This window comes from Mesoplodon mirus (assembly GCF_964341445.2).
Source record: "Mesoplodon mirus genome assembly, chromosome: 11".
Taxonomy (NCBI): domain Eukaryota; kingdom Metazoa; phylum Chordata; class Mammalia; order Artiodactyla; family Ziphiidae; genus Mesoplodon; species Mesoplodon mirus.
In genome coordinates, this window is record NC_138987.1 from 59,648,438 (window position 1) to 59,765,828 (window position 117,391).

The 117,391-nt window shown below is 51.3% G+C and overlaps 4 protein-coding genes across 4 annotated transcripts; 1 reads left to right on the plus strand and 3 right to left on the minus strand.

The window, feature by feature from the left end:
- The first annotated feature begins 6,970 nt into the window (after positions 1-6,970).
- Positions 6,971-26,943, plus strand: COPZ1 (COPI coat complex subunit zeta 1). The gene is made up of 9 exons (XM_082634734.1): positions 6,971-7,036; positions 18,457-18,525; positions 19,811-19,892; positions 20,522-20,613; positions 21,814-21,869; positions 23,175-23,252; positions 23,409-23,460; positions 24,681-24,719; positions 25,535-26,943. Exons 1-9 carry the CDS (start codon positions 7,019-7,021, stop codon positions 25,580-25,582), a joined length of 534 nt encoding a protein of 177 aa, XP_082490860.1. The 5' UTR covers positions 6,971-7,018; the 3' UTR covers positions 25,583-26,943.
- Positions 26,944-37,355: 10,412 nt separating this feature from the next.
- Positions 37,356-39,275, minus strand: GPR84 (G protein-coupled receptor 84; the record flags this gene model as incomplete). Its single annotated transcript, XM_082635629.1, has 2 exons — positions 39,203-39,275; positions 37,356-38,533 (listed from the first exon to the last, which is right to left on the minus strand). The coding sequence occupies exon 2, from the start codon at positions 38,523-38,525 to the stop codon at positions 37,356-37,358; it is 1,170 nt and encodes a 389-aa protein (XP_082491755.1). The 5' UTR covers positions 38,526-38,533; positions 39,203-39,275.
- Positions 39,276-42,755: 3,480 nt separating this feature from the next.
- On the minus strand, positions 42,756-63,290 carry ZNF385A (zinc finger protein 385A; the record flags this gene model as incomplete). The annotated part of the gene is given in 9 exon segments (XM_082636326.1): positions 42,756-44,095; positions 44,242-44,337; positions 44,546-44,715; positions 45,079-45,327; positions 47,233-47,395; positions 49,034-49,144; positions 56,539-56,675; positions 63,232-63,256; positions 63,258-63,290. Coding segments are annotated over 9 exon segments (1,215 nt in total). The 3' UTR covers positions 42,756-43,864.
- A 3,703-nt stretch (positions 63,291-66,993) lies between these two features.
- ITGA5 (integrin subunit alpha 5) lies at positions 66,994-88,567 on the minus strand. The gene is made up of 30 exons (XM_082636437.1): positions 88,056-88,567; positions 81,212-81,342; positions 79,553-79,668; positions 79,301-79,421; positions 79,032-79,093; positions 78,897-78,942; positions 78,506-78,631; positions 78,219-78,263; positions 78,033-78,076; positions 76,219-76,275; positions 75,980-76,032; positions 75,494-75,702; positions 75,021-75,212; positions 74,754-74,799; positions 74,480-74,581; positions 74,228-74,283; positions 73,938-74,092; positions 73,489-73,626; positions 73,290-73,357; positions 72,795-72,945; positions 72,620-72,712; positions 72,423-72,502; positions 72,208-72,288; positions 71,991-72,096; positions 71,304-71,456; positions 70,314-70,400; positions 70,094-70,207; positions 69,395-69,496; positions 68,719-68,841; positions 66,994-68,082 (listed from the first exon to the last, which is right to left on the minus strand). Exons 1-30 carry the CDS (start codon positions 88,427-88,429, stop codon positions 67,999-68,001), a joined length of 3,315 nt encoding a protein of 1,104 aa, XP_082492563.1. The 5' UTR covers positions 88,430-88,567; the 3' UTR covers positions 66,994-67,998.
- Between the last annotated feature and the right edge of the window lie 28,824 nt (positions 88,568-117,391).

The window sequence follows — 117,391 nt, forward strand, 5'->3', positions numbered from 1 at the left end:
TTATTTATTTATTTATTGATTTATTGCGGTACTCAGGCCTTTCACTGTTGTGGCCTCTCCCGTTGCGGAGCACAGGCTCTGGATTCGCAGGCTCAGCAGCCATGGCTCTCGGGCCCAGCAGCTCCATGGCATGTGGGATCTTCCCAGACCAGGGATCGAACCCATGTCCCCTGCACTGGCAGGCAGATTCTTAACCACTGCGCCACCAGGGAAGCCGAGGAGGGGGATTCTATGCAGATTATCTCCTTCTATGAAGACAAAGTACAATTCAAACGATTAGGTTTCAGCTTCAGTCAATCTTGTGAACTGTGTATGGCCCTAGGCAATTTGAGTCACTTTTCTGAGTCTCTGGTTCCGTTCTAGAATGGAAAAACAGAATAACAGAAACTCCTCTCACTATCTCTCTCTGAGGACATGAAATATGGTTCCTTCCACACTTAGGTTTATGTTAGAGTGACAAGAGATAGAAACATTGTTTTTTTTTTTTCTTTAAGAGGATCCGAACCTCAGCGTGAATTCCCAGAAACTGATTTTGGTCAATTAATTCATCTTGGGAGAGCCCACTTATGATGACTAAACTTAAAAGAGCATGATACATTAGCCATACAGTTCATTTACATAGTTCGACATAAAACTTAAACAGTAGCCTAGGCAATTCTATTGACTGATCGAAATAGTTGACAATTTTGGAAGTCAAATATTATAATTAGAAGGCTGTTTAGTGAACAAGTGATTCAAATTAGCTGGATAATTTTAATGGCTAATAGAACTGCATCCCTCACCTTTGTAAATATATAAGATATTCACTTGGCCAAACGGAATGCTCTTCCCTAAACATCGCAGGAGACATAGTGACAAAAAAAAACTTTGTTTTTTTGGTTGGAGAGGGAGAATTCTATGCAGATTATCTCTCCCTTCTATGAAGACAAGGTACAATTCAATTGATTGTGTTTCAGCTCCAGCCAAGTTAATATATCTGATTCTGTTTATGTCCACTTCAGCCATTTTATTATAATTGATCGGGTTAGAGTCTGATTGTGTTAGGGCTTCAGCCATTTTACTTTAAGTGATTAGGCTGCTAGAGCTTTAGATATGTTGATAGAATTATGCTTTCATGGGCTTCCCTGGTGGTGCAGTGGTTAAGAATCTGCCTGCCAATGCAGGGGACATGGGTTCGAGCCCTGGTCCAGGAAGATCCCACATGCCGCAGAGCAGCTGGGCCCATGTGCCACAATTACTGAGGCCCAGGCACCTAGAGCCCATGCTCCACAACAAGAGAAGCCACCACAATGAGAAGCTCGCGCACTGCAACGAGCCCCTACTCGCTGCAGCTAGAGAAAGCCCGATGCAGCAACAAAGACCCAAAGCAGCCAAAAATAAATTAATTAATTAAATTTTTTTAAAAAAGGGATTCCCTGGTGGCGCAGTGGTTGAGAGTGCGCCTGCCGATGCAGGGGACACAGGTTCATGCCCCGGTCCGGGAGGATCCCACGTGCCTTGGAGCTGCTGGGCCCGTGAGCCATGGCCACTGGGCCTGCACGTCCGGAGCCTGTGCTCTCAACAGGAGAGGCCACAACAGTGAGAGGCCCGCGTACCGAAAAAAAAAAAAAAAATTATGCTTTCCTGAAACTACACCAGGTTATTTGCTCCTTCTAAGTATGGCTCTCATCCACTACACTTTGAGTTTTCCTAATTTCACTTGTGGTACACAATCTTTTGGGGGCATTTTCCTACTGTTACTATTTTGCTTTCACTGCAAACTGAAGACGTGCAATGGCTTCCTAGTCGGTCTTACTGCCTTTCATTTCTCCTCCAATCTTTCCTGCACACAGAGTTATCAAATTAATCATCTTGAAATCTGTTCCATACAACCTACAAAATAGGAGAAAATATTTGCAACTCATATATCTGATAAGGGTCTAGTATCCAGAATATATAAAGAACTCTTAGAGCTCACCAACAAAAAGGCAAACAATCCAATTAAAAAATGGGTAAATGTCTTGAATAGATATTTCTCTAAAGGTTATCCAAATGGCCAACAGGCACATGAACATATGCTCAAATCATTAGTCATTAGGAAAATGCAAATCAAAACCACAATGAAACACCACTTCATGGACTTCCCTGGCAGTCCAGAGGTTAAGATTTCCAGCTTTCATTTCAGGGAAAGTGGGTTAGATCCCTGGTGGGGGGAACTAAGAACCTTCAAGCCTCACAGTGCTGGCTCCCCCCACCCCCCAAAAAATGGCCATAAAAAAAAGTGAGAGCATTTCTCTACAATGTGAGTTGTAGCACTCCAAATTGTGCAACATAGTGGAATTGCCCCCAGCCTCCTTTTCAGTTTTCATTTTCTCCATGACACTTATCACTACCTAACCTCCTATAGAGTTTACTTATTTCTTTGGTTATTGTCTGCTTCTGCTTCCCAACTAGAATGCAAGTTTCACGATACTTGTTTGTTTTGTATCCCAGAATGAAAGGCTGGCCCACTGATGGCATTCAATAAATATTTGTTGAATGAGTGAATGAATAGAAAGAAACATTTACTCATGATTAGAGTCTTAAGTTTTTAATGAATAAAATGGAATCATACCACATAAATTCCTCTGCAACTTTTTTTTTCTTTTTTCTTTTTGGACTCACTGCTAGGCATGTGGGATCCCCCAACAAGGGATCAAATCTGTGCCCCCTGTAGTGCAAGGGCAGGGTCTTAACCACTGGACCACCAGGGAAGTTCCCCTCTACAACTTATTTTTGTCATTTAACATGCTGTTGCCATTTCTCCAGGTAAATGCAACAGCTCTAACATACTTTTTTATAAACTGCATATTATTCTACAGTCCGAGTGTACAATAATTTATTCAGCTATTCTCCTATTGATAGACAATAATTTTTTTACCATTATAAACAATGTTGCAATAAGTGTTCTTATGTATGTATCATTATGTGCTGGCTGTGTTTTTAATTCTCTAGGAGAGGAGGTGTCCACGTTTAATTTTACAGTATATTGCCATAATACTTCCCAAGAGAGCGTAACAGTTCCAACTCCCACAATCATCTGGTCCCACTACAGCAGCTACCTAAGTTTGCATTCAAGGTGTTTCACAGTCTGGCTACCTTTCCAGTTTCCTCTCCAGCCTCTTTCCTATTTCTTTATTTGAATCCTCTGTCCCATGAAATCAATCCCTCAAAGATTTACACAACCGTGAAGACATTATATTAGGTGAAATAAGCTGGACACACAAGGACAAATATTATATGATTTCACTTATGTAAGGTACTAGAATAGTCAAATTCATAGAGACAGAAAGTAGAATAGTGGTTACCAAAGGCTGGGGAGGAGGAGGGAGAATGAAGAGTCATTGCTTATGGGTTCAGAGCTTCAGTTTGTGATAATAAAAAGTTCTGGAGATGGAGAGTGGTGATGGTTGTGTAACAATATGAATATACTTAATGCCACTGAACTTTACACTCAGAAATGGTTAAAATGGCAAATTTTATGTTATTAATAAAAATAAATGAAAATATTTTAATTTATTTTACAATTTAAAAAATGAAAAATAATTTCTTACACATCCCAGCCTCTATCCCTTTGTTCATACCAAACCCTACCTATCATTCCATCAATGCATGAATGAATCAAGTCCTAACTCAACACCTCCTTTTCTCCTGAACTTTGACATCTCCACCCCCAAATCCCCAGGGACTACTTCCTTCTCAATATCTGTGCCCCCTTTTTGGCATTTAATCCTAAACTCCCCTTTGATATTGCTCATTCTTCTTTATATTTTGCATTTTCACAAATATTCATTCCATTCAGTAAACACTGAGTATTTACGATTTGAGGGCTAGGTGCTAAGGAAATAAAATGAATGGGACAAAGCACTGCCCCAGATGGCAAGTCTGATGACTTAGATTGATGTATTACAACATGACTATGACCAGAGCCATGGATGGCAGCAAGGAGGAAGTGTCCAACTCCACCTGGGGATATCATGCAAGGCTTCATGGGAGAGGATATTGATTGATTTTATCCTTTAAAAAAATAGCTTATTTTTCTCCTTTTGAAATAGCACCCACACATTTTTAAAAATTTATTTATTTATGTATTTATTTTTGGCTGCATTGGATCTTCATTGTTGAGCGCGGGCTTTCTCTAGTTGCGCCGAGCGGGGGCTGCTCTTCATTGTGGTGCGAGGGCTTCCAGGGAATTCCTCAGCACCCACACATTTTAGGACACCTGGAAAACATGGAAACATTAGGCTTTCCTGGTGGCGCAGTGGTTAAGAATCTGCCTGCCAATGCAAGGGACATGGGTTCGAGCCCTGGTCTGGGAAGATCCTACATGCCATGGAGCAGCTAAGCCCGTGCACAACTACTGAGGCCGCGCTCTAGAGCCTGTGAGCCACAACTACTGAGCCCACGCGCCACAACTACTGAAGCCCGTGAGCCTAGACCCAGCGCTCCGCAATAAGAAAAGCCACCGCAATGAGAAGCCCTCGCACCGCAACGAACAGTAGACCCCGCTTGCCGCAATTAGAGAAAGCCGCGCGTGGCAATGAATAAATAAATAAATAAAATGTAAAAAAAGAAAATATGGAAACTGAAAAAAGTCTTAGCACTTCAAAACAGCCATTGGTTACATTTTGGTGTATTTACTTACAGTCTTCTCCTCCACATATTTTTAATAAACTGTTTGTAACCATATATACATGATTTTATACTGTGTGGGTATATAGAGAGAGTAGGAGGAGGGCAACATGCATTTTCCATTTGATTGGTTCTTAAAGGTTTTCCAGGTGAAGAGGAGAGGGAAGCAGGAACAGCAATGACCATAGAGCTTTAACGCTAGGCAGGACCCGAAAAAACCCTGGTCTGGGGCTTCCCTGGTGGCGCAGTGGTTGAGAGTCCACCTGCCGATGCAGGGCACACGGGTTCGTGCCCCGGTCCGAGAAAATCCCACATGCTGCGGAGCAGCTGGGCCCGTGAGCCATGGCCGCTGAGCCTGCGCGTCCAGAGCCTGTGCCCCGCAATGGGAGAGGCCACAGCAGTGAGAGGCCCGCGTACCGCAAAAAAAACCACAAAAAAACAAAAAACAACTCTGGTCTGAGCCTCCCCATTTTCCAAAGTGGCAGCTGTAGTCCAGAGAGGGTACAAGGACTTTATTAAGGCAAAGTCACGACAAGAACTAATGCCTCCTATCCAGCCAGTTGTCTTCCCTCCACAGCGCATTTACTCAAGAGGCTGGAGAGCTAAGAATCAGCCATCTTCTGGAACAATGTCTGACTGTTAAAATTTGTCAGTTACTCCACAAAGAAAGAGGAGCCAACCCCCTCCCTGAAACCAACCACATCACATATTTTTCCTCCTCGTGGTCCTTATAGAACATCTGGCACTGGTATAGGGTACTTCAGGTAGGACTGGGATACAGGGAGGCTGTATCACAGGTCAGAGGAGTGGATTGTGGGTAAGAGCATGGTTTTAGAACCAGACCTCCCACGCCCAAATGTATAGCTGTCAATTAATACTTGTATGGCCTAAGTAAATTATTTAACTGCTCTGAGCTCCACTTTTCTCATCTGTAAAATGGGAGTAATAACCATCTACTTCATAAGTTTAAAAAAAAATATTAAATTATGTATTCAAAGATTTAGCATGTGCCTGGTACATAGTAAGTGGTCAATAAATGTTAGTATTATCATTAAACTGCCAAGCCAAGGACTATCTTGTGATTCCAGGCACAATGCTAAATGTTTGAATGACTCCTCATGGGAATAGATAAAGGATATACCCTTGCTTCTTCCAGATTTGGGGCTTGTCACCTAGGACTTTACCAGAAAATCATATATCTTCCTTCATAGCATACGTTAGCTCTGTAGTTTGTTTTGTATTGTTCTATACTTTTCTCTTAGGCACTCTGACTCTGCTCTGAAATTATTAGAAAAACTCCTGGGTTTGGATGCTCTTCTTGGAGAGTTCCTAAAGACATAATTTTTAGAGATGGAAGAAAAAAAACCCCACAGAAACCTTTGGGGGACAATACAACGCAATAGAAGGTGTCGCTGACCTAAGGGGGTGTCAGGGACCAAGGAACTGAGGGGTGGGGAAAAGCTAAACTTCATCAAAATTCTCCCCTATTGTGAAATCTCTGCATTCAGTAAACTTCTCTTTTCTCATTTTGCAACGGTTTGTCCCTACTGGAAAACCGCAGGCCTTGTTCCCTATACCCTTCCTTATCCTGGACTCTTTATCCCTTTGTCCTTCCTACTCTCCCCTCTCTAGTCTCCAAAGCTCTAACATCCCGTTTCACGTCCGGCCAAAGAAAATCTGCTTTTAGAAACTCCCTGGGTCAAGCAAAGTGTAGGACTCCACCTCAGGAAGATTGTTACTGTTAGCAATCAACCTCTAGAGGCCTTGGTTTATCTAAATAACACGCTGGGCATCTTGTGCCTTTACTCTATGGCTGTGCAGACTTTCTGCGAGTATGCTGAAGGGATCTGAGCGAGTCTGAAGGAAGAGCTAGCAGTGTTTCCCAAAGCAACCGTGGACATCAGGGACCTAATGGAGGCTCTGGAATGGGGATTAGGGTAGGATTCCGTCGAGAGCTGCCTGTGTTAAGGGCTAAAGAGACACAGCGCTCCCTAAAGGGAGTGCGAATTAAAGTTGCTAAATCCGGCCGACGATATCATGTGCCCTCAGTCCGGCCAATTGAAAATTAATAATCGCTTCCTCTGTTCCCCATGGAAACAACCCCCGCCCCACTGACCCTCCCGCCCCATTCATTAGTGAGGTTTTGTTGTTTTATTGAGTGTTTAAACTGACAATCAAATATCTGCGCCTTCTGGCTGGACACCTTGCTTCCGCTAAGTAAGCTAGTATACTGATTGGTCAATACAGTAATAGCTGACACCTGGGAGTCCAATAACCCTCATCCTGGGCGGGATCTAATGAGGATTTAGGGCCAATCAGCGGCGGCGTTGTCTCTGCGGCTCCACGTCGGCACCAGCTGCGGGGCAAGATGGAGGCGCTGATTTTGGTAGGAGCTGGAGGGGTGGCCGAGATGCTGCGATGTCCAGAGGGGCCGGGAGTCGGGGTTCAGCCTGAGTGGGAGGGGGTAGAAAGGGGAGTTCCGGGTAATTTTCGGGGTCCGAATGTTCTGCCGGTCCCTGGAATAAGCGTGTGGCCTAGTGCAGGAGCTTAAAGCCTCGGTTTAGAGTAGGAAGCTCTGCCGGGGAGAGGGCAGTCAGTGGAAAGTTGAAGGGAGCACATGGAGTTCTTAGGACACATAGGGTCATGAGCGTACTGGATTGGGTCCTTCAGATTCCCTCTGATTATGATCATTGTGGATGATATCCTGATTTGAGTTTCCCCAAAACTCCAAATTCGCCTCAAATTGTCAGAATAGAATGCAGGTGTTTGTCATCACAGGCTTCTCCTGAAAGTTGTCACAGTGTGACTCTCCGTTGATAATTCCCTGTCATATTCCTTCAAAAAAAACGATTTTCTTCTTCGGCTTCCTTCTATGTAGATTTGTCCTCATGAGGAATCAGTATTCCATCAGAGTTCTGGAATACCTGATAGAGTCAGCATGGATTGTGGAATATTTTTCCTTATTCTCAACTCCTTATTCTGTTCTCCTTTCTCTCTTCATTTAAACTTTGGGAATTCTTACTGTAGGATCTGGGATGCCAACTATTCCTCTGGTTATATAAGAATTTTGGTGGCTAAAGGGCGCCTTTTCGCTCCCCTGTCCATATGATCCTTTTCTCTTGTTCAAAAAAATAAAATACTATTACCCCTTCTTTAGAACTGAACCAGAGCGTGTCTCTCAAAAAAGCGCCCCCCCCTTTCAATTTGGGGATTTTAACATATATATATGTGGGTGTAGGAGTTTAGCTCCCAGCTCCTTCCTTAATTGAGTTGAACTCTAGGCCTTTTTTTTTCCCTTCAGCTCTTCACATGTACACATCCAGATCCTCATCAGGTAAAAGAGAATAACAGGTTTCAATTCCCCTCTTTCAAAATGGCAAAGATAGGGATAATTCCTTCCCATGATATGGGTTGGTTAAGTCTAGGTAGAAAGCTTTAAAATCTTATTAAAGACATTTTCTGTACCAAGCAGTTAACCAGTATTTTTTCTTTTGCACATGAATATTTATAGCAGCTTTATCACAATAGCTAAACAGTGGAAACAACTCAAATGTCCATCTCCTTCTGAATGGATAAACAAAATGTGGCATATCCATACAATGGAATACAATTTGGCAGTAAAAAGAAATAAAGCACTGATACACGCTACAACATGGATAACCTTGAAAACATATGCTAAGTGAAAGAAGCCAGTTGCAAAAGACCAGATAGTAATATGATTTCATTTATATCAAATGTCTAGAATAGGCAAATGTGTAGAGACAGAAAATAGATTAGTAATTGCCTAGTGCTAGTGGGAGGAGAAGAGTGATGGGGAGTGATTGCTAGTGGGTATGGGGTTTCCTTGGGGTGATAAAAATGTTCTAAACTTAGATTATGGTGAGAGTTGCATAACTTTATGAATATACTAAATGCAGTTGAATTGTACACTTTAAATGAGTAAATGGTATGTGAGTTATATTTTTTTAATTTTTGAATTTTATTTGATTTATTTTTTATACAACAGGTGCTTATTAGTTATCTATTTCATACATATTAGTGTATATATGTCAATCCCAATCTCCCAATTCATCCCACCCCCCCACCCCCCCCTCCCCTGCCATTAACCAGTATTCTTAACCAGTTAACAGACTGGGATAAATTCTAGGGAATTAGTTTCTTTGGAAGTTTAAGAAATTTTTAGACTGCCCCCTAGATCTGTTTAGAAGGGAGCCTGCCTAGAGGTAAAGGAGTGAGGGCGATATTCCTTGAGGAGCCCTTTTAACAAGGGATTTGTGTGTAGTGCTGAACTGAGGGAGTTACACGTGAAAGTCTCTCTTACCTCAATTCTCGTCTCTGCTTCCTCAGCGAAGTCTGTTTCAACCTGCTTCTTCCTTATATCCATTTTATTCTATACCTAAGATGCTGCATTTACAGATCCTTGCTGACCTGGTCAGGTACCTCTGAAGTTTGCTCTAAAAGCCTTGCTGATTCTTTGTCATGAGGAACCTGTTCGATGGGGTAAGGGGAAACGAAGGTTTAGGGCAAAGGGCTTCCTCAAGGAAGCCCAATCAAGACTAGGATTAGTTTTCGACTCCTAATCCTCCCAGACCATGTGTCGCTCTGATGTTATCTCATCATGGGCTTTCCACATCTTCAATATGCCAAATTGTACTTTCAACTATCAGTTATATAAAGCTTTTGTTGGGGACAAAGTACCAATAGGTATCAGTTCTTGTGCTGGTCACCAGAGTTCTTAGGATATTAAATTAGTATTTTCCTTCCTCTGTGTCAGCCCTTCCCAACGTGTGTGTGTGTGTGTGTGTGTGTGTGTGCTGTTTACTATTTTCAATATATTTTGGGCCCCCAATTAAGAATTTATGTACCTTTCTCATCATTCCAGCCCTTCTCAACTGGAGTTCCAGGGGAGAATTAAGCCCTAATGCCCTAAGGCATCATTGTATGTAATGGATCAGCTTCTCTGTCTACACAGTGACACTAGTTTTGTACTATCCTTGGGAGAAGTGACAAAATAGTATTTAAATAATTTTCAGTATTCAGTGGTTCAGATGAGGAACTATGGTTGAGAATCAGATGGTATTTCCTAAATTTTTATTTCTCTTCTCACTACCCTCACATACTGGCCCACGAAATTTAGCTCCATCTGGTTCAGAATCACCCTTCCTTACTGTTCCTTTTTATCTCATCTGCTCTGTGTACTCAGCGGCAACCCCTAATTCTTAGGTCACATCTTTGTTACGAAAAGTATAACGAATTCCCTGGATTTCACCTTAGCTCTCTGCTGAGCTAAAGAGTTTACTGTGCCTGGATAGTATTTAACAAACCACTCCTTAGGGCACATACCTTCTAAAATTCCTTTAGGCTTCCTCCTCTCACATTTCTGTTTCCTGGTTTGCCTGGCCCTCTGGGGAAACCTGATCAAAGCATATTCTTGTCTCCTCACCTCTACGAGACACATAGCCACAGGATGTTTAGAAGAAGGGAAAAGTAAGCTAGAGGGGGGCAAGAAGAACCATCATTTGAAATTTGATCTGATTATGGGAATTTCTAAATACCAATAGGTTCCCTTCATTTAGGTACTTTACAATGGGTGACGTTTATTTCTTGAATTAAGTAATCCAGCCCTACCTTTCAAGCAGATTTGTCTGATCTTTCTCGGGTCTCTTTTCATCTCCTTCCATTCCCAGTGCTTGATAATAATGCCCCCAGCCCGCATCTTTGGACTCAGCTTCCTCTTTCCTGCTGTCTTCTGCTGGTTCTCTCTTAGTTGTGAATAGAGAGGGATCTCTGCAGGTCACCATTCTCCATTAATAACCTATGGAATCTTAAAGATAATGACTTATCCCCTTCCTCCTTCCCCTCTTTACCCTTTTTTCCTCAAAACTGAATTACTCTAGCAGTCTAGATCCTTACATCTTTCCTCATAGGTTTCATTTTTCCTAATCCTCTCTGGATTCACTTTCTGAGTGCTTTTCCAGTGCTTTTGGGACTAAACTTCTTAATTTTATTCTTACTCTCCCCTTAATAAATTTCTGTCCTAAAACAATGACCAGATCCTGAATTCTAAGCCTCATTCAAAAATCAGGGCATCCAGAGTGCACAGGAGTATGTGTATATATGGAGGAAGAAACTGAAGAATACATCAGTGACTCTTAAAGGTTGATATTGCTCTGTGGCCTTTGCTTCCTGAATCATCTTAATGGGGCTTTTGTTAAATTCTTTTGGCACTAACGGTAGAGGTACTTGGCCTAAATGCCCCCTCCCCCTGCTCTGGGCAAAGGTATCAATTACATTAAGCCCCCAAAGCACTCCCATCTAGTTCCTGGCAGTCCCCTGTGGCCCTCTCCCAGCTGCGTCCTTGCCGGTGCCTGGCCCGTCCATTTCGTTAGGAGAAGCAATCTCCTCGTTCCTGCGCTGTGGAGATATATTTCTCAGCTAGGGCGCGAGCAGTGCCAGCACTGCCCCCGGTGAGGTCCCTGGCAACCATAAAAATTTTTATTGTGATTATGTTGGTGTCGGGGTGTCCATCTGGGTTATTGCACACCTAGTTTAATTGATTGAAGTTTAATTTATTGACACTTCAAATTAAATGATCAGAATAAACTGTGCTGTTACTCTGGCCGGCTTGTTTTAATGGTTGATTGCTGGAAGCAGACCTCGGCTTGAACTAAAACCCCTAAAGAGCAATTGACGCTGCTTCTAACTCTCCCCATGTCCTGCCCTCCAAGAAGACCTCGTTATAGATTTCCGACGTATTTATATATATTTTTTCCCTCTCCTTCACAGTGGTGGGAAAGAGTTGGTCCCCGGCAAGGTATAAATTATATCAGAGGTCTGGGGGAGCTGTCACACGGTCGAAAGAGGAGGAGGGGGCCTCCATGTGAAGAAAGCCAGACCCTTGAGAAGCCAGGTATTCCCTGGGAGGCAGAGGATGAATGCAATTATCCAGATATTTGAGGGAGCCTAGTGGCAGATTTAGGGTCTTTTTCAGCTAGATACTTGCTACTGTTTTTTACTTTACTCCATCAACGTGACTTGGTTAGAGTCAGGATACTGACAAGAAAACTAGTTATGGAAAGGGGAGCTAGAGAAGCAAATAAAGGATGGAACAGGGGTAAAGAATTAGTGCCTACCTACCCACTTCTGCTAGAGTAATTAGGAAGATGGAAGGCACAGTGCCCATGGGCAGCTGATGAAGCTGGATTAGGAGGTTGGGTCCATGCACATTATAAGAGATCCGTACTGGCAAGGGCCCTTTCACATTCTGCCTCTGCTGATTCTGCACAGAATAAGCTTTTCCTCAGGTCAGATTATTAGAGGAGTTCTGTCCTTAGATTCCCTAGCCTGTGTCACCTCTTCTGGTGTTTGACTACCCTCACCTCTTCAGGAAGTCTTTCCTGTTGTGTAACCTAAGTCTTACATGCTGCAGATGAAGCCTACATCTCCTTTTTTGGCTTTTTTTTTTTATACATTTGTTTATTTTTGGCTGTGTTGGGTCTTTGTTGCTGCTTGTGGGCTTTCTCTAGTTGCGGTGAGCAGGGGCTACTCTTTGTTGTGGTGTGCGGGCTTCTCATTGCAGTGGCTTCTCTTGTTGCAGAGCACAGGCTCTAGGCGTGCGGGCTTCAGTAGTTGTGGCACATGGGCTCAGTAGTTGTGGCTCACGAGCTCTAGAGTGCAGGCTCAGTAATTGTGGCGCACAGGCTTAGTTGCTCTGCGGCGTGTGGGATCTTCACGGACCAGGGCTCGAACCCGTGTCCTCTGCATTGGTAGGCGGATTCTTAACCACTGCACCACCAGGGAAGCCCCTTTTTTGGCTTTGTTTTGTTTGTTTGTTTTGTTTTTTTGCGATACGCGGGCCTCTCGCCCCTGTGGCCTCTCCCGTTGCGGAGCACAGGCTCCGGACGCGCAGGCTCAGCGGCCATGGCTCACGGGCCCAGCCGCTCCGCGGCATGTGGGGTCCTCCCGGACCGGGGCACGAACCTGTGTCCCCTGCATCAGCAGGCGGACTCTCAACCACTGCGCCACCAGGGAAGCCCTGGCTTTTTAATATTCCCACTATTAAGGCAGATATCCCCATCCACAGCCAGTTGACCTGGACAGCTCTGTCTACCAGTTTTCTCCAACTCCTTCTCTACTATTTGTGTAGTTTTAGAGGGAGGCTGAAACTAGGGGAGAGGATAGCAGTTCTGTCTTGGGGGTTGATTTGGGGGAGCAAGTAGACTGAAAGATGAACACAGAGGCTGTCAATTCAGTCTTTCAGAGACTACCTTTTTGTTTTCAGAAGCAGATGGAGGGTGGGGTGGGGAGTAAATTATGATACAAATCATGAGCAAGGACTCATCAGAAATAGATCTAGCCCCATTTGATTTTTCCCTTTGCTGCATGATATTTAAATGAGAGCTCTTGGATTATCAAACTGGTCAGGCAGGAAGTTCTGATGTTGCTCTCAGGCCTCAGGTGTGGAGTACTGTGATTTCTGCTTGTTCACTTCATCTCTTCCCAGCGGTGCTCCTCGCTTTGTCCCTCATTTCTGTAATTCTTTCGTTTCCAGAATAGTTGAAGAGTTAGGGACTGTGTGACCCCCTGGGCAAAAAGTTCTCTAGCAGACAAGCTTTTGGAATTTTAAGAAAGGACCTGAGACTTTGCATTCCTGAAGAGCTTGGGGCCTTTGGTTATCTTTGTCCTGCCTGTCCCACAGCAGCGAAATTTAATACTGAAAGCTGGAGGGGTGTGGTGCTGACCTTAGCTCCCCCTGCTGGCTGTGCTAGTTTTCTCAATCATTTATTAATTTATGGAGGCCACACACATACTTATTGAAGTCATTATTCGGTGCCTGGCAGAGGAGAGGGGGTGATTTACAAAAGTATCACTCATTTCCCCCTTTTTTCCTCCCCTCCCTGCACCGTCTTCTTGTCTTCAGAGAGAATCTCATTTAATTCTAAACCTAGGTCTATGAAATCCTTGAAATCATAAAAATTTGTGAATGTGTATTTTTTCTGGTAACAAGGTCCATAGATTTCGTCAGCTTATCAAAGGGGGTCTTCTGTAACTCAGAAAAGTTATTAACCTTAACTGATCTAGCTCAGGCCTCTCATTTCACTGATGAGAAAGCTGAGTCCCAGAGAAAGGTAGAACTTGAGTTAATGGCTGGTGCAGACTATAATAAAGGATTTTAGGAGTTTAGAGACATTTTTTCCTGTAGTGGCAGACTTCTGGTGACCGTGCTTTCATGGTTTGTATCTGTGTCAGATAGGAAGACTCTTTCTAGGTGGCTCTTCCTGCCAGCAGTTCTTCTTTCTTAAGACCTGTGTTCAGTTTCCTCTTAATAACTAATATTTGGTCTCAGGTCAGGTGGGTAATGTTCTGTGGTACCTGTGGCTCTTATTCTTTCCTGAGCTGTGCTGCCTAAATCTAAGCAAACCCCTGGGTAGTATGTGAAAACTGCCCTTCTTTGGCAAAACCTTTGCCTAATTCTTCTTTTCTTTTCATCTGAAGTCCCCAGGCTTGTGGCTGGCAAATTGGAGCCCTCAATCCCAGAGGAGCTTTTCATTTTAAAGAAATTGGCACAGAATCAGGGAGCAAAATACCTGCTTAGCCATGTGGAGCTGGGAGTGGTATCTAGAAATTTCTCCTAGTTTTTACTGTCTTGGTTTTACTTTATAATTCGGGTTGAGGGAAGAGCATCTTGTTTCTAGTTGATGGAGACCCATTGCCAAGCCAGGGTACTACTTTTTGGCATGGCCATAAAGATTTCTTTACAAGTGGGGAATGAAGAACTTTCTAGGAATCTCAACCAGATTCTTACTTGTGTCCTTTCAGCTTTGTGGATAGCATCCTCTAACTCCACAAAGACCTCTTGGCTCCCTCCTTCCTCCTTCTCCATCCCCCACAAAGGGTCAAATAAAATAATTAGTCATAGGCCTCAAATATTCTGTCTACCTGCTCCAAACACTACCCTAGTCCTCTTCTGGTGGCGTATCATGATCTTACTATATACATTGTGGATAGACTTAATTCAGTGCTTTTTCAGGGCCCATCTCTCCTAGTTTGACCTACAAGACACACAAATAGAGAGCTTTTCTCCAAAGCTGCCTCTTTAATATTTTTGCTAATGACTATAATCCTGAGGAAGCTGCAGGTCATCTGAAAGCCCACAGGGGGCAGCACGAGGAATGACTCTTCCCTTCTAGTCCTCTGTGTGCTGGGGTAGGGGATGCTGGGAGATGTTGATGTTTTTCACCAGGCTTCAGAAGCCCCTGATTGAGATAAAAGACGTGTTTGCAGCAGGCTCATTGCTCGTTCGGTGTTCAGTGTTGTTTCAGCTCTCCTGAGGAGTCCAGTCTAGTTTTCTTGATAATAAAAATGGACATGATAATCTATCTGAGCCACCCACCATCCCAAAAACCAATCTGCCTGCACATCATTTCCAGGCACCATTAGCATTTGAGGTGAAGTTCTGTTATACACTCAGGCTGTGGCTCTCTGAAAGTCAGTGCATCACAGAACTTTGTCTCGAAAGCTTTCTAGCAGCTACCCATTTGGGAATGGGAGGGAAGAATAGACTTTTTAAATCCTTTGAACATGGCCCTAAGCTTGTAGTGTCTTTCTCAATAATCAGCATTTAATGTGTTACAAGGTCAAGCCTAGTCCATTGTCCAGGAAGCCCATTTCTCAAGAGCTGGGAGTTATTTATAAACTTGCCCTTTGCGAAAAACTTAAAATGAAATTACATTATCAGTAATGGCTTCTGGGCCCTTTAAACTGGCTGGTTTTATGATATGAGAGGAACTCCAGGCCCTCCCCACTCCTGAGAGGTAAAGGCCCCAGGCTGAAGTGGAACCAGCTGCAGTCAGGAGGTGGCAGGAGAAGTAAAGGAGAAGCTGCCAGTTCTGGCTGTAGCAGAGTGGAGAATTAAAGCAGCATTTAAGCTCTTGTCTAAGTTCTCAGCTTTATTTAGTGTGGTCATTTCTTTGGAAGTTTGAAATGACCAGCCTTTTCTCTAGTGCCATCTTACCCTTTTCATTCTTACGGTCCCTTCTGGTCTTCTCCTTGCCTGCCTTTGTCTGTATTTTATCCTTCCCAGGAAGATCCACGTTTCTATTTTGGGGGTTTCCTTGATTGCGTCTTCTAGGAAGCCAGTGAAAAGAGCCAGGAGCAGGACCCAGGAATCTGTCTCTCTCTTTGCCGGCTGTTTTAGGCACTCTCTCACCCTTTTGGCCACAGAGGACTGTCTGACTGTCCTAGTTGGCTGGTGGCCATAAGGGCTTTTTTGTTTGTTTTTTAATTTTTTGGCTGCATTGAGTCTTCGTTGCTGCGCGCAGGCTTTCTCTAGTTGCGGTGAGCAGGGGCTGCTCCTCATTGCGCTGCGCAGGCTTCTCATTGCGGTGGCTTCTCTTGTGGAGCACGGGCTCTAGGTGCATGGGCTTCAGTAGTTGTGGCACACAGGCTCAGTAGTTGTGGCTCCTGGGCTCTGGAGCACAGGCTCAGTAGTTGTGGCGCACGGGCTTAGTTGCTCCGCGGCATGTGGGATCTTCCTGGACCAGGGCTTGAACCCATGTCCCCGGCATTGGCAGGCAGATTCTTAACCACTGCACCACCAGGGAAGTCCTGCCATAAGGGTTTTTCTTTGCTTTGGGATCCCATTCTTTCTAGAGATGCCAGACTTTGTGGCTGCAGGCACGAGTTACCTGCGCCAGATCAATGCCCGGCTTCAACCATTGGGAAGCTCTCTAAGGTTGCTGTGAATGCAGATAGTGAAACAGAGCCAAAGATTTCCAGGGAAAATGTTGTGGGAAAAATGATTTCTTCTAAATTTCCTTCCTTATGGACTTGTTTTCCTCTATTAAGAAAACTCATTCCCATGACTGTCTCCCTGTTGGTGAATCGAGGATCCAAGTTGCTATAGAACTGAGCCTGCTTTATGGGAAGATCTTTCTGTGGGGAATTAGGAGTTAGGAAAGCTGCTTTATTTGTGACTTTTTAGATGAGACTCTAGAGGACGTCCTTCTGCTTGACAGAGTCCCTTAGTTTGCGAGAGTGTTCCAGAGAGTAATGTGTGTAGCATGGGCATCTTTAAGGAATGTCTGTCAGAGGAGGATGACTTGGTAGTAATATCACTCAAAATGGCCACACCAAAAAATCTACCTGTACGTGGATGTCTAATTATAAGAGAATCCCCTAGATCCTTACTGCATCAATAAATTTCTACTTTACTTTCAAACTTCATTTATTCTCATAATCATTCAATAAATATTGAGAGCTTAGTATATGTCAGGCATTGTTCTGGACGCTTGTAATAAATCAGTGAAAGAAACAAAAATTTCTGTCCTCAAGAATCCAAGTGGGGAAAGCTTACATTCTTTATCACCCTGTTCTCAAAAGACTGGGTTGCCTTTACTCTCATTCTTAACTTCTTGAGCTAAGGTTGGCTCTTTGCATGGAACCATAAACCTCCTGGAGCCTTATGGGATAGTTTACTTTTGTAGAGGCTGCAGATCCTTGGCAGTGAATCTGTCCTCATCACCTTTGGGTCTTTGTTAAACATACGCTCAGAGAATATGTTTGGCCCTGTGAAGGCTGTGGGTTTCCTAAGTAGGGCCAGGAAACGGAGGTAGCAAAGCAACACTCTTGTCTCAAAGCACAGGAGAAGGATATCCACGGTAAGTAACGCTGATGAGAAAGTCAAGGAATGTGCGCCTGCAAACACCTTCCGTACACATCCCACGGCCTCCCTTCCCTTCCTCTTCTTCCTTTCCTGTTAGCTGGTTCCCTGGAAGTTGCAGGAGTGAATGAGCTTTTGCAAAGTGATATGCTTTGAGTTTTAGTGTAACTGTTAAGGCTGAGACTCTGATTTCTTTTTCTTTTCCTTTTCTTTTTCTTTTTTTTGTGGCTGTGCCATGCAGCATGCAGAGTCTTAGTTCCCCGACCAAGGATCAAACCCGTGCCCCCTGCAGTGGAGGCACGGAGTCTTAACCACTGGACTGCCAGGGAGGCCCCTGGTTTGTTTATGGAGCCAGTTTCCTCAAAGGTTGCTTTTTGGTTGTGAAAGAACACTCCACTCCTGCTCCTTGTCTCCAGGCTCCAGAGTGTTTCTTAGACGGAGCCTCTTCTTACTGCTTCTTAACTACTACAAATTCAGATTGCTTTTTGTCTTGGCAACTTAAGTGGTGGTCGTCAGGGTATAGTAGGGGAGTTGAGATCCTAGGGGAAGTCTTGGAAGATGGATGTCTCACTGGGCTGCATTCAGAACTGGTGTGTCTGTGTGTGAGTGTGTGCGTGCATGCGTGCTTGTTTCCATCTGCTCAGTGTGTGGGTGGTTTAGGGAAGGCTTTCTTTATACGTCTGCATTGCTACTGCATCGGGACTGCAGGAACTTCCAAGTACACTAGGGCAGTCAACGCTATTTTCAAATAGCCTCGTGCAGTGCCTATTAATTAATCTGGTTACATTCCACATTCCATACCCACCTGTGCATGGGAGACCAGGGAGGGAGAGTAATTTGGAAAATAACTGTAGCATAATATTTGGAAATAACAAATATTAAGGGCTCTGTGAGTCTGGCTCATAGAAATTGTTTCTCTGGTGCTGCTTTGGGTCCTTTGTTGAAATGTCCCCTCCCTCGATTCAGTTCATTTACCACTTGGTCATTCTCAGTGGGAAATGTCAAACTCTAACCAGGTTGGGATAGGGGGCCTACAGAGGCACCTCTGTATCCCCTTGCAGCCCCAGTGGGACCAGGGGAAGGAATCTGGTTTGCTAATGGTGGCAGGAGCCTTCAGGACTGAAGGTATGTTCATATCTCTTCAGGAACCCTCCCTGTATACTGTCAAAGCCATCCTGATTCTGGACAATGATGGAGATCGACTTTTTGCCAAGGTGAGATTCCCTTTCAGATTAGTTTAGGAGCAAAGACAGACTTTTTCTGAGCTTTGGATCTTGGGACTGGCCCTATTAACTCATATTCATCCACACATAATTTTGAGAATTCTTCCATCTACCTCTGACTACTCCAGATAAAACCTAAACTGCTCCTGTCTCTTAGTTGCCCTGCTTCCCTACTTGCCATCCTTAGACTTTGTCATCAACATCAGAACAGGAAAAAACTTTGGAACCTTGGTTTCTGAACAAAGCAGTGTCTAGATGTGAGAAGCAGCCTGCCTGTGCCCATCACTCCTGTCCCTTTCTCTTCTACCTCATCATCTGGGTTTTTCCAGGGAATTCTCTTGCAGCTCCAGGGTTTCAGTCCTAGGTCTCCAGTCACCACCAAGCTTGTTACCTCCTGAGTTCCCCAGTGGGATGTTTCTAACTTTGGATCTATTGAAAGAGAAGAGAAAGGACACCCCTCTCCTCTCCCTCCATATTCTCCCCCTCCTGGAGAAGTTTTTTCTGTCCCTGGTGGATTAACTCCGGGCAAGCATAGCATAAATCAATCAGCAGGTAGAGATTAGTTTAGAATTCACCAGCTGTTCCTCCCTGTAATTGGATGTAACTATGCAGGACACCTTTTGAAACAGTTATCCAGTTACTAAATGCCAGGCCTGTTTTAGGTTTTCAGCTGACTGCAACGGATTAGCCCCTAAAGAGCAGAGCGATTTAGCAGCCTGCATCTCCACCCCCTTGCCAGGGAGAGCTTGGGAGTGGGCTCCACGGTGTGTTAGCTTGCCTCCCACTTCTTTCAGTTTGCTGGAAAGGAAGCTAAGATACAGAAGATCAGAGAGCACAGGCAGGGCTTGCCCTTCTTTAGAGGAGGTTTTTGCAGCCCTTCCCCATTCCTCAGCTCCGCACAGTGAGGGCCTGGTGCCTTTTGTGTTCTCTAGCAGTGCTCCCTGACCTGGGGTGGCGCCTGGGAATGGCCTCAGGGTTGCTGCCCTAGAATGCAGATGGGGCAGAGCCTCATCACAGGGCTTCTAGGCCTCTTGCCCTTACAGTCTGAGAACGGTGAGGTGGGGTGGCTTGTAGCAGGGTCCTTAAAAACCCTGTTTTGTATCTGATTACTCACTGCCCATTCCCTGCCTCTGTAGTTCTCCCTTCTTCGTGTCAGTATTTCTCCCTCACCCCACGCCTTGAAGGAGAGAAATCCAAGATCCAGGGCAAAACAGTCACTGGTCATTCTGGGCTCCCAGCTCTAATGACCCAACCCATCTCCTTTCCCTCTGACCAGTACTATGACGACACCTACCCCAGTGTCAAGGAGCAAAAGGCCTTTGAGAAGAACATTTTCAACAAGACCCACCGGACTGACAGTAGGTCATCTTCCTTTCACTACTCCCTGCAGTGGGAGAGCCACAGCGGGAAGGGGGCGGCGGCGGGCGGCGGAGAAAGGGCAAAATGACTCTTCCTCTTTCTTCTCTTTCTTCCTCCTCCCCTCATATAATAAACTCTTCAGAAATGTAATGGGGAGGTGAGGGTACCTCACGCGGGAATACCGTGCTAGAAGGTTGGCTGTTAGCTACCTGTCTAGTCCCCGGATTTATGAGCCTCACTTGACAAATTTAACTGCAGCTCTGCTTATTGTACCGCATCCATTAGGGCAGGTAAATGGAAGTCTGTAAAGGTGACCGCTCTGCATTTTCACCTCCGAAGGATTGACTAGTATCCTGTCTCGAATACAAGGCGGGAAATAAGGCTACTGGTGGCTGGGGGGCAGGAGCAGTTAGAGGAGAAGATACTTAGACGCCCCCAAGTTCACACTTGCTGCCCTCTGCTACCACCCAAAAAGAAAAAGCAGGTCCACTTCAGTCTTTGGGGGTCATTAAGACCTGCCTCACCTCAGCCCCACGCAGCTGGATACCGGGAGTTCATGGTAACTCCCTCTTTCCTACTTCTTTGTCTCAGGCCACCCACTGTTTCCACCTTTGTTCCCCCCCCACAGGTGAAATTGCCCTCTTGGAAGGCCTGACAGTGGTATACAAAAGCAGCATCGATCTCTATTTCTATGTGATCGGTAGCTCCTATGAAAATGAGGTGAGAATCCCCACCCCTCTTTGCTGTCTCTGCTCTCCCTTCCTGAACCACTGGCAGGACCTTGTGACTGGTTCTGGGCCCTAGGACTACCACGTCCCTGTGTCCCTCTGGCATCTGACTGGCTAACGAAGTTGTCGGAGATCCCTGTCAGCCTCACAGACACGGCTGAGCAACTGAATCAACCTAGAATGGAAGCTTTCCCAGATTTCTGTGTCCGTGTAGGACACACCATCTGTGTTTTGATACATACTAACGTATAATATCAATGGCCTTCCCTGGATAGTGTTTTTAAGATAGATTTCTGAGGTGGGGTCACGGTTCAGGGGATGCTTGCTCCTGCTGTGAAGGGTCCACACCTGACTGAGTTTGGGTCAGTTAGGCAACATTGTGGGTCACGTCGAAGCCATACGTTCTGAGTGGCTCTCTGAAGACTGGGGGTGTAGTCCTAACCTGCTTCCTAAACTCAGGAAAAGCTATTTACCTCAGGTCACAACTTCTAGGAGAGTAGATAGGTAAAAATAAGGCCCTACATAATACTTTGAGGCAAAAGTCAAAGTTGGAGAGAACCAGCTCCTCCTGAGTTCTTCTTGCTGTAAGTGCTTTGTAGAATACATTTGTTATTTAAACCCTACAGCACTTCTGTGAGTTCTGGGCACTAGTGCCCTTGTTTTATAGGTGAGGAAACTAAACCTTGAGGAACCATATGAAGTTACTTACATTTGACCACTGTTGGACTACAAAAGTGGCAGTTTCATGTGGTTCAAACTGATAACTTGCCCAGGGTCACACATCTAGAAATGGCTCGGCTGGGATTTAAGCCCAGATCTGTCTGACTCCAAAGTCCATTCTCTTTTGACAACAGTCTGACCTCAGCTATTGCTTGGTTAATGATTTTTCTACTGAAGACATAGGGTAACACATATACAGTTGGTAAAGACATGAAGAAGACTGTGACAGGAAAGTTCTGTTTGAACAGTCTGGTCAAAGAGAGACCTAAAATGATGGGGTCATGAAGCAGAATTTATTTCTGTGGGAAGCCACAGGTCCTCTTCCTGTTTTACCCTCACTTCCACCTTATGCTGTTGGTCCTTTGTGAAAGCCTGTGTCTTTTGATGCTTAATGAGTTAGAGGGCTTTGTTTTCAGGTAGCAGCTTTCAGGGCCTTGAACCTTATCCTTCTGCTGCTTCTGTCTCCAAACAGCTGATGCTCATGGCTGTTCTGAATTGCCTCTTCGACTCATTGAGCCAGATGCTGAGGTGAGCAGGCCATTCTTCACATCTGTTTGCAAGAGACGGTCACTGTTCTTCAGGTCCAGGGATTTGTGGGGGATGAGCAGAGGCTCTGGGGAGTTGATTTACCTTGAGAAGTCGGGCTTATTATTTCAGAGTAATTTGCACTGATGGGGGGACTGGATGGGAGAGTGTGTTACTCCTGTGGAATAATTCTCCTGAGAAAAGGGACTGGGAGGGAGCAGAATCTTTGCCTCTGTGTCTACTCTTGCATCCCCCAGTGGCTCTGTCGGAGTTCCAAGCACCCTCAAGGTGCTTTCCCGGCCTTCATTCTTTACATTCAAGGTAGAGAAAGGGCGAGCATTGGGAAATGTCCCAGATGCAACATCAGCACCCTGGGAATGGAGGCGGCATTCACAATTTTTCACGTCCGGCCCTTAGTTTTTCCTTCTGGAGAGCAGGAAGAATGTGCATTTTACCCTCTCCTCCCCATCCACCTCCCCGCCAGCCTCTGTTCCCCGTGCAGGTGGGCAATAGAAGAGATCCAAGATCCTTTTCCTGAAAACATCCAGGGCTCCCAAGTGAACCCAGTACAGACAGCCATCCAGACAGAGCAGAACAGCAGGTGCTCTCAGCCCCACAGAATCAGCAGGGTGAATGGCTCAGATTTCCTCAGGAAGGGGATGATTTAGTTCTTAGCCAGGTGATGGAATAGACTTCATTTTGGTGATCTAGTGAAAGAGTCCAGCTGACGGATGTGACTGGCTCTATGCACCAACCACCAGATCTGAGGCTGGTGGATGCCGGGCCCTGGCAGTTCCCAGCCCCCTAGCTGGGCTTCTTTTCAAGGCCTGAGCAGAGCTGGGGGAGCTGGTGGTGGGAGCAGAGAGAAGCTTGGAAGGCTCATCAGAGCTTGAGTGCAAACAGAGTTTGCACTCAGCCCCTCCTCACGTCCCGCCACCTCCGGATGGAGTTTGAGCTCTGTGTGTTGTGTGTTCCCTCTTTTCCACCCACTGATGTCAGTGTTCATGAGCAGTGTTGTGAGCAGCACCATGGCAGGCAGGAAAGAAACAGTAGCTCTGGAAATCAGCCCTTGAATAGTCAGAAGTTGACTGTATGTATGTTTTGAATCTCTTTCCCGGCATCCCTGATTGTTACTCAGCAAATAAGAGTAGGAAGGGGGTTAGAATGGGTTAGCCAGAAAGTGCTTATTTACTTCTTTGTGTGGTTCGTGGAGACACAGATTGGTCTAGTTTAGGCCCCCCAGCTCAGACAATGTCCTGGGATCCGTTTCACACTCAGGCTGGGTTTTCTCTTCTCTCGGGGACTCAGGAAAAATGTAGAAAAGCGAGCTCTGCTGGAGAACATGGAGGGGCTCTTCTTGGCCGTGGATGAAATCGTAGACGGAGGGTGAGTGCTCTGACCTCCCTGGACCTCCCGGGATCTGGGATGAGGGGTGGGGCCACTGCGCCTGTCCGAAGGCAAGTGGGCCGAGTGACCAGTTTCCCCACAGTAAGTTGGTTCTTCAGGACAGAGTGAACAATGATCTCTTCTTTGTCTTTTCAGGGTGATCCTGGAGAGCGATCCCCAGCAAGTGGTACACCGGGTGGCGTTAAGGGTAAGCAGGACGATCTCCCCCCTACATCCCCCATCTACTCACCCTCCAGGGCCAGACCTGCCAAATGATCTAAGGGTTGGGCCTTGTAGAATACATACTTGTAGAATACTGTCTCCTTCCCTTTCAAATTCTCACTGTCTCAAAGAAGGGAAGCAGGAGGAATATATTTCTGCCCCTTACCTGGTACCTAGCATCTCATACAGTCTGCAGAGTGGACATTCAATACATACTTATTCAATCAAAGATGAAATAAAGGGAACTTTAATATTGATGCTTCTGAAACGATAAAGGAATTTGAGGTTGGCTGCTTCTTCCTGTGGGGATGAATCCCAGTTATCTGAGGCAGAGGAATGTCTTCCTTGTCTTTTAAAGTCTTTTAGGACTGAGAACAGCACCTCTCCATCAGGAAGTACTTATTTGCCAGAACCTCTGTCCTCTTTGGTGCTAGTGATAGCAGAAAGAGGCCTCTGAGTTAACCAGAGAAAGCTCCAAGTCTGCTGGGTGCAGAGAGAGCCTGCCAGCAAATCGTAGGGGTGCAGAGATGCCTGAGCAAAGCCAGTCTCTCCATTCACAGAATGTCTCGGCTCTGACCTCCACAGAGTGAAGGCTGACAGTGCCGGGTAATGGGAAATCTCCTCCCTTAACTGCCGTGGGCTCCATTTGCATAGTTTAATCTTCTCCTCTAACATATGTCTCTATGTGGCAAGAGAGAAGGTCCCCCCACCCCGGCCCCGCCTTCACCAACTCCCTCCTTCCCCTTCTCAGGCTGCTGTTGCAGCAGTTTATTTCTTCAAATTAACATGCTGTCGTTACCCATCAGGCCTTGCGGGATCCATTAAACGACCCTGGGCTCCCCCTTATCCTCTCCCTCGTGATATTTATATTCGGGGAAGGTCTTCTCTGACTAGGGAATCTGGTCTCCCATCCCCAGGTTGAGGGTCAGATAACCTGCCAATTACCTGGAATGGAATAAATCCTTTAAGAAGTCCTCCTGCCTTAAAACAGAAGATGGATGAAATGACCCTTTTTTGCTCAGCAGTCCCTCTGGCCACGTAAAACTGTGGCTGTACTAACTAGTCCCTAGGAGGGACTGAGAAGGTTAGGGCACGTGCCCTTTGCTTCAGTTTAAAGGACCGCCTCTTCCTTCTCCACTGTCCCACCTCAGTCAGGTCTTACTCCAGCTTTCTTCCACGCTGAATGCTTGTCTCTCTGTGCCGTAGGGAGAAGATGTCCCCCTTACGGAGCAGACCGTGTCTCAGGTATGACTTTCTTCCTTTGTCCTCTCCAGATGGACTGGGTCACTAAAGAGGCTAGCATAGTATTCCACCCCAACCCACCAAGCCTGAATTCAGGAGGCTGGAGACTGAAGACACAGCTTCTTGGGCTCCCTCCTAGTCCAGAAAACTGGGGCTCATATAGCCCGCCGCTCCCTACCCCACTCCAACTCCTATCCGTTTCCTATGAGTAGTAGGCTGTCAGCCTTGCTCTGTACCCTTCAAACTCTCCCTTCCTGATGCCTCATTCAGTGATTTATTCCCCAGCAGAGGCTTGCCTTAAGTAGATGATCTGTGTGCGTGCACACACACACACTCTCTGTCTGTCTTTTATTATTCAAATGAGGGCTAAGCTGGAAATGCACCTTCTAGAATATGCAGGTTTTGCAGATGGATCTTGCTACTTTGCAGAGATTGTCTACCTGATGCGGAGGGGGGGCCAGGGAGGGATTCTGTTTTCTACCCACTTGGAATTCTTACCAAGAAGTCCATCTGGATGTGGTAAAACTCTCCCCCCACCACCTCGCTTCAACATATGTCCGGTAACCCCCAGTTTTTTTTCTTTCCTCCCAGGTATACCTCTTCTCTCTTCATCCCCCCAGTGGACTTGAATTTTTTTGGAATTTCCCAAACTGATAGTCCTCTAGGGCCTTAGAGAGCTTCTTCCCATCCCTCTACCCTTGGGGATTTTCTATTTGCCAGTCTTCTAAGGACAGGGAAGGCAAGTGAGGGGAAGGAGAGCCCCGTCCCCCCACCCCCACCCCCCAGCAAGCCCCTCAATGCCACCCTTGTCCCTGCAGGTGCTGCAGTCAGCCAAAGAACAGATCAAGTGGTCACTCCTTCGGTGAAGACCCCACTGTTCCTGGCTCCTCACCCCCTCAAAAAATCCACATGTCTGCTGTGACTTCTCATCCAGCCCCCCAGCTGCTGCTCTCAGGGTCATCTCGGGGATAACAGGGATCCTTAAATCTCCATCCTGTCTGTGGTTGCCCCCTCGCAAACCCATATACGCTTCCCGTTCCTTCTCACTCTTTTTTGCAGTCCTGGGAGTAAAGCTCTCAGCAGATTTGGACACAGGGCAGGGGAAGCACCCTCTTCCTTGCTCGACTGGATTATGCTCCCATGCTCTCCTATCCCCCATATTTTCTCCTCCACTTCTGTGCCCTTTGCTGCAGCTACACTTCAGATCAAAGCAGGAGAAAGAATGTGCTGAGTGTTTTCCTCCCTTTGCCTTTACCCGGCCTTCATCCCAACAGTCCATATGTCCAGCAAGGGGAGAGAGAGAATTCTTTTCTATAGAAGGAGTGCGGGTGGGGAGAGGCATCATGAAGTCTCAGCCACAGCCCCACTTGCTGGACTCGGTATTTTCTCCCATTCCTTCTTACTGCCCAGGCCCCCAGCCTTGGAAAAAAGATTGGGAACAGCTCATAGTCAGGGGACAGAGTGGAAGGAGCAGTGATTTAAATTTTATTGGACAGGGCTTATAAAATTCTGTATTTCAGACACAGCTGCAATTTTTACCCTGATCCTGGCTTATAGCTTCAAAACTGCTGTGGTCTGTGAGTGTCCGGTGTGGGAGTGTCTTGTCTCTCGGTCTGATACCTTAACTTTCCACCTTCACTACCCGTGCGAGCTCTGCCTGGCTTGCCCTGTCTGTGCTCTGGAGCAAAGCCAGTCCCTGATCTAAAACTCCATTCCAGTCTTGGGAAGAAGAGTTTCTGCTCAGAACTGGGGACAGGGTGGAATTTATGGCTTGGGCCTCTGGGCTCTCTGAGTCCCCTTCTCTCTCCCACGTGCACCTCACTCCTCTGCCTTGGGTCTGCGATCTCTGCTAACCCTGGCCTCTCTCTGCCTCAGCCTTACATCCGGGCAGTAGGTCTGGGCGCCTCCCTTTCCTAGGTCGCTGAGAGAGGTGCCTTTCTTCAGAAGACCTTTGGGATTTGGCTTTCCCCAGGAAGACGGAGGATGGGACACCCACTGTTGGGTCATCTCTCCCCTTGACCCAAAACTTCCCACAAAAATGTCTCAAGAAACCTTCCTGAGACTTAGCGTCCTGCCCCCACCCACTGACTGCCAGTTCTTCAAGTGGGGCAGATAACTGGGCATCCTGGAGGGGGCATTTTTGTGTAAGAGATGTACGGAGTCAGGATGATGGCCACCTTCATATACTGCTCTGCGCAAAGAGGAATAAAACATTTCTTTTTCCAAACTGCCTTTGTGTGATGTTTCCATTCCTCTTCCTCTCTTCTTGGCAGCTGCTCCTATTCCTCTAAACACCGTCCCCCACGCCCGCTCCCCCTCTTATAATATTCCTTCCCTCCCACCTCAGAGAATCCCCAGCATTCTGCCCCCCACCCCCCATCCCTAATTTACGGGGCTCTTTGCCTCCTTGGCATCTCCCCGGCCACTCGCCTGGAAATTGGCGCCAGGGGTGGGGTAGGGATGGTATTTTCTCAGTGGGAGTCCCAGGGAACTGAGTGCTACCCCACCCCCCACCACCCCCGAAGCCAGCTGCCTGCTCCCGCCTCAGCCATTAGTAACCTGGAGACGCACACCTGCGTGGGGGCCGCCTGCAGCCCCGGCTCCCTCCCTGCACCTCCCTCTCCCGCTCCGAAATGGCGCTGAGCGGGTTATTTATCGGAGCCAGTGCTGCTCCAGAAGGTCAGGACAGTGGTGTAAATAACGTCTCCTCGCCATTTCCCCGTCCTTCCAGAGCCTGCGCCCCTCCCCCTCCTCCACCTTTCTTCGCACAAATGAATGTGGCTGGGCTGGCGCGGAGCCTGGCCCTGCATCTTAATGGGGCGGTGAGCTCACAAGATGGATTTAGCTGGGGGTTTTATGGTTGCCGCGGCGACAGGAGAATGCTTTGGTTTTCTTTACCCCTTCCTCTGCAGGATTTGAAGCAGAGGGGGAGCGTGGGGCGCCCTTCTCTGCACTGCAATCTGAAGGGTCTCTGTCACCTCTACTGCTCGTGAGGTAGGCCTGTAATTCTGAGGGTAGGCAAAGAGAGACTGCATTAGGACCTTAGATAGGAAAGGATGAGGGAAGAAGGGCAACCAGAGGGGGCAGCCTCTCCAGCATCAAGGCATGAAACCTACAGTTGTCCAGTCTTGCCTGCTGTTTGAGAACCTAGCAATTCAGTTCAGCAACTGTGGGGCAACTGGGCCCAGGGTCACCCTCAGCAGATAGAAAAAGAAAAATGCTTGGGTATAGCACCCTGCAGCCCTGCATTGAGAGTTAGGGTACAGGGGGTTGGATGAGGGCTAGGGATTTTTGTCTGCCCCCCTGAGGTGGGGGAAAAGCAGTGTTCAGTAATTAAGATCGCTGTCCTAATCTTCCTACTCATCACCCAGCATTGACCCTGCTGGGGGTGGGGGCGTGTCAGTTTGAGAGGTGAGGGCTGCTGAGCAGTGACGGGTGTGGAGAATGGTGTTCTATCCAGTTCTCAGACTTGGAATTCTCTGAGCTTGTTTCCCCAGCCTGGCCTGGTTTGAACTTTTCCTGCCTTCTCCGTTTCCCACTAGGAAAGGAACTCTAGTTCCCCGGCCTACCCGGTCCTCTGGCCAACAGTTTCTTTTCAGGACTATGAGCAAAGCCATTCCCAGCCCTGACTGAAGCAGAGACTGGGGAGTAGGGTCTGACTGTCTCCCTCCCTTGGTCTCTTTCTGTCTGATTCTGGGCCTCTGTCTCTGTTTGTGAGCCTTTCCCTCTTCCCCAGGGGATCCTGGGAACCCCTCCTCCCCCATCCCCCTCCCTCCCCTTTGGCTGGGAAAGTGACTACAGCCTGAATGGTGCCAGACACCTGCCTGCCAGATGTGGCCATTTCCCATTCTTCTCTCCCTCCTCCCCAAATGTCTATCCTCTCCCCACCCCACTGAGCAGAGGGAGCCCCGACAACAGAGTGATTTAGTGCTGCAGCCCCTCTTCCTCAGTACCCCTCTCCAGTTCCTCTCCCTCCCCCTGGTGCCCATGCCCCCCCCTTTTTCCTGGTACAGCCTCCTCCCACTCCACTACCCCCCCACCAGGGTGCTGGCTTGTGTAAGCCCCAGCTCCTGGACTGGAGAATGAATGGGTGGGGCAGAGGTGATTGGCCTCTGTTTCACCCATGGGAGAGTACATCAGCAGGGCTGAGGACAGTGGCAGCCAGAGCTGATGTCATTCTCACTGGTGGGGCAGGGAGGGGGGAGGGAGGAGGAGGTGAGTGGAGAGGGAACTGGCTCTCCAGGACTATCTACAGAGGAGAAAGAGGTCTGTGGGACCTTCCCAGGTAGGCGAGAGAGCTCGAATTGTTTGGCTGCCTGGTGGACATCGCATCTGTGTTCCTCTGGCTGGGTCTCCAGATCTTGTCTCTGGATCTGTGTCTCAGTATGACTCAGTAGATGCCCCTCAGCTCCTACCCTTCAGACTGACCCAAAACACACACTTAAAGGGAACCGTTAGTCCTTACCCGTCTCTCTTTAGTGTTTGCCCTTCTGTGTCTTCTATCAATCTCTCTTCCCTCCCATTTCACCCTCCTCAATTTGTCGAACTTGTCTTGCAGTCACCTGGCCTCCCCCACCTCCATCCATCCCATGTCATAACACAGTATGATCCCAGACCTCCCATCAAAGCAGAGACTCTGATTCAGAGTCACTCGTTTCTCCTTGCCATCCCTCTTTGCAATCTGACTGTACCCCCAGGCCAGACAGAGGGCTCTGGGGTGGCAGTGGGCTAGAGGATGGCTGGGCTGAAGAGCAGCAGAGGCCGGACAGGCCAATGGAGAGTCCAAGGAAGTAGGAGAGGTGGGAGGAGTGGGACAGGAAGATGGAAAGAGAAAAAGTGACTGAGACACAAGGAGGGCAGGGGCTGAGGGTTAGCAGAAAGCCAGCATAGCAAACTGGAAGAGTGAGAGCAAGGCTGGGAGCAGAGAGAAAGAATGGAGAGGTGGAGACCGGAAAGTCAAAGCAAGAGAAGGCAGTTGGAGAGGGGCCAGGCAAGGGGCAGGCTGGCCCTCCTGAGCCCCCTCACACTGCTGGGCCAGAAATCTTGCATGAACGCACATGTGTGTGTGTCAGTCTGTCCGTCTATGCACGTGCATGCAGGGCACAGGCGTGGAGGTGTGTCTGGTGGGGATAGAGATGGTCCCCACCATCTTCTCATTCTCCCATTTCTTTCAGCAGCCCCCTTCCTTGAGGCACTCCATGCCAACCCCCCCACCCCGGTAGTCCTGATGCTCCAGGGGCCACCCCCACGGTGTTTCCCGGATTCCACGGATCCCGGCTCCTTCACTTGGAATGCGGGCCTGCAGCCTCAAGAGGCCCCATCCCCCACTGCCCACCCCCATGCCTGCTCACCAGCTGCTCCTGTCCGTCTTCTCCTCCCACTCTCCTTGTATCTCCCCCTCCTCCACACTGACCCCTCCCCCAGCCTCTGACCCCCAGCCGCCTGGGGCCTGGGTTGGAGGGAAGACAAAGACAGGATTTATCACCAGGATTGAGAAGCATCCCGGAGACTAGGGCTGAGGGCAATGGCTGACCTCCCTGGATGGCAGGGAGTGCTTGGCCAGATGCTGGGAGGCAGGAAGCCTGGGTTCCAATGGCTCCTGCTCACAACCCTCACCCCCCGCCCCTTCCCACTATAACCTTGCTCTCTCCTTTGTCCCTGAAGACTGAGGAAACAGAGACGATGGCCTCGAGGTGGCTTTAGGCCTCTGAAGGAAAACCTGGGCGGAGGGAAGAGATGAGATTGGTGTCTTAGGGTTGTTCTCTTATGGATACTGGGGAGGATTTGGAAACCAGGTAGAATCAGGTGCCAGTTATTTCCAGGACTAGAAAGGAGTTCAGGTTTAGCCCTGCAACAGGTGAAACGAGATGAACTTCCCCTAATCTAGAAGGACTTCTCCAGAACAGCCCCTGATTGCCAATAAAGAGGGAGATAAAGGTGATTATGGGTCCTGAAAGATGGAAGATACCGTCTCACCTGGAAGCAGAGAAAGATGTGGAATTCCCCAAGGGTTACTAGCTCCAGCCCCTGTGAGAAGGCCTTCCTCGGGCTTCCCTGGTGGCGCAGTGGTTAAGAATCCGCCTGCCAACGCGGGAGACCCACATTCGAGCCCTGGTCCAGGAAGATCCCACATGCCGCGGAGCAACTAAGCCCGTGCGCCACAACTACTGAGCCCGCGCTCTAGAGCCCACGAGCCACAACTACAGAGCCCAAGTGCCACAAATACTGAAGCCTGCGCAGCTATAGCCCGTGCTCTGCAACAAGAGAAGCCACGACAATGAGAAGCCTGCGCACAGCGACGAAAAGTAGCCCCCGCTCATCACAACTAGAGGAAGCCTGCGCACAGCAACGAAGACCTAACAAAGACATAAATAAATAAATACATTTATTTATTATTATTATTTTTTTTAAAGGGCTTCCCTGGTGGCGCAGTGGTTGAGAGTCCGCCTGCCGATGCAGGGGACACGGGTTCGTGCCCCGGTCCGGGAAGATCCCACATGCCGCGGAGTGGCTGGGCCCGTGAGCCATGGCCGCTGAGCCTGTGTGTCCAGAGCCTGTGCTCCGCAACGGGAGAGGCCGCAACAGTGAGAGGCCCGCGTACCGCAAAAAAACCCCAAAAAACAAACAAAAAAAAACACTTCAGATTGTTTAAAAACAAATAAAGTAGGTCTTCCTCCCTGAGACCTCCAACTGCCTCCTGAGAAGATGAGGAGCAGCTGGACCCTGCCTTTACAGTAAATAGATTATTGGCCCGAAATTGTCTCTACTCAGCAGGCAGGGTGTGTGCTCAAGGAGAGGGAACGGTATGATCCAGGAGTTTCCGAGAAACCAGACCATATATCTTTCAGTGGACAGCTCCTGCAGCTTCCCGAGCCACCCCTGGAGGCCCACTAGCCCCTCCAGAATCTCAGCGTGTCAGGCGCTCCGCAAACCCAACTCTGAAGCTGCACCCCTTCCAGCTCCTGGCACCCAACACCCTGCTTGCCGCCTTCACCCTACTGTCCCAGGAGAAGGCTGCTCAAGTTATCTCCAAGTGAAAAGAGGATGGAGGGAAGAGAAACCGAGGCAACTGGGAGCTTCCCACCTATCAACCTCTCACCACAATCCCACCAACCCATTCCCACCCAGGGGCTGATGAGGGAGACCTTCTCGTGGTTTCTTTTTAAACTCTTCTGCAAGCTGAAACCATTCCCTCAATTCTTGACGGAAAGCCAAAAATTGGAAATTTCAGGGGGAAGCATTCATGGGTTGGGAGGAGAGACTGGGAGAGGACAAAAGAACTGGGGGTGGGGTGGGGATTTGCACAGGGTAAGGAAAAAAACAGGAAAAGGGAGAAGTGAGCATCTCGGTTTTCCTCACTCCCTCTTCCCCCAATTGAAAAGGCAGATTTACAGCACTAGTTTGGGGAGGGGGGTGAGCATGAGGAAGACAGATCTGCAGTTCTGCCCTCTGCGTGTCTGGGTACTTAGCTTTAACTCCCCCATTAGCATCAATCCCCATCTTGCTGCCCATCCGTCTTCTGACATCAGCTCCTTCCCCTCTCTGTAGCCCAGGCTCTCTGACCCTAAGTGGCTCTTAAAGGGCCAGTCTAGACCTTTCTCTACCTCCCTTCTCCCACTCCAGGCAGCACAGTCCGGGCGTGTGTGCTGTGGCCATCCTTGCTAAGGCCACAGTGGATGGGAGGCACAGTGTGCGTGTGGACGGAGGGGGCAGCTCTTCCCCACCTCTCTCTGTTCTCTTTAGGTCCCCCTATATCATGGACCCCCTCTTTGTTCACTACCTCCCCAAGCCAGAGCAAGCCCTCTGGTTGGGCTGGGAGTCACAGACACGGCTCCTGGAGCTGAGGGCTGGAGAAGTCATGTGGACCCACAGGACAGATCCTCTCTCTCTCCCTCGTTTCCTGGAGGCCCAGGGGTATCGTGAACTACTGGCTGTTTTTAATTCCCAGCCAGCAGTGGGGGTGGGGGCTTAGACTCCTAGGAGATGTCCTGAGCCCTGCATTCCCAGCCTCCTTTCCCAGGGACCCAGGCTGTGGTCTGTGGGGCGGTGGAGGATTTCAAATCTTCCTCTCCCAGTGAGCGAGGTGACAAGCCAGAGAAACCTGCCTCTGAATTTCCTGGCTCCTCTCCCTTATTCCTCAGCAACTGAGTTTAGGGGGGCAGAGGGGAAAATGGCTTCTCCCCATTTCTCTCTGTCTTCTGCAGAAATGCTGTAACTGCACTCGAGGAGGGGTGATAAGAATGCCAGGATAATTGGAAATTTCCTCCCCCATCTGCCTTCATTCAATCCTTTCTGCTGCAAAGCTCTGCAGTCCCCTGAGGGGCTCTCCAGGATAGTCAAAGGCCCTTTCTGATATCTGAAAGCCATTCCCCACCTCACTCAGTGCTCCTTTCTCTGGCTCAGAATGAGAGGGAACTGGTGGGTGGGGGCCTTGGGAAAGCGTCCGTGCTAAAAATAGGAGCCCAGCGCTGCAGCCCCTCCATGGCCCCTTATTTATATCACCTTCCAAGCCTCACTCTCAAAGAAGCATAAATATTCCTAATTCCTGAAGGCCAGCCCTGAACTCATAAATTTAACTAGGGAGGTGGGCAAGCGGGAGGAGTGAGGTGTAGGAAGGGGAGCCTACTGCAGCCTTGAGGAAGTAGAACATCTCCTGGGGGTGGTGTCTGACTTGTCCCCGGGCAGACGCCTATGGGTCTTCGCTGAGAGGAGGAGTTGTGGCTCTCAATCGCTCCTCCAGGGATTAGCCTTTTCTCACGCCCCCAAATAAAAACCAAACTTAGTTCTGTCTTCTCCATTAGTTTCCCATCCTTCTCCCTCTCTCTTTTCTTGCTATTACCTTCTAGCTCTTTCCTGCGCCCCTCTCGCCTCTCTGCTGCGCTTTTCTCTACGTGTTTGCTCCTCCAAGTCTCCCCCTTTTCAGAACCGTTGTCTGAAGAGGAAATTTCCGTCTCTTATTCGGTCTGGATAGTGAGGTTTGAAAAGAAAAGTCTCTCTCCGTGCCCGGAGCTCCCCGCTTCTGCCCATTTGCCCCCCTCATACACGCCCTTTCTTTTCAGTCTCTCCCATCTTCTCCTCAGAGCCCCCTCCCCCTTTCTCTCCCTCAGTCTTCCTTTTCTCCTCAGCCTTCCTTTTCTCCTCAGCCTTCCTATTCCTCAGTTTCCCCTTCGTTCTTCAGCTCAGGATTCTCTCTCCCTCTCCAATCTCCTCTTCTCTCCCTACTCTACCCCATCCTACCCCTCAGATTCCTCAGCTCCTGTTTACCCCTTCAGACCTCCTCTTCTGCTTCAGTTCCTACCACCACCACGCCCCATTTTCCCCTCCCAACGGATGAAAGAGGAGGAGAGGGCTTGAGGAACAGGTAGAGGGAGTGCGGTTCCTTGAGGGGAGGGAGAGCAAGGGGAGAAGAAGCAGGGGAGAGGAAGACGGAAGCGGTGCAGAGGGGAGGGGCAACCTCATTCCCCAGCGGCGGCCCCCTCTCTCCTCCGCCACCGAGCCATAAATCAGGGCCAAGGCATTTTGGCCAATGACAGAGTGACTCGTAAATCGGCCTGTCAAGCTCAGCCAATGAGAGGCGGCGTTAAATCAAGTCCTGTCAGCGCTTGGCCAATGAAAGGCCCTGGGCTGACCATAAATCTGCCTATAAGAGACAGCGAAAGAGAGAGAGTGTGCGGACGAGCGACAGCGGCCGGGGTGGGGGACTGGGGAGGGGCGCGGGGAGAGCGGGCGGGGGGCAGGCGGGAGAGAAGAAGCTCGGGAGAAAAAAGGCGATAACGGAGGTACAAACGATGAAGACAGCCTACAGGAGAGACGGACAGATGGAGAGAGACAAAGAGAAGCCTTGAGAGATAGCGTCAGAAAGTCCGCGATAGAGCCCGAGACTGACAGAGATAAAAAGAAAAGAGAGACAGACACTGACACCCTCAGGAGAGCCCCCGTGACCCACTTCCCCAAGACAAATGCATACACTTCCCCGAGACACGCGTGAGCTCCGCACCACGAGGGACACGCGCACCGTGCACACCCGCAAGAGAGAAAAAGCCTGAGAGATCATCTTCCTCTTCTTTTCCGTCACTCAACGCCTATCGAGATTAGGGGTGGGGTATGGGTGTGTGGGCTGTGGAGGGTGAGAGAGGAGGGCGTTTCTTTCTCGCTATGATCCGTCTTCTCTGGTCTCAGACTCCAGGGTTTCCTTCCGTGTTCCCTGAGTCATTTTTTCCCAGCGACTGATGATTGGGAAGTCCCTCCTGAGGTCTAACCTCAATCCCTATTGCTGCTCCTTTCTACTTGCCAAAGCTTTTGAATCGCCTTCAAGGAATATGGAAAGTGAAGCCTTTTACAACCCTTCAGAGAACTCTCAACTTTCAGAATCTTAGGTCTGAGCAGGAAGGATTTTTAGGGATCATCTGGTCACTTGATTCTAGTTATAAAAGGCTGCTGTCCTATAGTGGTTAGACATGTGGGCTGGTACTAAAGTCAGACTTTCGGCCCTCAAATCATGATCATATTACTTACTAGCCCTTGGACTTCAGACAAATTGCTTACCCTACTTGTGCTTCATTTTTTTCATTTGTAAGCAAGAGATGATAATAGATACCTTTTGGTAAATTTTGTAAGGATTACACAAAATAATATATTTACAGGATTTAGGACAGCACAAGGCACATGATAAGTGTGCACCCCACCCCCATCTTTGTACAGATGATAAAACCTGAGGTCCAGAATGATCCAGGGTCCTGCTCCAGTTCACAGAACTAATTATCAGAGGGCCTTGATTGGAGCCCTGGTCCCTACACTCCCAGGCTGATGTTCTTTATAGGTTCTGTTGTTCACCCCACCTATCTGGACCCCTGCCTTAGTCACCTGAATTTGACTCAGTATAGGCTGCTATGATTTTTGCGGGAGGAGGACACTCCGAAGCACATGTTCCTCATAAGGAGGCAGGATCCCTGGGCCCTGGAAGTGTGTTGAATGTGAGGGTATCAATCTGTCCACCCTGACTATGGTTCTTTCTGCCCTTGTCTTAATCTCTCTGGACTTTGTTCTCTCAAACCATGGACTTGGGGGCAGGGAAGGGACGGCACGCAGCCACGGCAGTGTCACCATCAACATGACTCTCACATTCTATCCCCAGTGCCCACCCTGCTCCCCGCAGCCCAACCAGGTAGACAATAAATATCTCATGAAAAATAAGTGTCTAATTCTTCACTTTTCTTCCTAAGCTTTGGGGAAAAGGGAGGGGTGCGGGTTCCTGGGTCTCCACCCCTGCTGGCCAGGAGGGTGGTGATACCTCTGGACTCCCAGTCTTGCTGACACCTTCTGTCCTCAACAGGGAAGCCAGAAAGGAAACACAGAGAACCAGCGTCACCTGGTGGCCACAGGTGCTTTAAATTCGTGCATGTGCATTCACGAGCACATGGGTGACAGGATGTCAGTTACACTGGAGGAAGGGAATGATGTGCTCTCCCCTCAGCTTGGCTCCTGAGCCTTCTTTTTTTTTAAATTTATTTATTTATTATTTATTTTTGGCTGCATTGGGTCTTTGTTGCTGCGCGCAGCTTTCTCTAGTTGCGGTGAGCGAGTGCTATTCCTTGTTGTGGAGTGCGGGCTTCTTATTGCGGTGGCTTCTCTTGTTGTGGAGCACGAGCTCTAGGCGTGCGAGCTTCAGTAGTTGTGGCACACGGGCTCAGTAGTTGTGGCTCGCGGGCTCTAGAGCACAGGCTCAGTAGTTGTGGCGCACGGGCTTAGTTGCTCTGCAGCATGTGGGATCTTCCCGGACCAGGGCTCGAACCCGTGTCCCCTGCACTGGAAGGCGGATTCTTAACCACTCCACCACCAGGGAAGCCCCCTGAGCCCTCTTAACTAGAGTCTCTGTTCGGCTTTCGTAATCCAGGATGACAAGAGCAAGTCTGGGGGAAGGGAGGGGCCAGGACCCAGGTGAATTAGCTCCAACAAGCGTGACCTTGCTAAGGCAGCTAGAACACCCTTCTGCCATTGCCTCAGCTAAGCTCAGCTCCATTTCCACAGAGTGAGGAGTTCTTCCCCGTGACCATTCTCTGGATAGGGCAAGGGCCAGGAGGCTGGACTCACTGGAGGGGCTATCAAAGCTGGATTTCAAAACATTTTTGAGCTGAAAAACCTGTTTGCAGTGATGGGGGATCCTGGCAGCAGTAGTTAGAGGTGGGGGCCATTTCTGGGAAGTTAAACAAAAGGCAGGCTAATCCTCTTAAACCAACTCACATGTTTTATACCTGGAAACCCCTCAGCTGAAGGCTGTGTCCCAGGCCTTCTGCTTCCTGCCCCTCCCTGCTCTGACCTAGGTCCCCCCAAACCCTCAACTATTAAGTTCCAGCTGCAAACCAACCCTGGCCTATTTCCTTCTTCCCCAAAGATCACACCTGAATGTGAAAAGGACGGATTTTGTTTATTAATAATTAATAATGCACCTTGAGCAGCCTAGGGCTGAAATGTTGAGTGAGGGATGGAGAGGCCTGGTTTGGGGCTTGGGGAGAGGTTGTCTGTGGAAATTCCCAAAGGTCTTTCATCTACTCTCATACCAGCTGGCCACCTTAGTTCTGGAGGAGACATTTCCAGATTCTGGTGACTGGGGACATAGTTCTAGTGGAACCTATGAAAACTCTAGGGCCCTCGTTTTAGGAGGGAGCCATAGGCTTGGCGGAATTGGCGCTTCATGGCTGCATAGAGCACAGGGTTGATACAAGCATTGAGCCAGGTGAGATTGGCAGCAAGCATGTGGACAACCCGGGGAGCCCGGACCTTGGCATCCAGGATGTTGAGCAGCAGGAAAGGGATGTAGCTCAGGGAGAAGCAGAGGAACACAGCAAAACACATCCGAGTCACTTTCCCAAACTCTGACGGAGAGTCCTGAGCTCTCTGGTCTCTTTTAGTTGTCCTGGCTTTGGCAGGCTCTCCTGGAGGGCTTTCCTCTGCCATTTGCTTAGCTGCCTTGCTGTTGCTCTGGTCCCCCACTGCTGATGAGTCCCCTGCCAGGGTCTGGGTGGTGGCAGCACTGACTGGCTCAGATGAAATCCCCTCGCTGTGCCCTCCTGATGCCAGCCCACTGTCCATCTCCTGGAAACGGCCAGGCATGGCCTCATCTGTCCCAGCCACGTGGTTGGAGTGGATGCTCGCCTGGCGCAGCTTGTACTGATCCAGCGCCTGTGCTGCTCGCTTCACCTGGCGGTGGATGAGGCAATAGAAGACGCCGACACTGCTGAGCCCAACCACAAAGTAGATGCCCATGAGGATGGTGGTATAGGGCCGGCCTCGAATGCGATCAAAGCTGCAGGTGCAGACTACGGGCACCAAGACATAGATTGGCCAGAGGGGAGCAAAGCTGGCCACACCCACTGCCCAGGTGCTCACCAGTGCTAGCACGATGCCCTTGGCACTGAAAATATGGGGAAAGAGCTTCGGGTGGGCAATGAGGAGGTAGCGTCCCAGGGCGATGAGGCAGAGGGTGAGGATGGAGACAGAGTTGGACGCAAAAAGGAGGAGCCCAAAGACCCTGCAGAAGGTGGCACCAGTGCGCCAGTGCAGGTGGAGGTAGGTGTCCACAGAGAAGGGCTGGAGAAGGGTGCAGTAGAGCAGATCGGCCACTGTGAGGTTGGCGATGAGCAGGTTGAAGCGGGTACGGAGCTTGGGCTGGATGGCCAAGGCCAGCAGGGTGAGCACGTTGCCCACAGTGCCTGTCACGGCCACCACCACGCCCCAGCTAACTGCCACATAACGATAGCCCAGCACCGACTCATGGTAGCAGGAGAAGTTGGCATCAGAGGTGTTCCACATGATGGAGGCTGAAAGGGGTGGGGTGGGGGGAAGAGGAAGAGGGAGTCAGAACCTGACCTTGAACTTAGATCTTTCTCTTTTTTTAAAGAAATTTTATTTATTTATTTATTTGGCTGCTCTGGGTCTTAGTTGCAGCACGCAGGAAATTTTGTTGTGGCGTGCGGGATCTTTAGTTGCGGCATGTGAAATCTTAGTCGCAGCATGTGGGATCTAGTTCCCTGACCAGGGATTGAACCCAGGCCCACTGCATTGGGAGCGTGGAGTCTTAGCCACTGGACCACCAGGGAAGTCCCTAGATCTCTTGAATAACTCTGGGCTCCTGAACACCTGAACCACTCCAGGATCTCACCAGCCTCCTGAGCCATTCCCACGCCTCTTCATCCCAAGATCCCCAACCCCTTCCTTTCCCATTTTCAAAGATTTTCCCAAAGTTTTACCTAACTTTAATTTCTGTCCACTCCAAACTCCCAGCCTTTTCAATATCCATCCAGATACTCCCCGTAACCCCAGCACCCTCCGACCTTTCTAACTCTTTCCCTGTCCCTTAAGTCCCCTCTCCTCTGTATTCAGGAGAATAGTCCCCTCTGTCTGTAGTCCCAGGCCTGTTTTTTCTGTTTTTACCACTTGGGAGATGAGGAGACAGAACGTAAAAGTACACCCACCACCAAAGTACTCACCTGAGTCTCCCAGCCTTCAAATCTCTCTCCGGTGGAAGACGTCCAACTCACTCAAAGAGCGAGCAGTCCTTTGTGGTGGGCAGTCAGGCTTCAGACAGGAGGTACTCTGCTCTCCTGTCTCCTATTAGACTAGACTGAAAGAACAAGAAATTCTCCAGTTACACAACCTCAGCCACTTCCTCCCTTGCTTCCTCCCTTGCCTCTGGTCCTACTCACTTTGCCTTAGCTAGTGAAATCTGGGCTTCTCTGTTGAAATTTCCCTGCCACTTACCCCAAAGCCTTATCTCCTTCCTGAAACCCAAGCTCTGTTTCCTTCCTCTCTTTGCACGACAGGACACCTGTAAGATCATTGCCGAGAATTGTTGGGACAGGGAGGCAGAGCATCAGAGTGTCTGGGCCACTTCTCAAGGGGCCAAAGGACAAGACCAAGTTCTAGGAGCAACTCTAGGCACCCCAGAAGCCTTGGGTTTGTTTGGGGAGAACACTGCCTTCCCTCTCTCCAGAACTTGGAGATGGTTCACATCTGAAAAAGGATTCAGACGAAGAAAGGTGGGAAATGAAGCATCTAGGATTCTGGCTTCCCGCCCCACAGGGCCTCAGGCTCGCAGTCATTGGTTCATTCATCCATTCACTCACCAAAAACATATTGAGTGTCTACTATGCATTGGACTCTGAGCTAGACCCTGGGGATGGTGCATGGCCTTGTTGAGTAGTCTAGGGGAGGAGACAGATATGTAAATATATAAATGCCTAATTGGTCCTCTGAAGCAGAGGTCAGCAAAGTTTGGCCTTTGGGCCAAATCTGGCCCACTATCTATTTTCATATGGGCCATGGGCCAAGAATGTTTTCTTTCATTTTAAAATGGTTACCTATGTAGGTACCTACATAATACCCTCAATTTTACCTCTTGGCCAATACAGCCTGAAATATTTGCTATCTGGCCCTTTAAGAAAAAGTTCGCCGACCCTTCTGTGAAGTACATCAGAGACTTAGAGAAAAGGAGCGAACTGTCAAGGAGGGGATCAGGGAAAGGTTCACAGAGAGACACCTGAACTGGATTGTGAGTGATGAACAGGAGTTTTTTGGGTGGATAAGTAGAAGGACATTCTAGATAAAGGGAACAGGACGCACAGAGTCACGGAGATTTAGGTAGAGGCGAACAAAGCATGTGAAGGAGGGGGCAAGAGGGAAGATCCTGGAGAGGTGAGTGGGGTCAGAATCAAGGAAGGCCTTGTGTGCCATGCTGAGGAGCTGGGGTTATATCCTGGAGGAGATTTACACTTGGAGAGCTGTGAGTAAGGAGTGAAAGCCTGCAGGCCAAAGGGAGAGAGACCAGTAAAGAGGCACCAGTTCAGGGCTTCCCTGGTGGCATAGTGGTTGGGAGTCTGCCTGCCGATGCAGGGAACGCGGGTTCGTGCCCCGGTCCGGGAAGATCCCACATGCCACGGAGTGGCTAGGCCCGTGAGCCATGGGCACTGAGCCTGAGCGTCCGGAGCCTGAGCGTCCAGAGCCTGTGAGAAGCCACAACAGTGAGAGGCCCGCGTACCGGAAAAAAAAAAAAAAAAAAAAAAAAGGCACCAGTTCAGACAAGGGGTGGGCAGGGCCTGAGTTAGGGCCAGGGCTGGTTTGGTGGGCGTGTCACCTGCGCGTGTAATCGCACAGGGCCTTGTGCTGAGAAGGGTCCAGTGCTTGAGTTAATGCTCTGCAGTCAGCCTTGAGATCCTTTTGAACATTTTGCTTTTTCATTTTGCACTGGGCCCCAAAAATGATGTAGCCGGTCCTGGTTAGGGCGGCGGTTGTGGGAATAAAGAACAATGATCGGGATCCATAGGTCCTTAAGAGGTCAAATAGGATTTATTTAATGACTCATTAGATAAAGGGTTAGGAAGAGGGAAGACTAGGAGGACTCCCAGTTTTCCAGGTGGATGGTGGTTCTCTTAATCAATGAGATGGGGAATGTGGGAAGCATAGCAGGCTTAGGGAAGGGGGTAAATAATGAATTCAGTTTTACACCAGATTTGAAGGACCTGTGGGACTTGCTACTATCTCAGCCCCTCTAACCCCGATTTCTTCCAGCCCCCCTCTCTCTCCCCACATGTGGTCCAGCCTCGGCTTTTCTCATTCCACTCTCCTATTCAGCCACTCCTGCCCCTCAGACTTCTAGATCTCCAGTCTCTTTTTCTGAGCTAGATCGACCTGAAACAAAACAAAACACACACACAAAAAACCCCCCCAAAACTCCCTGTTGGGTTCCATTTCCGAGCCAACAGCAAACTCCCACCCCCAACTTCATAACTGACTGACTGAGGAGGGCCCTCTTCCCCGCCTCCTTCCTCTTTAACAGTCGTCAGGTCCTCCCATCTTCCCTTTCTTCAGCAAGACTGGGAAGTGGGTAGAGAGGTGGAAGTGAGCAAAGAAAATGCAACTCAGGATGGGCCCATGTAGACACTGGGTTCTGGTCTGGCCTTTCTTGTTGACCTTCTGTTGCCCAGCTGGACTAGAGCAAGGGGGGGGGTCACAGAATCACTGGCTACTCTTGTGAGTGTGTGGTTGAGTCGAATTCTGAAGACAGAGAAGAGACCCCTTCCCCCAGCATCATGTGGGAGGCAGTGAGCGATGTGTGCCCTCTTGTCCCATAGACCATTTAGCAAACCAGATGAGAAGGCACTCTAGCATATCTGTAAATGGCACGGTCCCAGCACTTTAGTCATGGATCCATGAAGTCTCAATGAACTTTTTTTTTTTTTTTTTTTGCGGTACGGAGGCCTCTCACTGCTGTGGCCTCTCCCATTGTGGAGCACAGGCTCCGGACGCGCAGGCTCAGCGGCCATGGCTCACGGGCCCAGCTGCTTCGCGGCATGTGGGATCCTCCCGGACCGGGGCACGAACCCGTGTCCCCTGCATCGGCAGGCGGACTCTCAACCACTGCGCCACCAGGGAAGCCCTCAATGAACTTTTAAGAGACCCAAACCTGCTCATTTTGCAGATGGGGAAATTGAGGTCTCTCGAGAGGGTAAGGACTAACCCTAAGGTCACTGTTTATATGGGGCCGAGCAGAGCCCACAGCTCAGATTCCCAAGTCCCTGCCCCCACTTATTCCCATGCCTTGAGTGTTGCTGGCGTGCGTTTCCCACCAGAGGTACAAAATCCTGGATTCTTCCTTTGTCTGAGACCGGGTCTAGACCTGTCTGCCTAGAATCTAGAGACACGCACTGGAGCCTAGTGGTCTCCTTTTCCATGTCGTTGGCGCCGCCTGGTGGAGTTGCAGCGAATTCTCATCAGCCGTGGCTGCAATCCGAGACCTGGACTCGAAATGATTCCCCAGGGCCAAGTTGACACTTGAGCTGGGCCAGAGTAGGCGTAAGTGGGATGGGGAGCTCTGCTCACTTTGCGCAAGTCTCGGATCTTGCCTCCTCCCAGCCCCGTTTTCCCGTCCCCCTCCTTCTTCTAGCCCTCTTTCCTGTGTGCCGGCCACCCCTCACCATACACATACACTTCCTGATGGAATTGCTCCCAAATCAGCGGGCAAAGATAGAGAGTCTGAGTCTGGGGGACGGAGGGCAACGAATCCAGATTTTATTGTCAGGGAGGGGGAAAAGGGAAAGACGTGGCTTGGGGGCCGGGGTTGCTACATCGTCAAGCAGAAAGAGTTGATGGGGAGGGGAAGGCCAGTGGGGGCCTGTCCCCCTCCCGGGTCTGTGCTGGAAGGACTGACGATACGGAAACCACAAGGGTGGGGGGAGGTCACGACCCCGCCCAAGTTGTGCAGTGGAGAGGTGTCTGGTGGGAGGGGACAGCCATGAGGTCTAGGAGCTGGGATGGGGTAGGCTACAGACTCTGCAAATCCTGCGGAAAGGGGCGGGGCGGGGGCGAGGCTTCTATTGCTTTTTGCTCACAGTTTTGCGGAAGGCGAGGCGGGGGTGGGCTTGGACTGGACACCCCTTGCCCCCCTTGGTACCCCTTGGGCGATGGGTGCTGGTGAAAAGAATGGAATCCAGACTGGGAAGGAAGAAGGTGAGGGAAGGGTCTATAGGGGCATCTACTTGGTCCCACCCAAGTGCCAGAGATGCCACCAAGTGCTGCCCATGGGCCCGGCTAGACCTGGGCTGGGGCGTGATGCGGGGCGGGCACAGTGAGGTCGCAGGCGGTAAAGCCAAAGTGCTTATGAGGGACCCAGGATCCCGCCTGCTCCCCTCCCCCTGCGGAGGACGGGGGTGTTCACGGAAGCGCTTCAGTTTGGGGGTAGGGGGCCGGAGTCCCAGAGTCTGCTTATTGCCAAGAAAATCCATTTCTGCCCCCTGGACCCCGATCATGGCTTGTGAACCCCGTTTTGTGCTAGGTTTGGGGGGAAGGGCTGGATGTACATGGCTTTTGGGAGGGGGGTGTCTCCAAGGGGGCTCGGGGGTGAGACAGCCCCCCCTTTTCTAGGGGAGAGGGAAGGGCAGGGGGCGGGGTTCCCTGAGATCTGGGGTGTTCCCCCCCTTCTGAAGCCCCCCTCCCCCGCTACCCCTCCCCTTTCCTGGAACCCCGTACCTCGGGGTGGGGGGGAAGGAGAGAGATCATTCAGGGAGTGCCGGGAGGAGGGACGGACTGGGAGCCCGGAGGCCTGGGTCCCGGCTGGAGGTGGGGGGCGTTGAATGGGAGGGGGTTCAGGGTTCAGGTCAGTAGGGGGAGAAGAGGATGGGTCCGTGCGCAGTTCGGATGGGCCCGGGGGCCGGGTGGAGCAGGGGGTGGGTGATCGGCGGTCCCTGGAGAAGAGGTGCGGCGGGGGCCGGGCGCAGAGACAGCGGGGAGCCTGCTGCCGCTGCCATCACCGCCGCCACCGCGAGGGGGCTGGGGAGCAGGCCTCCGGCCAAGGACTTGGGCAGCTCCTTGGAGAAAGTCAGAGTGCCCTGCAGGGGGGGAGAGGGGCGGGGAGAGGGAAAAGTCATTCTGTGGCCCCGCCAACTCCACCTCTCCCAGGGCCGGCCGGCATCCCCATCTCCTCCCCGCTCCGGTCCCCGCCCCTTGGACGAATTCTCCATCGCCCAGGCCTCACCGCCAGCTCCCCGGCGCCCCTGGGCTTCTTGTGACGGCTCAGAAGGGGGTTGGGCTTCCCGGCCACGCCATCTCGGTGCCGCCGGCTGGAAATGTGCTGCAGGGACCAGCGGGTGGGGGGCTGTGAACCACGGGGAAAGGAGCAACCGCCAGGGAGCAGGATGATCGCACCTCAGCACCTGGCCCCGCCCCTTCTGTGGCACCAAAGGATGAGCCTGAAGAAGAGTCTCACCCAAGCTCCCTGTCCTCCCTCCTCTCTCAGCAGGTTCACTCTCCAGAATTCTCGGAAAGGGCCTTGGACCCACCTGTTTCAGTTGGACCTCCGAGTTGACCTTGACATTGCAGATCTCACAGTGGAAGGTTCGGTCCTGGGCAGGGGCCTCTGGTTCCCCGGGAGTGGGAGGCCCCAGCCGAGGGTAAGCTTTGATGGGGCCCAGTCCACTTCGGGCCTCCAGAATTGTCTTGTGCTTAGTACCTGGAGCCCCCAGAGGGCAGGAGGTAAGAGGTGGAAAACAATTCTCCAGGCTTACTATGCCTCAAATACCCACATTTCCAATTACTAATATTGGGGGGGGGCATCAAGCGTGAGGGCTTTCCAAGGCCCTTGGGACCCTTCCAGACACAGGTGGGTCAGGGGAGAGTCACAGTTACCAGAAATAGGGCGAGGGCGGGGAGGGAACTGAGGAGGTAAGGGGCTAAGGAATGAGGGAGATGATTAGGGAGTGAGATAGGGTAAGTCTTTGAGGGTCCAGGGATGCTGGAAGCCAGGAGGGTTAGGACATAGTGAGCAGGAGGGGATGAGGACAGGGGAGTGGGCGTGGGGGAGGGGAGCCCATACCTTTGTTATGTGCCTCAAGCTGGGACAGGGAGTTCACTGCCACCTTGCACAGAGCACAGTAGAGCAGCCGCTTGGCCTTCTCCTCCTCTTCCTTGCTTCCCCCAGGCATGGAAGCTGGGGCTGGAGTCCCCCCTTCACCCTTGGTCACACCCTGACCAGTCTCCGGAACACTGGGAGGGGATGGGGAGCCAGGCTGTTTCTCTGGGGATCCTGGGGCTGGACCCAGTCCATTTTCCATGGAAACTGTCACTGGGGGAGAAACATAGGGATCATCCCAGATGGCTTTCGGAGAAGATTCTTTATGTGGAGGAGACCTAGCCCCGTTTCCTGGAGGGCAAGGGCCCAGGAGTCCCCACCCTGTGACAACATGCATGCTCTCACGCCCTGGACCAGAGCCAGATGTGGTCCAGCTGCTGCAGGCTGGGTGTGAGACTCCAGTGCCTGGCTCATTCTCCATAAGCTGGGAATGGCTGAGGGGTCCAGCCCCACCAGCCTCCCCTTCAGCCAGGGTGAAGCTGGCAGCCAGCCTGGTGAGGGGGAGAGGGGTATGGAACAAGGAACCTCCCCTCCAAGGCCTGCCAGCCAGCCTGGGCTTCCAGCCCGGCCAGCCCCTTCTCAAGAGGCCTGCCCAGTCCCCAGGAGGCATGCCAAAGAACTCTAGGAAGGGGCAGAAGCGAGGTGAGGAGAGGTGGGGAGAGACAGGCACAGACATGGCAAAAGGGAAACAGAAACAGCAGAACCAGAGAGGGAAGAAACAGGGATGTGGGCTGCTCTATAATTCATGGCTTGATTAAAGATGCACAGGCCCCAGGCCTCAGCGCTGGGTTCTGGCCTCTGCACAGGGGAAACTCTAGCGCTCCCATTCTTGCTCCAGCAGCTGATCCAGTTTCCGGGTCAGGGGGAGGCCGGGGGTGGGGCTGGGGAGCTGGTGGGAGGGGACCTCCTGAGCCCTGCCGGTGTCCATTTGCTGGTCCATCCTGTGATCTTTCCCTTTTTTTTCTCTTCCTCATTTCTGACATCATTTATCTCCATCCCAATCCAGACAGCACACTCACATCTCTATCCGGACAGAACCTCCTGGCTTTCAAAAGCAGGGCAGGTATCCTTACCTCCTTAGGGAGATACCCTAGGAACTAAGTGAGGTAATAGGTATCAAGCACCTAGAACAGTGCTAGACAGAAAACGTTAGCTACACCGCCACCATCATCATCCCCCTTTGACAGAGACATTACCAAGTTAACCTGAGATGTTCAGGCTGAGAAGCAGCCAGAACACAGTTAGAACTCAGCTCACTCACTCGCCCTATCTGTGCATCCCTGAGGGACGGTGTGTGTTTGTGTGTGTATGTGTGGTGAGAGTGGGGCCTGCTTCCCAAGCTGGTGGTGCAGCTCCTCGGTTTTCATTCTCCTTAGGGTAGGGCAGGAAGGACAGGCAAGGACAAGGAGGACATGGGGATGTCAGGTCTCTCTGGAGTTGCCATGACTGACATCTGATGTGGTAATCCCAGGATGGGGGTGGCTCGGATCGTCCTGTCTTGATATTCCTTCTTTCCAGTTTCTTGGCTGGGAGTAAGGTTGAGGATGGCCACCAGCCACGAGGGAGAAAGAATCTCTGAGTTGCTTTTCGTAAACCCGGAAAGGACCGCACAGATCTTCAAATCTCACTCCCTCATTTCCGAGGGACAAAAAACTCTGGCCCAGAGAGGTAGAAAGATCTACCCAAGATCACCCAGGGAGTTGCCTGGGTTTCCTGGGCTCAGTCCTCCCCAGGGGGAGCCCCCATGGGCAGGCCCTCAGATATCCGGATTCTCTCCCCTGCCCCTCTCCCCAAGATGAAATGGTCTCTCCCTGGATTTGGTGGTTCCCTTTTTCTTGAGGAAGTTTGCCAGGTAGCCTCACCCTAGCCCCTGTCTGAGTCACTGGGAGGTGGGGAGGACAGGCAGTGGGGGCTCTGCTGAGAGGAGCTGGGGCGGCAGTGGGGGTGACAGGATGGAAATTTTGCGTCACTGGGTTTGGCTGCAGGACTCACCTTGGGTGGGGCTGGGGTGGGAGCTGAGGAAGAGAGAGATGAAAGCAGAGGAGAGTTCTGGGAAGTGGGGACAGAATGGAGGAGACAAGTTCAGTTGAAGGATGCTGGGTGGGGAGTCAGACATACCTGGACGGGGGGCTACACCCTCTCCATTAGGGGGCGTGCCGCCTGGGGGAGCTGGATCTCCTGTTTCCCGGACGCTGGGCTCCCTGCCTCGAGTCTTGGCAGCCTCGATGCCTTTGACTCTTCGGGCATGGCGATTACCCTTGTAGTGTGCCTCAGCCTGGCTCTTTAGGGATGGAGGAAGAAAAGGGGATCTGAGATCATCTTTCATCTGAACATTCTTCCCATGGAGCTCCTTCAGGTCCTGGGGTGGCCTCAGCAGGCTGCACTTAACCTCCCCCTACACCAGGGAGAGGTAAAGCCCCATGTCGAGGACCCTGGTTACTCAGTCGCTGGGAACCTGGGTCCCCACCTAGCCCAGGCTCTACCCCACCACCACACCCAGGGCCTGCCTGCTGACTCAGGCTTCCCACCTTGTCCAGGGTTGAGGGAAGGGGCCCTCAAACCTATAGGAGAACCCTAAATGGGAGGGGCCGAGCAATCTAGCCAATCCGCATCCTCTTCGACCCCGGGCCTTCTGTGCCTGTGTCCCCTGGCCCCAGGATCCAGCCTTTGCTGCTCCTGGGACTCCCACCCCCAAGCTGGGAGTCCCAGGAGCTCTGCAGCCTGGGCTGTACCCTGACTACTCCCCTCTGGGTCTCATTTTTCCTGAAGCCTCTGCGGACACCCTGGAGGACCCTGGCCCCAAGCCCAGCTCTGGAGACAGAGAGAGCAGCAGAGACAGCTGTCAAAACAGAGGCGCTTGGTGGGGGAGGGGAGGGGAGGGCAAAAAGAGGAGAGGGCTGTTTACTATTGGCCCCTGGCCCCTCCAGTCTCCCACCCTCCAGCAGTGAGCAGAGCCAGGGTTGGGAAAGGGGATGCCTGGGGTCGAGGTCAAGGGGAGGTTTAAATCTGGGTTGGTCCTGGCTCCACCCAACACTGTGGGCACCCCCTGCTAAGAACACACAATCCTGGAACCACAAGGTCACCCAGACAGGCGTAAAGTAGAAATAAAAGGTGTGGATAGGCAGGAAAAGATTGACAGCCCAGGGGTGGGGCAGGTGTGTGCAGAGCCTGGTGGCATGGTGTGGCGTGTGTGTGTGTGTGTGTGTGTGTGTGTGTGTGTGTGTGTGTACTGGGTAGAGAAACAGAAGATGCTTTCTTTTTCCTACTCAGCAGAATGAGGCTCTGCTGTTTTTCTCCAAAAGTCCTCAGAACCTGCACGCCACAAAGTCCCCTCTAGACCCACACAGAAGTCCCAAGAGAGCCTCCGAGGGAGAAAATCTGGGAGGCCAGACACCAGGGTTCTGAGTTTGGGGTGGCTTCTCCCTTGGGAGAGCAGTGGGGGCCAGGCCTTGTGTGTAATTTGGAGGGAGGACAGTGGAGAGAGGAGGAAGCCAGGAGGTTAGAGGGAAATGGGTGAGCCGGGGAGGAGTTTAGCAGAGGCCAAGGAGGGCACAGGCTCTGCAGGGGGCCAATGACATAACTCAGCCCTGCACCCAAGACCAGAGGGCCAGAGGCCACACTCCCACCCAGACACAGATGGCCACCTGTGTTCCAAGAAGTTCTGAGCCAGGGATGCCTCAGTCCCCAAGGGAGGGAGGGGTCAGCCTTAGAGGACTGGGCTATATACTTCATGTCAAAATATACAGCCATCTCTTGTCCTTCCCGAGTGCTTTCCATCAGCCCTGCCTCTCCTGCAGTACCCCCTCATATCCCCTTAATCCCTGCCCCTCACCCAGAGTTCCCAGACCCTGCCCTCCCCTAAGATCCCCTGGTTGTCCCTGCCCCAGCCAGTGGATGGGTGAGCAGCTGGGTTTCTTACCTGAGAATTGAAGCGGATCTGACAGACATTACAGGAAATGATGGGCCGCTTGGTCTTGAGTAAGGGTCCCCCAAAGGTGTGGGAGAGTACAGCCTTCTGCACAGGGTCCATCTGTGGAGGCAGGCTGGGGTGAGCCAGGAACCCCAGCACAAGCTCATGTCCATCACAACCCCACTGGCAGCAGCTGGGTTGAACCAAAGTCCCCAGAGCCTCCTCCCAATCCCCCAGCATGCCAGAGGACTCTGAGCCTCAGCTCCCTGATTCCCTCCCAGCCCAATCTTCATAGCCCTGGAAGGGACCTGAGAGATCCCCTGGCCCAGTGCTCCCATTTGACAGAAAGTAGAAGTGGTTTGTCCAAGGTCAGAGCATGACTTAATAGCAGAGCCGGGACTTGAACCGGAACTCGTCTCCATCCGTTATACCATGAAGATCAAGCTCTGTCACCTTGACCTTTCTCCTGGGCTGATCCACCAGAGGCCCACTCAGGAAGTCCCAAAGCATCCCAGATCCTAGGGCCCTCAGCTGAAGCCTTTTTTGGCCTCTGCTCTGGGGCAAGACCATCAACCAAGCCAAGCTTCTGGTCCCGGGAGACATATGTTCCTAGCTTCCCATCTCTGGGACCCAGGTTGCTCTAACACACTCATTCCCTGGACCTCTTAAAGCAGTAGCTTCTAGAGGGAGTAAAAGAACTCAGAAGAGAGTAGGTGGCTCCAGCGGGAATAAGTAGGAGAATGTAAGAAGCTGGGCTGGCCTGAGGCAGCCCGGGGATCTTCTGAACTCCCTCCCCTTGGTCACAGGGCTTCTGGGGCAGGGCTATGGGGCTGGGAGGGATTAGGAACGGCCTCTGCCCCCACCCTGGGTCAGCAGATGTCTTTGCAGTCTCCTGCCAAGAGTTCACATGAGGCGGGAAGAGGATGGGAGTTTCTCTCTGAGGCTTTCTGCTATGGGGATAAAGCCAGGGGCCTAGAGGCATGAACACTGCTTCCCTGCCCTGTCCTCCTCCCTTCTGGCCCCCAGGCGGCCAGGGAGAGGCGAGCCTGGAATGCAGCTGAGGCTGAGCAGAACTGGGTGATGGCTGGGATCTCTCATAAGCATGGAACCAGATTAGAGCTGAAACCTTATCTTCTAGGTGGAAGGATCAAGTGAAAAAAAAGTTGCTGGAGACGTGGGGGTCCTTAGCTCCTCAGCTGAGGCCCTCCCTGTGCCCAGGTCTTCATGATTCCCCAAGAGACACTGGTGAGAGACGGGAACACGGAGCAGGGGGAAGAAGGTGGTCTGGAAAGCCCACACATCCTGTCTCCCCTCTACTCCCCAAAGCTGTCTCACTGGCTGCTTGGGGTTAATGTCAGGAAAGGGGCTTTAGCAACCCTGTGAAAAGCGCCATCCCATCTGGCAGTGGCAAAGGCAGGAGCCAGGTTCAGATAACCAGTCTGACAGACCAGTGTCAATTTCCTGGCCCGCCGTTGGCTGGAAGCAGCCCCTCTCAGTGGCTTACTCTTCACCTCCTGGAAGCCCAGGTCCTTTTCAGGGAAAAGCCAAACAGGGGAAGACTGGGTGTGTCTGTGTGTGTCTAGGCAGTCTATGATCAATCTGTGCAGGGGTGGAGTGTGAAGGCGTGTCACGTGCTGTGTGTACATCATTTCTGTATCAACAGTTCTGTGTCGGGGGCTCTGCCGAAGCCATGAATGGTCAGGTTGTGCAATCTTCAGCTGTGTGTTTATCGGTGTGAATGTATGATGTGTCTGGCAGGAAGACAGACCGAGTTGGAGACAGGCTTTAATCAGAAAGGGGAGACAGATGTTGCACTCAGCTCCCAGCCTCCGGACGACAGTCCTCCCTAACCAGGGACCCCCAACTCTGCCCCAGGGTTCTCCATAGCCCCTGGACGTCCTCACATGCTGGGTGGGGAATGGAATTCAGCCCAAACAGAAACCCAATCTGGGCCAGGAAACCTAAGTCGATGAAAATGGTAGGGAGAGAGGAGTGGGATGGAGAGGGGAAAGCAGAGGTCCCTGGCTCTGTCTGTGCCCCACCCCAGGACCCCAGCCTGCTCCCCAGAGTGGCTGAGGACCCAGTGCCCTGAGGATGACCTGTGAGCTGACTGTCCCAACATCCATCCCCTGCAAATTGGTCCCTGTCCCGCTTAGGTCCTTCCTCCAGGGTGAGAGCCTTTTCCTTTGCACAGCCCTCTCCTCAGGCTTAAGTCCATAAACACCAACTAGGGGTGGGAGGTGGGCAGAGAGGAGGGCAGCAACCCAGTCAGGTGGGTCCTTCCCACCCTCTCCTCCGGGAACTGAGGATACACCAGGCTGAAGGTGAGGGTTCCTGGGCCCAATCCCTGCGCAGGTGGAATATGAGCCACTGAAGTGCTGCTCCAGGCCAAGGTCAAGAGGCCCTGGTGACCTAGATGAGGGCTCTCTGGGGAGGGGTGAAGGCCAGCATCTCCCAGAGCCCTCTCACTCCAGAGCCCCTTCCCTAGGATTTTGGCCTAGACACTGTCTGGAAAGGTCCACAAAACAGTCTCCTCCCACCTGCCCTCCAATAGCAGACATGAAAGGGAATCGCTCCCCTAAGCTGGGGCAAAATGAATCAGGAAGGGCAAGGGGGAGGGAAGGGGGAAACCAGATCGGGAACACCAGGAGGGGCTATGATTATATTTCCTTCCATTGCCCTTTATCTGATGGCACCGCTGCCCCTGTTTGACCACCGCACCGCCCCCCCGCCGCCCCAAATAAAGGCAAAAAGGGAAGGGGAATGGAATCTCAGGGATGGGAAGACCTGAGGGACAGGAAGGATTGAAACAGGAAAGAGAGGAGCTAGAGGGTGTCTAAAGAGCAGGTGGAAGCTGGTGGGGGAGGGATGCTAGGAAGGGGACTAAGGCTGAGATGGGGTCAGGGCTGCATAAGGGATCTGACCGGCGGCGTGGCAATTTGAGGGTAGGTGTAGGACCTGATGGGAAGTCTGAAAATTTGGGGGACTTCAAGGATCTGAGAAACAGAGGCTGGGGTATCCAGTATGGTGGCAGCAGTCTGGGGGGCGCCAGATGGGATCCGGAGATTGGTTGGGGCCGCGCCGGTCGTGGGGGATGGGCCGGATAACCCGAGGACCGGGCGAAGGGAGAGGTAGGGAGCCGGGCAGGGGCGGGCGGGGATGGGGTGGGGGGGGGACGCTGCGGCAGCGGCTGGAGCCAGGGAGAGAGGAGGGGCCGGGTGGCTTACCCTGCGGGACCCCGGGGGACGCGGCTCCATGGCCCGGGGTGGCGGACCCGGGAGGGGAGGCCGAGCCTGGCCGGGCCGGGCAGGCCGGGGACGCGGCGCTCGTTGCCCGGGTGGCTCGGGGCTGTGCGGCCGGGCCGGCCCGGAGAAGGGGAGGCGGCGCCGGCCCGGCCCGGAGCCCGCCCCAGAGGCGGGGCCGAGGACGGGGGCGGGGATAGGGAGCTCGGGAGGCATGAAGGGGCGCTAGGGCGAAAAGAAGAGAGGACGGGGTGTCCATGTCCAGACACTCGTTCCAGAAAGACCTGGTCCTGGCGAAGGGCCCCTCGGCCTGGCGACGGGGCATTGACCAGATGCTCCACTGGGCTTCCTCCAATAGGGACCCTTGCTGGGTCCAGTATCCCTACCAATGGCCGACCCTGTTTCTCTAGCTTGGACCTTTCTCCTTTCTTTCACCCCTTCCACCCTCGCTCTTCTGCTGACAGCTTCTCTTTCGAGTCCGCAGACGACCCTTTCCTGGCTCCCTCTGCACACGACCCCTGTGCCCCTTATACATGTCACTTCCCCAACTAGGGATGCAAGACCGAGCCCAGGTACCCAGGTGTCAGGCACTGCTCTCTTAGTGACTCCTCTGAACGGTGGAGCTGGGGTCGCCCAGGGCAGAAGCGACGTCAAACTGGGGACATCATTCCTAACCTCTTCCCACCTCCTCCTCTCGCCCGCCACCTGCTGGAGAACCAGGTTCCCGAAGGGCTTATGCTTCGTGCACTTGCTGCCCTCTGGCGGTAGAGTGGGGGCAGCACTGGGGGACGAGGGACAGGAGGGCAGAACAGCCCACTGCCCCAAACACTTCCTTATCCTCTCTGGATAGGTCCTAGGATTCCGGCTCTCTCATCTCTGGATCTCATCCCCTCCGTTCCACCTAGGGCCGAGAGATGAGCGAAGCAGGGGCCTGGATGTAGAGAGAGGCTGTCTTTGGGAGACAGTGAGGGATCTCCAAGGGCAGAGGGACACATAATTCAGGGAGGGGTCTACGGGGTAGGAACTACCCGAGTAGGAGACATCTGGAAGTATTAGTGCAGGGAAGGAGAGACTCTTCCGTGAATAATAATGCCATCACCACCACCTAATGTTGACTGAGCCCTTGGAATGTGCCAGCGTCTGGACAGAGCTCTTTGCATGGATTATCTAATTTAATCTTTACAACCACTATTGTAATAGGAAGTACTATTATTACCTTCATTTTATAGATGAGGGAACTGAGGTTTAGAGAGGCTAAATAATTTGCCCAAGGTCATAAGCTAGTAAGTGGCTGAACTGGGATTTGAATTTAAACCCGGGCATTCGGACTCCAAAGCCCTGTACTTAACTGCTGCACAGTACTGCCAAGGCATGTCTGCAGCTTTTCTGCAGTCCTCATTCCCCTGCAGAATTTGGCATTATTGATGCAGCCTGCCACACTCTCTCCCCTGGCTTCTCCAGCTCTATAGGAACCTGGTTCTGTCCCCACCCCCTCCTGTGGCTCCTTCATTTCCTTTGCAGGGGCCTCCTCCTGTTCCCACTGCCTAATTCTGCTTATTCCCCAAGGCTTGGGCCTTGGAAGCTACCTTTCTCTCTCTGATCCTCTATTAAATAAAAACAATGAAATAACGTAATAATCACAGCAGCTTACACTGATTGAAAACTTACTTTGTGCTAGGTGCTAGGCATTGATTATGTAATACGATTCTCACAACAACCTTGCGAGTTGGTACTATTACTGTCTTCTTTTACAGCTGATAAAATTGAGGTTCAGAGTGGTTAAGTAATTTGCCTAAAGTCACACAGCCAGTACTTTTGGAACATCAATTCAAATCCTGCCAGTCTGATGCCAAAGCTGGTATCACTCAACACCTGGCCACACTCTCTCCAAGCTTATCCACTCTCATGGCTTTAAATAGCTCCTCCCCACTAGAGGCCGTGGAGCCATGAACCTGGGGAGTCAGAAACTTGGGATTATCCATGTGAATCAACTAAGTAGCTTTGTGATCTTGGGAAAGTCACTTAACCTCTCTGGGTCAGTGTTTCCTCATCTATAAAATGGGGACAAAGATAGGAGACCCAAGGTTAAGTGTAAATCAGGTATGTAGACTGGGGGGAAACTATTCCCAGCACCTTCTGCTCCAGTCACACCCAGTCAATTACAGTTTCTCAAGTGCTCTTTTTTAGCCCTTGTTTCAGTCTGAGTGTTCTCTGAAATCCCTTTTAAAATCCTAATAGTTCTTCAAAGCCCAAATCATAACGTCACCTGCTCCAGCTTCCATCCCTTTTTCCTCTGCTGTTTCTTTTTTTTTTTCCTGCTCAGCTCTGGTTGGTCCCTCACCACATCCAACAAGTCTTTCCTGACACCCCCTTGGGCTCCCCTACAAGCTACATGCCTCCAGCACAGCTCTTCTCATACTATAGGGTAAATGCTAACTTGCTGTCTTTCCAACTACACCGTGAGCTCTCCAAGCACAGACTGAGTCCTGTGTCCCTGATACCAGTGCCTAGCACATAGTAGGTGCTCAAAAATTTTTTTGTTCAATTGAATTTTTGTTAGTGTCTCTGTCACGATATTTATAACCCTTCCTCTGTTTTGCATTGTAGATCACTGCATACACATCTATACTTCTTTACTGAATATAGCGCCTTTAGCATGGGAGCATGTCATATTTACCCTCATGTCTCCATTTTATCTAGGACAGCGCCTTCCTGATAGTCATTACTCAATTTTCTCGTCTGTAAAACGAGGATAAAACGACAGCTACCCCATAGAGTTGCTATAAAAACTGAGATATGAAAAATGCTTTGTAAACCTCAAAGCGCATTGCAAATGTTGGTTTGGATTCTCTGGGAGGAGTCTGGAGGAAGCAGCAGGTATAAAGAGAACTGTATTTGGAGTCAGATGCTCTGGGTTCAAATCATACCTTAGGCACATACTGCGTCAACTTAGATAAATTCCTAAACCCTTCTGGGCCTTAGTTTCTGTCTTCCAGTATGTCAAACTGGAATAATAATGTCTACTTTGTTGGGTTATGGTGAGGATTAAATGAGATCAAGTATAGAAACATCTACTGAGATCAAGTATAGAATTCCCTGGCGGTCCAGTGATTAGGACTCCACATTTTCACTGCTGAGGGCCTAGGTTCAATTTCCTGGTTGGGGAACTAAGATCCCACAAGTCACACAGTGCAGGCAAACAAACAAACAAACAAAAACTACACACACACACACACAAACACACATCTACTGCAGTGCCTGGTGCATAGTTGATGCTCAGTACGTGTCTGTAACTGAATATGGTTTGATGGTGGGTTACTTGAATTGAATAAAGCTGACTTCCCCCAAACCTTTAGCTCCAGCCCACTCTCCAGGACCCAGATTCCAACTGTCTGTTGGACATTTTGGGCTCAACGTCCCACTGGTCCACCAACTCACCACGTCCTAAAGTGCGTTCAGCAGCCTCACCTCAGGCCAGCCTCCTCCTCTAACCCCCTGCCCCTGGCAAGGTGACTTCTCTCTCCCAGTCACAGAGACCTGAGCCCTGGAGTCATCCTTGACTCATCTTCTCTCCCCCACCCCCAAACCCTGGTTGGTCACCGTGGCCTGTCAATATTTCCTTGGAAAAACCTCACCCACCCCCCTTCCTTCACTCACTCTGCCAATGCCACGGGCCCAGCCTGGCTCTCCAGGTTCCCCTGCAGGCCCTTATTGCTGGGACAGCCTCCTAACTGGCTAGCATCCTCCAGTCTCAGCTCCCTTCCAGCCAGCTGCCCCACTCACCTGCCTCAAACACTGCTCCTTCCCACTCACTCTCCTGCTCAAGAATGGATAATGCCTCCCCACTTCATAGTGATTAAATCTAGACGACTTTGCCAGCCCTCCAAGCCCTACCCCGCTGACCCTACCCTACCCACCCAACGGTGGGCTCCAGAGAGCTGATGCCCTTGCAGAGTCTCTCTTTCCACCTTCCTGTACTCACTACCACCAGTCTAGGTCCTGTGACTTCTCTCGATGGCGGACTGAATGAGATGATTCATATCAAACACCTAGCAGTGTCTGGCCCATAGCCAGATTTCAGCGGGTATTAGTTATTATTGTTATTGTTGCCAACAGTATACCAGAGAGCCAGCGACACTTGTAAGTGACTACAAGTAAAGGAGATGGGGCCCTAAGAAGACATAAGGAATGAGATACAAGAGGAGAAGAGGGCAGGGAGAGAAGCAGCCGGGACGGCAGAAGGCTGGGGAAGGCAGGCAGGCTGCTACTCACAGTGCTGTAGTTGGTGAAGAGGCCCAGGGTGGGTGCTGGCTCCAGTGGGAAGGGCAGGATCTGCTTGAGGTCCAGTGGGGGCTGCATGATGGGGGGCTGCCGGAGCAGAGGGAGGGGCCCTGCCCGGCTCAAGCTGCCTAAAGACCGGAGAAAACATTACGTGGGGCAGGAAGACTGAAGCTCGGGAGCCCAACCCAAGCCTGGCAGGCCCACTCTCCATCTGGGGGCCCACACTCAGAAGTGTGACCCCCATCACACACACTTCCCCTGCTGGCTGGCTCCGGAGCAATGGAGCACGGTGCCCTGGGGGCCTGGGGGAGGGCGCAGACCTGTTGTTCTTCCCTTCTGGGTGATTTTCACTTCCCCCTTCTCCAGCCTCCCTCCCCCAAGACCTTTAGGCATTTTACAGACCCAGGAAAATCACAGGCCTTCTCTGCAGGCCACCTGCTGGACCACAAGGACTCAGGAGTCCCACGCCCCTGGCTACTCCCTTCTTCTGGTTTTGCTTTCCCCCAGGGAATCCCAAAGGCTAAGTCTTACCCCAGGGAGAACTGTCAGGTGAGTGATTCATCCCACTGCTTAGAGAGGAATATTGAGGCCTGTATTTGGAGGAGGGCTGCTGGATCCTTCAGGCTCCCCAAAGAGTTATGATTTTGTCCCAGCCGTAATTCTTAATTAACTGTCGATGTCTCGGGGTAGGAAAGTGGCATTCGATCTGGGAGGTGGGCTGCCTGTGGCCATTCTCAGAGCCCCTTCTCCCAACCTTCCTGTCCTCCCCAGGTCCCTCTGTCAGCCGCGGGAATGTTCAGCTCAGGCTCTGCAGGAGGAACTGCGACCAGCCCCTGGGAGGGGAATGCCTGGGTCTGACCCCAAGGGGAAATGAAACTCTGGGCCAGGCACTCCACTACCGTCCCTGAAATCTTCTCCTCCTACCCCAGAGCCATGGGAGGAGCCCTGCCAGGCTCCACACGGCTGGCCCAGAGGCCCTCAGGACCCCTCTGGGCTTCTGCTGGCCCAGCTCCCTTCTGCGACTTCTCTGTCAACCAGTCAGGGAACTCTGGCTGCCCTTCATGGCTCTAGCAACCCCCTGCCAGCAACAGGGGTTCCCAGGAACAAAGGCAAACCCAGGAGGCTGCAAGCTTAGCCCCGTCCTCCCATGACCTTACGGGGGCAGAGGGTCCCCCTGGGATCCTTTCCTACTCCCTCCAGAGACGGCCCCGGCCCCTTTTCATACCTTCAGTGTCTGGTGCCTGCTGCCCCCAGGCAGTGGCCTGGCCCTGGCCCCCCAGGGGCCTGGGCCTGACAGCGTCCCCTTCCCTTGGTTCTGCCCCCTGCCCCCTCCCTTGCCAGCCTCCCCCCCAGTCCAGTCAGTAGAATCAGCCAATCAGAGTCCTGGAAAAGTGGGGCAGAGGGGAGGGCGGGGGAGCAGGGATTAGGGGAATCGGATGCGAGAGGGTGGGGGTGGGGAGGGCTCAGGCACAGCTGGGGGCAGGGAGCTGGTCCAGGAAGGTCTGGAGGGGTCTGTCTTTTCCATCCACTGCTACGACTGGGCGGCCAGGGTGCCAGAGGCAGAGAGGGGTCAAGGCTGCTGGGAGCTTGGGCTGCAGACATCTAAGGGTTGAAGGAGAAGGGCAGGATGCTTGGCTTTGGCCCTTGGACAGCTGGGGGTCTGTATGTCATGTCCGTTCCCTCCTCTGCCACCTCGGGGTTGAGATGGGGTAGGGGGAGAGGAGGGAGACAGACAGACAGACAGAAGTGAGTGAGATAGAATGGGAAAGACTGACAGAAACAGGAATAGCCGACTGAGAAAAGGGACATAGACACCGAGAGAGAAGAGGACAGGGGACAATGGAGAGATGAAGAGAGTGAAATGAGAGAGAAACAGAGACACTGCTGAGAAGCTGGACACAGAGCTAGAGACAAGGGCAGAAAGACCAGAGGACAGAGAACAGAGAGAACGAGAGAGGGAGAGAGGAGAGAGAGGGACCGACAGACTGATGGGGCAGGGCGACCATCTCCCCTTCCCCTCTGTCTGCCCATGGCTTTTCCCCTCTGTGCCTGCCTCCTCCTGCCTGGCACACAAGGCCAGGGCAGCCTTAACGAGCCCCAGGCGGCATCAGGAATGGTGAGAGAAACCTGAGCACTCCCAGAGTCCCAGGCACCCAGCACCCACCCCAGGCAGCTGGTCCGGGGCTGGCACTTGCTCCGGCCCCAGAGAGGGAGGCAGCTCAGCTCCTTGACCCTTTCCTGGCTCTGAACTCTCCAGGCCCCCACCCCTCAAACAACCACCTCAGAGGAGAGAGAGATGAGTTCCACAAAAGGCAACAGAAAAAAAGAATGTTTTCATGTAAAGCACTCTGAGTATAGCACATTTAATCTCTGAGGTAACTATTCTATGGGGTAGCTGATATTAGTTTTTAGCCATCTGACACTTGAAGAAACTGAGGCTCAGAGAACTTAAAAAGACTTGGCTGATGTTACACAGCCTGTAAGTATCAGAGCTGGGATTTCCATCGAGATCTGTCACCCTCTTTCTCTGCTACACAACCCCAAAGGGCTCCAATTTAACTCTGAATTCAGCAGAGATCTGAGAAAGGCTTCCATCTTGTCCAAGGAGAGGAAGGGGAGAAGAAGTTCCATGTACTTCCTGGGGTTGGAGGAAAACAGGTAGCAGCCAGTCAGCTCCCTCTAGCCAGCAACTCATCTTTTCCACTGACAGGAGCCCTGGGGTCCGGGGAGGGAAGGGGAAGTGGGAGGAAGGAAGGAAGGATGGAGTGAGGCAAGGAAGCAAAGTGGGCAACTGGAGATTCATGTGTTTCTTTCCCAGATTCCTGGGTCCACTCCACTGAGATCAGAGGTGGGAGGGGGCAGATGGCAACTTACGGACCAAGTTGGGAGAAACTGGGCCCTTGGTGTCAGGTAGCCCACGCCTCAGTCCCCTCTCCGCCATCGTGAGAATAAGGGCCCCCTGTATGCCAGGCACTTTACATATATGCCCCCCTGTGGATGGCTCTACTGCTCACTAGCTGGGTGACTAGCTCGTTTCCGAACTCTCTCTGTCTCATTTCTCCTTTGTCAAATGAGAGCAACGGTACCTGCGTCGTGGAGTTGTTGAAAGGATTGAACAAATCCATGTAAAGTGCTGGCCTGCTACAAAGAAAGCTCAATAAATGTTTGCTAAATAAACGAATCCTCATCTTATAGATGACCGTCAGCTCAGAGAGGGGGAGTTAATTGACCAAAGTCACACAGCTAGTGAGGGATTTGAACCTGTCTGGCTGGCTCCAGACAGGGCTTTCAGGCACCACACTTTCCTAGGGATGGACAGGGGAAAAGGCAGGAATATAATAAGGGCTGTGAAGGAGGAAATGAAGTAGGAAATCCAGGGCTTCTTATGGCTGGTTAGGTGAGGGCTTCAGGTGGGCTTGGAGGAGGAGGTGGAGAGCAAACTGGTGTGTGTGTGTGTGTGTGCGCGTGTGTGCGCACGTGCGTGTGGGTCTGCACACCATGTCAGGCGTGGCAGGGAGGAGCTGAGGCCTGTCTGGGACAGGCCACTCCAGAGGGAAGCTCATTAGCTCCAGCAGATAGAGCCCCACCCAGCTCCGTGGGGAGCTGCCAAATGCTTTATTAAAGACAGTTCCCAGCCACTTTAGGGGGGGTGAAGTCTCAGTCCCTTGGATGGGTGGCCATCTGTCCATTTCTGCACCCTACCTGGACCTAGGCACTTTGATCCTGCTCAGGTATCCCCCCAGCACCAGGCCACAACCAAGCCAGGTCTGACTCCTTACTCCCTCCATCCCACTCAGAGCTGGTCTTTTCCTTCCTCTCTTCCCCAGAAATTCTGGCCAGGTGGGAGTCCCAGTCCCTTGGCCATCTGAGATGGCCAGGCTGGGGCCAGGGTGCAGGGATTGCACAGGTTGGAGGAATGTGGAGCCTGTGCTCTGGGAATCTGAGTCCAAGTGTGCTGGTGGGGGTCACGCTAGGGTCGGGACAGTCTTCATAGATGGGCCTGGAGTCTCTTTCCTGCTAGAGATACTTGGGAAGGAGGCAGGCAACCAGTCATTCGGGCCTAGGGCCTGAAGCCCCTGTGGCAAAGAATGGGAGTGTCTGCCGTGAGCTGGCTCTGGGAGGGGCAGCGTCTGGGTAGGAACAGGAGCCAGGAAGGATGTGAGGGTAAGGCTGCAGGTTAGTGTTGGTCTGGAGATCGGGCCGCGATGAGATTCAGATCCCAGAGAGGTACTGGGGATAGGGTTGCAAGTAGCGTTAGGGCCCAGGGTGGTGAAAAACATGGGGTCAGCACTGGGTTAAAATGGGAATTACGCTCTGGGGCGAAAGGAGAAATGAGATTGGCGTCTGGACTGGAATCTCATCTCTAATCCATCCTCTTTCACTTTAGGCCTTTTGGCCTCTTCTAACCCGAGAAATGCCTAAAACTGGGGGATTAAGGGGAGAGCCTGGAACCCCTAGATCTTGCCTTGTTGACCAAGTCTCAGGTATTTGAGGTATTTGTCCCCTTCTGCTGCAATTTCCCCCTTCTTGGCAGGAGGCCGGCTGAGTGCTGGAAAGGCTTTGAAGTCAAAGATGAAAGCAACAAGGGGATGATTACGAACAACTACTCAAAACATCATCCCTAATAACCCCGGGGGAGATGTGGGCGGGGGCAGGGCCTAAGGGGGGAGGTGGCCAGGAAAGGCAGAAGGAAGACCCCTGGGGAATTTCCCCCAGCCTGATGGGAAAAGCCTCCCTTAATGCCCCCGCCCCGCACACCACACCAAGGGCCCAGTTGGAGAGGAGGGTAAGCAAAGCTCAGAACAGTGAACCTGAGCCCAGAACCACCACCTTAAACCTGGGCCCACGGTCTAGCTCTTGAGCAGGCAGGCTGGGCCTCACCTGCCGGGCAGAGCACCTGCACACAGGTTCAGTGGACCTCAGCGTTCAGAACCTGAAAACCTTAGAATGGGCCTCAGGCCTGGCTGGCAGCTGCCTCCCTCTCGCCTTCCTTCGTCAAAGAGGGTTAAGGTATGTGGCCCGCCAGGCTTCCCACCCCTCTGTGGGCTGGGCAGCGTCCTCAGGGAGGTGTGGTGGGCCTCCAGTTGGTGGCCCCTGGCATTCCTCCTGTGGTGGGATCTTGGGCTGGTTCGAGCAGGTTCCCGAGGTCCTCTCCAAGGCCTACTGACCAGGAGAAGCATGGCTTAAACTGGCCTGTCCTGGACAAGCATGATGTTGCCTCTGGGGCCTGTGCCCAGGCTGGGGCCAGGGTGCAGGGATTGCACAGGTTGGAGGAATGTGGAGCCTGTGCTCTGGGAATCTGAGTCCAAGTGTGCTGGTGGGGGTCACGCTAGGGTCGGGACAGTCTTCATAGATGGGCCTGGAGTCTCTTTCCTGCTAGAGACACTTGGGAAGGAGGCAGGCAACCAGTCATTCGTGCCTCTGTTGGCTCATTCATTTAATGGATTTGATGGGGTGCCAGGTGGAGGGGGTCAGATGTAGAGTGGTGACAGCAAGGAGCTACAGGAGTGGGGGGGTGAGAAAGAGGTGGAGGAAGGAGGGCAGAAGGGGAGAGAGCCACCTAGTGGGAGTCAATAGGGGTCAAACGAAAGAAGAAAAGCAAAAGAGCCAAGGGGGCCCCAGCAGAGGGCTGAGGTGGGAGCCAGGCGAGCCCTGGGGTGCCAGCATGCAGCCAGGTGTCCCCGGTGGGGGGCAGGGAGACCACAGGTGTCTGGGCCTGGTGGGGGGTCTCTCACCACAAACAGGGCCCAGGAACCGGCCTAGCCAGGACAGAGGTCAGAGGTCAGAGGTCAGAGGACAGAGCAGGCCTGTGGACTATCGTGGAGGCAGGGGCCTGCAGCCCGACTGATGAGGAGTCCTTTCCTCCCCCTCCCGGGGCTGCCTTCCCATGTAGGTCATGAGGCTGGGGTGGCTGTGGCTAAAGGGATGTCAGAGCCCCTCGGGAGTCTCCCTCCGCCATCCTTGTGCTCCCCGGGGCCCCTTCCTCTGCTGGTGCCCCCGGCCCAGGCAGGGGTGGGGGTGGGGTGGGGGAGGAAGGAAGAAGAAGGCAGCCGGGAAGGAAGGGCCCAGGCAGCCAGAGCAGGGAGAGAGAGAGGGGCAGGTCCTGGCGTGTTGGGGCAGGATGGCTGCGGAGACAGGATCCGAGCCGCAGGGGCCCTGGGATGGACAGTTTCCCACCCCTTTTTCTCCCCAGACCCCTTATCTTCAGCCCTCAGGTTCCCACCTCCCACCACACACCTCGAAGCTACACCCACCATCTTCTCCCCCCGCCCGCCCCTCACTTCCTCCTTTCCCTCTTATCCTGGGCCCAGAAGGATGTCGGAGTGTTTGAGCTAAGGGTGGGGGAAGGCCCCGGGGCGGGGCGGGGGGGGGAGGGGGGGACGGGTCAGAACCTTTCGCTCAACTCCACCAGGCCAGGACCAGCCCCTCCCCCAGCCTCTCGTAGGCTGTCATATAATATTCATGAGCCTCATGAATACGCAATGTTCTCATTATGGGGCGGGGGTCTCAGTCGGCTCTGTCTCCCCCTTTACCACTCCCTGGATTACCGGGAGAAGAAGCGGCAGTTTGGGGAAGAGGGAAAGAGGGGGCCCCAGATGTGGAGCCAGATGAAGGGGGAGGGGGAACCGGTGGCTGACGGGCGGCCGCAGTCACCGCGGTGCGGGAGGTGGGGGGGTGACCTACTGAGAGGGACCCAGGAGCCTGGAGCCGCGGAGCTGCAGAGCCCACTCACCGAGGATCATGCTGGGGACCCAGGCGTCCGCGGTTCCGCGTCGCTCTGTCCCGGGGGCCGTTCTGGCCGGACTGGGGGTACGGGGGGTGGAGTCGGGGGAGGAGCAGAGGCCGGCCGAGGCGGAGCGGGGGCGGAGCCCGCAGCAGGTGAAGACGGGAGGAGGGGGGACCCGGGCACCCACGGCTCCAGGAGAGGGCGTCCTGGCGGCTCCTTTTTTCCTCCCGCTTTCTCTTCTACTTGCTGCCCTGGGTCCCCTGGATTTACGGTGTCACTGCAGCCAGGGCTGGGGGAACAAGACATCTAGAGGACGGTGTGTGTTGATACAGGAAGCTGGAAACTAGGATGCCTGGGATCCCGGGAAGGGCTGAGTCTGAGGGCGGGAAGTCTGGTCACAGGCTGATATGGGGTGGGGAATGCCTAAGTACTCTGGCAAGGGATGGGGCCTGGCTGGATGGGACACCTGAGTCCTCTCCAGAGGATGGGCTGGGCAGGAGCAGAGGGTGGGGCAGAGGATGTTTAGGTACTTGTTTGTTTCCCAGGCTCTGGAGCAGGATGCCTGGGGGCTGGGTCTCAGAGGTGAAATGTGGGGTTGAAGACGGACCCCAGGTTGATCTCTGGCTGGGGTCCGAATGCCTAGGTCCTTAGGGAAGGTCTGAGGGAAGAAATTGCAATCAGTGGACCCAAAGAGGTGGAAATAGAAGCTTGCAACTGAGATCATTAGGGCAACCAGAGATGACAGAAGATCACGAACTGAGGCTCAGCCTTGTAGAGATGACCTGGATTGGTGTGGGGATGGGAGCATCTATCCAGGGCATTCCCCATTAAGGTGAACTTGGACTGAAGAGGCCTGGTAGGGGGTCTTTGAGGAGGTGGAGGGGAGGATGGAGGATAGGACAGAATGTATGGGCTGGGGAGAACATCAGGGGGGAGGTGGAGTACAGGACACCGGATGTATTCTAAGGACCAACAGGATGTATTCTAAGGCAGGCAACTGGGACCGCAGCACGAAGCTGGAGTCTGGGAGTCTGCGAGGTGTCTGGGGAAGATGCAGCTGCTGCAGCCTGGACCTGTCTGTACCTGCCCCAAGAGGGAGGGCAGCAGGAGGATTTCCCAGAATGCCAAGCAGCCAGCTTCAGGCCAACCCCAGCCAGAGGGAAAGGAGGTGTGAGTAGGAACTAGAACACTTGGGATTTAGGGACAGTGGAGGGAGGGAGGAAGAGGTCGGTAGAAGGGTGGGGAGACTGGAGTCTTAGAACAGTCTAGGAAAGAGGAAGGGGACTGAAGACTGGCATTCCTGGGTTCTGCAGGGAATTTAGGACCAAATGGCTAATTAAGGTACAGGAAGTTCAAGTTCCTGTTTCTGGGCCTCAGCAGTCTCTTGTCCTCACCCCACTGATCTGGTTTGAAAAAAAGATCTGTTTCTGCACCTGCCAAGATGCTCCAGCTCAAGGGCAAGTGAATTCTGGGGGTGCTAATGCCTTGGTCTTGTTCTGATCCAGAGACCCAGAGATCTCAGGGAACTGTGGCCTTGCTGCCCGAATCTGGCCTTGGGGGAGAAGGTAGGGTCTCCGAGCCCATCAGAGGAGGTCCTCTTGCTCCAGATCCGACCTACCATCATGCTGTTCGAGCCTAGTATCAGAAAGCCTGCTTCTCCCAGACCTTGTTATCTACCCCCCCCCTTGCCTCTTCCCATTCTTTCTCCTGGGTGGACTCAGAGAACAAACCAGAGTCAGCATCAGGCGTGGTTGATCAGTGATAGAGACCCCTTTGCCCTCAGCCTTGTCCATCCTCCCACTCTACCCCCAGGGACCCTGAGTTAGGGAGGTCTTAGAAGAGGGGTTCCTTAGCTCATCAAGGGGAGGCAGCTGGCTGGAGGGCGGGGTGACCTTGCAGGCAGCTGGAGGGGGACAATGTGTGGGATGAATTCATTATTGATGAGCCCTGCACCCTGGGCTACTAATGAGCCCAGGCCGGCTGCTCTAATTGATGTCAAGAAACTTGAGACCCCCAGATCAGCTTCCCGCCTGCCAGCTGCCTCTCCTGAGCCCCCTCCCCCTTCTGTGCCCCCAGCTGCTCTGTTCCCTTCCCAGGGCCTCCTTTCCATCTCCACTGACACAGACGAGGCTAGGACTCAGGCCTTCCCCTTCCCCTCTTGTCCCTTTGCATCACTCAAGTCTCAAGATGGGAGGCAGACAGGCTCTGGAGGGGCTGGGAGATTGGGAAGGGGAGACAGACCAGAGCCTGAGAATTACAGTTCAGGGACAGAGAGGCTGGTGCTGGGTTACATCTGCAGCATTGCTGAGCCCAAGGAATTCTTATTTTGTTTTGTGCATCCTCGGGAGAGACCTTGTCACTCTCTGAGACTCAAAGATACAGGCACTATACAGACACGCCCATGATACTAGCCCAGTACTCACAGCCCACTTCCCCTCCTCATTTCCTCCTCATAATAGTATAAGAAATCTCAGATTTGGCCCCTGGAGTTTGGCTGATGCCATTCCCACCCATCCCTCGAGAAAGCGAGTATGGGATTTCCTTCCTGGAGAATTCCCAGTGCTTTGTTATGCCACAGCTGTCATCCTTGGAAATACTGCGTGGCTCTTTGCCTCATCAGGTCTCACCCTGCCTGTCAGTTCCTCTTCATTTATGGGTTCTGAGAAGAAGTTCCCAAGTTACGGAATTATCAAGAAGTCACAAATTGGAGTGTGGAGCAGGCTTGGCCTCTTAGGAGAGATATTTTTGAGATCACGTGGGTACTGATAGGCAGGAGCTTAAGTTAATAAGAATAGCCCTGTCGATGGGGGAAGAAAGGTGAGGAGGACCTCATTTCCTCCCCTCCCCAAATTCCCGTGAATTTGTGGCTATGCTGCACTCTGGTGGCTGAACTCTGGTTTAGCAGGACATGAACATCTTTGCCTCTTAACAATCCCGCTAGCATTTCAGCACCCCTCTCTGTCCTCTTCCTGGATATTAGGACAGTCCTAGAGGAGACAAAGGATCCTGAGGGGTTCCCTCACTCTGATTTCTCTTCAAAGACCTCAAGGCCATGTTGGTTAAGAATGAGGGCTTTCAGAGTCAGGCAAGGCTGAATTTGAGTCTGTGACCTTGGGCAAGTTACATAACTTCTCGGGACCTCAATGTCCCCTTGTGTAAATGGGGTTAATTGTACCTACTTTACACATTTGATTTCTATCAACTTAAATGAGATACTGTATGTAAACTATTTAACACTCCCTCTACGCACCAAAATATAATGGGCAATGAAAACAAAACAAAAACCCAACTGGCTTTCTTCTGATTTAGTTCTGTGGCCTTTTCTCACAACCCATTTCATTATTCTGATTTAGGAAAGCCCAGGTGAGTCTTCTGGACCACCTTCCCCCACCTTCAACTTGGACCTCCCCCTTTGTATTCTTCCCTAACCCTCAAACCCAAAGAGAAGAGATTCCGCTCCCTTCTCTCCTGGAGGTGTTGGGGCCAGATCTGGCGGGGCTGGGTGATGAGCAGGAGTCAAGCCCTTCTTTCACCCCTTCCATCATCTCTTTCACTCAAGAAAAGGGAACCCCCAAACTAGTTCCACAGTTGCTGGGGGTCATACTCTTGGCTCCCAGTGGAAAGAAGCCGCAAGAAACACAAACATTTCCTACCCACCAAGCGGTCTGGTTCCAGGAAAGTTCTGGAAAGAGTGGGGATAGGACAGATTCCAGCTCTGGTCAGTGGGGGCACCGGGCCGGGTTTATTGCACTTGCAACAGAGTTTAAATAAGTCCCGGGTGTCCGGAGCCAAGGTGAAGGGAGGGTTGGGCAGGGAGAGGAGGGGCAGCGTCAGTGCAGCTGGCGGGCAGAACCCAGATCCTGCAGGCCGGGGACAGCAGGCTCCCCCTTTCTCCAGGGGACTGGTAGGGCCTGTGTCCAGCCAGTGTTAAGGTTCCAGATCTGTTGCCATCGTGGCCCCTTCAGGGTCCTGGGCAATTCCTGACTTCTCCTGAGTCAGTGGTGGATTGGGCCTCCAGGCCCAGGTCTGGAGCAGGCTCAAATGTAGTCCTGGATCTGCCTAGTTAGGTTACCAATGTCTGAGTCTGGGTCCCAGATCAACCCCAGGCCCCAGGTTCGATCTGGCCCTGGTAGAGTTCTGATTCCCCTTGCAGCTGGTTCTGGGCCAGCGTGGATCCTGGTGTGGGATCTGTCCTGAGCGGGGCCTGGGGCACCATCCACGGTTATTGTTCCTTGTTGGCCCACCGGGGTGGGGGCTGTCCAGAGCTGCCATGTTTCGCTCCCCAGGTTCCAGGTTCTTAACTGGGGGCTTCTGGCAGGGCTGAGGACAGATCTTTGCAGGCTGGAGCTGGACAGGAAGTCCTGGTGGCACGTCTGAGCCGGAGAACTGGGATTGGATCCCCCAGTTCTGGTTCCAAGTTGTTTTCAGGAAACTCTCCAAAATGCAAAGGCTGCAGGGAGGCTGGGGCCTCTGTCCCTGGATCTGAGTTCCCCCATCCATGAGGAGGGCGTGTGTAAACGAGGGTCCTTCACAGTGCGTGGGGGGAGGGGATCCCCAGCTCCGCACCTCCCGGCTCTGGCCCTTCAAGTATGTCTCTGGGCTGGGGAGAGGAGCTTCTCCCTGGCCCTCAGCACCTTCAGGAAGCGCCCAGCCCCCTCCCTGTCAGTAGACTGAGGGTGGGGGGGACTGGACCTTCAGGGTTGGGAGTCTGGGATCGGGAGAAGTCAGGCGTCGGAGGTGGCTGGAGGCTTGAGCTGAGCTTTTTCCATGGCGGTGCCATATGGGAGGGAGCGTTTGAAGAATCCGAGCTAATGAGGGGAAAAGGAGGGAGAGCTGAGTTACTCTGGTTCCCATTTCTCCGCAGATCTTATCCCAAGGGGGGATGAAGATGACTCTAGTGCTTCCAATCTCCCCATCTTGCAAAAGTTGCCCAAATTCAGGCTGTTAAGACTACCTCTCCAAGAGGTCCAGTGGGTTAAGAGGGCTAAGGTTGGGGGTGCTTTGGTGCCGTAAAAATGCCCCCAGTTCAGCCAGAGATGGCAAATAGGTTTGAAGTCAAGTTCTAAGTCTCACTGCCTAGTAGTGGCTGCCTCTTGAGAAGGATTCTGAGGCTACTTCTAGAGTATGAACAATTAGTGATGGCTGCCATGGGCTTCTGGAGGAAGTGACAGCACAAATGCCACATAGTGGCCACCCGTGAGTAACGTTGATTTTGAAAGTATAAATAAACTTATCAGCTTGAGTCAAGAGAACTTTTTCTAAGCTAGGGGCCGTAGAATGAAGGAAAGGATCTTATAGGTAGTGTCCAGATGGGATGCCTGTGGCCAGGGAGAGGTGGGGACGTGTGGCTGGAGAACTGGTCTGGAGGCAGATGCTTGGGACTGTGCTGCATCAAGGGTGGAACCTGGTGTGAGAGAGGCCAAGTCAGGTAGGATGTGGCTGACCTTGTAGAGGATATAGATGAGCAGACCTAGGAGCAGGAGGCCAATGAGGATGGCTAGGATAATGATCCACAGCGGGACGCTGTGGCTGCCTTCTGCCTTGATCCACTGCACGGCTGTGGCCACCTGGGGAGCAAGTCAGGAGAGGTCACTGAAAAGCTGTTAGTTCTTCCCACCCTACACTTGGCTCCCACTTGCCACTGGACCTAGAGCCACCTTTCCCCTTCCATCTTGGGCTAACAGAATTCTGATCTTCAAAATTCAAATTCCTAAAATGTGCATTATTGTCTCTTACTTTTGGACCTTCACACCTGCTAATTCCCTCTCCCCAGAGAATATTCCTTTCCTGACTGGTTAGCCTGGTAGATCCTATTTATCCTTCAGGTTTTGCTTAAACATCACTTCTTCCAGGAAGCCTTTCCCGACTCTGCAAGCCTGTGTTCAAGTGTCCTTATGATGTGTTCCCATAAACATGCTGGCACTTGTCACACTGTCTTCTCACTGCCCTGTCCATCTTGCTTATCATTGTATTCCCAGGACCTAGCACAGTGCCTGGCACACAGTAGATGCTCAATCAATATTTGTCACCATAATCAGGCCAGCCCCCATCGCATCCCAGTGCTAGCACCAGGCCCAGCACTCTATCTTCCTTGGCCCAGACCTCTGGCCCGGGACTCACCTGCAGTTCCTTTCGGGGAAGCTGCCGAGGCAGGATTCGGTAGGGCATCTTCAGGGCTTCATACACAGCTTCACACTGCAGACTAAATGGCTGGTGTTCCCGCTGTGGGTGGTGGAAAGGTGTTCAGGATGGCCTCTTATGGTATCTAGGAGGTCATTGGGCTCCCCATGGTCTGGCTCTGGTTATAATCTTTCCCTATTTTGGACTCATTCTCTTCAGAATCTCTCTCTGTGTTCCTTACGTGAGATAATAAATGTGTAACTGAATAGTTACAATTAGATGACAGCATGTTCAATAGAAAAAGCATTGTTTTGGAATCATGAATATGGGTGAAGCACCCAGGATGATGCCTGGCTTATAGGATGCACTCAATAACGGACTGCTCTTTACTGCTCCTACATCTTCTCGCCTCTCTGTGATGGATATGTCTTCCGTCTCTGTTTTCTATCATTCTCTGCCACTGGTCTCCCTCCAGCCCTCCCTCCTCTGAATGGGCCAGGAAAGGGAAGCTGTCGGTCCCAGTGTGGCCACTAGGTGGCGCCAAGGACACACAGCCCTGTCCAAACAAGGGTGAGGGAGGGGAGCGCGGCTGCCTGGGTCCCAGTCACCAAAGCGGGTGGCTAGGGCAGTGGGGAAAGCGAGCGTCAGTCCAGGCAGGCCCGAAGGTCGGGGGTCATGACTCAGGTGAAGCTCCCTCACCTGGAGGAAGGTCTTGGCCCAGACGCGGAAATGCAGTAGCAGACTTCGGCTCTCTTGCCGGTGCAGTGGCCCCAGCTCGCAGCGCAGCCTGAAACACTCGGCCTCCGGGCATTTCTGGGAAGAAAGCGGAGGCTTGAATGCGGCGTTCCGCCCTGCTGGTGGCTCTGAGGATGCAGATACTCAACGCTTCGGCCCGGACCTCATTCCCAGGAGGACTTACCAGGATCTGAGGCCCTGAGGATGCAGGGCTCCGGCCTGGGGCATCCCGTCTTTGCAGCCGGTGGTGCTGGGAACCCTCCGGATCCAACTGGAAGAGGAAAGGGACCATTAGCTGCCTCTCTCACCTCATTACAGCCTCTAAGTCAGCCTGCATCTGGGGTCCAGAGCAGCTTCGACCTGGTCTTCCACCCATACAGCTGACCACCTCCTGTGGCAAGGCACTGACTTCGGCACTGAAATACCGAAACGGGTGAGACTTGATCCTTGGAGTTTACAAGGAGGAGATGTCAGTAAATAATTAGGGTCCCGTGCCTGCCCTGGGGCCTTTGCACTGGCTGTCCCCTCTGCTTGGAATGCTCTTTCTAGAGTCTTCACACACAGGTTCACTCTTGTCTTTCATGCCTCAGTTCACCTGTCCTCTCCTCAAGAGGTTTTCCCTGATGACTCAAACAGGCTCCCAGCCCTGCCCTGCCCCAGCATTTTAGCACTGCACTCTCAACACCTCTCAATACCTGTTTCTCTCTCTTTCTCTCTTTTTAATTTTTTGTCTCTTACCCTCCACTAAAACATAAACTCCATGAGAGTGGGGACCTTGTGAGTTTTGTTTGGTGCCATCTTTCCTGAGCCTGTAACATGGCTCAGTGCATTGTTGTTTATGTGTAAACAAGCTTTAAAACAGGCACTGGGGCCCAGGGGAGCGGCTCTGAGGAAGGCTTTCTGGAGGTGGTGGTGCCGAGCTGGGCCCTAGGAGTACGCCAGGGCAAGAAGTCAGGGAAGGATACTTCAGGCAGAAAGACAGAAGTGCAGTGCATAAAACAGTCTTTTCCCCTCCCAGGATCTCAAGGTGTCTGTGGGCCTTCGGACCCCCTTCCAGCGGCCTAAGTCCTAGCTCCAGGCACACCCTGCTTGGCTATTCTAGTTTCCCGGCAACCTTCCCCAACTACCCTCGACTTGGTCCCCTCACCCCCAGGCCAGTCCCCAGGCCCCTCACCTCCAGGCCCTGTGGGTTGGGGGGGTGACTGGTGGTGCAGTTGCTGAGTCCTGTGACCCTGGTCACGTAGAGGAGCTGGTGACCTTCCAGAGCCTGGGGACAGCTGAGCTCCAGCACGCCCCGGCTAATGGAGCTGGGGCCCAGGTTGATGAGCTGAGGAGAGGAGGGCACAGTGATCATGGGAAGGGAGGGAGTGATTCTGCCCTGTTGAAACCCAGGTCCTGGTGGCCCGCACATCCCTGCTGCGAGTCTCCCATCTCAGGAGTGAGGGGGAAATCAACAGGCAGAGGCGAAATCCTCTCCAGCCAACCCTCCTGGAGGAGGTGGCTCCATCCTTCCCCCTCCCCACCCCTTTTTTTTCTTTTTCTGCAGGGACTTAGGTCCCCAACTAGGGATTGAACCCGTGCCCCCTGCAGTGGAAGCGCAGAGTCCTAACCACCAGACCACCAGGGAAGTCCCCATCCTTCCCTTCTAAGTTGCTCAACTGGCCAGTCTCTCACACTGATCCTGCCCAGGCCTTTACCTCTCACTCCCCACTCCCCCTCTCTTCCTCTCAATCCCTCAGGCTGTTCCCAGCCATCTGTCACTCATACAGCTCCTCCTTCCCTGTCATTCATTCTGGTCCGGCCCTCCACTCCCAGCAGCCCACCTGGGGACCAGGGCCTCCCTGCCTCTGTCCCTCCTCACCTCATAGACGTGGTGGACAGCAGGGCCCACGTCCCCCTCCTCCTGCGGCTGGTCTCGGGGATGCCAGTCGCTCACCGGGAATAGCACTGCCTCGGGCTTGGAGACACTAAAGAGGAGGGTGGTTTAGAGGACAGTGGAAGGTACCCCATCCCATATGCATCCTTTCCTAGAAGTCCATCTCGCCTCCCAGAGAGCCCCATTTTGGCCGGGCACTGACCCGTTAAGGGAGACCTGGGCCTGAGCTTCCACGGAGAGCTGGAAGGAAACCACTTCGCTTTGCGAGTTGTTGAGATTCTTGCTGTGGGATGGAGGAGACTCAGGTGGTGCTGGAGCCCAGCCAGGAAGAATTTCACCTGCGCCAGACTCCGCCCCTGCCCCACCCCTCGGCCCCGCCCCCAACCCAGCCTCAGCCTGGCCCCACCCACTCCCTACCTGAGGATCTGGAAGTCAAACTGGATGGTTTTCTTCGTGTCCCTGAGGTGCGGGACTGTGAACCGAAGGCCACCCCAGAGCTGTAGGACGGGGAGGGAGGACAAGGGGGCTGTTAGACTGGGCGTCTGCCAAATCCCAATTGCAGCCCTCCTTCCCGGTCACTTTCCCTTGGGTCCTCTCTCCTGCCCCAGACTTACACTGGCTCCCGCCTTCATGGGGTTGCCCAGGTCACACACCAGCAGGCGGCTCTGGTTCACAGCAAAGTAGTCACAGCTCAGGCTGGAGAAGTTCTGGAGGTGGGGTGGGTACAGGTAAGGCTCTGGTGTCCCTCTGGCAGGATCTCCCAAGCCCTGCCTAAGAGTCCCCTCTCACCCCTGGGTGTCTGACGAGTCCTGAGTACTCAGCCTCTGGAGGGGCCGTGACGCGAAGCTCTGCCTCGTAGGCGCCGCCCTCACCCACATTCTGGGCGTGGAAAGTGAGGTTCAGAGAGTTCTTGTCGCCCAGGTACACGTGGTTCTGCTCCCTGGAGGGGACACACAGGGTCAGGGACGCTGGGGAATTAATCCGCAAACCAAGACAATGGGCCATAAGAATAATAGACACTGTTTACTGAGTTCCAACTCTATGGTGGGCACTAGGCTAGATGCTTTGTGTAGATTATTTCATTTAATCCTTCCCCAAAGCCAGAGAAATAGATGCTCTTATTCCCACTATACAGATGAGGAAGTTGCATAATTTCCCAGGGTCACACAGCCAGCGAATATGTTCCTATTCTACTTTTTCACATGCCAGGTGCTTCCAAGCTCCACATGTTCTGCTAGACCTTGGCATCTGGAACCCCCCAGCTTGACGTCAGCCTTCACTTACCCAAACACTTCCAGCTGTAGGTCTGGCACACAGATATTGTCTTCTCCACAGTCCAGCAAGATCTGAGCCTGGGGAGCAGGGCAGCCTTGAGAGGGGGAGTTGCGACCCCCTCCTAAGCTGTCGTTTCCCCCCTCCAGGGCCCCACTCCTAGCAGCTCAGGCCCCTCTCCTCCCGGCCCGTCTCCCCACCCTGCCCTCACCTTGTCCTCTATGCGGCTCTTGCTCTGGTAGTGTAGGACTGGCCGAAGGCCGTGGCTGTCCACAGGGGCTTGGGGGTCCAGGGAGAAGTTGAGGGCGATGTGAATCGGGGAGAGTTTGTCTCGAAACTCTGACTCGTTCTGGAACCAGGGGAGAGGGTTCACAGATTCAGGGGACACAGGGGACTTGGTGGCCCTGCTCCTCATCCTCTCACATCTCCCTTTGTCCACTCAGGACCCTCAAGAATTCAGGTGTCCAAACTTGACCATGCTCGTTGCTTCAGAGGCAGCCTGGTTCCCAGTTCCTCCAAGAGAAGGGCCCCCTTCCCCAGCCTCCCAAAGTCCCAGGCCCTTCACTGGAATCTCCCTGTCTCTTTCCCTTCATGAGGGGCCCCCGGTTCTACATGGCCACTCTTCCCAGACCAGTCGATACCCTGCCCTTGGGCCCATACCCTGAGGTAGATCTTCATCTCTCTGCAATCCTCCCGAGCCCCGTTCTGGATGAGCAGGGTCTGGGTCAGAGTGGCCTGTCGGGAGGCCAGGAACAGTGCCCGCCGTGCTGCACCCTTCTGCTTCTGCCAGTCCAACTGGAGCTCCACCGTGAAGCCTGCAGCCGGGCACGTATGTTAAGGAGCATCTGCCCCTCCCTTCTAATCTATCCAGAGAGATAAGAGGTCCCCGAGTCCCTAGCCCCTCCGTCCCCATCCCAGTGCCTGAAAGGTTCAGGCAGTCTCTCCCTCACCGATGGAGTCAGGAACGTGTTTTCCAGAAGCATTGAGGCAGAAGCTGAGATTGATGCTGGAGGAAGACCAAAGGGAAAGCTGGTGTATCCAACTGGAACAGGCATCCTATTCCCTACCTACCTCCCAGACAGACCCAGACTGGGACAGTCCCATTTGTCCACTTCCAAAGACCTGGTCTCCCTCCCCACTTCCAGGCACAGACGAAGCACCCCCAGACTCCATCCCCGCAGTCTCCTGGGCACCCCACTCACCAAGCCGCAGGGTTCCCCCCCAGGCTGCAGCTATGCTCCTCTGGGTTGAACATGGCGGGAAAGATGGTGAGGGAGGCACTGGCAGACACGATGGGGCGACCCCTGCCAACAGTGGATGTGGGGTCAAAGAACTAAGACTCCTCAGGAACCTGGGCACAGGAAGCTGATGCCCAAGCCCCCAGGATCCCAGTTTGTACGCTTCCCCAAACTCAGCCCTGTTGAGAAATCCCCCAGTTCCCATGTCTCCCAGGCTGCCCCCTGCCCAAGTTCATACCTGTACACCACAGCCTTGTCTACACCAAAGGACCCCACAATCAGATCTGCAAGAAGTCAAGAAACTACCCCTTACAGCAAGCCCCAAATCAGAATCCTTCCCAACCCCTTCCAGTTGCATTCTTCAAGGAGGCCGAAGTGAGGGGACACCGCCATCTGGTGGCCTCATCCTAGAACTGCACCCAGGAGCTTAGGAAAGTGCATTAGAGGGGCTAGGGTTCTGTGACCAGGGAATTCTAAGGTGAAAGGGGCTGCTGGCACAACTCACCAGGGTATCCGTTGCCATCCAGGTCTCGGCCTCCTCGAAGGGCAGAGCCAAAGAAGTCCGGCGTGTGGCCAGCTGCCCACAGGGGCAGCAGAACCTGGGAAGGCTTAGGGACCAGGCCCCCTGGGCCCCCAGGGAATACAAACACCACTCCCTGCTGGTTCTCCCCACCAAAGGCAGCCCCAATGGCTACATCTGCAAGACACACAACACACAGCAGTCAGCAGGCCAGGAATCCAGGAGTTCACATCTCTACCATCAGACCCCAGGACCCGGGATCCTATTTTCCCCATCTGTCATTCCCAGTATTCTAACCTCTTCAAGCCCCAAGATCCAGACATTGGGATTAAAATCTACACACCTCCTGGAGAGGTCACTGGGGATCTTGGGTATCTTATCTGACAGCCATCTCTCCCCAAATCCCTTCTGACTCAGGCCCCCACTCCTCCTCAGCAACTTGAGCCCACGGTGCTTACCATTGTAGCCATCCTGGTCCAGGTCCCCCAGGGGGGTCAGGGAACTGCCGAATCGACCAAACTCATCATGGCCAGTGAGGGTAAGGGTGGGCATGGGCTCCATGCCGGCCGGGCGCTGCAGGTAGATGTAGACCCTGCCCACCTCCTGCGGCCGCCCATCGGCTGTCCGCTCCATGAGCAGGGGTGCCCCTACCAGCAAGTCGTCCAGCCTGAGGGTAGGGGAAACCCAGCCATCCTGAGACCCTGCCTTGCCACGTCCCCTCCTCAATCCCAGTGCCAGGAAATCCCAGGCATCTTGGATCCGGGCTCCTTCCCACCCAAGTGAGAGACCTGAGGTCTTCTGGTCTTTGGCTCTCAGCTCTCTCTTTGCCCCTGAGCCTAGGGAATGCAGGTAGGAGGAGGAGAATCCAGAGAAAAACTCTCCTTGCATTTTTCTGTCCCGCCCCTACTCCTCGTCCTGTGCTGTGCCCCTTTCCCACTACTCACCCGTCCCCATTGATGTCTGTGGCAGCCACTGCATAGCCAAAGTAGGAGGCCATCTGGGAGGGACAGAAGGGCAGCAGTGGGTCAGAACTAGGGGGTCAATCAACAAGGGCTATGGGGGGAAATCAGGGACTCCAGGGAGCCTGAGAAGCTGGGCTGAGCTTATTGGCTCAGGGAGGAGGCTTGGTTGGCAGAGGGCCAAGCTGGGTTGTGTGTGTGGGGGGGTGTGTGGGTGTCCTCACCTGTTCCCCTGAGAAGTTGTAGAGGGACCGGATGTCTGAGCCATTAAGGATGGTGACCTGGGGACGAGGAGATATACCCATTGGTCCCAGACTCCCAGACCATCCCATGGATGGAGGACAAATGGGTACAGGATACCCAGGGGCAGGCATTCCTTGGAGACATAGACCACTTGTCTCCTAATTCCCTCCTTTGCTTTCCCTCACATTCCCATCTGTATATTGGGTAGCTCCATCCCAGGGCAACTTCATTATTTTCCTCCATGTCACTTATCAACTACTACTGACAGATTTCGTACTTATCTGTCTGTTGTGCCTGTCTACCTACTAGAGTGTCAGATAAGTGAGGGCAGGAGCTTTGTTTTGTTTTTTGCTTTCTCCCCAGAGCCTAAAGTAGTGCTTGGTGAGCAGCTGACACTCAATAATTATTAGCTGAATGACTGAGGCCTCATCCACCAGCCCTCCCAAATCACAAACACTCATGGCTCCCCCGACGTACCCCCTTAGTGATGGGCCCTTCTGGTCCCCTGAGTCTCTCGACTCCCTGTTCTCTTCCCCAGTCTTGCTGCTGTTCCTCTGGTGTGAGCCCTCCCCCAGGACTGCTGGAGAGCCCCCTGGCCTTCCCCTGCCTCGGGCTCCCCCTTCCCCTCAACACCCTTCCTCCATGGCAGCAGGACTGATCGCCCTAGAGCCGGTCTAGGAGGGACACGGCTGGCTTGGAAATTCCTGGTGGTTCCCTGAAGCCACGGCCCAGTCGCAGCTTCTTGGCTGGTCCTCTGAGGCCCTGGAGAATCTGGCCCCAACTTATCTGTTTTTGCCCAACCTCTCTTTAATCTCCTCATCCCCAATCACCCATGCTGAACTGGCCTGAATTTTTTTCCTTTCCTTCCCTGCCTTTTCTCATGCTCCGGCCTAGGATGCTCTCTTTCCTCATCTCCACTGATCTTTCATAGGACCTTTTCTGATCCATCCCTGCCCTAGAAAAGAGGTTATTCTTCCCTCTAAACTGCTATATCATCTTGACCACTTTTCTGAAATGTATCCTAGTGCAGAAAGAATGCTGACTTTGGAATAAGACAGGTCTGGTTTTAAATCTCTATCCAGCCACTTACTAACTGGGTGATCTTAAACAACTTACTTGGTCTCTTTGAGCCTCAGCTTTCTCATGTGTAAAATGTGAACGGTAATATCTCCCCTGACAAACTTGTTGCGAAGAATAGACATCATGAGTGGACAGTGCCCGATGCACCGAGGGGCTCGTGAATAGGAGCTGCACCTTAGATTACAATCGCATGTGTGTCTTATCTTACCTACTTGATTAGAAGCACCTTACAAGATGGGGCATGATGTCTTCTTCATCATCTTATCTCTTACCTTGCCCTAATAAATGCTGGTAATTGAATGGACTCCTATAGCATTCTTATCTATATCCTTTTTACAGCACTCACCACGGTCTAATAATAACAGCTAGAGTTGTACACTGCCTCACAGTTCGCTAAGTACTTTCACGTGCATTATCTCACTTCATCCTTACAAGAGCCTTGTGAGGTCAGAACTATTATTATCCCATTATAAAGAGAAGAATGAGGCTCAGAGAGGTTAAGCAGACTCAAGGTTTTTATGGAATGAACTGGGGTAGGAATAAATCACAGATTGATTCATCCAGAGTGAGTGCCAGAACTCAAACACTGGTCTGACCCAAGAGCCCGTGTTCTGATCCACTTTTTTCACCCTCCCAAACTGCCATGCATGGTTCTTTGTGATTAGCCAGGGGACGGGAGAGCAGAGGAGGGAGGGAGAGTCAGGCTGGGCCTTACGTAACCATAGGTGAGGTTCCCTTTGGGCACGCCAGCAATGAAGTCTGTAGAGGGAAGAGAAAGTTGTAGGCTAAGGGCAGGGAAAGGGGAGTCAGACAAAAATGGTAAGTGTCTCAGTCCCTGTGGCTCCGGGTCCTGGGTCTCCATCTGTCCCCTCCCTTGGCCCTAGCCTGGGGACACACTCACCTTCTGTGTCATCACCACTGAATTCACCTACAGCCACAGAGTATCCTAGGAGACAGGGTGGGCGGATATTAGGATTCCTGCTTTGGGGACCCCTCTGCCCTGACCCATCCTCAATCCCTTCCCCACCCCTACTGGGCCTTCATAGTCAGCCTGCACATGACACATAGGGCAGGAGGCTGGGGATGCCTGGGTGGGAGAAGGGAGGTGGGGTGGGGGTGGGGGGTTGAGAGAGGACAGGGGCCCCTGAGGTGCTCCCCCTGCAGCTCCCACCCCGTTTGCTCGCTCACCCAGGTAGCTGTCATCGTAAATGGAACTGGCCTGGGGAGTCTGCAGCTGCCCCCGAACTGGGTTGATCAGGTACCCGGGGTAATAGGATTCTGCAATCTGCTCCTGGGTGGCGGACAGGATCTGGCCTGGGGAAGGGGATGAGGAGGGGATGGCTGGAGGAGGAGGTGGCAGGGATGGGGGCGCTGGGGGCTGACTGGGTAGGATTTCAGAAGTCTGGTTCAAGGAGGGGAAGCTTGTGGAGGGTGGTGGGAGAGGATGGGTAAATTTCAGGTAAGGGAGAGGAGAACTGGGACGGGGGCAGAGGAGGGAAGGATGGTGATCTTGGGCTGGGAGAGGGATGGGAGGCCAGGTGCGGGAGATGGACACAGGGATAGAGGAGGAGGGGCTTACCTTGCCAGAAATAGCTCCCTGGTCCGCCCAGGACCACACGCCCAGTCTGTGGGGGGAAGGAGGTGAGTCCACATCTGGTCCTGATTCCCTTGCATCCAGCACCCACAGCCACTCTCCTACCAGATCCCCCCTCACCTTGGTGAACTCGGCACTGAAGCCCCCTTGGCAGTAACCCTGCCCTGCTGCCCGGCTGAAATCTGCAAGGGAAGAAGGTGGTGGGAAGGAGCTCCACACAGATGGGTCAGGCAGGAAAGAGCAGAAAGCTTGGGGAAGGAGAGGGGAGAGGGGGCCAGAGAAAGGACCTCTCTGGACCAGACAGTGAGCATCAAGGCTGATGGGGGGTGGGGGACCGTGGGGATTCACAGAGAAGGCAGACTCAGGGCTCATGCCCCCTCTTGCCCTACCTGAGCGGCACGGCGCATACTCCAGAATCCGGGTGAAGTTGTCTGTGGAGAGGTAGCAGGTGCCCACGGGATCGCTCAGCGGCTCCTTCTCGGTGCGCCAGCTGTAGAGGGGAGCACAGGCCTGGGAGGGCCCAGGAGGAGGGGGTTCCAGGTTTAGTCCAACAGGACCTCTCTCCCCCCGCCCACTGTGCTCCGCTAACCGCAACCACTGCCCCTCCTGCCCACCACCCCACTCAGCCTGCTGGCCCTCACCAAGATGGAGGAGCCATGGGCTCGCACCGTCGCTCCGAACCACTGCAGGGACTTGTACTCCACAGGCTCCTCTCCCTCGAGGCTGGATGGCGGCGAGGACTCCAGGATCCGAGAGCCTTGGGGAAGTGAGAAAGGGGAGGTAGTCATGCCAGCTTCGGGCAGCTGAGCCCTAGAGCAGCCCATGCCCTCAGCCTGGGGGCACCCAAGCACTTGCAAGCCCTGAGCCCATGACTCATGGGAGGGGGAGTGGGGAAGGTCCTTACAGTCTGCCTGTTGTAGCCTGACTCACCTTCCCCTGCACGCGTGCACACAAGCCCATGTGCACACATGTGCACACCCACACACACACAGAACCTGGGGTTTCTAGAGTTGCATTCTCCTGGTCCGCCTGCCTCCTCACCCAGCTGGGACTAGGATGCTTGTGGTGAGGTGGGGAAGAACGGCTATTTCCTGAGAGGGCTACCCTCTGGCTGCACTCCTCTGTCTGTACCTGGGCCTGTGTCTCTAGCAGCACGTGTTCTATGTCCTTGACCTTTCTCACGTCACTGAATCTCTGCCCCTTGTGTCTGCGTGTGTGCGTGTGCACATCTGTCTGTCTGGCTGTCTCTCTCCTTCCAAACCCTCTCTGCCTCTATGGGGCAGACTTTTTTTTCTTTCACATCTTTATTGGAGTATAATTGCTTTACAATGGTGTGTTAGTTTCTGCTTTATAACAAAGTGAATCAGTTATACATATACATATGTTCCCCTATCTCTTCCCTCTTGCATCTCCCTCCCTCCCACCCTCCCTATCCCACCCCTCTAGGTGGTCACAAGGGGCAGCCTTTTTTATTCCTCTGCTTCTCATCTGTCTTCCAGGTTTTAAAAAAAAATCGGTCGGTTTTGTGCTATTACACCACCCCTCCCCCACTGTCTCCGTCTTTTGATGCTCTCCTCTTTTGTCCCCTCACCCCAGTTTATCTCTGGAGCCACACTGCTCAAGTTCATGTCCTCGCTCCACCTTCTACTAGCCGTGTGACTTTAGTCAAGTTACTTAACCCGTTTCCTCACCTATAAAATGGGGATAATAACACCTCGTGCCACCGTTGAAAGGATTAAGTGCGTTAATATATGTAAAGTGCTTACAACAGTGCCCAGTATATAGCAAGTGCTCTTGAAGCGTTAGCTGTTATTATTGTTTCTCAGCCTGTCTCCTTCCATCCCTCTCTGCATCTACTCCGGACCTTAAGCTCCTTGAGGGCGGGGGCTTAATCATGTTTCAATCTCCTGCAGTACCAGCACAGAGCCTGGCACGCATTATCACTTAGTCAGTGCTTAGTTAAATGAATCAAACAGGCTCTGTGACTCTCCCTGTCTTTGTCTGTGTTACTGCCCTGGCCTCCCTGAGTTGTGGGTGATTCAAGGAAAATGAGAGCCACATGTTTCTGAATCATGCCCGCCCTCCTTGGGCTGGGCTGGATTGGGAACGTGGTGTGAGTGCCACGGGGAGCCGCTGCACCGCTGCACGGAGCTGGAGCCCCAGAGCCTCAGAGCACGTGGCCCTGGAACTGGTCAGGCTCCGCCCCTCGCTCCAGACCCCGCCCGGGCCCCGCCCCCTAGCCTCAGCCCCACCCCTTAGTCCCTCCCTGAACCTCCCCGACCTACTACGGAGGGGGTTACCTTTGCTGTCAAATTCAATGGGGTTGCACTGTGCCGGGCTGGTGCCCCAGGGGCAGAGGTAGACGGCACCGCCCTGCAGCACTCCCGGCTGGCTGGTGTTAGCCTTGGGCGCTCCCACCAGCACGCTGACCCTGCGGAGGGGAAAGGAGAGGCAGCTCAGGGGGGGCTCCTAGCTCTTCTCCAGTCTCCCCAGGCGGGAAGGACCCAGGCCTCTGGGCCAGGGTCTGGGTGGGCGTGGCACAGATGCCCCCCGGGTTGTATTTATATCTCAGAAGATGCCACGGATGCCAGAGGCACAGGCCGGAGTCAGGCGGTCCCCATGTGCCGCTGTCACTAACACAGCCTCTCCCGCCTCCCCCCACTCTCTCCCCTCCTACCTTCCCCTGTCATTAGAAGGAGGAACCAGAGTCATTTCTGGGAAGAGGCCGGGGCCAGAGCTTCTCTATCTCCCCTATGGACCTGCCAAGACTGGAAGTGCAGCCCCTAGAACCCCAGGGTCCTTTTACCTATCCTATACCCTCTCCTCCCAAGCCAAAGTCCTTCTCTGGGCAAAACCCAGGCGTCCAGCTGCCCAGCCCTGGGGCGTGTAGGAGGAAAATGTGAGTCTTGGAAACCAGGCAGTAGAAGTGGAGAGAGGAGCTGGAGAATGGTGAAAGCAGATTGTTACCCTGGGCCTGGGCCTGGGCCTGGACTTGCCCTCACCCTGGGCTCTGGTGGGACCTCTCCATCCTGGCTGGGTCTCTGTCTCAGCCTCTGAACCCTTTTCCCATACACCATTGCTCAGAGTCTGAATTCAGATCCTGGTCTACTGGGGTCTTAGTTTTGGACACAGTGCCTCGTTCCCCCTGAGACGACGAGGAGAAGGTTGCCTTTGCTGGGGGTCCTATGTAATGGGGTGGTGATAGCTAAGGTCCTGGAGAATTTTCCTGCCTCTGGCTCTGCCTTTTTCATTCCTGGGTCCCTTGCCTCTAAGACCTCTGTGCAGCTGTCAGCCTTCTGGGCTTTCTCGTCCAGAGTCTCCCATGAGAACTGCATCTGGCAGCCAGGGCGACTGAACCAGTGTCTCTGCCAGCCGCCAGCCTTGGCCTCTGTTCTCCTCCCATATCTGACTCTGGCACTGCTTCTTCATCTGTCCCTCTGCCCCTATGACTGCTTGCTCTCTTGGTTTTGGTTTTAGGGACCTCTCTCCCTCTCATCTCAGATCTTGGGCTTCTCCATCTCTGTTGGTTTCTGGCCCCTTTCAGCTTTCATCACTCCCAACACCCACCCTTTTCCCGATATTTGGATCCCTTCATTAGCCTTTCTTACCAAGAGTTCCCAAGTTGGGGATTATGGTAGGGGTCACAAAAGCGGGGGTGTGTGTGACAGGATGGGAGACAGGGCGGGTGACAAGAGATACATCGAGTAGGGGAGGGGTGAGGGGGGCGTCCAAGAGGAATAGGAATGAGAACACCAGAGGGAGCAGCTCCAAGGGGCTGAAGCAGAGAGTGAGGGTGGTCTAGCAGGGCCAGAGGATGAGGATGGGAGAAGAAAGGGTCCAGAGGGATAGGAGGGGAGGCCTGGAGTGAGAGTTCCTGGAGTGATGGGGGGTGGGGTGCCAGCCTCGGTTACCCTGGGGACAGGAAATGTTTACTGCCTGTGGCTTCCTGTCTGTTTCCAACCTCTCACTTCGCCGTTTGTCTCCCACCCGCCCGCCTGCTGGGCCCCACCCCTCTCACTCAGGCAGTACATTCAGTAGGGGGGGTGGGAGCTGGCTACTCGGAGGCACAGTGACCTGGTTGGCTGCCAGGCCTAGTAGGTGAGGTTGGTGGTGGGGAGAGATTGCATTGCCCCAGGGCTTGGGGAGGAGAGAGGGGTGCAACCCTCTGTAGCAGAGGCAGCTGCAGAAAACAGCAGTGGTGCAGGGGTTCTGGGTCAGGCGCTAGCTCAGTGTGGACTTGGGAATACCCTCTCCCTCTTCCTCTGGGTGAAGAGGTTGAACAGGTTATCTCAAAGTCTTCCGGAGCTCCCATACTCTTCCAGGAGAGCATAGGGGCTTGGCCAAGGGACCTTGCTCCCACCCCCAATTTTCCCACCACTTCGTGGCAGGGCGCTAAGCCTGAGTGCTCCTGGGATGGCCTGAGGAAGAAGCTTGGAGTCTGGCAGGGCGGGAAGGTGAGAGAGAGGCCTTACAAGGCTTAGAAAGCCCACAGACTTGTGGACCAGGGGCATATGCCGTGGCTGCGTGAAGGTTCAGGAGCTCTGGGGTACAGGCAAGGGACACAGATCCCGACCCAGACTTGCCCCGTGCCGCCCATGGCTTATACCTGAGGATGCAGTGGCCCTTCCTTCCCAGCTCCTCCAAGTCAGTCCAGTAAGTAGCGTCCTCCCCCATGTGCCAAGAGAGGTGCCCAGTGTCAGGGGTGGCACATCATGTACCTTATCCTTATTCTCCCACTCCTAGTTCCTGCTTCCTGAATCCTGCAGCAGCTGGGTCCTACTAGGGGTCCAAGAAGGTAACAATGGAGGGTCCTTGGGCTCTTTTCAATATTTCAGAGAGCCTAACGGAAATCATGCGTTTACCTGATAAGGCAGCCCAGGCTAATTAAAACCTCAAGTGTATTTGCTTTGGGCCGGAATTATATCAACTCCTGTGGGGAACCTCGTTATCTCATATTGGTCAGAGGCTCTGATTGGCAGCTATAGATGTCTTCTTGTTCTAATTTTTGGTTGATAAAAAAAAACAGGAAAAAGGAATGAATTATTCCTTGCTAAATGCAGCTTGGCAGATAAACTCTTCCAAAATATAGAGACCAAGGGAAGAAATAATTGCCATAATTTATTTTGAAGCCTCAGAACTCTGATGTTCTAGAGCTGCTTCTTGGAGACACAGGCTGCCTCAGCACCATGGTTTGAAGACTTTCTTATAGATACCTCAAGGCTGCCACATGGAGAAAGCAGAGGCCAGTTTGGTCCTGACACTCCTTTCCATCTTCTTTCAGAGCAACCTCTTTTCTCTGTGTTTTTTTTTTTTTTTTTTTTTTCTTTTTTGCGGTACGCGGGCCTCTCACTGTTGTGGCCTCTCCCGTTGCGGAGCACAGGCTCCGGACGCGCAGGCTCAGTGGCCATGGCTCACGGGCCCAACCGCTCCGCGGCATGTGGGATCTTCCCGGACCGGGGCATGAACCTGTGTCCCCTGCATCGGCAGGTGGACCCTCAACCACTGCGCCACCAGGGAAGCCCTTTTCTCTGTTTTATATAGAATGCCCTGGTAAGATATCATTTGAATTGAAAGAAAGAAAGGAAGGAAGGAAGGAAGGAAGAAGGAAAGGAAGAAAATAACAAACTGTAACAAAAAATACTGCGACCTAGTCCCATGTCCTCATTGTACAGATGGGGAAACTAAGTCCCAGAGAAATTAAGTCACATGTCCTGGGGTCACTCAGAATCCTTCTCAACCTAAGAACCAGAAGCCAGGAATCCTGATACCTAGGCCACTGTTCTGGTCTACCCTGTTGCCAATTTGTTCCCTCCTCTACTTGCCCCTATCTCCCCAGCCAGGCTTCTGATTAACCAAGTTCCTGTTCAATACATGGTTACTGTTTGACTCTGTTGGCCTGACAAGGTCGGGGGTGGAGAGTAGCAAGTGGACCGGACCCAGCTCCTGCAGGTTCTACGGCAGCCCTGGCCAGGCCAGAGGAGACACCTGGTTCTGGGTCCCCCAGTGTAGTCTCGAGGGAAATGCCTGGCTGGCTGGGAAGGAAGAGTTGCCTCCACTTGTGGCAGCTCCACAAGGGGAAGGAGCTGGGCTAAGGCTGGTGCACCTTTCAAGCGCATGTCTTGGGTCAAGTCACTTCCCCTCTCCAAGAGTTGAATTCTCTACCCATAAAATGATGGGTTGCCCTTGAATGGTCCCTAAACAAATTTCTAGTTCTAAACTTCTATGATTCCTGAAGCTTCAGTTCATATACATGCATAAAATGGGAGCAATAATGCTTCGTCTGCCTAAGGCAAGGATTTTTGTAATGATCCAACAGAAAAACTGATACGAAAGCGCTAAGGAATGTGAGGCACTATTATTACTATCACTGCCATAAGCAAACATTAAAAGCAAGTAAGAAATAGTGAAAATCTTAGACAAAGAACTAGGTGGTGTCCAGGGAAGAGAGAACCAGACACAGAAAATAGCTACCTCATAAAAGTCGTGCCTCCAGGGCTTCCCTGGTGGCGCAGTGGTTGAGAGTCTACCTGCTGATGCAGGGGACACGGGTTCGTGCCCCGGTCCGGGAAGATCCCACATGCCGCGGAGCGGCTGGGCCCGTGAGCCAGGGCCGCTGAGCCTGCGCGTCCGGAGCCTGTGCTCCGCAACGGGAGAGGCCACAACAGTGAGAGGCCCACGTACTGCAAAAAAAAACAAACAAAAAAACCCCCAAAAAACCTCAAAAGTCATGCCTCCATGTACTGATCACCCTCCATGGACCAGGTGCTTTTTATATATATTGTCTTGTTTAGTCCTCAGAACAGCCTCATAAGTTAGGTGTCTGATTTTCATGAGAAGACCAGGCTCCAGTATTTAAGTATTAAGTAACACAGCCCAGGTCACACAAAGAACAAGTAAGTGGTGGGGCCTGGACACACACCCAGCTTGGCCTGACTTAAAGCCTGCCCCTTTCCTACCGTGTAACCTCTCTAGTGCTTACCCTGCCCTCTGATGCTGTTTCAGTTTCCACAGTGAGAGGTGACGAAGGGGGCCAAGAACACTGAGGCCCTCCCTCTCCAGCAAAGGCCCCAGGTGAGGGCCTACATTTGTCCCCGGCAGGTAGGAGGGGTTGAAGTCCCAGATGTGGTGGGGAGGGAGGTCACTGGGGAGGTGGAACGTTCCGAGTCCTATTCTAAGAGTGCTTTGTAGAGAGAAAATGAGAGGGGGAGGTGCGCAAGCTGGACACCTGGGTTCTCTTGGGAGAAGAGATGAGCAGAAGGGGAGGGGGAGGGGATGAGACTGCTGGGTCCTGCTTTAGAAAAGGGCTTTTGGGACTTTAGGATTAGGCCAGGGACCAGACAGACACCTAAGGAACCAACTGGGAGTGTGTGAAAGTCCAGATGTTTCAGAGGAGTGTTTTAAAAGGGAGATGACACCCTTGTTAGGTGGGAATGGGGGTGGGATAAGAGGAGGGTTAAGAGCCAGATAACTGGATACCCTGTTGTGGGGGAGGGTCCCGGGTCCCACCCCCTCCCTCCCTCCCCCTTCTCTACCCCCTTAGGTTTGTGGTAAGGAGTTGCAAGGGGCCTGGGGGAGGCCGGGCCTGGCAGAAGCTCCAGGCCAGGGTGATGCAATGGGGTTTGGGCAGGAGGCCAGGGGGGTGGGGTGGGGGCTGGGTGGGGACCTTGAATAGCCCAGAACCAACAGCTGGGGCCTAACCATCCTCCAGACAAAGGAGAAATTTGCCCCATACCCCAAGTGAATTACCTAGATTAACCCCCTTTCTCCAAAAATTAAAGGAAACGAGTAGAGATCAGTTAACTGTATCATGTGCAGGAACAGCTCACCTCTGACAGAGGTCCTATCAAAGCTGGATACTAGGGGTTGTTGTGCTGGTGGCGATGGTGGTGGGAAGCAGTGGCAATCTCAGAGCCCAGAGATGTAGAAAGAGGATTCTTCCAGACATCGTGGAGGATCAGGCATCTGGCACCTGGGAGTCCCCGTCCCACCCCAGGAGCAGCTTCCTTCCCCTCTTACTCCCCTCCCCACCCCACATTTAAACAAACACCCTTGTTCTAATGTTGCCTAGCTCGTTTCCCCAAGCCCGTGGGCTCCCCATTTTCCTGGCACACAGGGTCCGCTCTGCTTGTCACCCTGCTGAGCTGGGAATGGGGATCCTCCTTTGAGACTTCCCCTGTCTCCGAGGTCCTGTGTTCCGACGCTCTTGGGCCCTGCGAGCCCGCGTCTCCCCAGCTTCCGACCCCAACCCCAGAAGTCCCGGTCTCAGCTCAGCTCCGGCCGACAAGCTACAGGAAATCAGTTTTTCTCTTCCTCCCAAGAGCTAGAGGAAGAGGGAAACCGCCCACCCCCCTTCACGGGCGCGCACACACACCCCTCCCGACACATCCGAGCCCCCGCCCTTGGCTGAGCCAGCCCCCAGCCCCGGCGCCCCCCAGGACCAGGGTCCCGGGACTCTCCCCAACTTCCCGGATCCCCTCTTCTGAACAGAGACTGGGGGTGGCGGGCGGAGTATGAGATCGAGGAGAAAGGGGAGGGAGCCGCCGTCCCCCTCCCGAGGCTTTCCCAGTCTGAGTTGAGGGGGGAGGGGAGGATGAGGCTGGCCCCCATTTAACCTCCGGACCCCTTCAGCCTCCGACTCCCTTCTTACTACACACAGCTCATTCTGCTTCGACCCGTTCTCTCTCCGCACAATGGCCCTCAGGGGTCCCGGGGTTCCCCAGTGCTCCAAAAAGCCCACCCTGGCCTCCGCGCCCCCTCTCCGTCCCCATCCGCCTCCGGTCCCGGCAGCTCTCGGATCTCAACCAGAGACCCCTCTGCTCTCCATTCCCGCGCCCTCCTCTCGCTTGGCCCCAAGACCCCGGCCCAGACTTCTCCAGCTTGCAGCTTCGTGTCCTCTCCCCACCCCACACGTCTCCCTGCTGATCGCTCTCAAACTCCTGGCCACCCTCCACGCCGGCCACTGTCCTCTCCCTACTCCAGCGCGGGCCCCCAACTCCGGCGAGGGCCCCCAACTCCAACCCCAGTCCTTCCAAACTCCGCCTCCCAAACTCAAGCCTTGGTCCCCTCCAGACTCCAGCCGCGCCCCCTGTGTCCAGGCGCGCACCCCCGACCCCGCCAGCCCGCCGCCAGCCCTCCTCAACTCACCCGTCTGTCCCCGGCCGGTAAAACTCCACCGAGAAGCCGAAGAAGGAGCCCGGGGGCCCAGAGAGCACTGCTGGGGCCTCCGCGTCTAAGTTGAAGCCCCCGACCCTGGGCGGCGGCGGCAGCAGCAGCAGCAGCAGCAGCAGCAGCGGCAGCAGCCGGGATCGGCGCCGGGGGCCCCAGCGCAGCTGCACGGCGAGGAGAGGGGACCCTGGCGTCCGGCTCCCCATAGCACCCGCTCTTCCCTGTCCTGGGGCCACCGACCCGGAGCCGCTTCCTAAACCTCCCAGAGGCGAATGACTCAACGCGGGGAGGAGTTTGCCAAACTCCCGGCTGAGCCCTCCCCCCGCCTGCCGGGGGGGCGGGCGGGGGGGCATTCCTGGGTCCCTGGAACGCTGAGCCCGCGCCCCCCACCCCGAAGGGGCGTGGGGGGGACGCACCTCTCCACTTCCCTCGCCCCAGCCCCAGCTGGAGGCCGGTTGTCTGGACTGGGTCAGACTGGGCTGCTTTGGGCTCTTCCCCCTCCTTCTCGCTGCTTCCCCCTACTTCCTCCCGCCTCCTTTCCAGATGTACAACGTAAACGCTCGGAAAAGGAGTCGGAAAAAGGGAGCGGAGAATTTCCTAATGAGGAAAGGAATCACCTCCGGAGGGCGGAGGGAGTCTGGATATGTGTGTGGGGTCTCCCTCACCAGTTCAGGGAGGAGGCTTTGGGGTCTAAAGGCAGAGGAGACACCTCTGGCATCTGGCCAACTGGGATTCCCCCTTGCCTTCCGGGGCCATGGGGTGCCTGGGTTCCAGCCAGCTGGGTTTGGGACTCAGGAGTTGAGGTACAGAGTGCTCCCAGTCAGCCTGATCCGATGGAGGACCTACACCGGCTCTCCGCTCCCTGCCCCCTCCCCGCACCCCAAGTTGCTAGAATCGAAAACCCAGGAGTCCAGAAATTTGGGGTTACTTCACCAGGAGGATTCCGGTCCAGGCCTCCCCCTTTCGTGGTTGTAGGATATGGAAACCTCTGCTGAGTCCCTTCCTAGAATCTGGCAGTTGACCAAGAGCCTGGTAGCTGGGGGTGGGGGAGGGTTGCTTTGGCCCCTCAGTGTCTTCTTGATCAAACTGGCCTGATTCCTACAGACCTGGAGAATTGTAGGATGGGGTGGGGTGGTGTCTTGCAAAGGGGCCCAACCTTTAGCTTCTATTGTCTTTAGGCTCTGGGAGCTGGAACCCAGGACCCCATTCTCCCAAGATGCCCTGTGGAGGTAGAGGAAGGGACTGTAGCAGGAGAAGGCAGTGACCCCCTGCCCATCCCTTCCCCCAGCCCTGGCTCTGTGTGGTGAGATCACCTTTCAGGACTCTAGTCTTTATCTTAGTCTGGGGGAGGGGGACCAAGGGGCCTAGATTCTCTCCTACCTCCTCTCCTTTCCAGCCCTCCTCCTGTCTTTTTCCTCCAGGACTCCTCCCCTTCCAGAAGAATAATCCCCCCGAATCAGAACCCTGCCCCTTCTCTTCTCCGGTCCCCTGCCCTGCTCTGGCTTGGGGGACTCAGAATCAATGCTTTTTCCTTCGCCACGAGTCTCCTCCTCATTCTACTACTCTACTTCCTGTCCCAAATCACCCAGCTGTTTTTTTAAAAGCCCCTCTCCAGAGCCAGCTGCAGCCCAAGGGAGAAGGCAGCTGGTCAGACTGTGGAGTGATGTTGGCTCCTATCCCACTCTCACATCTGCAGGTCCTGACCCCCTCTTAGGCGAGGAACCCAAAGAATCTCTGGGTCAGGATCTTAAGCACAGCACTGCCGTGAAGGTAACCTCTAGGTGAAAACTACTCAAGCCAAGGGCTGAGACCCTCTCTGGGAGGAAAGATGTTGAGGGCTGACTGCTGTATAACCCAGCAGAGCACGTGTGTGTGAACCCAAATCTCTCCTTTTTTTCAGCCCAGGCACAAGCTCTTTAGATTTTCCCAGGATTTGGGAGCTTGGGGTGGGGGTGGGAGGGATACAGGGAGGGGTGTGTGTGATTCAGCTCCTCCCAGGAGCCTTGGTGAGGGACAGGGGACATAGCGTCCTGCCCCAGTTCTCCTCCCCACTCCATTCCCCCCCCCCCCGCCGCTTGGCCAAGTCAAACAGGCCCCCTCCCTGTCCATTCCCTGCTCCTGTTTACACCGGGAGCCCCTTAGTCATTCTCTGGCTGGCTTTTCTACTCTCCCCAATATCCCTCCTCTCTTGGCTCTCTCTGCCCTTATAAGTCCTCTCCCAGTGGCCCCAACACCTCCTGCCTTCCGTCTCACCATGCCTGCCTCTGCCTGGCCCTCCCTTCCTCTGCTCCGGGTCAGGCCTGCACTTGGGGTTCCCTCCTAGTTGGAGCTGCTTCAGGCAGCCCTCCAGGTCTGGAAGCTGGCCTAGAAAGGTCAGCCAGGAGGGGGTTCCTAGGGATCATCAGCCCAACCCTCTCCTTCAGAAGAGGAAATGGGTGTAGAGAGGTGAATTGACTTGTCCAAGGTCACGTGGCTGCTAGTTAGTGGTGAGGCTGGAACCTAAGTGTTTTGACTCTAAGCCCAATACCCTCTCCTCTCAGCCCACCGCCCACTAAATGCTCCGTCTCCTGTCAGCTTTTTCTCTGTGTATCTCTCAGCTTGTCTCTGGCCAGTCTGTGTGGCTCCAAGTGTCTCTGTTTTCTCTCTCGGCTCTGACCTCTCTGCTACCCTCTGTCCCTTCATTGCTTAGTAAGAATGATTTGCTGTGATGACTGATTATTATTAATCACGGTCTGCTTGACAGAGGGGCAGAAGGGGTGAAGGGCAAGGGCAGGACACTCACCAGACTCCTGCTGTCACCAGCCTGCCTGCCCTGAAGGCTGGAGCTTAGAACTAGGAGACTGAATTTCCGCAGAGGAGTTCAGGGTAGAGGTGCAAGTTTTAAATCCAGGAGCCACGCTGAGTGTCAGTGGCATGGGAGAGGGGTGAGGAATATTAATAATAGTTTATTTAGCATATGCTATATGCCTGGCCTTGGGCTTGACCATTAACCTGCCTTTATCCCATTTCATCTTCCGAATATCTCCAGCACTGCAGGTATTATGATTCTCATTTTACTGTCAGGAAACTGAAGCCCAGAGAGTGAAATGACTAAGACAAGATCAGCAGAAAGAAAGGGGCAGAGGTAGAATCCAAATTTCATCCCAACTGATCCCAAAGTCCTTGCTTTTCCCACTGCACTGTTAGTTTACTCCTCTAAACTGGGCTGGGTTTCTACAGGGGGAAGATTCTGGAGCAGAGATATATAACATAGGACCATTGTTCCTAGGGTGGGGGTGGGGAAGATTGGGTGCAAAATTCATTAATCCTCGGAAACAGGATGGAAGTGTGTGTGTGTGTGTGTGTGTGTGTGTGTGTGTGTGTGTGTGTGTGTGTGATTTCTCTGGGGTTGCTTCTTCCAGATTCTCAAATGCCTGGACACTCTGAGAGCACTGAGGCTGGATATCCTGATTTCGGGGAATAGACTTGAGCCTTGTGGGGTCTGTAAGAAGCCTGGTGGGGTGGCATAGGCTGGGTGAGGTCTTCCTGAAATAACACTTCCCAACTGGTGTGTGTTAACACACACAGATGGGCTGTAGGTGTGCTGAGGCAGGTATCAATCCCCTCAACCCTCGCAGCCTGGTAAGACCTGGGAGCACCAGAGACCCCAGGCTAGTGGCTTCTGGCCAGAGCGATTTCTCTCACTACCTCTGGGGATGGTCCAAATCTAATGTTCTCAATGTGATATGATGCAAAAAAGAGTGGGAAGACTTCGCTGGACAAAGGGGTCAGAGGAGCTTATTGGTTTGCAGCTCCTGGGGGCCCCTCCTCCTGCCCTGTGGTGGGGTGACGAGTGGGAGGCGGGTCTCCCAGAGGGAAGGAAGGAGGGATAGGTATACAGATTATGGAGCTGCAAGGGGTGGGGGGGAGGATTCTGGAAGTAGAGGAGGATTCTGGTTATCCCAGGAGTCTGGGTCTGGAGCCTGCTAAAGTTGGAACGTTGAAATGTATGTGTCCAAGAGAGAGAAATCGGAAAGTACAGGAGTGGGCCATATGAACCCTAAAGCTCTGTCGCCACCCTGACTCAGATCTCTGCTTAGGGGAACTGATGGCTCCATCATCTGTGACTCACACACCACCATCCCTACTCCCTGTCTGACCCGGGGCGGGGGGGGGGGAACCCCTCCCCCATGTCCTGACCTAAAATAAACGCAGACTCCCCTCCCCTTTCTACCCCCACTTTGCTCAGAGCACAGGAGGGGTGGATGAAGGATGTTTGCTAGACATCATGGGGACAAGACCAGTCCTTGGGAGAGGAGACGCTTTGGTTCTCTTGCTCTAGGGCTCTGAACCTAAGGCTTGAGACTGTGCTCAGGTATCTCTGTAGGGACAAAACTGGGAGTTTTTCCAGGCTGGACTAGGTTTGGGCGGGGCAGAGGGACAGGGATTAGGGGAAAGGCACTGGTGGGAGAGGGGCAGGGCTAAGGGAACACTGGGGTAAAGAAATACAAGGCCCAGGGGTCCAGAACAATCAGATTAATGGGAAAGAATTTCCACCATCCAAGCTAGTGTCTTCTTTTCCAAACCCTCTTCAGTTTTTCTATTCTGCTTTTTGGCATTTTTTTGAGGCAACAGAATTCTGCAGGAAAATGTAACAACTTCACATGGAAGTTAAAAGGGAAATAAGATTCTCTGGGGTGTCCTAAGCATTGACCTCATTTTATTTGCTCACCCACCCCACCCCCATTGCTTTCCATCCTTTTTCTCTCCTTTGTTGCCATGTACCTACCTCTGGAGAAGAAAGGAGTGCCTGAAGCTTCTGGGCTCAAGGGCCTGGAAGCTGAAGGAGAGATCCATCCGGGGTGGGAGCTGTGGGCGGGAGCGTCGTTTCCTGGGATGGCCTTCCCAGATGTAAGCACATCTGGAGCCCATCAGGGAGGGACCTGGAGCACCAGGATTCCCAGTGCACACCCAGCTGGGGCTGTGAGGAGCTGAGGATGAGCCAGGCGTTCCCTCCCACCCCCACGACGCTTGCCATTTCTAGCCTGCTCTTGGGAAAGATTACCAATGCCAGACAGGAAATTAGGGCATTGGAAGGGGCCGGGAGGAGGGCAAGAGGGCCAGAGATTGCACCCAAAACACAGACATACTATTTCACTAGCTTCAGCTTTTTCTGGCTCTATAAAGATGACAGCGGGAATTCCCCGGTGGTCCAGTGGTTAGGACTCCTCGTTTTCACTGCTGAGGGCCCAGGTTGGGGAGCTAAGATCCCACAGGCCATGTGGTGCAGCCAAAAAAAAAAAAAAAGACAGCATCTCTGATCAGTTTGGAATCAGGATGTGCGTGTGCGTGTGCACGCGTGCGTGCATGCATGTGTGTGTACAGCATAGGTATGCCATTTGTCCTTAAACACACAATAAATTGGCTTTGGCATCAGGTTGGGGATGGGGGCTAGCATGTTTCCCTTCTTGCTTTTCATGAAAAGGTATAAGTCTTCCCATGAGTTCTCTGGAGTTCTGGCACTTCTCACCCCTCCACCCCCAAACAAACACACACTCCTTCCTTGGCTGCCAATTCCTTCCTGTCCATCGTCACCTCGTAATGAGCACATTTGCTTGCCAGGCATCATGTACAGGGCTAAGAATAGGTCCCCCCCCCCTTGCCCTTCCCTTCAGGGGTAATGGGGTAATGAATTAGGGGTAAATGGGGTATACAGTGATCCCTGCAAGGGATCCAGGTGTTCCCAGCAGCCAACCCCAAGGGTAAAATGAGAAGTCTCTGGGGCTGAGATTCAGGAGCGCAGTGATAGGGAGAGCTCCCCTCCACAGCCCTCTCTTCCATAGCTGTAGCTGGAGGGGGAAACAAGCCCTAAAAGATTTTTAAACAACCTCTGGACTTCAAGCTTGTGGCTTTACTGAGTTGAGATATTAATATAATAGAAGGTAGTGGTGGATACAATTTACAAGTCTGATGTATAAAAATATATTGGGCTTCCTGTCTTACCTGCAGCAAAGGTCGAATGGACTATGCCCTTCCAGCCTCCATCTCTTCTCACCTCTGGCCTCAACCCTAGATTGGACTTCAAAGCCCCAGGGGAGAAGCCAAGGAGAGGAGCTCCCTGACCTTTTGGCTTAGATCCCTTTCAATAGCTGTCCAGCAGTTCAGAGGCTGGGCACTGGGACACCTCTCTGATCTAGGTTTGACTAGAGGGTCCCAGATGACGGAATTGTGGGGTTAGGGGCAGGGCTAGGGCCTTCAGGTCTCAAAGATAGAGGAGGGGTGTGTGGTAGAGATTGATAGGGGAAGAAGGAAAGTTTGGGGTTTGGGTAGAGAGCCAAGTGGCTGGGGGAGGGGAAGGTGGGATGGAGCTCTAAGCTTTCACCTCCTGGAGATCAGCCCTTCCTTTAGGCCACACCCTCCACAGCTGGCTGGGAAGAGCTCTCAACCCTACCCCCCCTCCACAAGCCGATTGCTTACAGATGTTCTAGGAAAGGGGGGGTGTTAAGAGAAGGGAGGGTGGAAAGGGGATGCAGAGAAGGAAAACTGAAGGAAGGAGAGGGAGATCCATGGAAGGGAGAGAAGGAGAAGCTGTGGTCAGGTGGGGAAGCCTGTGAAGATGAGGAGGAGCCAGAGGGAAACAGCTGGAGAGAGAGAGAAAGGACATGAAAAAGGGTCTCGTCTCCCTGCAACTCGCCCTACTCACTGCAGGCAGACAAATTAATCTTCTTCACCAAGGCTCTAAGGATGTTCCTTGTCAGCTCAAAACCTTCCCTGGCTTCAACTTTTTAATCAGTAAAGATTTGTCTACTCTAAAGTGTCTAGAACTGGGACTTCCCTGGTGGCACAGTGGTTAAGAATCCACCGGCCAATGCAGGAGACACGGGTTCAATCCCTGGTCCACGAAGACCCCACATGCTGCGGAGCAACTAAGCTCACGCACCACAACTACTGAGCCTGCGCTCTAGAGCCCACGGGCCACAACTACTGAGCCTGTGAGCCACAACTACTGAGTCTGCATGCCTAGAGCCCATGCTCCACAACAAGAGAAGCCACTGCAATGAAGAGTAGCTCCTGCTCGCTGCAACTAGAGAAAGCCAGTGTGCAGCAACAAAGACCCAATGCAGCCAAAAATAAATAAATAAAATAAACAAATTTATAAAAAAGAAAATAAAGTGTCGAGAACTGTGCAAGTCACATAGTAAGTGTAGTGATTCAATTCAATATACATCTTTGGGTGCTAATTATGTACAAAGCTCAGGAGGCCATGCTGGGAAGCATAAAGAGGGAGAAGAAGAGGGGGAATTGGGCTGAGGTGGAGACACAAATAAGAGCAAAGAGGTAGAGAGAGGCTTCCAAAGAGACAAAAGGCAGAGTGACCAAGGAGGGCGAGCCAGGAGTGATGAGTGGGGAGAGAAATGAAGGTGGTGGAGGAAGTAGAAAGGAGGGCCCCCGAAAGATGGTAGGAGGGAGGGAAGGGGAAAGGAAAGGAGAAGGAAAGAAGAAGGAGGGGAATGGAGGGCGAGGACCGGCAGAGAGAGAGAGGCCGGGTGTGGAGCCATGGGGAGTGGGAGATGGGTAGAAAAGGGGAACACTGCCCTCTGGTCTCTTTTTTTAAATTAAATTAAATTTATTTATTTATTTATTTATTTATGGCTGTGTTGGCTCTTCGTTTCTGTGTGAGGGCTTTCTCTAGTTGCGGCAAGTGGGGGCCACTCCTCATCGCGGTGCGCGGGCCTCTCACTATCGCGGCCCCCTCTGGCCTCTTGTTGGCAGTTTGGATGGTCAGACAGCCTGCAGGCCACCTGTCTACTCCCCACCCCCTTCCCATTTAGGACTTTCGATGCCCTTTGTCATTTTGGGGTCCTTGAATTGACTCTTCCTCCTCTGGTTCCCTTCCCTCCCCACCCTCACCTCTTGGGCACAGATTTCTGAAGTCAACATCCTTCCCACTCATCACATCGCGGGGCAGTCCCCCGTGGCCCTCTTTTCTGGGTTACTGTCTTTGAAGTGGGTGGGCAGGGATGAAACAGACCAGAGGTGCATCCAGGTCTGGTCTAGTCTGCCCTCAGTGGTCCCCCCTCCTTCTCCAAACCAGCGCAGGGCTGAGAATGTGTATCAGAAGTCCCTCTGGCCCCCTTCCTGCTGCAGAGTCCCTGGGGTGGTATTTGCGGGTGGGGGGAGGGGAAACGTCTGAGGTGGAAAGTCTGACGCTGAGTCCAGGCCCCCAGCCCCACTCAGACTGGCTGAGCTCATCTCTCCAAGCAACCACAGCTGGACATTTTCCATGCGATCACCTCAGGGAGGGGGGCTGGGTTCCAGAAACCCAGACAGTGCTGACCGAGTCTCACAAGCGGGCTTGGGGATGGGGCAACCTCAGGTGCCCCCAACCCACCTCTGCTGTGCTCAGCGGGGAAAGCCCTGGGGGCGGAGCAAGGGCACAGGAGAAACTGGCCTTGAGAAGAGCCAAAGCTAGGATAGATTTGGGGCCCACGTTGGCCCAGGTTTCTTTATCCCTACACGTGAATGTTGACCCTTTGCGCTGGCAAGACTGGGAAGATGCTGTGTGATGTGAATGTTTATTTGAGGTGAAAACCCGTGTGTGCGTGCATGCGTGTGTGTGTGCGTGTGTGAGACCACCCTGCTCCATTCCCAGTGCAGTGGGAGGTGAGACAGCTGTCTGCCCTCCCGGTCACCCCATCCCTTCCCTAACCCAAGGCCTTCTCTTTCAACCACAGACAACGGGAAGGCTAGAGAAAGTAAGCCAGAGAACAGAGAGAGGATTGGGTCACTCTCGTCCCCAGTGGAAGAAACTGGGGCAAGGGGTTTCCGAGCTGGCTGGGGTGGGGGTGGGGGATGATCACCCAGCAGCGGGTGCAGGGGCTGTTGTGAGAGTAGCCCCTGGCACCCTGCCGTGAAGGCTACTGAGCTGGAAGCATCACTGGGTGTCCAGTGTGGGTCTCTGCGCCCCTCTTCTCCCTCTCCCCAGCCCCAAGATGCTGGGATATGCTGAAGGAGGTTGGTGGGGCGTGTGAGGGGGAGGCAGGGATGAGGGTGGGCAGGAAGCCTTTGGCTGTTTGTTCCCTCTCTTTCCTGACTCCTCTGTGGCGGCAGACTGGCTTCCTTCCTCCCCACGGCACCTTGGCTCCCAGCTCATTTCCGCTCTTATGCCCTTAGCGCAGCCCTCGACCTGGCACCGTAGAGCTTTTCCAAGCTGGGTTTCTGGGCATGGGGACCCCTAGATGAGTGGGAATGGGGGCTGAGGAATGCAAATGAGATGCCAGTGAGCCCCTCCCTCAACCCATTCAAGGTCTGTAAGCTGACTTGAGCGATCGCGGGAGGGGCTCATTGGCCAGCAAGTGGGAAGCTCTCTGAGCAAAGCAGGGGCCCAGGTGTTTGGTTACCTGGCGCCTGCCTCTCCTTCAGCCTGGGGTGTGGAGAGATCAGGGCTGGAGAGACACCCCACCCCCACCCCAGCCTGGCTTCCATCTCTGTCTCCCTACTTGGCTGTCCTTGCCTCAGTCTGCCCCTGCCCCACCTCCCACCTCCATCCACTGCCCTACAAGTCAAGGAATGTAAGTTTCCTCCCTCACTCTCCCATTGATTAGTCATGGGCACCCCATCCCCACGGGAACTGTTACTCACCCTTGAGCCCCCCCTCACCGGCAGTCATCTCCCCAGAACTGGCTGAATTCCTGTAGGAGGAGCTCCGGTGTTGGACGTGGAGGGGAGGTAGCAGGGGTTGTGTCTGGTGGGCAGTGTCCCAGAGAGAGCCAGAGCAGGAGCCCCCTGCTTCCAGCACACACACACACACACACACACACACACACACACACGGAGGTGGTACTCCTGAGTCCAGCCATCTTAAGGGCCACGGAGGTTTAGGCAGAAGGGGTGGGGTTGGCGCAGGGGACGGTGCTGTGACTGCGGAGAAGGGCCCAAAGCAACCGAGCATCTAGTCCCTTCACCGGTGCTGCCTTCGGGGCCAGGATGAGGGCCTGGGGCCCGCTCTTTGCACTTGGCTGAGTGCCCAGGCCTGGCCTCTGTCTCACAGAATCAGACAGGGGCCTTTCCCAATAAGGAGCCTCGAACTCCGGGTCCACTCCCCTAACTCCCTCTCCCCTCGAACAGCTCCTCTGCCCTAAAATGGCCACGTTTTCCCTCCTTTCCTCCTTCCCTCCCCAACACCCCGGTTTGGGCCCCAGGGGAGAGAAGGGGGCTGGGTAAGGGTAAGAATGCACAGGGGCCAGATGGGCAGGTTTGGAGAAGGATAATGGGATCCCGGGAAGAAAGGGGAACTGGGCCGCATGACCCAGGTATGTATGGGGGCGGGGGTGAGGGCACAGCTTCGCGGAGTTATTGTCTTTCCTACAATAATAATAATAGCATAAGCTATTATTATACATACCATATAATATATACTATTATAAATATTATCATACATATTATAACACATGCTATGTATTCTAAGAGCTTTACATGTATTAACTCATTTAATTGGCACTGCCGCTCTGAGGGAGGTACCGTTGATCTATCTGGTAAGATGAGGGCACCGAGGAACAGAGAGGTTAAGTAACTTGCCCAGAGTAAGTGGAAGAGCTGGGATTCAAACCCAAGCAATCAGGCTTCTCTTTAGGCGAAACCAACCCACTTGCTTTGCCTATGGAATACTTGAGACTCACTGGCGGAGGCATAAAGAATGCCCAAGTGGCTCGTGGGATGGTGATGCTTCACAGAAGCTGCCGGTCACATGGGCCCTACTATGGCCCCTTGGGTGTTTGCATGGATTCAGATTATATACTCCCAGAGAGCCATTGATGCATTAAAAAAAAAAACAAAACTAAAATCAAAATCTATTGTTAAGTGACAGGCAAAGGATATGCAGGTTAGCACAGAAGCTAAATAAGTGTGACTGGGGAGCAGGGAGGAGATGGGGGAGTGGGTTAATGCAAGAAGGGGTGAGAAATGAGAGTTAGGGCCAAGCTGAGAGAATGAAGGAGAAGCCACAGGGAGTGTGTGCAGGGACTTCCTTGAGCCCTTCCCCAGCCTTTGCTTCTGTTCTGGGCAGTTAAAAATAGTGATTTATTCTCCCCACTGAGGGGGAGAAAGGAAGAAAGGGATGAGAATTCTTCTAGCCCTGACAGCAGCCAGGAACCCCCTGGGATGGATCCAGGTATTTGACTTGGAAGTACCAGTTTAAGCAAGACTCTCCCCTTTTCTGGCTCTCCATTTTGTCTTTCATAAGCCAAAGGAATTGAACTGGATGATCCCTGAGGTTCCATCCCCAGCACATTCAGATTCCTCTACGGGAACTCAGCGGGGAAAACCGGCGTGGAGGCTGGAGTCCTTGTGTGGGGCTAGGACTAAACAAACATTTGGTAACTAGGATGAGCTCAGGGCTCTGGGGGAAAGGCTCTGCAGTGGGTGATGGGAAGGAAGCCAGGCCAGGCAAGGCCAGACCCCAGAACAGTGGATGGAGGATGGACTCATTCATTCACTCAACTGTGTCCCTTCAGAAATTAAAACCTAGAGAGCTGAGCTTCCCATCTGAGGAGGCTATATGAGAGTATGAGCTCTAGATGTCTAGGAAGGGCAAACTCTCAGGTCCCTCCTCAATTTTTGAGGTGTTATGGGAAAAATTAGCTAATAGTTACCAAGTACCAGGTACACATCTAAGCATTTTACATGTATTACCTCATTTAACCTCAAAAAAAAAATCCTGTGAGGCAGCATTTTATATCTTTCACATCGATGTCCCTACTTCATCTTCCTAACAACCTTCTAAAGTTAACAAGGACATTTGGTTGACGAGGGATCTGAAAAAGCCGGAAAAAGGGAAATTAGATTTCTAGTAGGATTTTCTCACTGGTAAAGGTGGGAGACCCTGGAGTTAGGGGACTCTCACTTCCCAGGAAGATCTTTGCTGGCTCTGGATTTCTAGATTGGTTTAGCTGGAGGGAGGGTGGGGTGTGCTTTCCAGCCCTTGACAAATAGGGAGATGAAGATATGCACCAAGGTCACATGACATGTTACTGAGTAGAAGGGGGAAAATGACACTCTGATATCTTGGAGAATGCTCCTTAGAAGTCTTTAGCGATAGAAACACCCCCATAGGGTTGGGGATTACCTTAAATCTGCAAAAGGAGCTTGAGAAGCTCGAGGGAGAATTCTGAGTGAGCTAGCTGCCCTTTGTTTTCACTCACTAAGTGCCCAACAGCAGGAGAGAAGGCAATTAGATATATAGAGGGACTTCCCTATTGTTTGGGGCTGATAGGGGAATCTCGCTTCCTACGGTGATTGTAAAGTCAATGCATTCCTCCATTACCAGTCTGTGGGAGGTGGAGGGGTAGTGGTCGTGGTGGTAGAGAAGGGGGATGAAAGAGAGGGGGGTGGTAGTGGACATGGGGTGGTTGGCCCGCATGACCTCTGACCAGCTAGAAGAGCCTAAGATTTCTAGGAGGAGGAGGAGGAAATTTGCCAAAGGGGCACTTGAGGGGAGGGTCCATATGTTTGGGCTCCAGCCTGGGGTGAAGTCAGAGACATAAATCACACCTCCCAACTGCCCGTTTCCGCTTTGAGCTCAGTTCTCAGCCAAGAGCCAGCTCTCCTGCCAGAGAAGTGAGTGTGGCGATGGGGGAGGGACCAAGGAGCTGGAAGCCGGTGGTTGGGAATGGGAATCAGCTGGGACGGGGAATCTGGTCTCATCAGGGTCATGAAATGGGCTCAGGGTCAGGGCTGGTAGGACAGGGAGGCTGGAGATCTTAACTGAGTAATGATGAGAAATGCCTGCGAGGGTTGTCACCCTCCTCCCATTCAGGACACACCCACTGCCACACCCAGTCTGCCATATTCTCTCCCAGATAAAACCACTATGACATGCCTAGAGGCACAGATACCTACATAGACACAACCCCCATCCACCTCTTCCCCCATCCAGCTGTTGCTCACTTTTGCCAGATCTTCCTGTGAGCTGCACAAGAAGAAAGGAGTGGGGTTGAAAGAGATAAGTGTATCCTGGATCTCCTTTAAGATCTGGAAACAGCCTCCTCTCGTGATCTCAAAGGCCTGCACTCTGTCATGTCTTTTGCCCCTCCCCACTGAGGACAGGTCTTGATGATGTTCCCTCTCACTTTAGGAGAAACTTGGTGGTCTGTTGTCCTCTTGGTCTGTGGTACCTGGGAACCACAGTGATGGAGCCGGAGGCCTGAGATGGAGTATGCACGTTGGGAGGGGGGCAGGAAGTTGAGAAAGCAACTCAGACAATGGAGGTTTCCGCTGGCTTGGGTCCAGGCTGCTGGGTCTTGTCTGACCCTCACAGCACCTCCTACCTCTTCCTTTGGTCAGCTTCCTACTCAATGCTCATTTGGGGGGGGGTAGAGAGAGGAGAGGCAGGGTTCCTTTGGAGGAAAGGTACCCCTTCTGTCAGCCTCTTTCCAGGTGACTGTTCTGGATTAATAGCAGGGATCTGGGGGCACAAGTAACCTCATCCAGCCTGGAACCATCCCATGTCTAGTATTCTCTTCCACGTAAAGAAATTTGTCATGGCCCCTCTGTGGTGTACCTATAAGCACTTTGACATTTAAGGGGAATCATGATGCTCTTATTTTGGACTAAGTTTACCCCATTCTTTTCTCTGAATTGTCTGTTTGTAGCCCCATTAGTCTGGAAACTTTAATGGAACAAAGATTGTGTGTCTGTCAGTTGGTACAGGCCCCAGACCAGCATTAGGAAAATAATATACTATACTTCTTCTTTTTTTTTTTTTTCTTTTTTGCGTTACGCAAGCCTCTCACTGTTGAGGCCTCTCCTGTTGCGAAGCACAGGCTCTGGACGCGCAGGCTCAGCGGCCATGGCTCACGGGCCCAGCCGCTCCGTGGCATGTGGGATCTTCCCGGACCGGGGCCTGAACCCACGTCCCCTGTATCGGAAGGCGGACTCCCAACCACTGCGGCACCAGGGAAGCCCTATACTATACTTCTTGATACGCAAAGTGACGATATGATAATAGTGGAACAGGGGAGATCTTGGGAATGCTGGAATATATTTTTTCCTAGAAAAGGGGAGGGGTTAGGGCCACAGCTACCAGGACCACTTAAATGAGGGTAAACTGACATCGAGGCCTCACTCTTCCCCCACCTGTGAGGACCATAAGAAGCCTCTTTCCAATACAACCTCTATTCCAGTCACTTGAGTCTCTGTGTTTCCATGTTGTCTCACTATTGTGCCCAGTTTATCTTTAGTTTTGCTCCTGTGATTCCCACGTCTGGAATGCACTGACCTCTGTATCATTCATCAAGGCCCATCCAAGCCCTGCACAAGTTTCTCCAGCTCATTATAATTCTCAGTAATGTCCCATTCTTCTGAATTCCTGCACTCATAGTCTGGACTACACGGTCCAGCACTTAATTATGCAGGGTATTTACAAAATGCTGTGCAATTTGAAATGGAATACATTTGGATGTACATATGATAGAAGCAACTATAAATATTTTATGAAAGCATATTCCATAGAATTTTTAATGCTAATGTTTGCTTTTTATTGATGTACTTTTAATTTGCAAAGGAAAGGTGTATACTATACTGGAAAGAAGACCTGGGTTTGAATGCTTCCTCCCTCACTTAATAGATATGTGACCTTGGGAAGCTACTTAACTTTCCTGGGTCTCAGTGTCTTCCTCTGTAAAATGGAGATAACAACTTCCTCATAGATTTATTGGGAGAATTAAACTAATATACTATATGTAAAATTACCTACCACAGTGCTTGACTGCACAGATTAAAGCCTCATTCAGTTTGTCTGAGGAATCTGAAAACTATTCAAAGTCTGATGTGCTCTCTGAATAGAATGGAATGTATTTTATAGGTCAGTTCTCAGCACAGATAATACTTCCCCCAAGAAGCCTTCGTTAATCCCCTACCCAGTACCCCAGATTTCACTAGTCATAGCCCTTACCCCACTGTATTGCATCTCATTAATTGCGTCCCCCACTAGACTCAATTCTGTGAGGATCTTGTTTACTTCTGTTTTCCCATCATTGCCTAACACTTTGCCTAGATCAGTAAACATTATGTGAATAAACTGAGTCTTTAAAAAAAGTAACGGTAAACATAATATTGATATTATAAAACTAATTTCTGAACTCTATGACAAATAAGTTAAGTTATTTATTTATTTATTTTAACAAGATAGTCTTCTAGGGACTTCCCTGGTTAAGGCTCTGCACTTCCACTGCAGTGGGTGTGGGTTCCATCCTTGGTCAGGGAACTAAGATCCCACATGTTGTGCGGTGCGGCCAAAAAACCACAAAAACCAAAAAACCAAGAAAGTCTTCCATCAAGATAGCACTTCTTCTTGTTTTTTTTTTAATTAATAAATTTATTTATTTATTTATTTTTGGCTGCGTTGGGTCTTCGTTGCTGCACGCGGGCTTTCTCTAGTTGTGGCGAGCGGGGGCTACTCTTCGTTGCAGTGCGCAGGCTTCTCATTGCGGTGGCTTCTCTTGTTGCAGAGCACGGGTTCTAGGCGTGCGGGCTTTAGTAGTTGTGGCTCACGGGCTCTAGAGCGCAGGCTCAGTAGTTGTGGCACATGGGCTTAGTTGCCCCACGACATGTGGGATCTTAGTTCCCTGACCAGGGATGGAACCCATGTCCCCTAAATTGGCAGGCAGATTCTTAACCACTGTGCCACCAGGGAAGTCACAAGATAGCACTTCTTACTATCGTGTTTTAATGTACATCCAATTCCTGAAATGTATCTGGAGGGACTTCCCTGCTGGTCCAGTGGCTAAGACTCCCTGCTCCCAATGCAGGGGGCCCGGGGTTCGATCACTTGTCAGGCAACAAGAGCTCGCATGCCGCAACTAAAGATCCCGTGTGCCACAACTAAGATCCAGTGCAGCCAAATTAATTAATATTAATATTAAAATATTTTTAATTAATATTTTAAAAATGTAGCTGGAGATGTGATCCAATTACTTGTTAACCTTAGTCACCTGACCTATCCCCAAAGAACGAAATTTTGTAGGTGTAGCAGAGAGCACTGTAGCCCAGGATCTAGCCTCCTCTTCCTTTTAGTAGTATGACCCTCCACCTGGCCACCCACACACTGAGTTTAGCAGGGTGTGTGGCTGCCAGCTAGGGTACTCTGCCCAGCCTCTCCAACAGTTAGGGGGTGGACACACAACTAAGTGCTGGTCAATGGAATGTGAGTAAAGCAATGTGTGTGTCACTTCTCAGTCATGTTCTTAAAAAGGAAAGCTGATCATCTTCTACTTCCTCTTTCTTCCTTCTGCTTGTTGGGACATGGTGACAAACTAAGCTGCCACCTTGGATCAGCAATGCAAGCTTTCTTCACCAGTCAAGGACTATCTACCTCATCTACCTCTGGACTATTACTTTATCTGAACCCCTCTATTTGCCGATCTCTTGGTTATAGCAGCATGGCTTACATTCTTCGAATAAAGATTAAGATCGCAAAGCAGTCATGAAATCTCTTAGCCTACTCTGAAGAATGTTCTCAAGGAGTTTAAAGGTAAAACTGAAGCAAGTTTAAATGAAAACAGAATCTGCTGAAGTCGTTTATTTAATGGCATTTTGTGAAAAACTATGAAATTTGCCCTATCATGGCATATTCAAATTTCTTGCAGGTTTATAAATATTCTATCTCTTTTGTTTAGCATAATGTATTATTTATGATAACATTGAGATCCCAGATGGTTTATATGGTAGCCAGACTCCAAGATGGCCCAACAAACCTCATCTCCTGGTATTCATGCCCTTTCTGGTTCCCTTCCTACACTGAATCATGGCTGGCCTGTGTGATCAGCCCAATACTGTGGTAGTGTCATGTGTAACTCCCAAGGCTGTCACAAAAGACACGGCAGTTTCTACCCTGGTCTCTCTCTTGGATTACTTGCCCTGAGGAAAGCCAGCTGCCACGTCAGGGGGGGCACTTAAGCAGGCCTATGGGGAGACCCCTGTGGAGAGGAATTGAGGCCTTCCATCAAAAGCCAGCACCAACTTGCTAGAAATCAAGTTCACTCACGTGAGTTATCTTGCAGTACGTGGTGGCCAACCCCAGTTCAGCTTTCAAATAACTACAGCCCCAGGTGACATGTTGACTACAGCCTCATGAGGGACATCAAGCCAGAGCCACCCAGCTAAGTGGATTCTGAGTTCCTGACCCACAGAAACTGTGTGAGAGAATAAATGTTTTTTTAAATTTTAAATAAAAAAAAATTTTTTTTAGAATAAATATTTATTGTTATTTTAAGTCACTATATTTTGGGGGTAATTTTGTTATGTGTTAATAGATAAATAATATAGGCTATAAATTCCTTGAAAGTGGGATTCATGGTTTATACCTATTTTACTTCAAGTTATTGCATCTCCCTGCCCCTCCCCGCCTTGAAGATTATAGCATATTCAAATATATGGTGGAGTATGAGCGGTGAAATTAACTTCCCTTTGAAATTCAGCACAATGCAACATGATGTTAATCTGTCCGACCATTCCAACCATGTTTTCCTCCCTGAGGGTATTATTTAAGATTCCCCAGGGTGGAGGGGAGGACAAGGGAGTAGAACTCAGGTCTCAGGTGAGTATTATTATTTGTCATTTTTGAATCTCCCCAAACTCCCTGTTCTCAGTTCTGAAGTGGAATATTTTCTTAAGCCTGGGTATATAGGGAAGCTTTGGTAAATGAGGAGTTTCCAATATCCTATGGAAACTCACCTGGGCAAAGAAGTGAGACGATGCTTGGAGGGGAAGTAAAGGGATACCTCTCTTCACAGGATAAATTCAGGCACAGGTCCTATCCTAGGGACCAGGGGAACCCTGCACAGGCAGCCAGAACCAACACTCAGCCCACTGTGAATCTGAATGGGCAGGAAGGGACCTGAGTGAGGAAGGGCAGCTCTGGGGGCAATGGAGCAGAGATCAGAGACAGATCTGCATTAGATCCAAACTCAGTAGATAGGAATTCAATGGATGTTACCCAGATGAGTATCACTTTCTTTTTGACACAGGAGTTTTAGATTCTCTTAGTTACAAGGTTGACAACAAGAGCCTCCAGGCTTCTCAGTATACAGAAGATGAGGAGGTCTGGACCTCTGAACTTCAAGTCTCTGTGGTGGTGGGGAATCCCTGTGGCGTAGTGTGGGAATAGAGATAGTGAGTCTGGAGGGACTTTGGGAACCCAGAACTTTCACTTCCCCCACTCCTCTAGTACTTGCTTCCCTTAGCTTGGACATAGCTTATGCCTAGTCACATGGGGGTCTGTGGTGCTAGACTAGTCACCCTCAACAAGGGAAAGTCAATCACTTCTCAAAATTGAATAGCACATGTCGGAGAAGGAAGATATTCTAGATACCATCCAGCCCAATGTCCTCATTTTACAGACAAGGAAACTGAAGCCCAGAGAAAATAAATGACTTGCCCAAGGTCATGCAGCTAACGTGGGATAGAATCCAGGTGTCCTTATCCCAAATTAGCTCCTTCCACGATGCCACACTGCCTTCACTCTACTTCCATCATACATTGTTTTATCCTACTAACTTGTAACTTCAAGTTCTGGGTCATATTCAGAGAGGTCCATTTCCAGACTCTTCTTTTCCAGTGGAGGAGTGAAGAGCCTCTGCTACTGTCTTTAGGTTAAGTAGAGCATTACCGCCTTTCCCTGCTTCCCTTTCTCCTGCAGTTCTCAAGGAGGAACTGAGTCTATGGAGGAGGGCTCTTGTAAGGTTCGGGCTCCATTCAGTTTGTGGCAGGGGAAGCTGATGGGCACAACATCCTGGGATGCCCTTCACCTTGGCAGGCTGACTGTACCCAACTGGTGGTCCTGGCCTAGTGCCCAATGGCAGGGAGGGCGCCCACCCATAACTGTACCTGATGCCTGGCATCCACAGATGCCAGAAGGTTAGTTAGATACTTATGCTGAATCCTGCCTGGTCTCTTGGTCCTGGTTCGTGTCACTTTGAGATTTGTTATGTGTCACCATTTGTTTATTTGAGTTTTAGGGGGCTGGTCCCTCCATGGATTTAAAGATACTGGCATTTCCAGATTGGCAGGAGTGACACCTCACTGCCAACACAGAATCTGTGCTAAACAGCCCAGATCCCGGACTTCAGGAAAGTTCTTCAAATGTCTCTATGATCCCCCTCTTCCCATCTCTCCTCCGCCATAGAGCTCTTTGTATCACCCCTTCCTAGTCTGAAACCAAAAGCTGACGGGTCATAGTCTCAGGCTAAAGTTTCTGTGAAAGGGAAGGAAGAGAAATATGCAGGTTAGGATGACTGGGGACTGGTAAGCAGCAAAGGCACCCTGCTTACTCTCTGCCACAGGCTTCAGAAGACTCTGGAATGTACCTATTGCCCAGTAATTTCCACTGCAGTCCCGGGCAGCCTTAGACTGTATCTCCACCTGCTGGACACCAAGGAGATCGACACCTCTGTGTCAACTCTTCAGACATAGAATTAAATAAAACTTCACAATGACTCCACCTTCATTCCAACGTTAAATTATTCCTTCTCCGAATCTGTTGAAGTTACATTTTTCTCTCGGAAGACTGCCTTTTTCGGAGACCGGATTCAAGGGAGACCTGGGTACAGTTTCCCCCATATGCCGTCCTTTATCGAAAACTCAGAGGCTGAATATAGAGCCCTGTCTCCTTGTTCAGCTGCCAGAGGTGTAGGGAGATTGAAATCTATGCCCCTCCTCTCACAGGTTAACTATGTCCACAGACAGAAAGCAGCAGGCAGGTGGGCTTATGGTTGGGCATAGATCACTAGGTACTTGTTAGCCTTAGAGGCCAGGAGAAGGAAATCCTAGATAAAGGATTGCCCTTATTTGTCTATCCCCTGCCTGACCCAGGTATGGGAGAAAGTGGGGGCGTCCTCTACTGTTCTCTTTATACTCACTGGCTGTTCTCCTCTTCCTATGCTCCTAGCAGAGACAACACCAGTAGAGTCCATTAGCATCATTCAGTCCGTGTTGAAACCATGGGCTAGCTAACCCCTAGAGTCCTCAGGCTATATCTTCAGAGGTGAAGGTCATTTATAAGTAGGGATAGCTCTCAAATGAATCTTTTATTGGTGAAATGGGACAATGTCAATAAATACCCTCAGAATTGATCAGGACAGACAATAACATCCATCTGTGGAGGTTACAGGGCTAGGCAAACAAATGACAGCATATCTAGAAATCTACTCTCCTTTCCCAGCTGATACTGTGATTTACCCAGGTTAAGTAAAAAGCAGCCATTTCTTTATTTTTTAGTTGCCTGGCCTTGACTGAAATGATGTCCTTTAATGCCTTTCAAATTTTTGTTTTAGAAGGAAGAAATCGAGGAGTTAAGACAGTGTATGGGGATAATCTTGTGCTCCATGTACGTCACGTCATTTGTGTATTAGGTGCCCTCAGTTTATTCATTATGGCTAAAATGTATTGAGTGCTTTACTGTGAACACTCTTAAAAACTTTAATGCATTTTCCCCCATTTATACCTTTAAATGATCTTATGACTCGGGTACTGCCCTTTATTATACTCATGTTCTTAACTGGTACTATGCTATACTCTTTACTTTGTGATTAATGTGCAGATTTTTTTAAGGACTTGGAGCCTTAAAACTCAAATAGTATAATTATCCTCCTTGTAAATTCCTAAAAAGCCTTTATTCAAAGTAATATGTGGTTTCAGAAACTTTACTGTACCTAAGAATTATACGAGGTGTATTGTGAAAAATAGATTCCTGTGTGCTGCTTCCGGATATTCTGATTCAGGAAATCTGGATGAAAGCCCAGGAATCTGCATTTTAAAATAAGCACCCAGGTAATTATGATGTAGGTGATATTTGGATTATGCTTTGAGAAACACTGCCTTTGCCTATAAATGGCTTGAGGGTAGGGCTGTAACTGTAACAAATTTTCATGTGTACATCCCATTTAATTTGGCTGCATGTAGCAATAGATGTATCCTTGGGGTTTGTATCATCTGTGGCTAAGAACTAAACCCTGCTTATTCACTCTTATCTCTTTGTGTGTGTGTGTGTGTGTGTGTGTGTGTGTGTGCGCGCGCGCACTGAGGAGAGGCAGCCCTGGAACCTCCCTGTCTGTTAGAGGCCCTTGTGCTATATGTGAAGTGGCTTTTTCTTTTACTAACCTGAAATATCTCTGGGCAAAGGTTTGGTGAAGGCTGTACAATTTGACATATTGGCCCTGGTAATTCTGCTGTCTTCACTGGAGACGGCTGAAAAGAGGCTGTTATTTTTCTCTACCTTTTGAAATGCACAATGCAGGGGGCAGGGTGAAGGGAGGAGAGTCCAGGGACCAAGCTAGAGTTGGTAAACAAGCTTTGAAGCAAACTAAGGAAGCATATTAGCAGGGGAGAAATGAACGGCTGCACAAGGCTCCTGTCATGCCATAGCATTCTCTGAAGACAGCACCAGTCTCTTATTTTGAAGGAAATAACAACAACAAAAAAAACAGTATTGGCAAACTGACCCTCCGCTAACACTTGAAGGTTTGTCTGGGAAAGGTGTTCTGAAAAGCCGGTTACATCAGAGAAGCAAGAAGATGAAGGACAAGTCTTGCAGGAAAAAAAAAATTAGGCCAAAAAATACAGCAAGCACCTCAAATAGCCCAAAGGAGGCTGCAGGGACCTGGGGAAAGCTCCATTTAATCTCTGGCCTAGCTAACGTAGCCTAGAGGATGCTTCTTTTTTTTTTATTTGCGGTACGCGGGCCTCTCACTGTTGTGGCCTCTCCCGTTGCGGAGCACAGACTCCGGATGTGCAGGCTCAGTGGCCATGGCTCACAGGCCCAGCCGCTCCGCGGCATGTGGGATCTTCCTGGACCGGGGCATGAACCTGTGTCCCCTGCATCGGCAGGCGGACTCGCAACCACTGCGCCACCAGGGAAGCCCTAGAGGATGCTTCTTAATGCACTTTTTATAACAAGCTTGGCTTCTGAGGTTGTGATGAGCCCTTCTAGCTCCTAGAATCTTTGAAGAATTTCTTTCCCCCTTAACTCGGGGGACAGGTTAACCAAAACTCCAAATTGAGAAATTAGGGAACTCTGAAGCTGCTCTGTGTGTTTTAAAAGACTGTATTTGATTCAGTATGGTGAAGGCAAAATTCCCTCCACTTTCTAGGTTCCTTTCTTTCCCACTGCTTCTCTCACCTCATCTGGATGGCCTCAGAGAATGTTTTAAGGTTGATAGGGAAATTTTACAGAATGATCAAAAGTACAGAGAGGCCTAGAGATGGTTGCATAATCTTCCTCCTCTTTACTTTAAAAATGTTTTTTTTCAGTTGAATAACTAACAAACCAAAAATTTAGGGTTGGATTAAATCTTGAAGGTCAGAGAAAAGAAGAGTGAAGCATAGACAGTTTAAATGATGTTTCCAAGGTCACAGGGCTGGTCTTAGATTCAAGGTAAGTTTGTACTGACTCCTAGTTTAACATTACCTCTCTTAATTGCTTTCGTAACCACTTTTCTGAAATGGTTTTGCCTGCCCACTTAGTACTCAAGTACTGTAGCTACAGAATTTTTGGCTTTTTTTTTTGGAGTGGGGAGGTTGGCATATGGTTATCTTTTCCTGTGGACTTTGAAAATAACTATTTTCTTAAAAAAAAAAATAAGTCTTACCTCAATCTTACTTTTTGAAAGCAAACATTCAAAAACCCCAACCCACCCTAGAACAAACCCTCAGTGCTCCAGGTTCTGATTATCCAGTTTCCTTTTTCCTCCTTTTGCTGACTACGCATTTGGATGTTTACACTGGTCAGTAGCTCTGCAAGAAGTCTGACACTATATATGTCGTGGGATTGTTTGTCCGCAGCTTCCTGACACCTGGGTTGTACTAGAGTGCTACGTTCTCACACTTGGTATCCCCATGGCCATCAAGGCTGTAGCTCCGTTGGTGGGTTAGTTTGGTAGTGTTCTGCGAGTCATTCCTGGAGGCCTCAGCTACAGCCTGCTTCTCCAGCCATTCCAAGGATTTGGTAAACACTTCATAGTTCTCTGTATTAAATTTCTTTTCTGCTTAAAATATGGAGATATTGAGAGTGGTTTCTGTTTCCTATTCTAAACTGGCTGATACAGGCATTTAGAAGCTAATCACAACGCAACTCAAAATGAGTACTAACAGAGAACAGCAGGAGCCTAGACCACAGAGCCTGGAGTTACCCAAATAGATAACACTTGAGTTGGAACTTGAAGGTGGAATATGCTAAGCAGAGAATCACTGGGAACGCAAGGGAAACAAGATGCACCAAGGTGTGGTCATTAAAGAACACAATGCATTAGAGGGATGGGGAGTTCACTATGGCTGGACTATGAACAGGGTCGGGAGAGATGAGGCTGGAGCAACTGTAAAATGTGGTGGGAGTAAGAATACTGCCTTTGGGGGGTAGCAGACCTGACTCCAATTCCAGTTCCTCCATGGAGTAACTAATGGTCAAATCTTGTATATTCTATGATCCTCAGATTCCTTATCTACCAAGTGGGGACCTAATAATATCTACCTCATGGGGAATTAAATGTGACAGTTCATATAAAGTGCTTTGTACAGTGCTTGGCACAGACCAAGTGCTCAAAAAGCCTTTGCTATTATCATTAGGTAAACTGGAAACCGATTACTAAATATCTTGAAGGCAGGTGGAGGATAAACTGAAATGGGAAAAACCTAGTGGCTGAAAGACTACTTAGGAGGTTACTGTAATAATCCAGGCAGGGACGATGATCGGAAATAAGGCAGTGGCAGTGGAGATACAAAGAACTGGTTGGCTTCAGAAGTCATCATTGGTATTGAAACTCCAGGATCTGGTGACTAATTGAATGTGAGGGATTCTGAAAAGACTAGGCGAACAGAAACATCATTAACCTAGATTAGTCACGTATGAGGGAGAGCAGGTCTAGATAGCAGCTGAAGCTCAAGGCTCTAAGTGCCTCCAAGGCCAAGGCCTGTTCCAGGAGAGTGGCCTGAAGTAATTCTTTTGTGCATCACATTGATATGGCTCTTACCACAAGCAACACAAGAAACAACCTGCTGCTCCTTGAATGTCCAAGGGAGTAGGACTAAAACAGACCACTGGTCCTGCAAATTAGTAGGTTGGGTGGAGACAGAGTGGGCAGACTGCAATGGATTAAGGGATAAGTGGGAACTGCAGACCAACTATACAGGCAATTCTTTCAAGAAATCAGGCACTGAAGGGAAGAAGCAAGCAAGCAATAGCTCGAGAGGGAGTGTGGAGGTTTCTGTATATTGGTTTGCTTAACATGATACTCTTCTAGTGTACCGCTCTGGAAAGCTGGACTACATTTCCCATAATCCCTTGTAACTAGGGTTCAGCCGTGATCTCGGTTCTGCCAATCAGATGAACTATTGTATGATTCTAAAGCCCGCAGCGATTAAGAGAGGGTACAGGGCATCCATTTGGGGATGCTGACGGTGGCAGAGGTAGTGTGCTTCCTGAGCTGGCAGCTGCAGTGGCAGCTTCCTTACTGTAGTAGAAGCAGCAGCTTCCTGGGTGTTATTTCTGGAAGTCCAGTCTACAGTTTGTTTCTTCAGTCTTCCCAATAACTCTGTGATCCATTTAATGCCCTGTAACACGTCCCTTCCTGCTTAGACTAGCTCAAATAGATGTTTTGTTCAACCGAACCCTGATTAATATGGGGGGGGAGGGTATGTGTTTTTTTTTTTTTTAAATTAATTAATTAATTAATTCTTGGCTGTGTTGGGTCTTCGTTTCTGTGCGCGGGCTTTCTCTAGTTGTGGCGAGCGGGGGCCACTTTTTTTTTTTTTTTTGCGGTACGCAGGCCTCTCACTGTTGTGGCCTCTCCCGTTGCGCAGCACAGGCTCCGGACGTGCAGGCTCAGCGGCCATGGCTCACGGGCCCAGCCGCTCCGCGGCACGTGGGATCGTCCCGGACCGGGGCACGACCCCGTGTCCCCTGCATCGGCAGGCGGACTCTCAACCACTGCGCCACCAGGGAGGCCCTAACCTGCCTATTTAAAACTGGTAATAAGAAGTATAATGTCATCTCCTTGGTTTCTGTCTACTTTGGAGCTTAATATGAATTGTGAAAAGTACAACTAAAGGACTCTAAGAATGTCAGTATAGGTATTAAGAGACTAACACAAGCAGCTACTGTTCTCTCTCAACAATGAAAGGGTACTGCAGTGCACTATTTGAAACTGAATCCAAATACTCTCCTTGTTTAGCTCAGGTACAGCTACCAGGAGAGCTAAGCATCATTTATTACCTACATTTGTTTATTCCTGGTAAGAACATTTGCAAATCACAGTGGCACTTCCAGAATACCTACAGAGAAAGGTAATCTTCCAGAAAGCAAACCCTCTCCTTGGGGTAGAGTATGGAATCCCCGGATAAGATCAGTATGCAGGATCCAAAGGCCAAGATAAGCTCAAAATTTTGAAACATGTCTGCATTTAACCTTTAACCATAACACTTGACCTTAACTGAAATTAAGGTACAATATTCAACTGTTTACCTTCCACTGTTCACATTCCAAAGGGAAGGTAGCCTCTGAAGAAGAAGGTCTCAAAAATAAGTAAGCTTCTTCTCCCAACTCCCAACTTCTGACAAGAGTTAAACAGTCACTTCTTTGTTCTAGTTTTTAGGAATGTCCAAAAATCTTCAGCAAACTAAATCCAGTCTAGTGAATCCTAGGCCTAATAAAAATCCTAAGCAGTCTCTGAAAACTCCTGGACAAGACAAATTGGCTGCTTTAATCATTAGTTTACTAAAGAACAACTGGGTTATCTATTCTGTGAGCTAACAAAATGAACATAGGCAGGCATTCTCCCATAGTGAGTGTTACACTCACAAAGGTCAGATGTGTTGTGGTTAAGTTTTTGTAGTGGTGAGCAAAGAGGTGTCCTAAAATAACATAAGGTTTTTCATGAATGACAGATGCTAGCCTTTCTTGCCCCTTTAGATATTTAAAAAACACAAACTATTTTCTATTGAATTACTTTGTTGAGTTGTACTCGAGTAGCTAATTCTTTGCAATATGACTCATACCTGTTTTCCCTAAACTAGGAAGGAGCTCTGGGTTACAAATGTACTGTAGACAGTTTGGGTTGTCATTACCCAAACAAATGAAATCAGAAGGGTTTTTTTGTATTTTCTAGTTAAAACTATTTTTAAGTAAAGTTAAATGTGAGTTGCTGACTGATACTCAAACATAAGTAACCAGAATTAGGAGAATAATGGGTGTTTTTTTCCCCTCCTCGATACATTATACCACACACTCCAGAAGAAATGGTCTACTTATTCACTTATTCATACAGCTAGAAGAAGAAATACTATTGTACTAGGGCTTATCTTGAATTTGTTTTTAGAGATTGGAACTAAATACACAGATAGCTCTGCTTCATTAAAGAGAGAATCCTGTTTTGTGTGAAACTTGTGGAAGAGGCATTCCACAAGAGCCCACTCCCCCTACAAACAATGCTCAACGGATCCGTTTTGGAATTATTCAGTATGCTTCATCTGACTCCCTATCTATACCAGATCCCAAAGCCCTTCCCATGCCAAATGGTTTTAAAACCAAACCACACCAAACCTGAAAAAAACCAACCAAACAAAAAAACTGGTCTGGGAGATTATGAAGTCTCCTTGTGAGGGTCAACAAGATGCTAGGATAGCCAGAGCCTTGAGTTCAGAAATCTAACTTATTATACACATGTCCCAGGGTAGTCAGCAGGGCCTTCACACATCTCAGCTTTGAAGCTTAATCAAATTTCACACACAGGTGAAAAGCCTATCTCTTCTCCACATGTACACTGGTTCCTCCTCTCCATTCCAATCTTCATTCCTACACAATCCACACCTGGTTTGACAGCTAGTACAATTTCTAGCTGGAATGTGGGAAAGAGAAAAGAAATAAAAGAAACCTACCCTAGGTTACAAATATTCAGGGAACAAGATGTCCTAAAGATTCTAAACAAGAATAGGGTATATTTCTATACATAAATGCTATCAACATCAAAGACTCAATAAACAAATGCACTAATCAGAAAAGGTCCATTCCTATAAATGTTGAAAGGAATTTGGTTCATGTGTGTCAGAGAACACAAATATATATACAGTTACTTTTTCCAACCCAAATTTCTTGCCTGCTTTAGCTGGATCCTTTAAGATAACTTTAAATGATTTTGTTTCATTAATGTAGAATGAGATATGAGTTCTGATCTTGGGGCTGCAGGTACTTAACCAAACTATCAAGCTATTTACAATGATGGTTTATTTGAAACAGTTCTTCTGAGTATGAGGGTTCTTTCTTGCATCAGATGAGTAAGGACTCAAAGGAGGGAGGAAAAGAAAGGTACTTGTCAGTTTGAAAGTCACAGACAATTTACCTTTCTATAATTAGATTAGGAGAAAAAAATGAAGAACCCACCATAGCAGGAAGAAGCAAAGAGTCTTCTAGGGTCTGGCATCTGCAAGGAAATGAGGAAAAAAAAAAAAAAAAAAAGAGTTCTTAGTTCCTATCAATGACAAAAGCATCAACTACATCTGACAATGGGCCACACAACTACAGCCCAATTAGTCTCTTGGTCTGCTGGAAGAATCTGTTGTTGTTAATGGCAGAACACTAAGTACTTTCTGACCCATAGCTCTTTACTATCACTAAGCACACAGAAACTTGTTAATTGAATTAAAAACATTCTATACAGAGATCAATGTACACTTGTTGTGTCAACAGTTTTCACGGGTGAGGAGAAAATCAGAATTGACCATCCAGGCAACTGACTTCTCCAACAATTCTGGATTAATTTCAATTAACTTATATTGATCTTTTTCTCTTCTCATATACCCGTCTACTCATTAATTCAATAATATTTTTGAGCTGTTACAATGTACATCAGGGGAACAATAATTAACATGGTATTACCTGCTTTTGTGGCACTTACCTAGTAAAAATTGGAGTTGTTGATAAAAACACAAATGGGATAAAGCATTTAAGTGCAAGGTGAACAAACCCTTTTCAGGCATGTGCATTAAAAAAAATTCTCCACCCACTCTTACGTTTCTTAAGGGAATAAGTCATGTCTTACATTTTTTTTGTGTGTGTGTATCTATCCAAAGAAGAGAGTTCTGCAACAACAGGCATTCAAAAAATGATGCTTTATTTTTATTAAGGGGATAAGAAGGTCTTTGGCTGTTAAAGGATTCTTCTTTGTTGTTGTTGTTGTTAAAGGATTCTTACCTATTTTTTTTTCCTTATTCCTCAGGGGTTACATAGAAAAAAAAATTATCAGTGTGTAAGGAGTTTATTAGCAAAGAGTTAAGTTCCAAAGCAGAAAAATGTTTAGTCTTAAGTGATAGAGAGGTTTCTCCTAGGCTTTCACTGTAGAGTAGCCATTTTTACTAGGTAACTATCCACACTCTATGAACATCAAGCATCTCATGCAGTGTGTCAGAGAAGGATTCAAAGTTCACCATTTACCCATGTCTGTGTATGCTTTCTTGACACACCCCAGTGCACTTGTGTCTTTCCCTTCTGGGATCAAATCCAACTTTCTGGCTTCCAGATATATTTAATAATTTGATGTCAGAACCTACCAAGAAAAATGGCCAGTACCTACAAGCAACTGATAAATATTATTGTTCATAGCTAAGGGGTGTTTGCTTTTAGAATCTCTTTTCTGCTTCTTACCAGGAGAAACATCAGTTTTGGTACTAAAATGAACCCTAACTTGCAGAAGATCCATCTACTTCACTGTCCAGAGAACGTAAATGGACTAGAAGGCAACAGGCCAATTACTCATTCATTCAATAAGTATTCACTGAAGGCCTACTATCTGCAAGACAGTGGGGATTATCATCCCATTCCCAGCCCAACAATACTCCTTCTGCCAGAAGCAGTGTGGCTGGGCAGCCTCAGCCAAGACAGCATTTGAAGCATCAAACCTGGCTCTGCTATGGGTACATAGGGTGACCTCAAAGAAAGGCTTCATCTGTGAAAACTAAAAGATTTTGGACTCTTTATATAGATTTTGTGAGGTTCTGCTAAATCAAATATTCAGATAAGATCAACAGTGAGAGACTCTTAGAGACCCAAAACTTTAAAGTTCTCATTCAAAAGAGTATGAATTTTTTGATGAGTATTAAACTGTACTGCACAGGGGAAGAACTGCAGAGCAGTGAAGCACAGTTGTTTGATTAATCTCAGTCCATTAAAAAGGCATGATAGATCTAGAATGCAACTTTGATAAAAAAAAAAAAGAAAAAGGAAAGAGGTAGTGTGTACTAACATTAGGGAAAGCAACTTGGCATGTAGCAGAATTCTAATTTAACTAGTAAATGCCTAT

Coding starts and splice junctions, on each gene's coding strand:
- COPZ1 (XM_082634734.1), top strand. Junction 18,526..19,810: donor GAGATCGACTTTTTGCCAAG/GTGAGATTCCCT, acceptor CCCTCTGACCAG/TACTATGACGACACCTACCC. Junction 24,720..25,534: donor CGGAGCAGACCGTGTCTCAG/GTATGACTTTCT, acceptor TTGTCCCTGCAG/GTGCTGCAGTCAGCCAAAGA.
- ITGA5 (XM_082636437.1), bottom strand. CDS start 88,429: ATGCCCCCCCGCCCGCCCCCCCGGCAGGCGGGGGGAGGGCTCAGCCGG. Junction 78,632..78,896: donor AGGGAGCTATTTCTGGCAAG/GTAAGCCCCTCC, acceptor CCCCTTCCCCAG/GCCAGATCCTGTCCGCCACC. Junction 76,276..78,032: donor GGAACCTCACCTATGGTTAC/GTAAGGCCCAGC, acceptor CCTCGTCCCCAG/GTCACCATCCTTAATGGCTC.